General features: G+C 38.0%; 1 protein-coding gene across 5 annotated transcripts; it reads right to left on the bottom strand.

Annotated features, from left to right (window-relative positions):
- Positions 1-32509: 32509 nt before the first annotated feature.
- Positions 32510-137133, bottom strand: Ptprc (protein tyrosine phosphatase receptor type C). 5 transcript variants are annotated; one of them, XM_021229172.2, is made up of 33 exons: positions 136980-137133; positions 136784-136899; positions 90721-90747; positions 88579-88707; positions 86105-86248; positions 84569-84697; positions 83522-83593; positions 82215-82241; positions 80164-80376; positions 78799-78933; positions 77775-77909; positions 74604-74732; positions 68258-68413; positions 66619-66827; positions 61983-62043; positions 60621-60729; positions 59935-59969; positions 57024-57133; positions 56284-56374; positions 56117-56193; positions 51663-51699; positions 51474-51571; positions 50677-50802; positions 48884-49041; positions 48225-48360; positions 46437-46586; positions 42013-42103; positions 40622-40755; positions 39573-39707; positions 38192-38314; positions 37795-37970; positions 35268-35403; positions 32510-33946 (listed from the first exon to the last, which is right to left on the bottom strand). In XM_021229172.2, the coding sequence occupies exons 2-33, from the start codon at positions 136854-136856 to the stop codon at positions 33674-33676; spliced, it is 3834 nt and encodes a 1277-aa protein (XP_021084831.1). In that variant the 5' UTR covers positions 136857-136899; positions 136980-137133; the 3' UTR covers positions 32510-33673. The 5 variants fall into 5 exon arrangements, with proteins under 5 accessions (XP_021084831.1, XP_040593819.1, XP_021084834.1 ...); XM_040737885.1 differs by lacking the exon at positions 88579-88707; XM_021229175.2 differs by lacking the exon at positions 84569-84697 and having other exon boundaries at positions 136980-137132.
- Positions 137134-144179: the final 7046 nt, after the last annotated feature.

Raw genomic sequence — 144179 nt, 5'->3', positions numbered from 1 at the left:
ACAGCTCAAATAGTTGAAGGATTGAAAGCTGAAATAGAAACGATAAAGAAAACACAGAATGAAGGGATGCTGGAAATAGAAAAGCTGGGTAAACAATCAGGAACTACAGATGCAAATATCACCAATAGAATACAAGAGATAAAAGAGAGAATCTCAGGGGTTGAAGACTCATTAGAGGATATAGAGTCGTCAACCAAAAAAAATCTCAAAACCAACAAATCCTTAACACAAAATATCCAGGAAATATGGGACACCATGAAGAAGCCAAACCTGAGAATAATAGGTATAGAAGAAGGTGAAGAAATTCAACTTAAAGGTACAGAAAATATATTCAACAAAATCATAGAAGAAATCTTCCCTAACCTAAAGAAAGATATGCCTATGAAAGTACAAGAATCTTACAGAACACCAAATAGGCTCGACCAGAAAAAGAAGTCACCTCGCCATATAATAATCAAAACATCAAACCTACAGAGTAAAGAGAAAATATTAAGAGCAGCTAAAGAAAAAGGCCAAGTAACATACAAAGGCAGACCTATCCGAATTACACCTGACTTCTCAATAGAAACAATGAAAGCCAGAAGAACCTGAACAGATGTCCTACAAAAGCTAAGGGAACAAGGATGCCAACCCACACTACTATATCCAGCAAAGCTCTCAATTACCATAGACGGAGAAAACAAAATATTCCATGACAAAGCTAGATTTAAACAATATGTATCCATGAATCCTGTTCTACAGAAAGTGCTAGAAGGAAAACCTAGATCCAAGGAAGATAACTACATTCACAAAGACACAGGCAATATATAATCCCACTTTACAAAACACCAAAAGAAAAAGGGAGGAGAAACTACACAAAATAACTTCACTAACAATAAATCAAGCACAAACAAGGATCACCAATCAATGGTCATTAATATCCCTCAATGTCAACGGCCTCAACTTGCCTATAAAAAGACACAGACTAGCAGAATGGATACGAAGACAGAACCCTTCCTTCTGCTGCATACAAGAAACACATCTCAACATCAAAGACAGACGTTATCTCAGAGTAAACGGAAAAGATCTTCCAATCAAACGGTCCCAAGAAACAAGCGGGTGTAGCAATCCTAATATCTAACAAATTAGACTTCAAATTAAAATCAATCAAAAGAGATGAAGAAGGACACTTCATATTCATCAAAGGAAAAATACATCAAGACGAAGTCTCAATTTTAAACATCTACGCCCCAAATACAAAGGCACCTACATTCGTGAAAGGAACATTACTAAAGCTCAAAATGCACATAAAATCTCACATACTAATAGTAGGAGACTTCAACACTCTGCTCTTACCGCTAGACAGGACCTCCAGACAGAAACTTAACAAAGAAACAAAGGAACTAATAGAAGTTATGACCCAACTGGGTTTAACAGACATCTATAGAACATTCCACCCAAATACAAAGGGATATACCTTCTTCTCGGCACCACATGGAACCTTCTCTAAAATTGACCACATAATAGGAAACATAGCAAACATCCACAGATACAAAAAATTGGAATAACCCCCTGCATCTTATCAGACCACCATGCATTAACATTAGAATTCAACAATAACACAAATCGCAGAAACCCTACAAACTCATGGAGATTGAACAATGCACAATTGCACCATCCCTGGGTAAAGGAACAAATAAAAAAACAAATTAAAGACTTCCTCAATTTCAATGAGAATGAAGACACAACATACACAAACTTATGGGACACTTTGAAAGCAGTGCTGAGAGGAAAGTTTATAGCACTAAGTGCCCACATGAAAAAACTGGAGAACAGTCATACTAGAGAATTAATAGCACAGCTGAATGTTCTAGAACAAAAAGAAGCAAACTCCCCCAGGAGGAGCAGACGCCAGATAATAATCAAATTGAGGGCTGAAATCAATCAAGTAGAAACTAGAAAAACACTGAGAAGAATCAATGAAACAAAGAGTTGGTTCTTTGAGAAAATCAACAAAATAGATAAACCTCTGTCCAAACTAACCAAAAGACAGAGGGAGAGCATGCTAATTAACAAAATCAGGGATGAAAAAGGGGACATAACAACAGACTCAGAGGAAATCCAGAGAATCAACAGGGCATACTTTGAAAATCTGTACTCCACAAAATTTGAAAATTTAAAGGAAATGGACAATTTCCTGGATAGATATCACTTGCCAAAACTAAATCAAGAACAGATAAACAATCTAAACAGACCTATAACCTCTAATGAAATAGAAGCAGTCATCAAAAGTCTCCCAAACAATAAAAGCCCAGGCCCAGATGGCTTCAGTGCAGAATTCTACCAAAAATTCAAAGAAGAGCTAATTCCAATACTCCTCAAAGTATTCCACACAATAGAAGCAGGAGGCTCACTGCCAAACTCTTTTTACGAGGCTACAATTACAGGAACATACCTGAATATAATAAAAGCAATATACAGTAAACCAACAGCTAACCTCAAACTAAATGGAGAGAAACTCAAAGCAATTCCTCTAAAATCAGGGACAAGACAAGGCTGTCCACTCTCTCCATATCTCTTCAATATTGTACTTGAAGTTCTAGCTACAGCAATAAGACAACAAAAAGAGATAAAGGGGATACAAATAGGAAAAGAAGAAGTCAAACTTTCATTATTTGCAGATGATATGATAGTTTACATAAGTGACCCAAAAAACTCCGCAAGGTTACTCTTAGAGCTGATAAACACCTTCAGCAATGTGGCAGGATACAAGGTAAACTCAAAAAAATCAGTGGCCCTATTATATACAGATGATGAAGTGACTGAGAAAGAAATCAGAGAAACATCACCCTTTACAATAGCCAAAAACAGCATCAAATATCTGGGGATGATGTTAACCAAGGAAGTGAAAGACTTGTATATCAAGAACTTTGTGTCTTTAAAGAAAAAAATCAAAGAAGATACCAGAAAATGGAAAGATCTCCCATGCTCTTGGATTGGTAGGATCAACATAATAAAAATGGCAATCTTGCCAAAAGCAGTCTACAGATTCAATGTAGTCCCTATCAAAATTCCATCACAATTCTTCAAGGACCTGGAAAGAACATTAATCAACTTTATATGGAAAAACAAAAGGCCCAGGATAGCCAAAACATCCCTATACAATAAAGGAACTTCAGGAGGCATCACCATACCTGATTTCAAGCTCTATTATAGAGCTATAGTCCTGAAAACAGCTTGGTATTGGCACAAAAATAGGCAGGTAGACCAATGGAACCGAATTGAAAGCCCTAATTTTAACCCACACACCTATGAACACTTGATTTTTGACAAAGAAGCTAAAACTGTACAATGGAAAAAAGAAAGCATCTTCAACAAATGGTGCTGGCATAACTGGGTACTGGTATGCAGAAGACTGCAGATAGATCCATGTTTATCGCCTTGTACAAAACTTAAGTCCAATGGATCAAAGATCTCAACATAAATCCAGCCACACTGAAACTTTTAGTAAAGAAAGTGGGAGATACTCTTCAATGAGTTGGTACAGGAGACCACTTCCTAAACATAACACCAGTGGCACAGGCACTGAGATCGACAATTAACAAATGGGACCTTCTGAAACTAAAAAGCTTCTGTAAGGCAAAGGACACAGTCAAAAAGACAAAAAGGCAGGCCACAGAATGGGAAAAGATATTCACTAACCCTACATCTGACAGAGGGCTAATCTCCAAAATTTACAAAGAACTCAAGAAACAAGTCTCCAAAACACCAAAGGATCCACTTGAAAGGTGGGGTACAGAGCTAAATAGAGAATTCTCAGTAGAGGAGGCTAAAATGGCCAAGAGACACTTAAGAAAGTGCTCAACATCCTTAGCCATCAGGGAAATGCAAATCAAAACAACTCTGAGATACCATCTTACTCCTGCCAGAATGGCTAGAATCAAAAACACCGAAGACAATTTATGCTGGAGAGGATGTGGAGAGAGAGGAACACTCCTCCACTGCTGGTGGGAGTGCCGACTCATACAGCCTCTTTGGAAATTAGTATGGAGATTCCTCAGGAAAATGGGATTTAATCTATCACTAGACCCAGCAATTCCACTCTTAGGCATATATCCAAATTAGGCAAGTTCATACAACAAGGGCATCTGCTCCACTATGTTCATAGCAGCATTATTTGTAATAGCCAGAACCTGGAAGCAACCTAGATGCCCCTCAACTGAAGAGTGGATAGAGAAAATGTGGTACATTTACACAATGGAGTATTACTCAGCAGAAAAAAAACAATGGAATCTTGAAATTTGCAGGGAAATGGATGGCACTGGAAGAAACCATCCTGAGTGAGGTAACCCAGTCGCAAAAAGACAAACATGGTATGTACTCACTCATATATGGATTTTAGACATGGATCAGGATAGTGCCAGTCTGCACTTCCACTGATAGAGAGTCTGGGAAACAGGAAAGAACCTAAAAGATATGCACATATGCATAGTACCCACAAGAAGAGGATTGAGACAAGATCCTCTGAATGGATGGGGAACACAGCGAGGGGTTGGGGGGAGTGGGACCTGGGAAGAAGAGAGGGGATGAAGAAGAAGAGGGTTGGTCATGGGGGAACAGGAAGTTGAGGGGGTGGGGGTAGAATAGGGGGAAGAGGGAATCATAGGATTGAATACATATCAGGCATCAGAGTGACCTCGAGTGATCTAAAGGGATAACACCAATTGGCAAGCTAAGCAATAGTGGAGAGACCACCTCGAATGCCCATTCCTGATAATGAACTTGATGTCTATAACCATCCGGGAGCCTTCATCCTGTGACTGATGGAAGCAGAGGCAAACACACAATTAATCACTGAACTGAACCCAAGGAACCCAGTGACAGAGAGAGAGGAGTGATGAGCAAATTGGCAAAGAATGGGCTGGCAAAACCAGCAGAGACAGCTGATCTGAACAGGGGAGAGCTCTTGGACCCCAGACCGACAGTGGGGAGGCCAGCATGGGACTGATCTGGACCCCCCAAATGTGAGTGTCAGCGAGAAGGCCTGGGCAACCTATGGGGCCCTGAGCTGTGGATCAGTGTCTATCCCTGGTATACAAACAGTCTTCGTGTGCCTATAGCACAAAGAGGGATGCTCTCTCAGCCTGGACTCTTAGGGGAGTGCCTGGACCCTACCCAGAGTAAAATGACAGACTCTAGATATCCCCTATGTGGAAGGATTTGGCAATAGGGTGGGAGGGTGGGGGAGAAGGGGGTGCGGGAGGAGGGGAGGGAGAGGGAACTGGGATTGACATGTAAAACAAGCTATTTAAAATTAAAATAAAAAATGATAAAAAATTTAAATTTGTTCTTTTCCATTTGTATCACACTATGAAATCAACACTTTTTTCCACATCATAAGCTGTTCTAGTAACTTTCCCTATTGATGTGTATTGTAAAGTCTCACCTTGTCCTGTGAGACTTTTGTCTGTGTATTTTCGTGCTCTTTCTTCCTGGTTTACAGGTCACAAGTAATTAGAACTTGTTCTGGGGCTGAGACAGCAAGAATCAAAAGATGAAAATCTTCTACAACCTTTGTGAAAGGAAGATGAACCAGTCCCAGTGGCCATGGCAATGGGGGGGGGCATTAAAGATGAAAGCAATGCCTTAATCTAAGAACACCAAGCAAGGGTTTACAATCTCCATTTCCCAAGACAACATTAGAGTACCAAGCAATGAAGTAAGTGTGAGTTTAAGCCTTCAAGGATGTAACTGAGGAAAACATTGGGAATTGGGGGCTATGTGTGTAAAAGGGACAGCTGTGTTGTGAGTGTTCAAGGAATCAGAATCAGCACAAGAGATCAAGCACTGAGAGAGATGAGAGAGATGATATTTAAGACACAGAATTAGAAAGCACAGTCTAGAGGGGCAAATAGAATGGGGAGATATAAGAAAAACTCAAGTTCAGACACATGGTGTAGAGGAAGCTGAAGTGGGATTCATTTTATTCCTAGAGGCCATCACAACCGAAGTCACCACTGTCCCTGGGAAATCATCGGCCTTCTTTATGTCCAAAGTGCTCAGAAGAATCGCTGCCAAGCCAAGGCACTGACAGAATGGCAGGCAGCTCAGGCTAGTGATAGAATGGCATGGGGGAATCTGTACTTTTGGTGTCATATGCTGGAGAAGTCTGGCATTAATAACTTAGAAAACCCAGCAATTATCATGAAACTTGGGAAAATCAGTCACAGTAAAATGTTCAGAGTTACAGCATAGATTTCAAAGACCTGAGAAGCAAGTAATGCTTGAAGAAATATAGACAGCTGGTTTACAACATTGCTTAAAGGGAAATGACATTAATTTGGAGTTGACAATGGCCATGATACAAAGGAACAAGGAACTGGATGTAATGATGTCAACATTGAATTTGGAAGGAGAAAATAGTCTGTGGAGTTCTGAAAGGTCAAGAAAGGGGACAGACTTGAAGTAGTTGCAGCTAATAGCTTTGAGCAGTGGGTTAGCAGCTGTGGAATGAAAACACAATAAAAAAGAACACACATGCATCCCAGGAGGCTGGAGTGATGCCTCATTTTCAGGGTAAAGTGGTTTGCATAGGAATGTCCCCCATAATCTCCAGCATCTAAATATCTAGTCCCTAGTTGATGATAATATTTGGGGAGATTGAGGACTGATGGCCTTGCTACAGGGAGTATGTCATCAGAGATGGCTTTTGAGACTTTAAAACCTTGACCTACTTGCAGTTTTCTCTGTCTGCTTCCTACTTGCAGTTCCAGATGTGAACTCTTGGCTTTCTGCTCCAGCCATCAAACCTGCTTCTTGATGGCATGCCAGGCTCTTCTCTCTCTGGAACCGTTAGCCCAATTAAACTCTCTTATATAAGGCACCTTGGTCATAGGGTGTTATCACAGCAACAAAAATAAGTAATAAGTGGGGGAAAGTGGGAGAAACAGTCCCCAGGGAATTATAATGTGAGATAAGAAAATTATATAATTATAATTAGAGAAAGGAAAAGACCTGCCATGGACATACATTGAAGCAGGAGGAAGAATCTTTTATCAAGAGTGATGAGAGGATGAAGTAAACACAGGCCTGAGTATCAGCAAGGATGGCAAACTGATTTGCAATATATAATCTAAACCTATTACTGTTCCCCTCTCTGCCACCTATGAGTGAATGAGTCTGGATCACTGTTGCTGTCACGGTCGTGCCTAATTTCATATTATCTTGACATATATCAAGATAATGTGAAATTAAGATTATAGTACATATAATGTATAAAATAGTTATATATAGTACTAATAATGAGTAGTTCAAAGGCTGCTTTTATTTTCTGCCTTCCTACTTAGAAAATATTTTAAGAGTTAAAAATAGAAATCAAAGCTGCCTCTTTATTTATGTGAAATTAAAGTGTACACTTTCAAAAGAAAACTTTTCCCTTCACTCTAAAGGCAGACCTAAATATTGAGGAATAAAAAGAAATGACCTCACATGGAAGCTGAACCTTTGGGCTAACAAATGCAACTCTATCTTTAGTACTATCTCATGTATTTATATAAAATAGAGTAGCATTTTAGGCCAATTAGTGGCTTGAAAAGCATATACTTTTTCTAGGAGGGTTTAATCCTGACGAACTTGCGATGCTAACACAGCAAAGCATTGGCAGTACATCATGCAGTTGGCTTGACTCAAGGCAACAAAGCTTTAGCATAAATTAGTTTTTACTTGTTAAGAGAAAAAACAAATCCTGTTTGTTTTTGTAATACAGTTTGTTGGTTCTTTTAATTTGGGGGAAATTCCGGGGAATTCCAGTTCTCAGAGAAGTGAGAAGCCAAACCTAGGTTGAGCTAGTCCCAAGCTCCCTGGTCCTGTGTAAACACCCAGGAGCCCTCTTCAGTGTGCCTGATCTGAGGCAGCAGGGTGGACCTGTTATGCCTGGACCTCAGCTAAACCAAGAGTGCCAGGCTGGGGCTGGCTGGATGCTGTACAATCCACAGAAGATTATTTAAACCCCCAAAAGGGATCCCAGCTTCCAGCCCTGACTTGTAAGCAGTGCCTATGAAAAAACAAGGAGGGAGAGAGAGAGAGAGAGAGAGAGAGAGAGAGAGAGAGAGAGAGAGAGAGAGAGAGAGAGAGAGAAAGAGAGAAAGAGAGAGAGAGAGAGAGAGAGAGAGAGAGAGAGAGAGAGAGAGAGAGAAAGAGAGAGAGAGAGAGAGAGAGAGAGAGAGAGAGAGAGAGAGCATTACTGCTGCCATTTCAGTGGGGTCTGGAGACTGTCTCCTCCTTCCTGTTAGCTCTGCAGATATGAAAAGTGAAGTTGGACATCGAATTTGGCTTTGTCAAAGCAGATTAGTGTAATACCTGACAGACACAATCCTCCAATCCAAGGCCCTTTGCTATGAGTTGTAATCTGTGGCCTACTTTGGTTGCTGCACTGAGAGGAGGCCCTCAGTAAGTGAGAAGAATTTTGTTGTTTTTATTCCCTAACTTCAGCCTTACAAAGGTGAAAAACATGAAGATAAAATGAAATTATAGAACAGCTAGTGGTCAAACCTGTCAAGTTCATAATTTCTGAGATCAGTCTGTTTTTCCCTCAGCAGCACAAACCAAAGCCTTAGCTAGAGTGGAGCCTGGTGTACCTAGGGAGCCTCCATGTGTCTGCTGTGATTGCTGCTGTGTACAAAGCACTTCCAGGAGTTGGTAAAATACCCAGACCAAGGGCAAGGGTTTCCTTAAAATAAGCCAGCTCAGAATTTATTCAAAAAAGTATTTTGTTTTTATTTATACATGTGTACATGTGTGTACACCTCTCTCTCTCTCTCTCTCTCTCTCTCTCTCTGTGTGTGTGTTTGTGTGTGTGTGTGTGTGGTATGTGTGTGTGTATGTGTGTGTGTGTGCTCGTGCGCATGCGCATGCACTTGCAGCTGCCCTCTGAAGTCAAAAGAGGGCATCTTCCTAGCCCCAAACTCACACATTTTAATGTAATTAATATTCATGAAAGCATCATGAAACACTATGTTAAAAAGTGCTAATCCCCCATTTCTATTGTTGTCTTCTACAGTCTTAGATAATTTTAGGAACACTGCTGGCTCAACCTGTCTTGTATCCAAATGTGGACATATTCTGGGCAATGGTGTAAGGAAAAGGGTAAGAAGTAGTGTCTGTGTCGTCCCATGAAAATGAGAAACCAATTTCTTCTGTTTCTGCTTCTCTCTCACTGTCTGGAATCGTGCTGGCATAGAGAAAGCTGACTGTAGTTGATTCAGACATATTAGTGAGTAATAATTGCAAAGATGAGGATTATCAATGTAAATGTTTGTGTGATCTGAGGCACATTATATAAGTGTTCTAAATTTCCCTCCGCAACTTAAAGGCAAGGTACTATGACATGCCATGAGAGATGTAATAAACATTGGAGGGGCTGTATACAAAGGTCTGATCACCAGTGACCTCACTATTCATCGCAAACAGTGCCTGTTTTTCCAAACTGCCAAACACAAAAGACCAGAAAACAGAGGCAGAGACCCAGCTTAGGGAGTGGCAAGCAGATGCAGTGGCCAGTGTCAGCAGGCTCATCTCCTTCATGAGGCCACCTTGGGGGATTCCTTGTGAATAAGACAGGACTCTGTGGTTAGTGCTGGAACTCTTTGTCCTGAGTTAACAGTAACAGGAAGAGTGACTCAATATCCTGCCTCGAAGGATGGAGAAGCTGAGTCTGCTTTGAAACTTCCTCTCTGAAGTGGGGATTGGTCTGGGAACCAGTGAGAACTAAGACTGTGTCATACAACAAGATCAAAGGGACTGGCAAAGTCCAGGTGGATGGGAAAAGAGACAAAGACAGCAGGTGGGCTGAGCTCTGACAACATGAATTCTTATTAGACTTGTGGTTGAGCTGAGCTAATAGGTAAGGCACTTAAGGCCGAAGCCCTAGCCTAGTACTACACCCCTCTTATTGGTATCAAAGTCTACATGTTATTTCAGGGATGCAAGAAAATTAATCTGTAGGCATCAACTGTAGGATTCTTACTGTGATCAATCATTCTTTTTATTGTTATTGTTGGGGTGTGTGTATGTGTGTGTGTGTGTGTGTGTGTGTGCTTATTCTCTGTATAAGTGCATTTATACCTATGTTCATGCACTTGTAAAAGTCAGAAAAGTATTTCATGTGTCATTCTTCAGGTATTTCCTAATTTTGTTTGTGAAAAGATCTCTCATTACCTGGTAGATTAGACTAGCTGGCCAGGCAGCTGGGATCGGCCTCTCACTGCCTCCCATCTCACCATGGCTAAGATAGCACCTTGCCTGCCTTTTTAGGTGGACCCCACAGATCCTTATGTTCATCCTGTTTGTGTAGGAAGCATTCTTCCTGACCCCTTGAATCGAGTCAATCATTTTTGTAATTGATTTTGTACATTGTCCCAGGCAGGTTTTGTTCCACCCCTGAGAGGTGACAAATCTTATGATTTCTAGGTTACATAAGAGAACTGAGGCTGAGGATGTCATAAACCAGGGTCAGGCATGTTGGCTCACACTTTTAACCCCAGAAGTTTGGAGACAGAGGCAGGTGGATCTGTGAGTTCCAGACCAGTCCCAGCAATATAGTGAGACAGTGTCTCAACAAGAAAAAAAAATACCAGAAAACGGGTCCAAAAACTCAACAGCTAGACTACCTTTGGATTTAACCTTAGCATTCAGTAATTTTATCTCAATTTTAGAAAAGAGAAAAACGGAGTTAAGAGCAGGTAAGGAACTTTTTTCTGAAGTCATGTAACTGTGTCAACAGAACAAGTCTCAAGAAGTTCATTCCACAAGGTTGATTCAGCTCCCTTTAGAATCTGCCTTACACAACCAGGGGATCCAACTCCTTGGGAGCTGCAGCCTCAGGCAAGCTGGAGAGCCTGCCCACCCACCTTTCAAAGGGTCTGTCTGCACTGTAAGGACAAGTCCTCCTATTCCAGCAGAGGATGCCTTTGTTACTTGATGTTTCTTCCACACTGTAGCCAGCAGCCATCCTGTCTACCTCCCAGTTCCATCACTCCCTCCCACAGACCCAAGGTCCTGTCCACCTCCCCATCTTCCCACTCCCTTCCATAGACCCAAGGTCCTGTCCACCTCCCCATCTTCCCACTCCCTTCCATAGACCCAAGGTCCTGTCCACCTCCCCATCTTCCCACTCCCTTCCATAGACCCAAGGTCCTGTCCACCTCCCCATCTTCCCACTCCCTTCCATAGACCCAAGGCCTGGTGCGGTGCTTGAGCTCAGGTCAATGACTTTGTCTTTGATTGCTGCTTGCTAAGTTTCTCAGCCAAGGGAAAATCATGAAGTGTCAAATTGCATAAACATAGCATCCAAGTCGTTGGCTGCTCCAGCCCCAGCTCTGCCAAAGGACCTTAAATAAACTTGGTTTCAGGGAGATGCCCGAGATGATTCCTATGTGGCGTGTTTAGTTTGTGAAATGAATACAGAGCACGGCTTCATGTGATTAGTTAGTGTGAGTCACAAAAGCAGACCAAACAGCAGGCTTTCTGATTTCGTGTGTGTGTGTGTGTGTGTGTGTGTGTGTGTGTGTTGATTATTGCTGGATGACAAGTTAGTCAATACATACTTAGAATAAAAGAAAAATCCATGCAAAGAATAGAGTAACTTTTTATTTATTTATTTATATTTCTAGTCAAAGGGGAGAGGTGAAGTCAAACAGTTTCTCTCAATCAATGACTGTATCTCAGTAAGACAGAAAATAATATACATGTAAGACAAAAAGTCAATAAGCCTTTACAATTATGGTTACACATGTAAAAAGCCTCACCTCCATTCTTTTAAAAGCTATTATTTCCATGTAGTACTGTCTGAAACTGGATCATTGTGCACACTTGAAAGAAAACACATAGAATCACCGTATATATTGTTTTGCTTAATAAATTCCATGTCACCTGACTTATTTCACATTACAAGGTACAGTAATATAAATGATGGCAAGGAGTGCTGAGAGCAGCTGGAGGCTCTATGTGAGGGCAAGGACTGGACTCCATGGTTTGTTTTGTTCACATTTTGTCTTGGTCTGTTTTTCTTATCCATTTCTTTCTATTTTTTTGACTGTCTGTTTTCATTTTCTTTGTGGTGAGGTTGGGGTGGGGAGGGAAGGATGGAAATGCATGAAGCAGGGTGGGTAGGTAGGTGGGGACCTGGGAGAAGTTGGAGGGGAAAAAGAATATGACTGAAGTATATTGAATAAAATTTTTGTATGATAAGACAAGTTGGACTATGATAGATGCTAGCGTATCGAGTCAGAGGTGGCAAACTGGGCAAGGGAAAGAAACTGAAGCTAATCAACTGTGCCAAGGGAAAGAGAATGCACAGGCTCAGAGGTACGGGAGGTCTAAAACGTCAGTGTCAGCGGCAACAAAGCGGGGGGGACCCAAAGTCCTCATAGCTGACATAGAGCTTCCAGTGCCCAGGACAGGAACACTCTGAAAAAATAGAAAAAGTGTTTGTGTGAAAAAGCCAGGCCACTTTTGTATCTTCTTCTGAAGTTGTATTTAAAGAGAGAAAGCTAATAACAAAAGAGTGAAACAATCAGACCCCAGAGACACGTGGGCCTTTCTGGGAGCCATCCTCCTGTGGCAGGAGGCTGGGAATGCGAGACCTTAGCATACTTAGGGGGAGACACTAGGTTCTATGACATAGCCTTGCGTTCCTGCAATCTATTACTCGGAGGGCAGGGACATGCGGTAATGAGTCTGAAATCAATACAGGTCAAATGGACAGACTGATTGATCCTGATAAGATGCCTACAGACCACAAACACTTGATGACCCTGAGGCTAAGGAGTCATATTCCCTTGTAAGACAGTTTCCCTCAAACGTGTTCACATCATGAGTATGCAGTAAATAAAAATAGCTCAAATGTGTTCTGGCATCAAGGGCAAACTGGAGAGTTAAGCTTTGCCTTAAGCTTCCTAGTTGCATTGCCAGCCTGAAGGCTCTTGCAGCTTGAGAATGCTGTGGAGTCTGTGAAAATCAAAGCCTACATACACAGAGGTACCCATCTCCCCCTGCTGAGAAGCTTTCCCTTAAGGAATACTTTGAGATCTCCTAGGGTAATTGCTCCTAGAGGTGGGGAGCCACATGGTAAGAGAAATTCACATGAGCAAATGCCACGGATAAGTAGAAACTCCAAGCAAACGTTACCTCAAGAAAATGAGCCTCACATATATGAGCCTAAGGGAGGTTGCAAAGCACCGAATAGGAAAACCAGGCAGTTTCCTTGAAGAGATGCTACGCCTTCTCCTCACACAAGGGAAACACAGGCAGATAGAGAAGAGTCCCACATCGGACAGATGGCAACAGCATCAACCAAGGCACTCAAGGCCAGGACAGAGATGCAAAGAAGCAGGCTGCCTGTATCTTATGCAGGCCAGAGATAAAAAACTAAATGTGAGGATTTTCAGTGCCTTATTCTCTCTGCATGTTTTTGGAGCTGTCACTAATTAATATTGTATCATCTCCTTTTCACCCATTTTTGTTGCTTTCTAAACCATGAAGATACTTGAGCTGGCCAAATTGAATGTTTGAATAGTTCTGAAAGAATTTATTAGCCAGCATATTGAAATACAATTTCCATCAGTCATCAGTCCAACAGAGTTAAACTGGGGGCTCCAGGAAAATGGTACACAATACTAAGACAGTTTAGAACAGAAATGATCTATCTTCAGGAAATACAGTTACGGGGACCTCCCATAAATTATACCATTTTGACAATTCTAGAAACACACCAGGCTAAACACAAACTTCTCTAAACTTTTTTACTGTAAATCGTCATTTTTGATTCCATTTACCATTTCACTTTTCCCTAAGTAATTCTTCTTTTTCTAAAATCATCCAAAGAGCATTCCCCAGATTCTGCCAGAGGAGATTCGATCAAGTCTTCATGACATAGTAGCAAGAGATATATTGTGCACCCAGAATGCTGCTGTTGTAGCCCTAAGACTCTTAGATATATAAGGTTTTATAATGTAAGATTTGCATCAGAGAAGACTAACATAATGTGGGAATCACACACACACACACACATAAACACACACAGACACATTTTCACACACACAAACACTCCCAGGGTGGGGGGAGGTAGTACTATATGATGTAATATCTAAGGTAGGACATCTATATGAGGAAACCCTGACCATAAGTGCCACTCACTCCTGGAGTGCTAGTGTCAGGGAATGATATAGCAGTTCCTTCCCATGAGATGTAAATGGGAATGCTAGGCTGATCATCTTTGGAAAGACAGTACAGAATATGGTCTAAAATGTCTCTTCCCATTTATTTGTCTTACAATTCTATTCCAGTTAGCAATCTCAGTGACACAATATACAAGTGTGTACATGAAAAGCATCTTACCCTGAACCACAAAGGAGTAGCATTTAGTAGCCCCACCCACCAACAGAAGGAAACATTTGCAAAGGTTTTAGCGCACCCTGGTGGTCATTCAACTTTCTGCAAGGTGAGGAACAACAAATACACCCATGCAAAAACTATTTCATTACAAGATTTCTCTATCAAAGTGAGTGAGTATAGAAAATGGATGTTTTCTACTGGCTGTATAGGAAACTCCTTCTTGAAGCAGAGCAGTTGGTCTGGGCCATGGCATGCTCACTGAAGTGTAGGTTCTGCTAAGATGAATCTAGGAACAGAATGTTGGAAATCATCAATGACAATGCAGGCATCAAGCAACCAAGGGCTCTAGAGGAAAAGGGAGTGTTGTGTATATTTTTCTAAAGTGGGAAGTTGGTGTGAGTGACCTGCTTGAGAAGACCTAGGGATGAAGTTGAGGACTGCTTATAGTATGCATTTTCGTTAAATTGAACGAAGTTAACACTTTTAAAAAGTTATGAGGAAGATTATTTCTCCTCCCACTTTCAGCATTCCTTGGTTGTCTGTAGGTCCTTGTATTCCATTGAGGCCTCTTTCCTGCATCCACATTAGCATAGTCTTCCCCATAAAAAGCACAAGGATTGGTTATCTAAGCCTCAATGATAATCTCTGAAAACATGCACAGAAATAACATCGTACAGACTGGGCAGGTTATACTTATGTATTTAGGAACGTGTGTGTATAAATATATAAACAATTAATTAAAAGAGAGGCAATGAACTTGAAAAAGAGAAAGGAGGGGGATACAAGAGGGCTTGGAGGGAGAAAGGGGAGGGAGAAGTGAAGCAATTACATTATGATAGCAAAAAATCAAAGATACATTTTTCATTTTTCAAAATGTATTTACTTTACATTATTGTGTGATATTTTATTTATGACTTATTAAAGCTTGCCTGAGGATTCAGACAGCAAAGTCAGCCACAAGCCATAGAAGAGAGGCACAGACCTTTAATCGCAGAACTCAGGATTAGAAGGTAAACGGATCTCTGTTAGTTCAAGGCCACATTGACTAAAGGAAACAGCTCACACAAAGATGATTTCAGCACTCGGGATCACTCAAAGATGATTTTAGCACTCCGGATCACACAAAGATGATTCCAGCACTCAGGATCACACAAAGATAATTTCAGCACTCGGGATCACACAAAGATGATTTCAGCACTCGGGATCACACAAAGATGATTTCAGCACTCGGGATCACACAAAGATGATTTCAGCACTCGGGATCACACAAAGATGATTTCAGCACTCGGGATCACACAAAGATGATTTCAGCACTCGGGATCACTCAAAGATGATTTTAGCACTCAGGATCACACGCTCATGAGAGGTAGTTAAGAAAGGACACGGTCTCAGAGCTGGGATGCATTCTCCGGCCCCATTGACGATAGATAGGGTGGCATTCTGAGAGTAGAATGTAGCCACACTGAGGAGAGCAGAGCAGTCTGAGTGAATCTCAGAGACAGTGAAGTTGGGAGCAGTTTGATAATCATCCCTTTGGTCTGAGCTGAGGTAAGGGTAAGAGCTAGTGGCTGGCTGCTTTGCTTCTCTCATCTTCAGCTTAAAGTTTTAACCCCAATGTCTGTCTCTGTGTCTTTCATTAATGGTGTTACACATCCTGAACAAAGATTGCCCTCCTTCCTCTCCTCCCAGCCTTCCCACCTCCCCTCTGCAACCCCCTCTACTCTCTTCTCCATTTAAAATAAAATTATGAAGTTGGCAAATGAATGCTTGGAGCTGAGGCATGTTAGATGTTTTTGTCATTCTTTTCACTTTCCTGTGAAAACAACGTTGTCTTGGGACTGGGGAGCTGGCTCAGTTGGCAATGTGATTGCTCTGCAGGCATGAAGACCTGGGTCTGGATCCTTGTCATCCCATAAAGAGCCAGACATTGAGATGTACCTAGAAACTTAGTTCTAAGATGCAGAAACAGGAACGTCCCTGTGCCTTTCCAGTCAACCAGTGAAGACAAGTGATGACTTCCAGCTTAACAAAACACCCTCTCTCAAAACTACCACAACAAGAAGAGAGAGAGAGATACAGAGACACAGAGAGACAGAGACAGAGACACAGAGAGACAGAGACAGAGAGATGACAGAGACAGAGACAGAAAAAGGTTTAAGAATGACTGAGGGAGGGAGACACTTAGTGCCAACATTTGATCTCTACACACTTGCACACAAAACCACATGCTTACATTCACACACATGTGCACATTCACACACAAATGTAGCCTTAAGGGATAACTCTTTAAAAAGTTGTGTTTATGACATACTACTCCAACAGTTGCAATGATGCCTGTTGACCTACTCAGCACTCTTACTGCAAACTGCTGAAAAAAAGGGTGCACTGAAGTTCAGACAGGGTTCTGATTCTGAGGAACTCCCTCCTGAGAAATTGACTGACAAAAGGGTGCAGCTGTGTGGAGTACAGCAGAGCTGGAGAGTGCTATGGAAATAAAGGATGGAACACCACCCCTGGCTCAGATGGCAGGTGACAGCCACAGAGTCCATGGGAATTGATATGTCTTCAGATGGCCTCCTGTCAGTGATAAGATCTCCACATCTGTCATCAGGGTAGATATCTGGAGTTGGTCAAAGTAGGCAGATAAGCAAAGTGAAGATGCCTGGAATAATGCATTCAGAGAGCTGCACCTTTTACAGAGCATCTGGTCAAGAGGAAAGTAACTCCAGAAAGTAAAAACTATGGAGGGATAATGCAACTCAAATTTTTGTTTAAATTTATAACTTATTGACAGGAAGTAGGAAAAGCAAATTTGAAGGGTCTTTAGGTGGGAGCACAAACTGCCAGGGAGAGCTAAACATACAGCAAAGAAAATGTGAGAAAACCAAGTGAGTTTGAAAGTTCAATTTTTAAAAAATGCAATATAAGTCTACCTCTCTCCTCCAAAAACAAAAGTGGGGAGTGACAAGAGAGAGATAGAAAGGATGAAGGGAGGCAGTTGCCACAGAAAGAACTGACAATAACTAAATCAGAAAAATATAAAATCTTCACCTCATCCTATATTGTGAAATACTTAAAATTGAGGATTAATGTGGGGCCCCAAAGATCTGACAGCAGGAATGTCAGATACTAAACATCAGGTTTTTCAAGGTTGGAAAGGAAAATTCCAGAGGGGAGTGATAGAGGGAGAGACTAAGCAAGCAGCCCTGAGGTAAGCCGTGCATACTAACAAGACACTAAAATCATCATAAATAAAAGCATTCATGAAAGAATTAAAACCCAAACATAGTTCTGCTCCAGGAAGAATTAATGTAGAAAGAAATGTCCAGACAAATTGAGCCATCTTACTACATTATCCAGGAAGAAAATACAGTTAGTATTTTCAGAAGGAAAAGTTAAAAGTTAGGTCCGACATCTCACACCAAGAGTCCATGGCAGGATTCAGTGAAATAATATCTGTATCATTCTTAGAAATAAAAAGGAGTTCCTGTATTTAATACTTCCTCCACACTGTTCTTCAACCATCACAGCAGCTGTGGGCCTCCCCAAGGACCCAAGACCAGATGCTAGCAGCATGGAAAAGATTATCTAGTGTATCCATTCTGTTGTGAAATCTTGCTAGTTAGAGGTATTCAGAAGTAACAAAACCATGGGGAGAATTCTAGAATCAATTTCAAGAGCTTACTAACATAAGTTAGCCCTGTGATTTCTTTTTTTTTTTAGTATTAACCTTTTAATTTTATTGAGGCAATATATTTCCCTGAATTTAACTGTACCTATGAAAATATGCATAATTTTATTTATTTTATCTTATTTTTAAATTATTTTTAGATTAGAAATAATCTTGTTTCACATGTCAATCCCAGCGCCTTCTCCCTCCCCTCCTCCACCACCCTCCCCACCAGGTCCCACAATGCCCTACCCAATCTCCATCCCGATCCCCAGGGTAAGGCTCTCAATGGTGGATCTCCAGTGACTGTCATTTCATCCATGGTAGGGCCTAGGCTCTCCCCAAGAGTCCCAGCTGAGAGAGCCTCCCATATTGTGACATGGGCACTCAAAGTCTATTTGTATGCCAGGGGTAAATACTACCCAAGGCTCCATAGATTACTTAGGCCTCCTCACTGACACCCCCATTCAGGGGGTCTGGGTCAGTCCCATACTTTCCACACAGCCATCAATCTGGGGCCCAAGAGCTCCCCCTTATTCAGGTCAACTGTTTCTATGGGTTAAACCAGCCTAGTCTTAATTCCCTTTGCCCATTAGTTCTCTCTTTCTGACACTGGATCCCAGGATTTCGGTTCAGTGTTTGTCTGTGGGTATTTGCCTCTGCTTTTATCAGTCACTGGATGAAAGTTCTGTTTCCTAGAATCTCTGGGAGTGGAATTGTATGCTGGCACTCCCCTGATTCATGTGTAAAATCCATAAATGATTGAGTACATACTGTGTTTCTCTTTTTGTGACTGGGTTACCTCACTCAGGATGATTTCTTCTAGTGCCATTCATTTGCGTGTAAATTTCAAGATTCCATTGTTTTATTTTTCTGCTGAATAGTACTCCACTGTGTAAATGTACCACATTTTATCTATCCACTCTTCAGTTGAGGGGCATCTAGGTTGCTTCCAAGTTCTGGCTATTACAAATAATGCTGCTATGAACATAGCGGAACAGACATCCTTGTTGTATGAATGTGTGTCTTTTGGGTATATGCCTAAGAATGGAATTGCTGGTTCTAGTTTTAAACTGATTCCCATTTTCCTGAGGAATCTCCATACTGATTTCCAAAGTGGCTGTACAAGTCGGCACTCCCACCAGCAGTGTAGGAGTATTCTCCTTTCTCCACATCCTCTCCAGCATAAACTGTCCGTGGAGTTTTTGATTTTAGCCATTCTGACAGGAATGAGACGGTATCTCAGAGTTGTTTTGATGTGCATTTCCCTGATGGCTAGGGACGTTGAGCACTTTCTGAAGTGTCTTTCAACCATTTTATACTCCTCTACTGAGAATTCTCTATTTAGTTCTGTACTCCATCGTTTGATTGGAGCCTTTGGTGTTTTGGAGACTTGCTTCTTGAATTTTTGTAAATTTTGGAGATCAGCCCTCTGTGAGATGGGGAGTTAGTGAATATCTTTTCCCAATTTGTGGGTTGCCTTTTTGTCTTGCTGACTGTGTCCTTTGCGTTACAGAAACTTCTCAGTTTCAGGAGGTCCTATTTATTAATTGTCGAACTTAGTGTATGTGCTACTGGAGTTGTGTTCAGAAAGCAGTCTCCTGTACCAACTCCTTCAAGGGTGCCTCCCACTTTCTCTTCTAACAGGTTCACTGTGGCTGGATTTATGTTGAGGTCTTTGATCCATTTGGACTTCAGATTTTTATGTGGTGATAGACATGGATCTATCCGCATTCTTCTACATGCCAGCATCTAGTTATGCCAGCACCATTTGTTGAAGATGCTTTCTTTTTTCCATTGCATATTTTTAGCTTCTTTGTCAAAAATCAGATGTTCATACATGTATGGGTTAATACCAAGGTGTTCAATTCAATTCCATTGGTCTACCTGTCTATTTTGTGCCAATACCCAGCTGTTTTTAGGACTATAGCTCTATAATAGAGCTTGAAGTTAGGGATCGTGATACCTCCAAATGTTGCTTTGCTCAATATGGATATTTTGGCTATCCGGGGTCTTTTGATTTTCTGTACAAAGTTGATTATTGTTCTTTGAACACTGTGAAGAATTGTGCTGGGATTTTAATAGGGATTGCATTAAATCTGTATATTGCTTTCAGTAAGATTGCCATTTTTACTATGTTGATCCTACCTATCCAAGAGTATGGGATATAGTTCCACCTTCTGATGTCTTCTTTAATTGCTTTCCTTAAAGACTCAAAGTTCTTGCTATACGGATCTTTCACTTGTTTGATTAGTGTTACCCCAAGGTATTTTATGTTGTTTGTGGCTATAGAAAAGGGCGATGTTTCTCTGATTTATTTCTCAGCCCTTTTATCGTCTGTATATAGTAGGGCTCATTTTCTTGAGTTGATCTTATATCCTGACACTTTGCTGAAAGTATTTATCAGCTGCAGGAGTTCCCTGGTAGAGTTTTTTGAGTCACTTATGTGAACTATCATATCATCTGCAAATAGTGAAAGTTTGACATCCTCCTTTCCAATTTGTATCCCCTTGATCTCCTTTTGTTGTCATATTGCTCTAGCTAGAACTTCAAGTATAATTTTAAAGAGGTAATGGGGAGAATGGACAGTCCTGTCTTGTTCCTGATCTTAGAGGAATTGCATTGAGTTTCTGTACATTTAGTTTGATGTTTGCTGCTGGTCTGCTGTATATAACTTTTATTATTTTCAGGTAAGTTCCTGTTATCCCAGATCTCTCCAAGACCTTTATCATGAAGGGGTGTTGGATTTTGTCAAAGGCTTTTTCAGCATCCAGTAAGATAATTATGTTGTTTTTGTTTCTCAGCTTGTTTATATGGTGGATTACATTGATGGATTTTCATATGTTGAACCAACCATGTATGCCTGGGATGAAGCCTACTTGATCATGATGGATGAGTTTTCTGATGTGTTCTTGGATCTGATTTGTCAGTATTTTATTGAGAATTTTCACATCAATGTTCATGAGAAATATTGGCCTGAAGTTCTTTCTTAGTTGTGCCTCTGTGTTTTTTTGGGTATCAAGGTTATTGAAGCTTTGTAAAAAGAGTTTGGAAAAGACCCTTCTGCTTTTATTGAATGGAATACTTTGAAAAGAATTGGGATAAACTGTTCTTTGAATTTCTGGTAGAATTCTGCACTGAGGTCATCTGGCCCTGGGATTTTTTTTGGTTGGGAGACTTTTGATGACTGCATCTATTTCCTTAGGGGTTATAGGTCTATTTAAATTGCTTATCTGTTCTTGATTTAATTTTGGTAAGTGATATATATCCAGAAAATTGTTCATTTCCTTTAGATTTTCAAATTGTGTGGAGTACAGGTTTACATACCTCAGCCTCAAAGACAGACATTACCTCGGAGTTAAGTGTTGGGAAAAGTTTTTCCAATCAAATGGACCCAAGAAACAAGCTGGGGTAGCAATCCTAATATCTAACAAATTGGATTTTAAAATAAAATCAATCAAAAGAGATGAAGGAGGGCACTTCATACTCATTACAGGAGAAATCCACCAAGATGATGTTTCAATTTTGAACATCTATGCCCCAAATACAAAGGCACCCACGTTCATAAAAGAAACATTACTAAAAATCAAATCACATATAAAGCCCACACACTTATAGTGGAAGACTTTAACACCCCACTTTCACCTCTAGACAGGACTGCCAAACAGAAACTTATCAAAGAAGCGAAGGAACTAATAGAAGTTATGACACAATTGGGATTAACAGACATCTATAGAACATTCCACCCAAATAAGAAAGAATATACCTTTTCTCAGCGCCACATGGAATCTTCTCAAAAATCTACCACATGCTTGGCAACATATCAAACCTCAACAGGTACAAAAATTGGAATAACTCCATACATCTTATCAGAACACCATGCATTAAAATTAGAATTCAACAACAACACAAATTGCAGAAACCCTACAAACTCATAGAACTTGAACAATGCACAATTTCACTATTCCTGGGTCAATGAAGAAATAAAAAAAGAAATTAAACACTTCCTAGAATTCAATGAGAATGAAGACACAACATACCCAAACTTATGGGACACTTTGAAAGCAGTGCTACAAGGGAAGTTCATAGCACTAAGTGGCCACATGAAGAAACCAGAGAATAGTTACACTAGAGAATTAACAGCACATCTGAAAGAACACAAAGAAGCAAATTCACCCAGGAGGAGTAGACGCCAGGAAATAAACAAATTGAAGGCTGAAATCAATAAAGTAGAAACTAGGAAAACAATACAATAAATCAATGTAACAAAGAATTGGTTCTTTGAGAAACTCAACAAGATAGCAAACCTTTGTCCAAACTTACCAAACGGACACTGAGGAAATCCAGAGATCATTAGGTCATACTTTGAAAGCCCTGTTTCTAATAAAGTGATATCAATAAGAAAAGGGGCCAAAGATGAAGGAGACATGTGGGGACACCAGACCTTGAGCAGAAACCCACCTCCCCTTCGGCCTGGGAGCAGGCAGCTGTGAGATAATGTTTACTGAAAACAATTCAGTGCTATAAAGCTCTTGATAGGGCTCAGATAAGGGCTTGCTCACTGAAATACCATGACTTTCACACCCCCTATGGCTAGATGTCTCTTCCTGTTTCCCTGCTGTGTCTCCCCGATTCTGGGGCCGGAGATTAAACCACCAGCCAGGAGGGTGAGAAGTCTGAAAAGAATTGTATGTAGATGGATGGCAGAAGTCCTTAAAAAGGGGAAGCGTTTTTTCCTTGGAGGGACTTCTCCTGAGACTTCTCTCTCGTAAGCGGACTTGGAATCTCCTCCTAAGCTGACTTGTGAAGCATAAAGTTTTTCTTAAAGCAACCGACCGGTCTCTGTGTTATCTATCCCGACCACCTCGCTACATTCTCGGATGCAGGCCGCACAGCAGGTGCGACAGAGACAGTGCTGGAGAAAGCCTATATGTGCTATTTTGTCATTTTAAAAATTATTTGCTTTAAGTTCAGTGTAAAATTGACTAAAGTTGACTATGATATGTTATGAAAAAGAAATTTTACAATTGTTGAAACAATTTACAATGAGTTGAAACAACTCATTACACTTTTATTTTTTAAACAAATTCACATGACAAGTCATTAGTTGTTAAAAATAAAGAAGCACTTGTATATAATTTATGTTTTAAAATGTATTGTATTTCTGAATTTGTCATATTTAAAAAATTTCCCTTAGCCTTTCTCTCCCAGACTCATTCCTATATTTAAACCCCCTTCCTCTCTTTTTCCATCTCTCTTATTATTCCTTTCTTCTGTCAGTCTTCCATGTGTGCCGTGTATGTGTGTGTATGTGTGTGTGTGTGTGTTTCTGTGTGTGTGAGAGAGAGACAGAAAGAGAAAGAAAGTCAGGAAGAAGAAGAAGAAGAAGAAGAAGAAGAAGAAGAAGAAGAAGAAGAAGAAGAAGAAGAAGAAGAAGAAGGAGGAGGAGGAGGAGGAAAGCATCAATATCTGTACTTCTACTCAAGAATTTAAAATGAATATGTTTTAAAATAGATAATAAATTCACAGATTAAAGTCTGAAGAAAATATGTAAAAAGTCACATATTCCTCTGCATTTCAATGTTTCCTTGAGGCTAGGTAAAGACATAATATCCCATGGATGAGTCTCATGTGTTTACCATCAAGTGCTTTCATACCAATGTAGTCCCACTTTGCATCTCTCTTGTGTGAGTTAAATGGAGTCTCTGCCTCATGCAAAGGCTTTTCATAGATATTACTCTGTGAACTGGAGCTTTCTTTGGCTTCCTTTCAGTTGTATTTAGAACAGCCTTTAATTTTCTTACTGGGTCTTTTCTGTATTACTTTCAAATACGAATTTATTCACTTCAAAGAATAAAAAGGCTGAAGTGATGGCAAGGCAGTTAAGAGCACTTGCTTCTCTTGCAGAAGACCCAGGTTCACTTCCCAGCACCCGGATGGTAGCTCATGCTCATCCTTCATTCAAGTTGCAGGAGACCCTATGTCCTCATCTGAACTCTGCAAGCACCAGGTACACACGAGACAGTGTGATTGTTTGAATAGGAATGATTTCCCATACACACAGGTGTTTGAAAACTTGGTCCATAGTGAGTATGGTTTTGCTGGAGTAGGTGTGGTTTTGTTGGAAGAAGTGTGTTCTAGGAGTTGGGCTTGATATGTCAGATTCTCAAACCAGTTCTTTTCCTGTTGCCTGCAGATCAAGATATAGAATTCAAAGCTCCTTCTCTAGCACCATGTCTGCCTGTGTGCTACCATGCTTCATTCAATGACAGTGAACTAAACATCTGAACTGTATTTCAACCCTAATTAGATGTTTTCCTTTATAAGAGATGCTGTGGTCATGGTGTCTCTTCACAGCAATAAAACTCTAAGACAGGTACATATACGTATACATGGAAGCAAAACATTCACACACATACAATTTTTAAAATGTAAGTAAAACTCTAAAATGAACATTAAATACGTGGGTGAAGAGTTTGAATATGGCTTTGGAGGTTGTCCTGGAACTATCTCTTGTAGATCAGGCTGGTCTCAAACTCACAGAGATCTGCCTGCCTCTGCTTCCTGGTTGCTGAGATTAAGGCATGTGCCACCACCACACACCAGACCCCCTGAACTAGGATGTCAGTTTGGAAGACTGGTTAATCTATGGGGCCTCTGGTAGTGGATCACTATTAATTCCTAGTACACAAATGGACTTTGGGAGCCCACTCCACATAGAGGGATACAACCTAGATGCACAGGATAGGGCCTAGGCCCTGCTTCAAATGATATGACACATTTTGAAGATCCCCCATGGAAGGCCTCACCCTCTCTGGGGAGCAAAATGGGGATGGGATAGGGGATCTATGTGGGACAGGAGAGGAGGGGAGTGAGAGGCAACTGGGATTGGCATGTAAACTAAGCTTGTTTCTAATTTAAGCTTAAAAAAAGGGGAAAAAAAGAGTTTGACTATGTCAGTGATTCTCAAACTTCCTAACGCTGTGATGTTTTAATGGAGTTCTTCATGCTGTGGTGACCCCCAACCATACAATTACTTCATTGCTTCTTCATGACTATCTACTGTTCTGAATCATAATATAAATAATTGATATGCAGGATATCTGATATGTGACCACCAAAGGGTTATGACCCACAGGTTGAGAACCATTGGTCTAACTAATAAATGTGGAAAGGAATAAATTCAAATGAATTCCTTCTCTGTTTTCTCTGTTGCCACTTCCCCAGCACCATTAAGTAAAAGAGTGGGTGAAATGTGATGAAGTAGGCAGTAGTAGAAGTAAGAGAACACTCTAGAGAATGATTTCAACTTCTTGAATATGGATATTCTTTCATTGTGTGAAAATTGAAAACATTTGTAACAACTATAATAACTATGAGAAATTCCAAAATGCATAAGTTGCACATCCATAAAAAGATGCCCTGTAAATATTCACAAAGTTATATTAAGTAAAAAATAATGCCCGCAAAAGTGTGTATTCTATAATATTGATAATTTTTCATTTTCTTTAACATCATATAGAATTGAGTATATTTCTGAAATTTGTGTTCTTTAAATTACACCAGTACATTGGATTAAAATAAAATATGAAACATTGTGGAGGGAGGGAATATATGAATGAATGAGGGAGTTTAAGATCATGAAAGGAAAATCTACAGAGACAGCTGAATCAAGCTGAGGTAACTCATGAACACTAGACAGACAGTTGTGGGGCCTCCATGGGACTTAGCTAGGCCCTCTGTGTGTGGGAGACAGTTGTTGAGCTTGGTCTGTCTGAAGGGCCCCTGTCAGTAGGACCATGATCTATCCCTGGTGCACTATCTAGCTTGTGAGAAACCATTCCCTATGGTGGGATGCCATGCTCAACCTTAATGCTTTGCTATCTTTTGAAAGAAATATCCATGGCTGACATGAAGAGAAATCTGCCAAAGCTTGTTTAATGTAAAAATTAACTTGTTTTGCTTAAAAAGTTATTTTATGAGATTTAAATTGACTGTGAGTACAGATGATAAACAGTAGGCCATTGTAGAAGAAACCTGCACATATATACCTGCTGAGAAATCTAATCCATAGCTTACAATATCGTATCACAAATGGGACGTCTCATCCAAGTCACATGAGACAGGTATTGACATCCCAGTCACATGAAACGGTATTGAACAATTGTCCCCTATATGTAAAAGTGAGCCAGATACACTGCATGGCACATTTGTTCTTCAAGATGGACAAGACTTCATTTGGGATTTCTAGCTGCTGCAAGAAAGCTTGGGGATGAAAGTAAAAAATCAGAATGTGAGACTTAGTGACTATATCAGAACACATATAGTGAGAAAAGTCTTTGTTAGACTTAAAGAAGATGACTCAAAAGATGATTTCAACATTATCAGAGTCTCTTGACACAGCCAGCAACCCTACTACTGTTTAAGAGGCATGGGAAAATCAGGGTGATTAATTGGCAATTTCAACTCTTACTCAAAGCAGACACCAGATGGCCATTGAAAAAGTTCAGGGCTTTTTTCCTTTCTGCTAATTATAAGAAAAATATCAAATGTTTTTAACTTCCAATCTTTTGTATTCTCATTTTTCTATCCCTGTCTTTAAATAATGAATGCAATGAAGTCAAGTATTTTAATATAAATGGAAACTCCTTTGTAAAACATGTCAATGTCCATTTCCCAATTTTATAACTTAATGTGTACAGCAATCTACAATGGCTATTATAATGTGAGTAAATGAAACATCTGAATTATTAGCTTCCACTTCATGATCTAAATCTAAGAATAATATGTGAATACACTGCTTATAGCCTCAGTTAGGTAGTGGGAACAGGCATATAGACTGTACCAAACTTATTGTTCCACTTTACATGGGATGCATGAAAAATCACTTAAGGTTATGCAACCTGTAATTTAATTTTTAGGAGGCACTCCTTGTATAGCATAACCAGGTGAAAAAATGCAAGATTCTTCAGCCTCTGAATTGGGGTTACAAGAGTGAGTTACCACACCTAGCTACAATTAGGAAAAAAAAACAAAAAACAAACAACAACAACAAAAAGCTAAGACTATATTTCTGTCTTTGACAGGATACCAGGTTCTTTGCATCTGATTTGCCTCCTACAGAAGAGAAATTTTATCAACCCAGTAAGGTTCCCTTTTCAAGAATACATAGGCATATTAGATATCCCACTTTTAGTATAGGAAAATGGTGAACATAAGTGAACCATAGAAGCGTACTTATTTAGTTAGTTGGTTAATTTTCTTGCTTCTGTGAGGGGACTATGTGAGGATTATGAATGCAATGGTATGTGTGTGGAGGTCAGAGGGTAGACCATTTTGAGTCTAGAGGTTTAGCTCTCATCTTTAGGATCAGTAGCAAGTGTCCTTACCCACTAAGCCTTCTCACTGACTTCCACAGACTGTTTGCAGCTTCTCTGGTCCCATATGTTCAGAGACACCTAGGTCCTCAAGACTCCCTGTGGCACTCCAGATACAGTGAATGAAAATCAGTTTGTATAAATGTGTCTTGTGTTTTATGGTGCCTCTGGTCAGTAGTTTTATATGCTGACTGATAAGTAGCTAACAAATAGAAAAATATTATCTAAACTAGTGTTCTCAACCTGGTAGTCAAATGACCCTTTTACAGGGGTCCCTTAAGAGCATCAGAAAACACAGATATTTACACTGTGATTTATAACAGTAGAAAACTTACAATTATGAAGTAGTAATGAAAATAATTTTATGGTTGGGGGAATCACCACAACATGAGTGGCAGCATTAGTAAGATTGAGAACCACTGCTCTATAAAGTAAAAAAAATGTCTGATGTCCAAATGATGGGTAAATGGAATGGCAACTTTTGTGATTAATTAAAATATTTTAGTCCCTGATGCTCACTTTAATGATGGAGCAGTGTTTGTTTACATGCATTATGGGAACAAAAATCCCATGATGCCTGAGTGCATTTATTTTTGCACAGTAACTTTCAGTGTAGTGAATGAGTTCAACTAAACTTACTGTGTTGTGCAGCTTTGTGGAGGGCGCATTATACAGTTTTGCTTTGATCATGAAATAAATAAAAGAAGATAAATTGAAGTTGTCATTCTCACTGGCAAGAAGAGCAAGTGCAATCAAGAGCTTGCTCAGGTGCTGGCTGGGTCGCTGGCTGAGTGTGATGCAGCATCCAGGTACTGAACTTGCCAAAGGCTCTGCTCCCATCTGTAGAAAAGAAATAATACATCAACCTGTGATGCAAAATTTGTACAAACAGAAGCAGGGAAAGTAATGTCTGTGTCCTTACTTTTGAAACAAAACAGCCTCTTTTTTTAAGATTTTATTTTTACACATTTATTTCTTTTCTTTTTTCTTTTTGCTCTTTTTTATTTAAATTAGAAACAAGCTTGCTTCACATGTCAATCCAAGCTCCCTCTCCCTCCCCTTCTGTCCTACCCTCACCAACCCCCCAAACCCACCCAATTCCCACTCCACTCCCAAGGGTAGGTGAGGCCTTCCATAGGGGATCTCCAAAGTCTGTCATATCATCTGGGGCAGAGCCTAGGCTAACCCACATATGTCCAAGCTGAGAGAGAATCCCTCCATATGGAGTGGGTTCCCAAAGTCTGTTCCTATGCCAGGGATAAATACTGATCTACTACCTTAGGCCCCATAGATTGCCAAGGCCCTTCACTGACACCCAAAGTTAGGGTGTCTGGATCAGTCCCACGAAGGCTTCTCAGCCATCAGTCTGGGATCCATGAACTCCCCCTTGTTCAGGTCAGCTATTTCTGTGGGTTTCATGAGCCTGGTCTTGACCCCTTTGTTCATCATTCCTCCCTCTCGGCAACTGAGTTCCAGGAGTTCAGTTCAGTGTTTAGCTGTGGGTGTCTTTCTGCTTCCATCAGTCACTGGATGAAGATTCTAGAATTGCATATAAGATAGTCCTCTATCTCATTATCAGGGAAGGGAATTTAAGGTAGTCTCTGCACTATTGGTTAGATTGCCAGTTGGTGTCATCCTTGTAGATCTCTGGAAATCTCACTAGTGTCAGATCTCCTCAAACCAATAATGACTCCCTCTATTATGAGATTTCTCATCCCGCTCTTCTTTACTCTTCCCCTGACTCAACCTTCCTGCTCCCCCATGGCCTCCTCTCTCCTCCTCTTCTCCCCCTTTCTTTCTCCCAGCTTCCTCTCCCCTTCCCACATGCTCTCAATCTGCTCAGGAGATCCTGTCCCATTTCCATTCTCTGGGGTACCATGCATAACTCTCTTAGGGTCTTCTCTGCTTCCCAGACTCTCTGGTGGTGAGATTGTAGACTGGCACTCCCCTGCTGGTTATTGTAAAGGGTGATGTTTCTCTGATTTCTTTCTCAGTCCATTTATCATCCGTATATAGGAGGGCTACTGATTTTTTTTAGTTAATCTTGTATCCTGCCACTTTGCTGAAGGTGTCTATCAATTGTAGGAGTGCCCTGGTAGAGTTTTTCGGGTCACTTATGTAAACTATCATATCATCTGCAAATACTGAAAGTTTGACTTCTTCCTTTCCAGTTTGTATCCCCGTGGTCTCCTTTTGTTTTCTTATTGCTCTAACTAGAACTTCAAGTACAGTATTGAAGAGATATGGAGAGAGTAGACAACCTTGTCTTGCTCCTAATTTTAGAGGAATTGCATTGTGTTTCTCTTCATTTAGTTTGATGTTGGCTGCTGGTTTAGTGTATATTGCTTTTATTATGTTCAGGTATTTTCCTCTTACCCCTGATCTCTCCAGAACCTTTATCATGAAGGAGTATTGGAGTTTGTCAAAGGTTTTTTCAGCATCTAGTGAGGTGATCATGTGGTTTTTCTTCTGCAGTTTGTTTGTATGGTGGATTACATTGATAGATTTTCATATGTTGAACCATCCCTGAATGACTGGGATGAAGCCTACTGGATCATGGTAGATGATTTTTCTGATGTATTCTTGGATTTGATTTGCCAGCATTTTATTGAGTATTTTTGCATCAATGTTCGTGAGATATTAGTTTGTAGTTCTCTTTCTTAGTGTCTTTCTGTGGCTTGGGTACTAAGATAATTGTAGCCTTGAAAAAAAAGTTTGACAGTTAACCTTCTGCCTCTGTTGTGTAGAATGCTTTGAGGAGTATTAATATTAGCTGTTCTTTGAATTTCTGGTAGAATTATGTACTGAAGTCATTTGGGCCTGAGCTTTTTTTTTGGTTAGGAGACTTTTGATTACTGATTCTGTTCCATTAGGGCTTATAGGTCTGTTTAATTGCTCATCTGTTCTTGATTTAATATTGGTAAGTGATATCTATTCAGAAAATTTTCCATTTCCTTTATATTTTCGACCTTTGTGGAGTATAGGTTTTCAAAGTATGCCCTGAAGATTCTCTGGATTTCCTCAGTGTCTGTTGTTATGTCCCACTTTTCATTCCAGATTTCGTTAATTTGCATGTTCTCTCTTCATTTTGGTCAGTTTGAATAAAGGCTTGTCTAGCTTGTTGATTTTCTTGAAGAACCAATTCTTTGTTACATCGATTCTTTGTATTGTTTTCTTTGTTTCGACTTTATTGATTTCAGCCCTCAGTTTGATTATTTCCTGGCGTCTACTCCTATGGAGTGAATTTACTTCTTTTTGTTCTGGGGCTTTTGGTTGTGCTGTTAATTCTCTAGTGTGACTGTTCTCCAATTCTTCATATGAGCCCTCAGTCATCTATCCAACCCCAGAAGCTTACAGTTTTTAAATTATGGTGCAAAGACATTTTCTGGCTAATGACTTCCCATAGCTTAAATTTTTGCAAAAATATATTAAAATGCATATCTCCTTTCTACAGCTACTTGCATGTCACTTTTGTACAAAATTATGGAGTGTTGAATTTTAAAGTTACTAAATGAATCATTTATTTCCAATGAATTCTGACACCAGAAATAAACAGTGAGGAAAAAAAATTCTCCTTCTTACTAGCAAAATAAAAAAACTGAAAAAGTAACAGGACTCTTACAGAATCCAAAAATGCACTAAGCCTTTTTTTTTAAGTAGGAGCATTTTATTTGTTTTTGTTTGTTTGCTTGTTTTTTCCTGATGCTATCTTCAAATTAGTAATACTGAGGATTAGCCTGAGCCAAGTCACTTTCTTGATCCCCATAAATATAAGCCATGGCCAAAGACATGATTTTGTAGCCCACATAAAATTTTTAAGCTAAAAATTAGACTTAGAATTCTAACTCAAGTGCATGGGTGTCCTCTTTCACTTGACATACATTCTCATAGAACAAACTTCCTCAGCCATTATTTGCCACTTCTTTAATCACACCATCCCATTTGCAAAAGAAAATGTCTTCTAACTTGCTTTTTGCATTAATAAAAATTGGTATGGCTCTATTTTCTAAGTATTTATTTTGATAGAATAGCCTCAAGAGGAAAACAATACCCACATCTGGAGGATGTTACCTGCAGTTGAAAACCCTGAAGAAACACTTTACTTATAAGTAATTTTATACATTACTGATGTCCTAAAAACATTTTTTAAATTGGAGAAATTCACATTTTTTTACGAGTCCTCCATATTCTTGACAAAAGCTTAAATCAGACCATTGAGCGAAGTTTAGATCAGCCCTCACACGCTGTTTTCCCAGAGTTCAAAGTAATACAGCTTTTGATGCAGCTGCAAATGGGCTGTTAAGTAGACAGTTGTAGAAATATGTCCCAGTGGAGATCACTGAAGATGTAGAAGTTATGTTCTTTGTGCTGTGATGCCACTCACAGATAAGTGCAGACGCCAGCCTCATCATGTCCATGAACATTATCCACCATCAGAACTGCCTGCTTCTGTGATACTGTCCAGTGAAAAGCCACAAACCCTTCCATAGGGGAGACTCAAGGAGGAAAGTCTAAAGGACTAGATAGAGAAGTATTGCCTTCTGATGCTTGCCGTTGATCACTCTTCGTTTTCCTCAACAATAAACAAAACAAGAAAACTATTATCCCTTTAAAGAAGAAACTGTTTCCCTGTCAATTTTGCCTTTTTCTCCCTCTAGGAATAGTGCAAGGTGCTGCACCCTAGTATAGGGATTAATAGCCAGTTTTGTGTGATGCACTAATGACGTAATTAGAACATAAAATAAAGTGTGCTGTACAGACACTGATGGTATATTGTCAAGAAAATTTAAAGAAGCCAGACAAGGGATGCCATAAGCAGCAAACCTAATTAAATGCCTTAAATACTTAATGTGATCAGCTGGTGCAAATTTCATCAAAGGTGTTGTTTCCATTACATCTGAAAGTTATTACTGAATCTTTAGATCTTAGACCCTATAGAACTGACTTGTAACAAACTTCAGGGTTTTTGTTTTAATAATTAGGATCAGTGAAAGTGTTTTGAAAATGGTTTCGATTGCATTAAGCAAATTTTAACAGGCACATATGTATTTCACATATGAACATGCAGCACATTTCATATAAACAAGGAAGGTAATAATTGAAATTTTATTATGGTTATCAATATTATTTCTTGGTAACAAAGTAAGCATTTACAAAATTCAAAATAAATGCACTGTATTGAGGATGAAGATGGCTTTAAACATAGTAGATACGCACATTCAATTTCATGCTTCTCATGAGTGCTGAATTCTGTGAGATACCTGTACGAGGTCTCTTATGTGAATCTTATGTGAATCATCAGCACAAACCAATTTTTAGGTTCCTGTTTTTATTCTATGTGCTTTTAACATACACTGTATTTGTTTAAGGACAATTTATTAGGTTCAGTCATAACATGTATAAATATGATTGAGAGCATCAAGTAGTAATTTTCATTTATTGTGTAGACAACAGCCAATTTACAAAGTTCTATTTCCTACATGTATACAAAATTAGGTTCTCTTGCTATTTTTATGTTTGATTAATTATGCACTAACAGATAGTGAGGAAATGACAGTATGTGAAGCATAAATTCCCAAATGTTAATTTAGTTAGCCTTCCTGCAGCAGCTATACAGACCCACAGCACTCTTACATTCTTCTATGTATCTCCAGAAATAGCATTCTAAACTACAAGATCATCAGTAGAACAAGGAGGACATCTTGAGGTCATTTCAGAAACGCACACATTGGTATTCTTATAATTAAGTCCACACTCAGTTGGTGTTTAAAAAATGGATCCTTCAAGCAAATTAATGATTTAGATATAAAATGTATAGTTTCTTCGGGGAAAAAAAGGGCAATGTTTCTCAAGAGCATTTAGAATAGCTTGAAAGCACTCTCCCTAATATCATCTAGCTCACTGTTTCTCTCTTCTCTCTCTCTCTTTCATACATACACACATGCACCCACACCTTCACTCTCACACACACATACTCTCTCACACATACACACACCTTACACACTCACAAACTCATACTTAGGCTCACTCACACACACAACACACTTATACACACATTCTTGCTGATTGATAGATACATTTTTAAAATAAGCATAAAACTGTACAAAACATTTTGACAAAACTTAAATATTTTTCGACAGTGGTAAGATTGGACACAGATTCCACAAACCCCTGCACAGCCATTTTCTTTCACTGGTTCTAGAAAAATAGAAATAACTAATTTGAGCTTTTTGAGTTGTCCCACTTGAGCCCTCTCCTATGAACTCTGAGCTAGAGCTGGGCTCGCAGGACCATTGGCAGAAAGTTCTGGCTCTTCAGTACCACTGGGGGACTCAGAAGCTCCCGAAGCTCCACCGTCTTCCTGAGTTTTATTCGGAGCACCAGCTGGATGAACACAGTTAGCATCCTGCTTGTCTTCACCAACTTCATTGTGAAATTCAATTCTGTCTTGACTGTTGGCTTTCTTCACTTGTCCATTCTGGGCAGGGTAGGTGCTGGCAATGACATCATAGAGGAACTGGTATTGCTCCTGGTGGAAGAAAGCACCAAAACTTACATGGAGAGAGTTCTTGTGTCCAGAAGAAATGTGCAAGCACTACTAACTGCCTCCTTTTAAATGTCTAGATGACAGAAAATGCACTCATCATTTATGAGTGCTAGCAGGAATCACCTCATTCAAGAAACTTGCTCAAATCCACAAATTAAAGTGAAATGCCCCATTCACCTTTTTATGCTTTCTATGTAAACTCAATTATTTGATTATTTAATACTTATGTGCCTTTGAGTTTCTTTAGAGCCAATGCATTTCTCAGGTGTTCAAATATTTTTTAAAATTCATAGTGCAAACTCAGTTCACATAAAAGCTTTGTATATTAAGCCGGGCGTTGGTGGCGCACGCCTTTAATCCCAGCACTCGGGAGGCAGAGGCAGGCGGATATCTGTGAGTTCGAGGCCAGCCTGGTCTACAAGAGCTAGTTCCAGGACAGCCTCCAAAGCTACAGAGAAACCCTGTCTCGAAAAACCAAAAAAAAAAAAAAAAAAGCTTTGTATATTTTGGTGAGAAATTACATCGAGAATAAGTTCTCAATTGCTGCTGTTCAACTCCAGCTAGCTACCACTGCAGACAGAGGATACACTGATTGCATAAATGTAACACATACTGCTTTCCATTGTATAGACAACACTGTGCAATGTGAACTGCAGCCTCTTGATTCTGGGCTGGCCTCAGGATTGTGTTGGTTGAAAGTCATATTGAGATAGTTATAGGCCTAGACTTCAAGAGTTGGCACACCTCTTTCTGCCGATTCTCTTAATGTGCTGCCATTTTGTAAGCTTGGGTTAGCCTTCTGCATATACCAACTGACTACTCATTCCTGCTGTCAAGGGTAAACGACAGTCACTTGACAGTTTACTGTCAGCAGAGATTGCTTTAGGTCATTCAGACCTAAGTGGCTATATTAGCTGAGAGCAGACATAAGAACCTGGGCCTCATTGGCTATCCCCAGGGAACTCAGTAGATCAATAGAATATCTCTGAAATGCCTGATGTTATTGAAGCCACTAAATTTGGACCTGGTTTGTTATACAAGACTAGCTGATAATTGTTTAAAGAAAGGAAAATTAAACAATGAATGGGCACTTAAGGATGTAACTATGTAGCCTGTCACAACAAATTGCTGACCAACTCTAAGGTCTTATTTCTATTGATTGTCCTTTTTTGAGATTTAGAATGTAAAAATGAGTGGGAAAACATAAAAAAGAGAAGAGAACAGAAGGGAAGAGAGGAGAAGAGAAAGTGAAGTACCCACAAAGAAACCAGATGACTTGGAAGTGACATCAAGGGACACTTACATAGGTGCACACCATCCCTGGCCGTGCTTTGCGTAGAGATTTTACCACTTGAAAAACATCAACCACTTCTTCTGTTTCTGCACTTTCCAAGAGGTTGAACAAAGCACAAAACAAACCTGTCTGCTGGGATCCATCTCTGCCAAAAGAATAGGAGATTCAAAAAAGTAGAAAATGAAATAATTCAGCTTTTTATTTCAAAAATGCTACTAGCATGTACCCTGAGAGGTGGGATATGGTTTTGTTTCATATCTACTAGGGGCATCCTTCTCTAATTTTTTAAAGGGCCAAATTAATTTCTGTTAATGCATTTGGGTACAGACTTATCCAATATATGACTGTGACATTGTTGATTCTGTGACTTCATGAGATGTAGATTGGAAGAGAGTTGGTCATGGGGGAACAGGAAGTTGAGTGGGTGGGGGTAGAACAGGGGGAAGAGGGAATCATAGGATAGAAGACAGATCAGGCACCAGAGTGACCTCGAGTGATCTAAAGGGATAACACCAATTGGCAAGCTAAGCAATAGTGGGGAGACCACCTCGAATGCCCATTCCTGATAATGAACTTGATGTCTATAACCATCCAGGAGCCTTCATCCTGTGACTGATGGAAGCAGAGGCAAACACACAATTAATCACTGAACTGAACCCAAGGAACCCAGTGACAGAGAGAGAGGAGTGATGAGCAAATTGGCAAAGATTAGGCTGGCAAAACCAGCAGAGACAGCTGATCTGAACAGGGGAGAGCTCTTGGACCCCAGACCGACAGTGAGGAGACCAGCATGGGACTGATCTGGACCCCCCAAATGTGAGTGTCAGCGAGAAGGCCTGGGCAACCTATGGGGCCCTGAGTTGTGGATCAGTGTCTATCCCTGGAATACAAACAGTCATCGTGTGCCTATAGCACAAAGAGGAATGCTCTCTCAGCCTGGACTCTTAGGGGAGTGCCTGGACCCTACCCAGAGTGAAATGACAGACTCTAGATATCCCCTATGTGGAAGGATTTGGCAATAGGGTGGGATGGTGGGGGGAAGGTGAGTGCGGGAGGAGGGGAGGGAGAGGGAACTGGGATTGACATGTAAAACAAGCTATTTAAAATTAAAATAAAAATGATAAAAATATATACTTTTTAATGTTTAGTGCTTTGTGTCTTTAAATCCACTTTTAGCAATGTGTTGGGCTGTTAGAATGAATATAATAAGGTCAATTTGGTAGGTGAGGAAACAAAGATTCAGGAAGCATCCAAGCACTTTCAGAAACAAATTAAGCCCAAATACTAGCCATACAACACTTCCCTTCTCTGCTTCTCCCACCACGTTTAACAGTGTTCAGCTTCTACATCGGTGGGGAAACAATGCTTGACAGAATTATTCACTAAAACAAAAACCACCAAATAATTTACCAACCACAAAAGAAAGAATGAATAATGGTAGAAAACACAACACAGCTTCATTTCAGACCTCATGTAATCAGTAGATACTCGGCATTACACTTCACTAAGAAACATGCGGTGACACCCTAACAGTACAGTCAAGGCTAAACTTCTGTCCTTCCTTTTTCTTTCCACATAAATTTTACTTTAAAATTCAAATAATCCTGAGAAAAGGTACACAAATGAGGGCTTGTATCTGTATCTGTGATGCCAGTAATGAGGACTTTCAAAACTTGTAAAAGCATTTCGCCTGATATACAGTGTTCATTGTGTCTTCCTATTATGCATCTTTTCAATCTGTCTTGAGGAGGTTATGTAGCTGTCTCTTGCAGGTGACAGTTAAGTGTCTGCATAGAGAGAACTAATGAAATTAAATATTATTTGCATGAGTGATTTTGAGGATCATCACAGATGGGTTTAAGGACAAATTGCCAAACACTGAAATTTCAGTTCATGTTTAAAATAAGGCCACATGGGAAGGCTCAGTAGACAGAGGTGCTTGTACTCAGTTCTGGTGACCTGAGTTAGTTATTGAATCCCACAAAGTGACTGCAGGAAAGTGTTTCTGACAGCTGTTCTCTGACCTCCTCATACATGATATGGGCTGAACACACGCACACACACACACACACACACACACACACACACACACACACACTATTGTAAAAGTTTAAAAATAAATAGCTTAAAATATTTTTACTGGAAACACCATTCAGTCTGTTCTCAGGTTCTGTAATATCCATCAGAATGAATGCAATGAACGTAATTCTATACATAATGAAATCTATTGGCCAGTCCATTCATATATTTCTCTGTCATTTTTCTGTTTGTTTATCACATATAAGATTCCAAGTCTAATGCTAGGTGATGAAGAGTCAAAGGTTACATGAAATGATAATGAACAGCTGCCAGCCTAGAATTACTGATTCTGTAACATGCATTGTGTAAATTGTAATAGTAGCTGTGTTGCAGGTGAATAGCATGAGAGTGAAATGATTCATGTGGATCATCACACATTCTACATAACAGGAGAATATAATGCAATACAGATAAAGAGTCCTGACAGCTTTAGAGTACATTCCATCAGCCCCCTGACCTGCAGTGGACTAGGATTGGCGTGTGTTTGTGATACTTCATCCCTTCAGGGCAACTCTTGGGAAGCTTCTGTTTGAGGTTCTGAATCATAGACACCAGATCTTTGGGCTCTGCAGGGAGCTCTTCCCCACTCCACGTGGTACACTGGTACTGGTACACAGTTCTGGGCTCCTTCCTCTGCAATCAGAAGTGAAGGGAACATTAACACAAATGAAGTTCAGTCCACTTTATCCTTTGACAGTTGAGTTTTCTTCACAGTTGTTTTTATTCAAATAACTTACAATTTTTATTCAGAACCATTATATAGACAGTAGCCTTGATGGCATAAAATACTTTATGTTAGTTTGCTATCAGATTACTTACATCATAAGTAAATATTTTCAAAAGTGTTTACCTACCTTAGAATGTCTCAGTTCAAAGGCACGGAGAGTGTAGGCTGAGGATTTGTTGGTATCTTTCATAACTACTTCCATGTCTCCGTAAGTCTGCTTTCCTTCTCCCCAGTATTGAGCACAGACTTCCTAGATAAAAAGAACATGACTTACCAGATTCTACATAGGTATTGGGTGTGCTATTTAAAGCATTTAGATCCCCAATCTCTTCTTACCTCTTTTTTATTAATTTGAAATTATTGTATTCTAAAATGGAAACCTTTTTACAAATCTAAAATCTACTTCAGATACAATGAAGATCCTTTCACTGCATGACGTTTGCTTGTGAACAATCCAGGTAATCCAAGGGTAATTTTATCATCTCTGGAAGAGGAGTTTGAGATTTGTCCCACTTTTTAAACCCCTGTTATCCAACCTCTTAAAAATTCCGTAAAATGAACTGACATCACCTGCGACCCTTCCAACAAACTGGACCCCACTATTCCTCCACTGGTCCTTGAGAACAGAGTTTGTTTTGCTCTGAGACTTCACCCAGAATCTTGATATCCAGCTCTACAAGAAGTTACACTGAGGCAGCATCTAAACAAAGGGTCAGGGTGGAGAGTAAGGGAAAAGCAGGTCTCTACAAACTAGCATCCCATATTTACTGACAACACACAGAGCCACTGACAGGAGACAAAGGTAAAGAAGGGAGCTGGAGAGGAAGAGAAATAGAGAGGCAGAGAGATGAAAGTTAGAGACAGAGAAGAGATAGCAAAGGGGCCTGGGCAGACAGGATCTATAAAGGAGAGATAAAAGAGAAGAGAAGGGGGAGATGAAGACAGAGACAGTAATGGATCATGGTGCCTGCTTATAAGAGTTTTCACTAAATAAACTCCACCATATGGCAGAACTAAAATCGTATTAAATGGTATACCACTGGAGAGTTTTAATGGTATCTCTAGATAGTAAGGAAAATACCAAACATATGTCACATAGATTAAGTAAAAAGTAAAAGTACATGGAAAGTTTAAATCTAATTACAGAATTGTATGGCAATAACATCAGGTGGGAACAGAGATTAAAGAATATAGCTTAAGATTTCAAAAAGTTAGGGGTTAGGAGGGGCAGAGGAGGGTCACTGAGGTACAAAGGATGTTTGCATATTGAGAATGGATTTTGCCATATAAATATAGGACAAATGCAGGAAGGTATAACCTTCACAATGTAAGTGCCTCCCTTCCCCATTCCAGGGACTGAAAGAATGTCAGAATCCAGACATAAGATAATGGAGCCAACCTGGCAATGGTGCCAGGAACACTAATGAGGTGGACTGTGTCACAGGGGTATCAAAACATGGAGAACACAGCAATAAACGAGAAATTCAAGAATGGAAAATGGCACAAACCTGGTCTCCACTTGTTAACTCTGTCAACATCACAATAACCTTGACCTTCCTTTGGAATATCATCTGCCAGAAGTCACCAATGGTCTCTTTTAGTGGTCCCTGAGCAGCGATCATCATCTCTGGTTTCCAATAACTCTAAAAATCACAAGGTGGAATTTGTTAGTGCTGCTATCAAAAAGACAGCAATAGACTATTAAATAATTTGAAATATAGTTGTTTTAGTATCATTGCCATTAATAGACAAAGTTATTCTCAAGTCCAAGAAAAATGCAGTATCTATTCATAAAATGGTTTATTCACAACTAATAATGTGAAATTAGAGTTAAAACATGCAATGCAACCTTTCAAAACTAACTTTTCTTATAAAGACTTTTTCTGTTAGTTATTTTAATTGTAAAGTTAATTAACATAGGCATTTAAAATTATTCTTATCATGCATCTATATTAACTTGTGTCATAGCATTATGTGATATGACATAACATAATTAAGCTAATACTCACTACAGTGTGAGTTGCAGGAGAAGAAATAAATTCAACTGAATACTTAAGTCTTTACTGGATCCCCTTTTTAGCTTTTGGTTTATATATTGTTCTTATTTTCCAAAAAGGTGTATCACATAAACTCATATGAGAGACTTTCAAAATGCAGACATGTGACTATCAAGACCAGTACTGGGGTGGTCCCAATATTAATAACTAATTCTAGATAACTAAGTGAAAAGGTTTTCACTGTATCATCATATAAATTCAGTTTTGCTGATTTGAATAACTCATGTTTTCTCCTAATTGTATTTATTCTAATTTTATTTTTTAAACTAGTTGCTATTGTGTTTAACATAAAATATGAGCAATAGCATTTCCTTGTTCTGAATCAACTGATAAAGTTTTATACTATCTTTTACTAAGTTTGATACATTTAAAATGGTATTACCAGGTGAAAGCTTTGTGCCTCTGAATATGAGATTATCACTGAGCTTATCAAGTGGACATACCCACACAGACATGATCTCCAAAGAGTCAGATCCTGGTTTGGAAGTGTAGATACGTACCATCACAAATGATGCGTTGATATATTTGCTGGTTTCCTCTGAGTCACTGTCGTCATCAGAAGATGCCTCTGAGTCAGGCTCACTCTCTTTGCTCATCTCCAGCTCATGCTTAAGCGGGACTCTGTTAAAGTCATCTACGTAAAAACAAAGAGTAGCAAGTCTTCCCAGAAAAGTAAGCAGAGCTGAGGATTGAGCTCACCTATAGAGAATCTCTCAGTGAGAAAACATTCCATGGTGCAATCAAAAATTCAAATGAAAAGTAATCAAATTTGTGACTGGCAGATAGGTAGAAATGAAAAGGAAGTTCAGAATTAAATGTTCTGATCTAACGGCAATAAGAGTCTAATCATTAAGTCATTCAATACTTAATGATAAAAATTAGTTTTGGAAATCCAAAAAAGAAGAAAGTACCCAAAGAGGTTCCAGTAAAAAGAGTACCAGTCATAAAAAGTAGCATATTACGCTCCAACTGATTGTTCAGTGTTTGATATGCACACCGTAGTTATTTGTGGGATATCATTTTATGGTTAACATAAATTAAATTCATATCTTAGATTTTTGTTTTCAATGTTATTTAATTAACATTAAATTAACAATTTCTGCTAACTACATTATTCAGATTAATTGCTATTTAATCTAATTTTATTTGGTGCTAAAGCATTCCTTGTTTCTCAATATTTTAAATGAGCAAAATTTCAGATGATGAAATATTTAACTACATTACTATCAGTTCCATATTTTTGCTGTATTAAGAGGGACTTCTGCAAAAATTAAGTAGGTCAGCCATCCATTGCCTTGATTTATCTAGTTGTCTTGTTTATTAGCTTGGATTATATTTCACCCATGCTAATTTTGCTATAGGCAGCTGGATGCAATCAAAGCAGCATCAGGTGTGATCCTGTCAATAACACTAAATAGAATTAAAGCTTTAAAAATTGTTCATATATCAATGTAGTAAATTTAGTGACTGACAATTTATTGAACATCTCCACCTTTCCCCAACCTCTCAGGCATCAATGATAAACAGAACAAATGACTGTTAGAAACCCTGTTATTTTGTGATTACGTTGGCATATACTATAAACAGGATAAAACTAACAATGAAGACCAAGCCTTTCTTTGCCCCTGCTCAGAGGCTTCATCTTCTTATAACCTATTTCTGTTTTATTGTTTTTTCAAATGTGCATGGGTTCAGGGGAAGAAAACACACTAAATACTGTCCAGCTTCTGGTGTTCACTGAAAATATTGGGATCCAAACAATCTGCTAAAACTAAATTTTAGATAACCACAAACCTCTTTTCAATTAAAAATCAAGTACATGTCTTAGATTAAATAAGTTCCAGCATGGTTTAGCTTTATCTGATACAAGATATAAAAGTAAACTACATACATGGAATAACATTAGAATTCCTGTTTTTCTTTTTATTTTCATCTTGATTTCCAATGTGCTGTGTCCTCCAGCTCCTGTATGAAGGAAGTCTCTAGGGAAAACAAACAAATAAAAATCTTCCTTTAAAATCTGAATATCTCCTTAATTATCGTAACCTAGATATCACTTAAAGAGAAGAACTTCATCAATGCCTGTGAAATTTGTGTAACTCCCCATGGGTGACAGTTTTTAAATTTGACTCTGATGCTTTCCTTTGTTATTGCTCATATGTTTTGTGGCTTTGACATGTCGAATTGGGACTGAAAAATGTCATTTGTACCTAATAGAATTTGCTTCTTAGTTATGAGATGATTGATAACAAGGTAATATAGCTTGTTCTTTCATCAGACAAAAACACAAAGTACAGATTTTCATTACTATCCATCCTGTAACAGGAAATTATTGTAAATGAACAGGTCTGGCTCATAAAAAAGATACCCAAAGGATGTAAGACCCCATCCACTGGGAGACAGAGCAAGGATACAACAATTGAAATCCATTTGAAAAATTCATTTGAAAATAGAATGTTTAAACAAAGACATCCTATCCAGTAAAGCATTTTACAAATATCTACCATGAAACACACAGGGGCAGCTGCAGCTGTGATCTATGAGGTCAAGGATGCATCTCCATCTGGCAAAGGGATCTGACATTGTTTCTGTGATGCTGAGTTTTCAGACTTACAAGGGTATGGATGGTATAGAATTTTTCAATAAGGTTCCAAAAGGCCACCAAGGTCATCTAGTGTGTAGCAAGGCTGGATGTCCTGCATGGAACTCTGGAGTGATGTTGGTGTGAAGCTGTGAGGGTAAAGCCTAAGCTGCAATGGAGACTTCAGGATATTGATGATACCTGAAATATGGACTATTTGCCAAGTGGGGATGGTAGCTAAAGGGTCTGTGATCCAACCCTGAGAACAACCACTTCCATCAGCTTTCTCCTCCATAATGAAATAAGCCATCAAACCATAAACCAGATTAAACCTTTCCTCCATTCCTCCCTCCTGCTTTGTCTAAACTGTTTTTGTTTGTTTGAGATAGTGTTTCTCTGTGTAGCTTTGTATACCAGGGCTGGCCTTGAACTCAGAGATCCACCTGCCTCTGCCTCCCCGGTGCTGGAATTAAAGGAATTGGTCATCACTGCCTGGCCTAAGTGGTTTCTTTTGTTTGTTTGTTTTTTGTTTTGGTTTTGGTACCTGGTCAAGCAATGAAAAATGTAAGTAACATAGAAAACCAGTTACCTTGGAAAAAACTATATCATGTTGCGAGAGGCCCCCCAAAAACCATTCTCTTAAAGCAGCAAGAATTTAGTATTCTAAGAGGAACTGGTGGAATATCTTCTAATAGTGAGATATGCAGAATTGTTTACTCTTCAATCCCTGATTTTTTTTTTTTTTGGTTTTACGAGACAGGGTTTCTCTGTATTGTTTTGGAGGCTGTCGGTCCAGCCTGGCCTCGAACTCACAGAGATCCGCCTGTCTCTGCCTCCCGGGTGCATGAGCCACCACCACCCAGCCAATCCCTGATTCTTTCAACTGCTCACAAGCCTAAGCCTCTCAGTAAAGCTGACAGTGTGTAGGGCAGTACAGCAATAGTTAGGAGAAGAGGACACTGGTGAAGAGGCCACCACTTCCTAGTAGAATAAGTAAGGGCAGGGTCCCAGGGACAACTGCATGTGATTTTGAATAATGCTAGAATATATAAGAAATGAAAGATTAGCTGAAAGGGGTACTCCATGATGCAGTTTTCTTGTGGTCATTATTCATGATGGTGTAGGATTTTGCAATGATCCATTTAGTTAGAGACATATACTCTATTCAACCCTTTACCTTCAAGTAAGCCCAGTAGACTTGCTAGTTCCTTGACTTGAACTCTGATGGAATTGTGACTTTGGTTTCTTGTTGGGTGTCCTATCTGGGGTGAACAGAAGTCTGTTCATTTTCCATAAGGAAAGCTAATGCAGCACTGTGGTATCTCAGAAAATACCTTTCTTTCAACCTTCTGCCTGTCCTCAGCAAAAGTACATCCTGATCCTCTTCTCCCAACGGTTTCTTACCTTTTCTTTTTACACCAAGGAGATACAACATGATACCACCAAGAAGCTGAATCATTGCCAATCTTAAATGTGGCAATAGGGTGGGAGGGAGGGTGGAAGGGGAGTGCGGGAGGAGGGGAGGGAGAGGGAACTGGGATTGACATGTAAAACAAGCTATTTAAAATTAAAAAAAAACTAACGATAAAAAATTATTAGCCTCCTAGTTTGAATAACAATTACATATTCTTTGCTCCCACTTGTAAACCATTTATACTAATTTCATAGACACAGAAACAATAACTTTAATTTCTTTCTTTCCCTCATATTGTAGTACTCGTTACTCAGTATCATCCACTCAGAGGTATCAGCTATCAATTTTAAGATGACCCGATCTCATTATTTTTAGATCTGGCAAGTAATGGGCTCTGTCCCACAGGAGTCTCATCTCCTTGGGTTAACCCAGCATTAATGAAGTAATTTATGTAACCTTGCCTTATTCTCACCTCCTGGGATCATTCTTTCTACTCCTCACCCATAGAGTTTCACTATTGCACCTTTGTCAATTTTATTGACATGACATCATGTCTAAACTAATGACTTGAACCATCCATGTTACTGAAAATTACTCTTCTTCCCAGTCATTTATTCTAGTAACTTTCTCCTAGAAATTTGTGTTTTAATCAGTCTCCAACATACTGTTCTTATGAATTTCTTTCTTGATTTCTATGTGACCCCTTATGTCATCATCCACTGCTTCAAATATTCATTTGCAAAGACCATCAACTCCTTTGCTGTTTTATTTTCACAGAACTGCTTTTCAGATCTATATGGGGTTACACAATCTTTATCCCCAGAGAACCCAATCAAAATCTCTGAATGGTGCTTTCAATTCATGGCCATAAGCATCAGTTGACCACACAACAGTTTCTGACAATCTTATTATCCTTGAAATAACTACTTTTAACCTTTCTTCCTCCTCAAGCATTAAGATCTATTTTGCCTTCCTTCCCCTGATTTCCTTCTACTATCCACTGATGATTTTGCTTTAAAATTCCATCATAAATTAAAAGCAATTGGAGTTGAAGTAATGTAATAACAGCTTGATATGATTATCATGTGTAGTAAACATATTTTGGAACATCCTACTTTTCGCAACAAATATGTATAATTATGTATTATTTAAACATTTTCCATATATTATTTACAAAAGGAAAGATACTCATTTATGAACTGATTCTACTTTCTGACATTCCATCACATTTGCCAACCACTCTGCATCTCCACTCTCATTCTCTTTCTGTCTGCTTGTCTCCAGTCTCTACATTCTGTCTGCTTGATGGAGTAGTGTCTCCAGGACTCTCCCAGATCTCTCCAATGTCCACTTGAAAAGCACTTTTACTCTTGTGCCTACAAGTGTCCTTGTCATCCAACATAAATGCATTCGTACCCGTTCAGTAAAAATCAAATTCCTATTTCTTTTAGTGACTATACATAAAATATTTACCTTTAATATGCCAGCATAATCAAACAAGTGTTCACATGTGACTTAGTAGGCTTGTGGTCAGTTCATCAGTTCAAAGGGAAATAAAATAATGCTAAAGCTCCCTAATTTTCAATCTTGCTTTTGTTTGCTAGTCCTCCACTATCGGGAAGGTGGTAGAACTCGGTATCATTAGATGCTGACCTCATCTTCCAAGCTCAGATCAGCTTTCATCCTAAACAGTCAAGTGGTCTGCATCTGATAAAAAGCACATCCCTTCTCTTATGGAACTGAATGTCTCAGTAAATTGGAAATTACAGGTGGTGTGGAAAAATTCACACAACTTTTGACACTTAGGTTGCTTGAGCATGGCTATATCAACACACTGAAATCATAGCAAACTACATCTCCAGTTGGATTTCAGAAGAATCAATAAAGAGGTGGAGACCCACATATTTATCCTCTATGTTCTGTCTACCAGCTCCAAGCAGTTCAACTTTCTAATCAGTTGTAAATTCTCTTAATTATTTCTTTTTGAAACCAAAACCAGACATAGTGTTTAAAGGTGAGATGCTACATTGCCTGTGGCAGACAATTCTGTGGCTATTGTGAATATTTTGAAACTCTTCATATAAGCTTGGTGAAAAAGAAGAATGTTACTTGTAGACTCAGACTTGAGGATTTAAACAAGCCTCTTACGTAACTGGTGTATAAATGCAGCCTTTATTATTTTTTTTGAGAACTCTCAGTCTTAGCTTCCTCATCTGTGCTCCTCTGGTTTGTAGCCAAGTAACTGGCAAGGAGATAAAAAAAACAGGCCCTATTCCTCAAAGCTACTTATAACCATTGTCAATGCTGTGACCATTACTACCTGGAATTCAGCCTCCAGAGGAGAGGGGTCACTGGGTGGATCTCTCTTCTTCATGTTCTGTAGACACGAATGTAACTCAGACAAATTCACTTCTGTTTCCCCAAACTGATTGTATTCCACTAATGCCTGATGGATCAAGATATACTGTGCCTACAAAAGAGCAAAGAACACCACACATAACTAAGATGTACTATAGAGCTCTATATGTCACATGTAACTAAAATATGCATACATACAAATTTTCCCACATTGGGAAGCTGTGTGATAAAAGAATATTGGTATCTGCAGCACTTAAATAGTCTCAAAATTGACTCTCACACTTTTCTATAATATGAACAAATTGAATTTTGGACTAAAACTCTAGAAGAAAAAATTATCTTGTCAAATAGAATATCCACTGTTTGTGACTTTCATTTTATATCTAGATTTTTTTTCACTAGCACATGGTATGTTACTTCCTCCAGTGGTTAATATTGAGATTGACATTAGTATTATTCAAGACTATAATCATTTTTAACATATGACGGAAAATATTTTGGTATACTATAGAGCATGTTATACAAAGTTTTTATATTATTTATCTTCAATGAAGAAGACTATTTAAGATCTAATATGCCAAACCCAAATTTAGCAATTCTAAATCCTTTTATCTCACTTGAGTCCTCTTTGTTTGCTTTGTTTAAGGAAAATATATGTTTTTGGTAAGTCTTTTAAACTGCCATCTCTGGTTTGGCATGTCTTTTGACTCTGTTTATTTTCTAGGTATCAATATATTTGTATAAATCTGTACTCCGGTCTATTTACACGAAAGTACATGTATTTTACTAATATCTATTCCCCTGTGGTTTCCATCTCTGTATCTGACCACGTATAGAGACACACACTGGATTGTTGTCTCCAACACTACAAGTCATTTGTTGTGATTTTTTTTCCATTCGCCACTATAGGTATTTAGGCTATTTCCTATATTTTGTTATTCTAAGTATGCTAAATCCTAAATCCAAGGAGCATTCCTGCACATGTTTCTTTTTATGGCCATTTACACAGGCAAACTTGTACTGTTGTCATAACAGACAATTTTAATAATAACTATCACTCCCAATTAGCAAATGCCACAGCATATGCACCAAACATGTCTAAGTGCTTCAACTTATACTTTCCTTTTTCCCAGTTTTGTTATTGTTATATGAGGTAAATACTGACTTTATCTCAGCACTATTTCCATTTTATGGATAGTTTATCTGAGGCATAGAAAGATGAAAAGAAATTCAACAGTATATAAAATGAACAATTCAGGGTCTGTATTTGAATTTCTGAACTCTAGTTCAAAGAGATATGTTCTTCCAGTATGTGGTGGTTACTGAATGTTAGCCTAGCACCTGGGAGGCTGAGGCAGGAGTTCTGATGCAAATTCAAGGCCGGGTAGGCTGTGTGAAAAAACAAACAAAACACAAGATGCTCTTGACCCGGGATACTATTCTATCTGCTAATGTTATGAAAAGTTGCCAACACCTGTTTCATCTTTCTCATCAGGCTCAGGAATGTAAATAACTTCACTGTCTGGGGAATACCTTAAGTGTATATTTCTTCCATGGAATGTTTCAACATAAATCCAAAATGCTTCTGATGGAGATTAGCTTGTTTTAGTTTTCAGAAGTTAAAACATCTTCTTCACCCACTGTTTGAATTTGTAATGATATGTATTTCTTTTATACTCCTCTCCATTGCCCCCAGAAGATATAAGTCATCAAACAAAAGTGAGCCTACTCATGAAAAATTTGACTGTACCTCCACTTGTACCATCAGACACCTCTGTCGCCTTAGTTTGACAACATAACCATAGACATCCACTTTGCCCTCTGCTTCCAAGCCTTCCAGCATAGCATCAATTCCAATGTAGGTGCCTGTGCGCCCAACACCAGCACTATGGGAACAAACATAAAAGTGAGAGGTATACCAGATGGCTCAGGGGGTGAAGGAGTTTGAATGACAAAACTGACTTGAGCATGATCCCTGAATTCCACTTACAAGTGGAAGGAGAGAACTGAATCTATAAATCTGTTCTCTATCTTAACACCACACACGTGTGTGTGGGTGTGCACGCACACACACACACACACACACACATTTTTTAAAGAAATAAAAGTGTGAGCCATGTTTACAAGGAAGAAGTGGAGCAGCCATGAAGGGTGGGCAAAAAGGCAAGTTTCACCTTGAAAATTATATACATATTTACATCCAGGCCTTTGTTATGTACTTACAAATCATAACATTAGTTTATGCCCCAGAAATGTATGCAATTATAAAATGTCCGTTTATTATAACAATAGCTGTTTGAGAAATAAATATTAAATTCATCTTAGCAGATTGGCAAATTGTTGAAAAAATGAAACTAGCCAATAAATGTCCCTTGCTGCCCAACAGAGTTGTAGAGAACAAGTCTTTACCTGCAGTGTACCACAATGGGGCCACTGAAGAAGTTGCTGAAAGCATTAACCCTCCGTCGGAGTTTGAGGAGCAGGTGGGGGTCTTCAGGAACTCCATGGTCTGGCCAGCTGGTAAACTGAATATGAGTCACGTCTCTTCCAGTTGTTTTCTCTTTTTTCTAGTCAAGAGACAATGCATTCTTTGAGATGGTTTCTTTCAAAGTGAACTCAGTGAGATAAATATGTAAAAGAGAGGAACTGTACAATAGACTTCTTGTGTAACTTTCCCCAAACCTTTGCTCAGATGCATGCTTCCTTCGTTTTCCAGCACTGCATTTCCTGTCCCATGAGAAGTCACACTAGACTCATATGCATCACTCAGTAAACCAGTGATAAGCAGAGCAAGGAAAAGTACGGAAAGCAGAAACTTTTCAGACTTTCTGTGCTGTGAAGTCAAAGTTAAAAATAATAAAATAAACTAAAAAAGAGATACTAATAAAGGAAGTGGATAGATGTAGATGGATGTTTAGAAACTAAGTAAACACTATCCTTACAGTGTTTTAGAATTCATCTACTTGGTTTCCTGGTAAGCAGGGTTATTTCCTACATATAGAAAATATAAATAATTATTTGGTTTACATTCCATTCTACACATTATCACACAAAGAATTATCTACTTTCAAAAGATAAACAATAAAATAATATCTTGCTTGTAAGTTTCCAATAGAAACTATATAAATCCACTGAGATAGATACCTCAGAATAATCACTGTGACAAGCTAGGCATTGGCCCCTAAACAGCTCGTGTGTGTGTGTGTGTGTGTGTGTGTGTGTGTGTGTGTGTGTGTGTGTATGATTGCTAATCCCCAAGAGCAAAAGCAGAGCAGGGAGTGACACAATCCCAGCAAAGGAGGCTGTAGGAGAAATACCTAGCAAACCTGATTGTTTGGTTTTTGTTTTCCTGAAGAAAATGTATCTGTGCTTTGGCGGAATAAAGTTCAGATTATCAAAACAAAACAAAGAAACAAAAAGCCTCCAACAAATAGAATTCAAAGAAAAGTGGAACTCAAATAAGGTATTCAAGTCTAAATTGCACTATTAAGATATACTTGGTAAATCAGAGTCTACATGTTTAAAGTGTGTTGTTACATTCACTGTAAAATGAAAGCCTGAACCCATCTGACTCCCCGTTTGACACCCTCAGCCTAAGGCAACTTCTAATCTATTTTCTGCATTTATAGACTCCTCTATCTGGAATTTTCCTGGAAATGGAAGTATGCAATAAGATATGACCTCTATTTAAACTCTTTCCAAGGCCACATTGACCTCATTCTTTGCTGAGTTGAATTCTCTCTCTCTCTCTCTCTCTCTCTCTCTCTCTCTCTCTCTCTCTCTCTCTCTCTCTCAGCTGTATAATTATAACTTGCTGCCTTGCTGCTTCTTAATATGCTCATGTGATGTGCCATTTTTAAAATATGCCTTCTATGATGCAGACAGGCTACTGACAGGCAGGACTGTTTGGTTTTCCGCTTAATAACCTTGTCACTGACTCAGCACATCTTGTGGCCCTTCCTCTTGCTACTTCAGAGGTTCAGTGTAACAGACTCTGTGACTGGTGTAGACAATGCATCAATCAGCAATTTAAATTTTATCTGGTCAGCTTTCATGGTTGCTTCAACCTGGCTCTTTCTCCTAAAGATCATTAAAAGTGATCTTTCCCAGATGTGTTTTAGTTCTCCACATTTAATATTCCTTAGGTGCACTTTTATAAAGAGCCATACCAAGCCAAAAGGTATGGAATGAAGCAAACTCACATGTGTGATGTTCAGCTTCTGAATGATGTAATCAGGACATCTTTTGTGTTCGTTGATCCTTACAACAACATCTCTGAAAGCCCGGGTGCCTTCCTCCATGCTTGGCCAGTATTCTGCACACTTGTTCTACAGTTTGAAAAAAAATCATTCGTGATTCCATTGTATCATAAAACAGTTTCTGCTTGCTCCTAAAATGCCAGCAACCACTAGTCTATTCGACTGATATTCCTCCAAATGTCGCATGTTTTTAATACTATGTGCACCTTAAGCTGAAACATGTTCTATTTCCCACTAATATTTCTGGATCGGTTTATCTTAACCAGTCAGCAGAAGGGCAATCTGCCCAGTCCTCACCACCTATTACAAGAAGACCACAAAAAATGATGAGCAAAAGTAGAGCGTTTACAGGTGGTCACTTTCTGGCTCAGGAAACCAGAGGCTTTTACTTCTCTTGACACTGAATCATGTATTTGTCCACTGCTTACCCAAGGCTTGTCAGTTTTGCTGTGGCCATTAACAAATAGTTTGTGAAGGTGGCATGCTACAATATTCAGAACTTACCACAATGTCAAATAAAAGCCTCAATATCTTCACTTGACTGTTTTACACACACACACACACACACACACACACACACACACACACACACACACTTTGCATACAGATTTAGGTTTCCTGCCTGCAGGGAAATGTAAATAAAATATTAGCAGGATTAAAAGAGAGCATTGTCTTTATTACTCATACCAGAAGTAGCTCATAATTTCCTAAGTTCCAACCTCAACCTTCTGGGCTCCTACCCTGTTTCCTTCTTCACATCGTGTGACCATGACAATAACTGTGGCTTTTTGTTCCCAGATCATCCTCCAGAAGTCATCAACAGTTTCATCCCGGGGTCCTAGTAATTAAGTACAAGTTTAGAAATACTTCCTCAGAAATTCTATAAAAACAAGTTTCCAGGAGCAACTACAGTATTTGAAATAAATTACCTTGTGCAGCAATATATTTCCTTGGTTCTTTGAAGCCCTGATTAAAACACACAAAGAGAAGAGCCATTTATAGAACACTTGTTTATTTAACATGCAAAATTATAAATTAGAAGAAGTTGATATAGCTCTATCATGGTTGTAAACACGTCTGGCCATTTTCAGATCATTGTAGGAGGGTATTAATGTACAATAAGGCATTTAATGGTGTTGAACAGGTTAGTTACCATTTGCAAACAGTATTTTTGACCTACATATATTTTTTCTATGTACTCCAAACAACTTTTATAATTAGACTTCATCTCATCTGGGATGGTGCAGCAATTAGCAAGATGAATCCCAGACTTTCCTTGTTTATAAACTGCTTGCCCTACAGTTACCTTCTGCTATTTAAACCTTTTTACCAGCCATGGAGCACTTTTACAGAGTTTCAACTCAACTCATTTTCTTGCAATAAATCCCTCTGGGAACACACCTACACTTCCACATATTAACTATTGCTGGAACATACTTTGGATTCCCTAGAGTCCTTTTATGCCATTCTGGATATGGAAAATAAAAACATTCATTATCTGTAATGACTGCTTTCTCTGCTCCACTGACAAGGGAGCCTTACAGACCCAGATAAGATACACTAATTCCTTGGAAAACACTCTCAAACACTTCAAATTTACCTTAGAAAAGGGGAAGTGCCATAGGAAGAGGTAGTGATGCCATTGCTTGAAACTTTGCTTATCAGATGTATTAATCCCCACTTAATTTTACTAACTCCAGTGATAGTATCAGTCATATGCATCTATTCATAAAGTACATGCTAAGCAACTACAGTATGTCAAGAACTCACCTAGCAGCTGACAAGATCTGCTTTCTAGGGGGATGAAGCTCAGTTGGAGAAACATAATTATAACTAGATCCCACCGTTAGCATACATATTTAAGCAGAATACATAAGCTATTTATTTTTAGAGTCTACCTAAATTCTTAAAAAATCTCTTAGTTACATTCCTTTGAAGGGCAAGACATTTGGAAAATACACTTGTGTACTCTAAAACAACACTTGATCACCATAATTGTTGTGGCCTGCAAAGGTCACTTGCCAAATCTCAGTTAAAATGAAGGTGAAAGTTATGACCAATGACTACGTTATTTTGGGGGAGGACTCTTCACATCTGAAAGTATTGCTTGCTCATGGAAACAAGCTTTGCAGAGAACACTTAAAGCAGAAAAAAGGAGTTTATACTATGGGGATCATGCACACATTCAGGAAAAACTTGTCAGCTCAGTGACATTCTAGGGCATGTTTTGAAATAGGAATATAAAAAGTGTTAGGTATCAAAAATATATGATGAAAGACAAGTTTTTGGTGGTATCTTCAGAGACCACTTGGGTATGCAACCCCAGTTTGATTCTCCTAACAAAGCTAAGACTAGTTGGCAATGAATTATGAAAGTTATTTAATTAATATATGGCAATAATTAAAAATGATGATTGAAAAACAGCAAATGCATCTAGAAAATTACAGTATGTTACAAAATAGCCATAATGATTTATGTGAATAATTTAGCTCTGGAAAACCACATAACATCTCAAAAAGTAACTTATCAATGATTAAAACACAGATGTCAAAGGTGTATGTTTCATGAGTGACTCAACTGGAAAAAATCTATCTAAATTGGTTTATGCTTTTACATAGATTGTGTGTAGCTGATTGAATTATTGTTTTCAAATCTTGTATTTACCCCCCCCAGAATATACCTGTAGATGAAAGTAGTGTCTTTGTGGATCTGAGAGTTAAAATGTGTCTTAAGTGCAATGATCAGTGCTCGTGTAAGTGAAATGGGCTGGATGTGAAAATACAGGAGCTGAAAATACAGGCAAGAAGACATGATGTGGAGGCAGAAACTGGAGAGAGGCAGCCATTAACCGGGAAAAGTAAGTATAGATACAAGTCCCCAGAAGCCAAAAGGTGGCCATTGAGGATTTTTTTCTCCCAGACAGCTTGAGTGAGCATGGTTCTACTGATAACTTGGCTTGAAAATTTTAGGTTCAAGAACACAGAGAATAGATTCATATTATTTTCCTGGTACTAATTTGTGACATTTTATTATGCTGGATCTCAGAAACTAATGCCTGTAAACTAATACATATCTCATGATAAGGTGAAATTTGACTTTCTACCTCAATAAAATGTTACACATTCATGTAAGTAAAAGATAAATGATGATAACCAAAGGGCCTCAATTTCAACTGCTCACCCTTTCAAAAACTTGAGAATCAGCATATAGCATAGCATACCATATACTTTGTTAAGAACTTATAGGAATGGATTATAAGTTAGAGCAACTGCCATGTGAAAATTTTTCTCAATATATGTTTTTATTTAAATTAGAAACATGAATGCTTCACATGTCAATCCCAGTTCCTTCTCCCACCCCTCCTCTCTTGTCCCTCCACCCTCCCTCCCAGCCCCCCACCCAATCCCCACATCATTCCCCAGGGAGGGTGAGGCCCTCCTTGGGGGGATCTTCAAAGTCTGTCATTTCATCCAAGGAAGGACCTAGGCCCTTCCCCATGTGTCCAGGCAGAGAGAGCATCCCTCTATTTGGAATGGGCTCCCAAAGATCATTCATACACCATGATAAACACTGATCTTAAATTATAATTATATAGGTTGCCTGGACCTGGAATTCCTCTTTTAGAAACCTATTCTATAGATATATTAAAAATCACATTGTAATAATATGAACCAAGCACACCACATCTCTTCTTTTAGTAGTAGAAGTTTATAAAGAATATTTAATGTTCATTAATTTATGCCATAAATTAACATAAAACAAAAAGGTCCAAAAACTGTCTGGGTCTGGAGTTAGCAAATTAAGGCTTATGATGTTTAATCTTTGTTGTTTTTGATGTATTTTAATTGTGCATGTGCCTCAGTATGCTAGTGCCTACAGAGGCCTCAAGAGGGCATCAGCTCTCCAGCTCCCTTTTCCCTGCACCCTGATGTTTAATCTTGAGTGTCAACTTGACATGATTGAAGATCACCTAGGAGACAAACTGTACATGACGGTGGGGGAGTATGCATAGAGGCTTAAATAGGGTAGGAAAATCATGCTTATTATAGGTAACACTATTCTCCTGACAGGTCCTACCCTGAATGAAAAAGAGAACATGAATGGCATTCTAGCATTTGTGTTTCTCTGCTTCCTGACTGCAGATGCCATGAGGTCAGAACTCATATTCCTTCAGCCATCATGATACAGTGTACCTCAAAGCATGAGCCAAAATAAACCTTCCCTTCCTTAACTGTTTTTTGTAACAGGCACAAGAAAGGTACATACAGGCTCGTGAGCAAGTCCAGAAAGATTTGACTTCATACCTAAAGTGCTTCTGTTACTGAGCTATGTTTTGTACTATCACTGGAAGAGTTGAGTATCTGTGACAAAGATTAAGCATGATCTCTAAAATCAAGAGAAAGTGCTCTCATGGCCCTTAGAGAAAGTCTGCTAATCCTTCCCTCTTTAGTGCTATTATATTTGTTTCATGTAAACAGAGAAAGATCTACATGTATGTAAATATTTTAGATAGTTGTGTATTCTGTGTCTATACTACACATAGTTATGTATTCTATATTTATAATATATATGCATATATGTTCATAAAGAAATGCACTTCTACATTGGGTATGCTTATCTATGCATGTTAGGAAAATAATACAGGGTAAATAACAGTATGAATATAATATTTATAATGAAAACCTTAGTGAATATTGGAGTTTTACTTTTCTATTAAGAAACTCTATGTAAACATGAAGACTTTCCTGATACAAGGAAATGCTTTGTAGATCGGGTAAGGAAATATTTTCAGCGATGTGTGCTTTTCTACTGTGTAAAATTCTTTAACTCATAGCAAGTACATTTAAATGGTTTCATAATTGTTTTCTATATATTTACATAGGAGAGATGAGCAGCATCTACTGCAGTGCCCTGTATTACAGAAACACAACAGTTAGGGATCAACAGACCTGAATTGCATCTCAGTTAAAACCTTTACAGATTTCTTTAGTTTAATAGTAACTAAAGAACCTGAACCTCCCATTTCTCATGTATATAATAGGCATAGTGTGCATAACTGAAGAAATGCAGAGTCCTTATGAGAAATGCATGCAGATATAATTCTGTTTAATGCACAGCAAAGAGTAGACTTTTATTTCCACTAAGAATAAAGCCCTATTTTACACCTAGTACCAGCAAGTATACATGTAACTATTTTTGTAAACATTAATGATTTTGTTGCTGCTGTCAGTGATGTTACGGGCTTAACTTAAAATATTTCTAATAGCTTCTCTAAATTTTTGCAAAAACAGTGGAGGAACTAAATGGAAGACATAAATACAAAGAAAATGAACATTTCTCACAACCAAAATTGGCTATAAGGTAACACAGTGTATGTACTCACATCAATGTAGCTGGCATTTATGTAGGTGGACCCTGCATCTCCATTTATTTCAGAGAGTTCAACACGGTTGTAATCATCTGTTTAAAGTAAAGAAAACTTTAGTATTGAAATATCGAGTATTCATGCATTGACAACATACAGAAACTCAGTTCCCTATGTGAACTCACAGGGAAGGATGTCAACATAACGGTTTTTATTCTGGTTGTGGGGCTTTCGGGCATCTTTGATAGAAAACTTGCTGAATACTCGTGGAATGCTCTGGAAGAAACAAAAATTCTTGGAGTTACAGAAGAGTTCAAAAGGAGCAGGAGAAATAGGAGGAGAAAGAGGAGCAGGAGGAAGAGGAAGGAAGGAAGGAAGGAAGTTAGTTTTTCCTTTACCAGTTGCCATTGGGGATGAATGAGGTGGTAACTTATGACTATGTGCTTTCTACTGACAAACATGGTAGATAAAGTAGGTGTAATTAACTTTATTATGCATTTTCAAAAACTACCTATTTCCTTTAAAAATTAATAACAGAACCATTGAATTAAAAGTAATTTCAAAACAGTTACATGAAAAACATAAAATAATCAATGTGGCATTCAGAACTTCAGTTCATTACTGATCATTAGATAGTCACCTAGAACAAGTACAAAATGAGCCAAATATGTTTTGTGAGAGGGCTTCATAATCAGTTACAATGCACTAAAGCATTATACTATGATGTTTACCAGCTTCGTACTATGAATGGCCTTGCACCCTCACTGAGTCTCTCATCTCTAAATATGGCAGGAACATATGCCTGTATTATTTGCTGTGTTCGGTGTGCAGATTATTTGGCAAATGGTTTTGCAAATATACTTAACATGGAATCCTCTTGATGGCCATGTGGAGTTTCTTACCCTATATCAATGATGACACATACCTGAAACTCAGCCAGAAAAAGTCTACCCTCGTCAGCAATCTTCCTTTTATATGTTTCCAACAAAATGTCAGCATGAATTGGCTCCACATCCATAAGTTGCTTTTCATCATCTGTAAACAAGTGAGATTCAAGATCAATGTTGTGTATCTGCCTGTCTGTCTGTCTGTCTGCCTGTCTGTCGGATATGCATATGTCAATACATATCTTGAACTTAATTCTCAACAATTTATATTTGTAGAGAATTTAATTCACATGAAAGTGTTTGCCTATACATTAAGGACTTGTAAATCTTGTACTGCAGTCATTTTCTGACTCTGCACTATTCTCTTTACTAGAATGACCTTCTCCCTCCCTATGGCTAGATAAAGGGTCCCTGACAAAACATCACCATTGCCAGACATCCATGTTTTTGCTTGATATCATGGAATTTATAGTAGCTGACATATTTCTATATGCCATGATTATTATTTTTCTCATCAGCAACCTCACACATGCAAATTTTAATTTTTGTGAAATATTATAATTGTACAGATAATAAGAGAAAATGATTAATACTATTTTATCTACCATTCATCTTTTTTTTGGTTTTACGAGACAGGGTTTCTCTGTTTTGGAGGCTGTCGGTCCAGCCTGGCCTCGAACTCACAGAGATCCGCCTGCCTCTGCCTCCCGAGTGCTGGGATTAAAGGCGTGCAACACCAACGCCCGGCTCTACCATTCATCTTAATTTGGTTACACTCTACTGTCAAACACACTGCATTCATCTGTTGTACATAAAATATTTTAAAAAATTAAATACATTTTGAAACAACTTTCTGTGACTAAAAAATAAAGAATGTGGATGGGTGTTGAGCAGTACCATTTCTTTCTATTATGAAAACTTTCATGTGGATCTTGACAAAACATAGTTTTTTTACAAGATACATTTGTTATTTGATAATATTTTATATGTATGGTTTGTCCACATTCATGTATGTGCACACAACCATGCAGTTCCCACACAGTTCAGAAGGGGATAGCTGCTCTGCTAGGGAGTTAGGGCAGTTGTGAGCAGTCAAAAGGATGCTGACAACTAACCCAGATTCTCTTCAAGAGCAGTCAATGCTCTTCATCTCTGAGTCATCTCTCCAGCCACACAAACCATGGTTTTAAAAGGTTAAGAATCTTTGTGCTAGCCTGGCAGTGGTGGCACACACCTTTAATCCCAGCACTTGGTGGGCAGAGGCAGGCGGATCTCTGTGAGTACAAGGTCGGCATAGTCTACAAAAGTGAATGAAATTCAGGATCTCCAGGGCTACACAGAGAAACTCTGTCTTGAAAAACATAATAGTAATAATAATAAAAGAAAAGAAAAAGAAACTTTGTGCCATCACATTTGCCAATGTTTCTCTTACTCTCCCAACTCCTGTTTCTTGTTCTTTCTCCAGGTGCCCAGGTGCCATGGTAACTGTCCTCATTGTCAAATGAAGAAAGAAGCTGTCCAGGACTGTGGCATCATTATCTTACTGTTTACAGTTCTTTGTTTCCAAACAAAATTACAACTTTGGCTAGATGCAGTACATAGTTCCTTTGGGTGATGGGAAATACATAGAACTCATCCATGCTCATGCTAAACCTAGAGGTTTATTTAGAATAAGTTCTAAACTCTTTCCAGTAGCAACTGATACTAATTACAAGACAAAACATCTGATGCTTCCAATCCACCTTAATCCCAGGAAGTGTACTTTACCCTCTGCCCAGGTATGATCACTCTTTTGTCCCTCCTTCTCCTTACAGCCTAACAGAACCAACACTCTGTAAATGCTACTTTGTTGACTTTTTTCTAGTCACTGACATGCACTGAATTCTTTTTGCTCTTTTTTTTTTGAAATTTCAAGACAGAGTTTCTCTGTATTGTTATGGAGACTGTCCTGGAACTCACTCTGTAGACCAGGCTGGCCTCGAACTCATAGAGATCTGCCTGCCTCTGCCTCCTGAGTGCTGGGATTAAAGGTGTGCACCACCAACGCCCGGCACACTGGATTCTATATACTCATCCTGGCACTGGGGAGAAACCACTGAAAAAAAGAGGAACCTTCCACTTTCTCAAAGTCTGCAACCTACTTATGGTAGGCTAACCAACAAAGATGCAGACAAATACGAGTGTCAAGTTGTGAGGCAGTCTCTAAAAGAGACTAAAACTAAGGATCTCTGAAGAACCAGCCCAAAAGAGGATGCACATGAACTTGGTACCTCCAGTTGTCAGAAGGAAATCCTTCACACAGGAGGTAACAAAAGATAGAGACGTGCTGTGTCTTATGTAATGGAAAAACAAGCTACCTTAATTATCATAAACATAGTTTAAATATCTTTAATGATTGACTTTTATTGATTCTGTCTTTAAGACATTAAGAAATCCTTTAAAAGTTGAAATAAGGGATGTCTATTCTTTATACAATGTCTACTTTCTCTTCATATCAACTCATCGCTATGGAATACCATCTGTTCTCCCATTATTCCTTACTCACTAGCTGGTCTGATGTTTCCCAGCACTCTTAGCCAACCAAATTACTGCACCCTCAAAAGGCAACTGTCTACCATTTTTCTATATACACAACTATGCACATTAAATAGCTATAACATTTACCAAATTGTTCTTACTCATCAATACACTTGGATTCCTCTATTTTATTCCCAAACCTTGAAGGACAGAGATCATGACCTGTCACTATAGTACTCTCAGTTCCATAGACAATATTTGTGATACCTTGAAAACTTCACATAGATGACTACTTTTGGAAAAACATAAATTTGTTTCATCATGTGTCAATAGACAAAGTCCAGATTTAATTAAAAATGAACATCCCTTATTTTGCAATAAGAGAATGCAAATTCAGAGGAATAATATTCATCAGTAAAAATTTATACTCACCCCTTTCGACAAGTTCCTGTTGTTCATCTAAATTGCTGTGAAAATAAGAAAGATGAGTTTTTGTATTTGTATAGAACATGGAATTCAGTTGGCCTTCAACTTAACTGAGCAATCACTGTTTTATAAATTTACTGAATGAAGGGGGAAATAGAGGTAAGGTTAACAGAAGAAGGGATAGAGGGCAATATGAGAGGAGAGAGAATGAGAAGATAGAAAGTGAGGGAGGTAAAACAGGAACTTGGGGAGAGTGAAGAAGCCAAAGCAGCAAAGAAATCAATCAAAAGTTGCCTGTAAATTTCAGAAGAGTGAGAAAGAGTTAAGGGAATTCTCCCAATTTTCATAAATATTTATTTCCTTGGGCAAAGAAATAAACACACTTCCCAGAACTTCCCTCCTTTTGAATTTGCTGTCCCCAGATTACTATCATCTACTGTGGATTAAAAGATAAGGTGCATATTCTTTGCTCTGATCATTATCAAAACAAGCCTACAATACCATTAGCAAAGTCAGAGAAAGTTCTTACAGTAAGCCAATAATTCCATGTTAAGTCTCTAACACCCAATTCAGTCATGAATTGAAGTTTATACCATCGTCTCTAGTCCATTGCTCAGTTAATGCATTTTGAACATCTCTTGACATTATTATAACTAATATTGGCTCCTAATTCAAAATTAATTGTCTCTTACCTGGATCTTTTCTTACGCAGGTCATAGATTTTATACAGAACAACAAGCAGGGCTATTGATGTCACAATAATCAGAAACACCAGGAATATAATCAGTGCCTTAGCATTATCTAGAAATTACAAGAGGTTATTATGTCATATACTTTGGTAGACAATGTGAGTGACTTTCATGAACTAGAATTTTAGTAATTTTTCATTTATGGTGAAAATTCAAAGCAAAAATTTTAGAATAAGATGAAATACATTAAAATCTTGATTTTGCAATAATGGGCTCTGTTATTTCAAAATTCCCCAGGCATTTATATTTAAAGAGGCTAATTAGAATATAGATGAGCTCTTCCATTTCTTTTCATTAAATACTGTACTTTTGTAGAAAACTATCATTTAGATTTAATTCCCTTTCAGAGAGTCATTTTAAAGGGATCAATGAGGTAATACAGTTATTACAGCTTTCAGAAAGAAACTCATAGTTTACCATTGAGCACAGAAATGGGTAGCCTCCTAGGGGATTCATAAAAACTTCTACCCCACAAAGATAAATCTCTTACATGCTCACTGGGGGATAAAACCAATTAACCAAGAGACAAAATTTATTTCATTTGACAGTGAGGATTAACACTTTCCCTAGCTTGAGTTTTCACTGAGAATCAATGTAAATCACAAGCATAGGGAAAGCAGAGCAAAGCAGGTATCCAGGGTTATGTGCCATCCATTTCCTGCTCACAATGGAAATGCAATAAACACATGAAGTGGCATCAAAGTTGGAGCCCCAGAGCCAGGATGTTGAGCTTCCAACCTTAGTTCTTACTTCCTGAAAGAGAATCCTACTACCTTTGCACCTCAGTTCCTTAATTCCTGAAAAGAGGCTAAATAATATGATTCCGGCAAATGGTAGACTGTGTAGAACACAGAGAAAGGTAGCTGTTCATAACCCCCAAGCCGTATGTGTGTGTGTGTGTGTGTGTGTGTGTGCTTTATTGTCTATAATGATGCTCCAGATGTATATGATATCTTAGAAATCAAAGCATAATCAGTATACACATCTGTAGCACATATATAAGTCAAACACAACAGTCACATTTAAAGGCGCTACCAAAAATACCTGTCTGTACAAATAAATACTCTTAAAATTTGTAATGAATGCAATATCCACTTAGTGACTAAGTGATCAAATCTATTAATTTTATTTTTATGGTACTGTATTTTAATCTGTGTTTACTCAGAGGTTTTTTGAAAGTTGCAGGCATTTATAAAATGTGCACAAGCAGCTAAAGAGTCAAATGATGAATGCAAAATAGAACAGCTTTTGCTCAAGCAAAACTATACACATAGAGGTAAAAAAAAATAGGGCAGGATCACTTACAAGATGTTGATTGATATTGAGCAACTGCCTCTCCCTGATACACTCCATTGTGAAAAGAGAGCTAAATTTCAGTTAAAAAAGAAAAGAAAAAGAAAAAATTTAGTTTTCTACTATAACTGTGTATGGCATGTTATAAAATGTAAATTATTTCTCATGAAATCTGCTTCTTTTCATTAAAAACTTCTGAGTCAAAGCTGACACTAAGATTATTTTGTTGTATCCAGCCAAAAAGATAGAAAAGGGGCTTTCATATCTTAGGAATGACATCAATAGCAAATGGAAATGGAAGAACACAGTTCAAGAAATAAAATACAGAGTTAATAATTTTTTGGTATGGTAAATAGGCAAAAATAGTTGTCTATTAATATGCTAGTAGGTTCACATTTTATTTTTAAAGTAAATCTGCTATTTACAAGAGTTGGGTATAGAATGTACATATTATGAGTGTAAAAGACATGAACAAATTACAGTGTGGAAATAATTATCATAAACTCCTAGAGCTCATAAAATTTAATACAAGTAAAGAAAACAAGCTTGATATGAAAGGACTATTGATATCACATAAATGATGTAAAATAGATCTCTATAAGGGATTAATATGGTATAATAACCCTGACAAACATGAACAGAAGCTTTCACTCTCTATACAAGTGAGTATAGGATTTCTCAATATTCATAAACAAAATTGTATCAATTACCTCTTATAAAGCAATAAAATTCACAATATTAAAATTTTAAACTCCACAGATGGAAATATATTACATTATAAACTCCTCCAAGTATCCACTATAGATTCTTTAGAAGTCATCAAGGTAATAATTATCAGAATGAACAACATACTTTAAGAATTCATTCCTCTCTATGTGCAGGCTGGCAATATAACTGACAAGTCATGTAGGAACAGGATACAAATTTTTCCAAACCACAATAATAATGATCATAATTATTTTTCATAAGAGGCAAATATACAATGAGAAAAACACAATAACAAGTCACTAGAAATAAATTATTATAAATAAAACAAATATAAATATTTTAGTAGAGTTGGTAATACTGAATAAACATGAGATGATTGCATGCTCATAAAAGTGTGTATGTTGTCTTGGGTCATAAATGCATGGGGAAATAAGTCATGATAAGTGAAATGAAGAAAACAAGAGATCTACTTATATAGTGGGAGAAGGAATAGCTAAGTGAAGATTATCTCCTAATTCGAATTTTATGTTTATAATATTCACCCATATATCCCAGAATAATTTCTAATGTTTGAAGGGTAGACAAAGAGAATCCTAGGAAGAAAAGCAAGTCATGAAATAAAGTCATCAACTAGATAAAAGCTGAATGTGTGTATGAGATTAAATGGAACACTGTACCAAGAGCTTTGTGGCTCTTGAGGAAGCTGAACACAGTGAAACAGAATGCAGGATGCTTTAGTAACAACAAATGTTTCTCTGTGTGGAACACCCTTCAGGAAGATGTAAATGGCACACTCACTTGAAAAAATAACTGTACCTCTACAGTAAATGGATCAAAGGGATTTCTAAGATACAAACCATCCCTATGCTATTTAAAGATACCCACACTGAAAAAGAGTGTAATCTATTCAAAATGCAACAAAAGTTATACATACCACACAGATGTCAAACCTATCTGTATATATTTGTTGAATAATTTCCTTTGTGAATATCTACTCATGGAATCAATAAAATACTGAACTATTCAATAATTCAATGAAACAATAACACACTATGAAAGGTAAGAGATAATTTGTCCCTTGGAGTATGAAGAGTGTTTTGCATTAGGAAACCCATTACTGTAATTCACCACCATGAGCAAGTCAGACTATTTAATTACCACTGTAGCACCATTTAAAATAGCACCATATCTATTTTTAATGGATTCCAAACTACTAGTAATTACTATTATTGGTTGTCAATTTGACTACATCTGGAATTACCTAAAACCCAAGGAGCTAGGTAAAATTGTGAAAGTTTTTTTCTTGATTTATGTATTTGAAGTAGAAAGACCCACCTTAAATCCAGATTTTTTGAGGTGGTAAGATCCACCTGAAATGTGGACCACACCTTTTTGTGGAAACTTACATAAAGGACACAAAAGAAGGAAGCAATTTCTCTTTGTCTGCTTACTCTTCCTCTTGCTGTCAATTCATTCTATCACTGACATTAGACTGAGATTCTGGAATTTACTAAAGTCCAGCTGAGACATCCAGCCTCATGGACTGAACAACTCCTAAATTCTTGGACTTTCCATTGGTAAACAGCCATTGTTGGAATAGCTGGACCACAACCTGTAAACTACTATAATAAATACCATACGCATTCACTCTGTTTTGTTACTCTAGAGAAGTATGACAAATACTTTTCTTCTTTAAAAGTATAATCCAAAAAGTTTGTTATACAAAAAGCTTGAAGTGACAAGAAGCTAATGAAGTAAACTATCACTATCAGGCTGTGATGGTTAATGTTCATTGTCAAATTGACAAGATCTAAAAAACCTATTAAAAATACCTCAGAACATATCTATGAAGGAGTTTCAATATGGAGCTAGTTGAGGAGTAAGACCCACCCTAAATGTGGGTAGCACTGTCCCATTTTACATTTAAAAATAATGAGACTAAATAATAAGGAGAAAGTGGGCTTAACACTACTGTGTTGGTTTGCAGCTGTGGATAAAATGTGGCCAGCTGCCTCATGGTCCTGCCATCATCCCTTCCCCATCAAAGTAAACTGTATCCCCTCCAATTGTGAGAAAAATAAGTTCTTCCTTAAGTCAATTTGTCAGGTGATTTTTATAACAACAAGACAAGTAGTTAATATAGAAAAGTAGGGGTCAAAGAGATGGCTCAACAGATAAAAGTGCTTGCTACACAAGCCTAGAAATCTGAATACAATTCCTTGAATCCATGGTAGAAGGAGAGACTTGACTTCACAGAGATTTCCTCTAACTTACATGTATGTGCACTATAGTATGTATTAACCACATTCATATGCCTTCATAATTATGTGCCTTCATAAGTAAAGTAAAATTATGAAGAAAATCTCCTTCAAGGAATGATCATTGCTGTGATGCACCCAAGTACATGATCCTCATTCCTTTGAAACTTCTTTGTGCAAAAGTGGGAGAGTTTGGAGATTCATTCTAAAGGAGGCTTAGAATGCTTTAAGTGGAACATAATAAATAATTTTGGTCAGAATCTGAAGACCAGAATGCCAAGAGAATGATGAATAGTAAGTGCCCAGCTCATGGTGTTACCAGGGTTGGAGTGAACCAGGGTTGAATGCAGCAGCTACATGATACATTTTTGGCAAAGAATTTGGCTAGATTCTGTCCATGACTGAGGAAAAAGAGTAATAGTGAAGTAAAAAGAATTGTTTTAATCTCTTTGGTGGAGGAAATCTCATGATATTACAGTGTCCAGGCTGTAGCATGGCTCCTGCTTACTGCTCTCATTCAGATCTCCAGGAAGAAGGAAGGAAAACACAAAGATGTGAACTTTTATGGAGAAAGCAAGTTTAAAGGGGAAGATGAGGGGTGCACCAAAGGTGGAAGATTATAGATTAAAATCTGTATGCTTGGATGTCAAGTTGACAAGTAGACATATGATGGTTAGTATTGATTGTTAATTTGACAGATCTATAATAGCCTCAGAAATACATTTCTAGTCATGTATATGAAGGAGTAGGGTTAACTGCATGGGGGAAAACAACCCTGCCAGGTCTAGGGTCCCAAATGGAATAATTAAAAGATAGTGAGATGAGCACCAACATCCATCTCTATTGCTATCTGAATACGGATTCATTGTAACCAGTTCTATCAAGCTGCTGAAACAATGCCTTCTCTCAAACTAGAATCCAGAGGAAGATTTTCCTTCCCTAAGTTGACCTTTTCATATATTGAGTAGTAATGATTAAAGGCATTAAAAGAAGTTATTATTATCAATAAACATGTTTACTGAATGCTGTGTATATCAGAGCACAGTACAGTTATTGTTAGAAGACAATGGCAAGACCATATGACAAAACCCCATCTAACTATTGGAAGTTAAATAATAAAAAAGTGGAAAGGTGAGCATGCTGAAATGACAGAAATAATTGCTGAACTGTGTTAGAAATGGTAATTTCATCTAATGTCTATACATTTTCATTTAAACATCAGAAATATCTTTATAATACATGATCCACAGTGAAATCATAGGTATTTTAAGCTTTTTACATTCACTTTATGTTTTGATTTTTCTTGAATTTGTTTCTAGAATTTTCTAAATTCAAAGTACGCATAAAAGTTTGTAGTTGAAAACAGTAAAAATAAACATTTGGCAAAATAAAGATCTGCTACTCTTGGATTTTCATCTACCAGACACATGAGCAATAACTTCCCAACAGTCATCATTTTGAAATTGTAAATATTCTAGCAAAATTTTGCCTCAAAACATTGCTTTTCATTCCAGAGATAAAATTGGCACCAAACTGTTGAATGTTCTAAAGTGTTGATTTCACAAGTTACCAGAGATCTCTGAGCCCATATAAACATTGACCTTAATGCTATGCAAGTACTAAGTATTCAAAACTGTTAATATAGCTTGGGAAAGTAATGATTATGGAAAGTGTAACCTTACCAGAAATGTATAGTCAGTTGAATAGTAGAGATTTGCTACATCAAATTTGCACGTAGTGCTGTTGAAATCCTTAAATAAGGAATCTCCACTTTTGACTTTCAAAATGTAAAATTTTCCAGGGCCATTAGTTTCACTAGGAAGATCGCATGTGACAATTATAAAATTTTCTGACTTCCTGACGACTTTCATTCCATTGACTATGCTTGGTGCTGTCAAAATAAAATGTTTGTCATCTTAATCATTTGATATGTGAAAATGTAAATAACTTGAAACATGAGTACAATGTAAACCATTTTAAATGTTGGTCTGCACATGAGAACACAGATGCAGGATCTATATTAAAACATCTGAAAATAAATCACCTCTTCATTAAGTGTTAACGTATAAGACATGCTGGAAGTCCCGAGAGTTTGCGCCATCCCTGCAGAACAGGATGTGGAACTGAACAACAGTGAGAAGTGAGAAGGAGGAGGGGCGAGGAAGGGTGCTTGGGAAACATGGACGGTCTGCTGTACAGCCCAGACATTCCTTCTCACGAGTATCCTACTCAACACCCGGTGCGATTCTAGAATTAACAAACCATTTTCATTTGCTTTGACATCCCAGAAACCTGGGAAGGCACAATATTATGTGGTTATAAGACTTGTACAATTTTCAATGCCTTTATTAATTCTTTGAGTATGTTATACAATATATATTTGAGCCTGCTCATGCATACACACCCTGGCTCCTCCTCTCACCATCTGCTCTTCCCTGTCACCCATTTCCATTCAGCTTTGAGTTTACTCTTCTTCTTGCCCCATCAAGATAGTGCCTGGGCTTGGGGCCTGTCCTAATGTGTGGTCAGTCTATCAAGCGTCACATCATTAACGGAAACTGACTCTCCTTCTCTAGTAGTTATCAAATGCTAACAGTGCCTGAGCTAGTGATGGGATTATGTACACACTTTTCCTTTCCACACTGGCATTTTAGGATTTGGACATTTAAAACTTGAGCCTAGGTGACGTGGAAAATGTTTTAAAAGTGACAATATTATTTTCTCCAGGAATCTGGTGCTCATGTAGGTCAAATGGTCACAGATCCTACTATATCCCCAGGCTCTTTCTTGTTCCCTGCCTATTCACGATTAGTAACTACCTTGGACACTAATCTAGCATTGTTTCTGCAAACTATGTGAACATCACAATGGAAGCAAGATCATTGAAATTTCCATGACATTAAAAAAGCTGTATATTATTAAATGTTTTGTCACGTAACTATGAGTCAGTGCTCTGTAGGACATGATTAAGAATCTTGGTACAGATAGTGTTTCCAGATAGTAAAGAGAGAATTTTTAATTTAAATTGCTGAGGGGTTTAACTGCTTGAAGTCTTATGAAGCATACTGGCTGATGACGCTTCCAGCTTTGTTCCTTCAACCTTGTGACAATATTTGATGAATGCATTGAACCTTGATTATCAGGCTTTAAATATTTTTTAAATCTAAGATTTTAAATTTTAATTAATTTTAAACCTTAGATGTTAACAGACATGCCAGGCCAATGTATTTCCCAAATTAGAAAGATCAACACATTGTACATGAAAATTGCATTTGTTGTTCCTTGACATTTGTGGAACAAATATTAAAGCAAAGAACTTACGAGCTGCTTTCGTCCTAAAGGAGCATGATTCAGCAGGCCCTTGGCGTTCCACTTCCCCAAAGACATAGGCGTTGAGTGACACTCTATAAGGTGTATAAGGTTTCAGGTACTTCATCTCATAATGGGTCCCATTCACATTCATAGTTTTACATTCTCCTAAAATTGAAAAGAAAACAAACTATTTAGTATGTTTCTGAAAGTTGGGATCCCCATACAATGTGTATAACTTGATTTTTACATTATATCATTCCAGGCATACTCCAAATACTGAGTCACATGTTGTCTTTCATCTGTGTTCCCAGCTCCAAATTTTTGGATGTGAGTATACAACCTAGAGTAGCTGCAGGAACTAGGGAAATGCAAAGGGACTGGGAAGTGGGACAGCAGGATATAGGTGACATGAAGCGAGAGAAGAGTAATGTGGAGGGCTTTAATGAAGGAAGGGAGGACAACATAGAAAAGGAGGGAGAAAGAGGAACATAAAATACTAAGGATGCTTGAAGAAGACAGAGGTAACCATTACTTTATATTCACCCATAAATTGAAGGTAAGTCCCTATTGCTAATGACATCATATAATTCACCGGGCCATGAGAATGAGGGAGGGAATATCTGATTAGGAACTGACCTGGAAACCTACTCTCTGGGGACTAGCTTTCCTAGTACCAGAAGGTGATATGCAAGCCATGAAGGGATGAAAACAATCAAATATCCTACCTAGCTGTGACATCTATGAACGACAACAATGAACAGCACAGTTAAGTCATCCTTACTATCGGTACTCCTGTCTTGGCAGTAAGCAATAGCTGTATAATTGGCCCACGTAACGGGAGGAAAATTACATCTTGAACTGTAGACACAGCAAACTACATGACCCTAGAGGAACTAGAGGTACTAAAATCTAGAGGAACACTCCCTCTCACACTCACTGAATTCTAAATACATATTGTAATACTTAAGTAAGTATAACTCTTACACCTCATCAAAGAAACTTCTTTTTGCGGCTGATGGAGACCATTCAGAAAGCCACAGCTTGTCAAACAGCAGAGAACAACATACAGTAGAGTGATTATCTCCAATTAATGCATCAACAACACAACTCTGCATGCAACTTCAGCTCAGGGAATATCAAAGAAGATGCTGAAGCAGAACGACTGTAAAATCCAGAGGACCAAGAAGTCTGCCATGTAATTGTGTCTTAGAAGGAAACCTACACCGATTAAATCTGAACAAGACGGCTACCTGATGAGACCTGAACAATTCTGCCAACAGTTGACACCCACTCCTGAATGGGGGAAACCTCACCAGGCCCAACCTTAAATGAAGAACTACAAGTTATTAACAACTGCTGAGATCAGAATAGTCCATCTTCCCTCCGGATGATCCTTTTGATTGGTTACCTGGTGTCAAGTGATCTGAAGGCAACTCTGGATGGACTCAGCAGGCTGTGATTTTATGTTAATTCATTTATGTGTATACAGTAACAATTAAATAAGAGGAGGCTGTGAGATTAGGAGAGAGGAACAGAAGTATAGGGGGAAGAGAGGGAGAGGGATGAGGGAAATGGTTTAAGTGTGTTTTGATTTTACAGATATACATGTGTGTGTGATAGATAGATAGATAGATAGACAGACAGACAGACAGATAGGTAGACAGACAGGCATATGTGTGCATATGCACATGTATTTACACAAATATGTATATATATATATATTATGAGAAAGCCACACAAACAATATAAAAAGTTCACTGAATAAATCCAATTATTTTGACAATCTCAAAGTATCCAACATTATGATTGCATATCAGTAATGCAGTACATACAGTATTCAATTAACTTAGACACATTTGTGGAGATTTTCTCTTCTGACACAATACAGACCCAAGTGAACACTGCAAAATTTATGTTGCCATGCTCTAAAAAGGTTGTTTTCATCACATCTTTTCTGACACTTAACTCTGACCTTAGAGCTTCAATAGGAGTTACAGTTACAGGCTTTCAGGTCAGAAGCCATCAGATCACCAATAACTGGATTTACTGTTTTGCATTATTTTAAAGTTGTAGAAATCCGTGGGGCCATGACAATCATGGGAGACTTTATTATGTTACTAAAATCATGGAAATTTTGCATGGAAAGATGAGTAAAACAATTAGTTGGAAGAGAAAACCTAGATATTTTGGGGTTGTTAGGGCCTAGTCCCTGGACTTGTACATACTATACAAGCATGTTACTGCAAACATGATTAGCATAGCAGATTTTGGATATATAGATAAGGATGATAAGTTAAGACTTGGATACACCTTACCACATCAGTGGAAGTGCTAGCATATGTTAGTGGGAAATCACTGGGAACATATTGACATTTTAAGTGGAAAAAATTAAAGCAAAGGAATTATAAGCTGCATGTTATTAGACAGCATTTGCAATGATAACAATAACACCAAAATGTGATCAATGACCCTCTACATGTGACAATCACTGTTTATGTGATGTATGAGTTAATTGATTTGTCACACCACCTGATTTTACAGAAAACTGAGCCATAGAGAAGTTAAGCCACTTGTCCATAACCACAGGCAAGGAAAATGAAGCCAGGATGGAACTTAGGCACTGAGGTCTGGAATTTGAGCTATGGCCTTTACCATTTCACCTCCTCTCTTGAGAAAATCAGGCAATTGATGCTCACAATGTGGTGAAGCCTGAATTTTGTCTTGAGACCATACTTCTCTGGTGCTCTCGGATATGAGTTTGGAATTTGGGGAACAGTATCAGAAAAGATTCAACATATGCTTATTACCACATTTATGGAATGGAATATCACCATGGAAGACTCAATAATATGTTAGGGAAAGCAATTTATCTAATGGTACCTATTTCTCAGAATTCCCCAAAGCCTGGGCACATTGGTGTTAGTTTCTTGTTCAGGTTTGCTTTATACACAGAAGGAATCCTCTCTGAGAAGGGTGAACACAGGAAGGGTCAAATGACATCCTCTGGCCCATGCCTTCTGCTACATTTTTATATTGTGTCTGGTTTTTAGGATAATGCCTTCATCACTGGGATAATATCCAGAGATTAAGGGTACAGATCTCCAGTTCATCTTGTATTTCATTTAATGACCTAAATTTATGAGCTTCTACTGCACTCCCACAAGTACTTTTCATCAAACACAGCTTCATAATGCAGTCCAATGAAACTTGTATTTTATCTAATGTAACAAAAGTAAAATTGTCCATTTTAGTTTTGAATAATAAATATGAAGCTTTTTAAAAACAAGTGTCTAATGGAAATTCTTAGTATTTAGGCAGAATATATAGGGTGTTTGCTTCAAATTACTAAGAATTTCAAACTTTGGTTGGAAGGCCTGTCCTGATTAATATTGACTGACAACTTCACTGTATTGAGAGAAGCCTTGGTAAATCACATGCGTGTGTCTGTGAGACATGATTGGCACATGTTTCTGTGAAAAAGAAGCCTTGGATATGGATAGCTGTTCCATAAGATGAGGGGCTGAATGAATGTGGAGTGAGAATAACGCTCTCTCGTGAATGAAGGACAGACTCTTCTTGAATGGACACGCTTTTCCCTGTTGCCATCACACACCTTTTAAAGATCTGAACACACCTTACAATAGTGACTCCGCAGGGGTCTTCTAGGACTTCAACACTGGACTGGGGTCCCTCTTTTCTAAGGTCTCACACCTCTTGGACTGAGCAGTTACTGCCTTTATGTCTCTGAAGCTGGCAGATGGACACTGAAGGACAGCCCAGTCTCAGACTGTATTAGTTAATCTAATAACTAATAGATACATCCCCTTGATTCTCTTCCAGTGAAGAACAATCACTAACACATTTCACAATACTGTACATGAACACTCTTGGCTCCTTTATGAACCCAAACACTTTCAGGTCTCAGGGGAACAAACTGTATAGAACAAAGGTACATCTTGTGTCATTAAATGCATCAATTTTTTCCATAAAGAAATAGTAGTATAGTACGCCCACATTCCAAGTCATGACTGCTGTTTTTGGAAACACAAAGAGGGTCAGTAATCTTGTCACCATACATATATATATATATGTATATATATGAAATAAACTGATAATTTTTAGACTTGATCTCCTCTAAACTGTCCTTGTGGACACTATTTCAAACAGTATTGACATACTTCTCTCAATGGGGTTATTGAAAACATACTGGTATCCAAGGGATTTCGCAATGACAAATGATACAAATAAAAGGTCATGGTTAAAATATATACAAAATGATTCCTAAAATTATTATAGTTTCAAAATGTGCACATTGGTTTCAATAGCTCTTAAAATCAATAATTTAAATGCACAATGTTGAAAATTCCTTTCCCCAATGACTGGGATGTGGGGATTTTTTGTGACTGGGTATCATCATTAAGTTGATGACACAAAGTTGCAGTTCCTCAAGATATAGCATATGGCAAAAACATGAATGCATCGCTGTCAGGAGGCTCACCTGAAGGTGCAAAAAAATCATCTAGTATTGCATTAATCTGATTTTCATCATATGAACCGCTCTCTGGAGATATTAAACCATATCAAAAAATACTTTAAGTAGAACATAATAAAATCACCAGATATCCCAAGAGAAATAAATACTGGATAAATGTTCCTCTTCTTTTCTAATTTTAGGAGACACTGGAACGGTTACATTGTGAAATGATGAGGTAAAATGTAAAGTTTGACTTAAAGACATTCATTTCAAAGGCTTTAGAATTCTGAAAGTCTGGAGATTTTCACCTGGACTAGTCTGCATAGTTTAATGGACTGAATGGTGCTATGATCCTGCCAGATCTCCTTGGTAGATAAACTGGATGGTGGTCTCCCTGCAGCACACCTTAGACATGAGTAAGAAAACAGGCCAGCCTCCAGTTGCCAGCAAATCATTTTAACTACAGTCAGAGATCATGGACTGGGAGCCAGTTTCAATGGATCTTGAAGGTGATCTCAATGCAACCCTGAGTGGAGGCTCAATTTGGTTACCAGTGCACAGTTTGAGAGAATAGAAGACATGTGTCGCCCAAGCTCTCTTTGTTCCCCTTAAACCACATAAAAGCAGTGTGTTTGGACAGACATATATTTAAGTGACAGTAAAAAGGGCCTTATCTTGGCTACAGACATGCAAAACTCTTCAAATTAATAACTTACCCTGTCCTTACCCTAATTATGCAATTCAGTAAAATTTCAGACTATACAGAGTTCAAGTAAACCACATACAAACATTAATATTAGCAAATACTCTGACAAAAAGCACAGTAGAGAATATATCAAGCCAGAAATGCAGCAAAATAGAGTTATAGAAGAATCTTTAAAAACAGAAAGAAAACCAAACTGTATTCTTGAAGAAGCCACACAGAAAGATCCATAAAACACAGTGTGATGAAGCAGAGGGAATAAGTGTTTTGTCTTCCTAAAATCTCTATTTCTCCTGTCTTTTCAATCTATTGTTGATTTATCAGAATCTCAAATATACTAATTATATTTCATCTCCATAACTCTGCCTAAGGAAAGCATGCCTCTTAACTTTCTTTTAGTCGTTTAATTATTGTGATTTCAAGAATAAGGGGGAAAATGTTACACAAATGGCTCTTTTGTTTTTGAATTTTGTGACTTATATCTGGTTTCTTACAGACAAACACAGGGAGGACTCAGTGCATGCTCAGTTCATTGTGACCTTAGCCCAGAGGTAAAGGGTTGTCTGATGTGCAGGCTGCATTGGGATGCTCTAGTCCTGTTGGCTGTTTTCTATAAATATTCTAGGTATTTGATCTTCTCCAGAAGATACCTGTTCATTTAAGCAGACTGATATAAAACTAGTCATGCCCTGTTTTGGGGATAACATTAATTTCTGAAGCAGACTAATTAAGAACTAATATTACCCAAGTTTCCACTTCCAGTGGATGAATGGGATGGCGATAATTTTCATTCACACAATATTGTGTGTCTGCATTTGTCGGCTTGCTTATCTAGGGGCTTCAGTAATGATTTCAAAACAGTATAGAACAATTGTTTAACATTTGCAGAATGGGAACATGATTATTTGTAAGAAAATTTTCCTTCTCTGGGCTTTAAATGTCAAGACTAAAGTTAAGAAAGATTAAAGAAATTAAGCAGGTGATAGGAAATATTCTTGCATTTTGCTATATCTGAATCTGTAAAGCCCTTTGTGAATAACAGTTCTGAAACACAGACACACAGAAATCCTTCACCATCTACATAAAATCCCTGCAGATCCGTGGCTAAAACCATAGTCCCAGCACTTTAAAACTCTTTATTTGTCTTTCTTTGTGAGAATTACATTTTACAAAATTACCTGGATTGGTCTTATTGAGACATAAATATAAATAATATCCATGGGGAAAAGGTGAAGGGTGAGTCCAGGTAACTGAAGTTGTGTTCTCAGTAACATCCCCACACTTAAGATCCTTGGGCTTCTTTGGAGCTGTTTAAAAGAAAGAAAAAGAAAAAAGTTATAATGGAAAAATTAAGACACTGAAAAAATAGTACTTACATAACAAGCTGGAATCACTAACAGCTATCTTTTGACTGATTATGAATTAAGATTTCAATGAAGTTCTCAGACTTATGCTGCTTCCCTTAGATCAGATCTCTTCCATAGAGTGTATTTTGCTCCAATACAGCAGTAGGAAATCTAGACACCCCACTGATTTGAAGAATGTCTGAAAATATTCTCTTCTAACAGATAATGCTGTTCAGATATTTTGATATTTCGAGAAGCTACTGTGTGAATATTCAATAAAATTAATGAGACACAATTTACAATCACTGACACTTGATAAGGTATAGCTTGGTGAGTTACAAATTTATGCATCTATGTCCTACCACCACAATATAGAACATTTCTATTGTCCTCCTATGCCACTTGACAGTCAAAATAAGTCCCCTTGAGACACCACATAATCTCTGGTCTACTTTATGATGCTGTAAATTCAATGTAACTTTGTATTCATTATATGTAAATAGAATTAACCAGTGACATTTTACACAAATTATATTGGTTTCAATATAGCCCTTGAATTTTTTTACACATTATAACTATGTCTTTTTAGTTATCAGGAAGGCTATGGCTTGAATGTTGACTGCCCGTATCTTGGTGGTCTGTTGGAAAGGTAAGGCAAGTTCACCATCTTTGGGTTATTGAGAGCATCCCTCATATGGAATCAAGGGTTCCCATTCTTCTCTTTTCTTTTTCCTTCATGACACACGAGATCAGGAGTCACCTTCAAGATACATCCATACCATTGTTAGCCGCTGTCCCTACGGGAGACCCAGTGCCACAGGGTCTAAATGAATATTTTTATCTTTCCATGGTAACTGTCTCAATAGAGCAAGGAAAGTTAAGCAGCATTCTTCATTAGCCTACGCCAAGTATTCTCTATTATTGAACACTTGGTGGCTGTTTGAGGTCTTTCCAAGAGTGGATGCATATGCATGAATCTACTTTCCTTTACAGGTATCGTCTTTCTTCTTATGCTGGGTGAGTTGCTACATTCTCACTAATAATACTGTCAGCCTTTTGTTAGTGGATGTTTGTATAATCCCCATCTTGTTTTTGACTTTCATTTACCAGGTGGCTAATGAGGCTGTGTAGTTTTCCATGAGTTCGGTCACCATTTGTATAGCTTTTGTGAAATGCGCAGTCAAAATGCTTTCCTTTATTTCAATTGGAATAGTTGATGTCTTGTTTTGTAATTGAAAGCTCTTTCTATGTATTTTGGGAAACTGTCAATGTCAAATACAAATAAATCATGGATACTTCCCACAGTACACAATTTGTGTGCTATTTCCTTCAATCACTTCAAAGAGAAGCATTCAACGATGAAGTCCAATTTATAGATCTTTTTATGATTCTTCTGTTTTTTTCTTAATAAAACTTGCCTACTCTGAAAATGCAAAGAGTATCCCACATGCTTTTGATTAGGCACTTTATAACTTTAACTTTTAGAGCAATGAGATTGTGTATGCTTTGAGACCCAATGACTGATGGCCATTTGATAGCCTTTCTCTATAGCGGTACTAAAACAACTGATATGACTTGCATTTTATCAAATATAAACAATGTTTTTTTAAAGATTCCCCATTATGGTACACTGATTTTAAAAGGTCGCACTAATCTTAGTTTATTTATTTGTATGTCTGTGTCCATGTCCAAGTGTGCATGCGTGTGGTGTGTGTGTGGAAAGTGCATATGAGAGTGAGAAAGCAATTTACAGAAGTCGGTTCTTTCTTTCGCTTTATCATGTGCAAACTGTGAACAAACTCAGGTTTTCAAGCACGGCAGCAAGTATCGTTACCCACTGAACAATTTCCCTGGCCACATGACATTAAACTTGTCTAGTTATCCTGTAGATTTACTTGCTCTTGGTATAGTTAATGTTAGTTTGGAATGGGGGTGGACTTGGATTCCCACATCCCCTTTGTCCTCAGCTAGGAAGCAAATTAGTCATGCTAGTACAAGACCAGAAAATCATAATGTATTTTGTGGAGTGGGTTGTTTTCATTGTTCTGGCCTTCACACACTATGTAGGTCTCACTAAGTTACCCAGGCAAACTATCAACTTTTGATCAACCTACCAAGCATCTGAGATGGTATGTGTATCTACCATGACACCTAGCTTTTAGTTTCTATTTCTCCCTCCCTCCCTCCCTCCCTCCCTCCCTCCCTCCCTCCCTCCCTCCCTCCCTCCCTCCCTCCCTCCCTCCCTCCCTCCCTCCCTCTCTCCCTCCCTCCCTCCCTCCCTCCCTCCCTCCCTCCCTCCCTCCCTCCCTCCCTTTTCTACTGCTTCTCTTCTCCTTTCCCTCCACTGACATAAAAAAATCTTTATTCTAGAAATATCTTTGCAGTTTGTTAACAATGACACCTTTTGTCTTCTTCGTAGTTATTATTCATTAATCACCATTTTCAAAATTAACATTTACCAGCCAGATTTAAATTTAATTGGAATTTTTCACCTCTGTCTTCCCAAATGCTGTTAATTTCTAGAACTCTTTCCATTTATTAAGCTTTATCTTGTTAGTAATTCTATTGCCAGAAAAACTGATAGCCACAGTTCCTGTTTTATATTCACAACTTAGATTTGCCTGAGTTATACTGGTTGATTTGCTTACTTTACTCTTTGGTCAGAAGCAGGACATGATTAGGGTGAGTGATATAAGAATACAGAATGAATAATGTTATAAAAGGAATGGAAGAGGAAATGTAGAAAGTGGGAATTATCCAGGTAAACCATTTCAACTGTTTCCAGCAATCTTTCCACATACCAATTTGGACAGCAGGAAAAGAACAACTTTAGGTTTGTATAATTTACTTTTAAATTCACCTAAAAATTCATTTAAAATGTTTTCTTCTCTGATATGCTTTCTGTGACTCTATAACATTATTTTCTGTAATTCCCCCTATAATGTAAGACCAAAGAAGAAGCAGAAATTGTATTTATTTTATAAACGTAAGCAATGTACTCACTCCCCAAATCCGTCGTCACAGATGTTTCTTTTCTGAAAAATGTGTTGCTGTTATAGAGGATTTCTCCAACACATTGGTAAGCCATTTGGGGTGTCAGACCAGTTAGCTCTATTTTCTTAGAATCTGTTGGATCACCTGCAAGAAATAAGTATTGCACGTGAGTATATGAAATGATGCATAGCATGTGGACTTCTTTTCTGATGCCATGTGTTTCAGACTTATTGTTGGCATGAAACCTCTGCAAATGGTGGAATAACAAGCCCACGATACTGCATACAGCAATGCTACACTTAACTTTGTTGAAAAAACATGATTATGCCCTATTTAGTCTTTACTTAAGCAGATTTTTCTAATTTTTTAAAAATTGATAGCTCATTAGGTATATGTTCCAACTTTGGACACACTGCAGCATAGCGCAGCATTTTCCCATAAGCATGATAATGACAGTCAGGTCATACTCTCCTCCCCTGCCTCTGTGTGTATGCACAGAGGTACGTACACATCTGTCCGTATTGCCAAGTGAGTCCTGGCAAGTGGCTTGATGCAAAGAAGGAAAAGAGTCTATCTCATTGAATTCAAATATATTTTAAAAGAAATGTTATTTCAGCAGAAACCCAAGCTCATTCCTAGAAGCACTTGCTTCCTTTTTATGTGCATATTCTTGAATCTGTAAAGATTTTCATTTATGGAAATCTGAGAAAGTAGCCTCTGGATCTATATATCATGTTTCCTATGTACAGAATATGGATACCATCATTCTTTTATAATTTCCTCTTCTCATCATCTTTTCAATGATGCATGGTATATAACAGTAATCAAGAAAATTCTTTCAGTTAATTTTGATTTTTTCAATAGTTACCATCCATAGTTTTTTGTTGTTTTCATTTTTCTGTTTTGTGAATTTGTTTCAGTGGTAGATATTGGAGTTATTATATTCTAATTTACCACAGACCACTGAGAAAGAACATTTAAGCCATTTCTGGAATAACTTCTGATGAAAGAATTTCTCTACTCAGTATCTTACCTTTATCACAGCGAATTCTGTATGAAATTTTTCTTGTATCACAGCCAAATCTGTTGTCAAAATCCCACTCCAAACAAATTGTAGTATTAGCTTCTATTGGTTTTGTGCATTTATGCAGTTGAAAATTCTCAGGATCTGTTAAGAAAACATTGGAATGTCCTTAAGTTACAGTTCCTGGCATGAAGGTGTGTCACTTCTCAACTAAAGACTGAAATCATGCCATGAATCCCAGGTTTGAAAGCATGAGCTTACATTGAGAGAAGTCTACTAACTCCCAGGGCTTTCTACTTCTTGGTTATTTAATTCACAATCTTAAGATTTCTCTTTTTCTTTGTTTCAGTTGACACATAATTCTACAAATTTGTATACAATAGGATGTTTGCATATATCTATATAATATGTAGTCATCAATTGCAGACAGTCATCTACCACCTCAGACATTCATCACTCATTAGGGAAGACAACATATTATTCACATACCACATATTTTAATACAAATGTGTGTTTCTTTTCAATAGAATCCACACCACTTTTATAATTGAAACTCAAGAAGCAATTAGATAAAATAGCTGATCTTTTTTCCATTTGATCAAAAAATCTTTGGAGTTTTGATGCTTGTTTGTTGATGTGTTTCAGGTTTTGGAGATAGAGTCTCATCTTGCTTTGTAGCTCAGGCTAGCTTGCAACTCACTATGTAGACCAGGCTGCCTTTGAACACTGAGAAATACTCTTCAGTTGGCCTTCCACATGCTGGGATTACAACCTTGTTATTAACATAACTAGAACTCTCCCTTTAGTTTCTTCAAAAACCTTATATGTTTAGGTTTGTCCTTTTCCCTAATATACATAAGAAAATTCTGGGGGGGGGAGGACAAAAAGAACATTTTGAATTCAAAAAGATGAACCAGAAATCTCACGTATAATTATTTCACAAAATAGACTGTTCTTAATCCATAGGAACCTCTTTACTGTTGTTGCTATTTTGTTTTCTGTTTTTTTGTTTGAGATATGGTTTCTCGGTATAGCTCTGGCTGTCCTGGAACTTCTCTGTAAACTAGACTGGCCTTGAACTCAGATCTGCCTGCCTCTGCTTCCCTAGTGCTGGGATTAAAGGTGTGCACCACCACTGCCCAGCTAGGAACCTTTCTTTTCCTAGACCGAAAGATAGGCAGTTGATAGCCCTAAGTAGTAAGTGTATTTCTTTATGCTCTCCATGGGTCTCAGCAGGGAACTCGTTCTTATCAATGTTGACTTGCTTTCTCTAGGTTCTTTTCTCTAACCACATTAGCCCCTAGGAATACCATAACACACACATGAAATCTACTGTTGTTCTAAAGACACAAATAGAAAGAAATTGGCATTTACCTGGTGGTACATCTAATTCTATAATTTTATCTGGAATACATGAGCCATTAGACACAGTGAAATTTCTCTGTGAGCAGAATTCTTGTAGATTTTTAAGGTTTTCACAATCCACAGCTTCACATTGAGGGTTTTTGTCACCTTCTAGCTTTGCCTCAAAAGACTTCTTACTACTGCTATAGTTGTAACGTACAATAATGCTCCCAAATTTTTCATCTGGAGAAAAAAAGAAAATTATTATTATCACTACTCAGAATGAGTGAGACCGCATTGGATGTCTTAACATATGCTTTTTTACAGAAAAGTATTTACAAAAGAGTCAATTTATTAACTATGCACCAAATATAAGTAAAAGAACAATTAGCAAACAGCAATTAAAAGCAGCAGATAAGACACCAAAATATTGCCAAATCAGATTACAGGTTATGACACAATATCCCCAGAAATGTGTAAAATATAAGAAACATATCATGTGCCCCTATATCATTATTTTATAATTTCCCTTTCTTTTGAAGAATCCCAATTTATGCTCAGATGATTATTGGTTTGACATCTGTTTTGCCTGAAAAACTGTAAAGTCCATGAGAGCCAAAACTAGTCTATTTTTATCATCAGCATCAGCTCATGATAATATATCTGTCTGTTTATTTGCAAGCATTCAATAATTACTTACTGAATTAACTGACAGATGAGTTTATCTGGTAGTGAACTCATATGAAAAAAGTAATTCTTGCTTTATAACTATACTTGTTTTTTAAAATGCCTTTATAAATCATTTAATTCTCCCATAATCAATTATTTAGAGATTGTAAATTCTCATTCAATGCATTACATATATAATGTTATTATGCATGACAATAAGCCCTTCATAAATCCTATTGGTTAGTGTCAACAATTTCTATTAACTAGTAAAAATTTCTTTTAAAGAAGTGTTAATTTACATACCCATTTTAAATGTTTTCTCTGTGTTTGTGTATGTGTATATGTCTATGAATTCATCTGTGCATGTATGTGAAGTGCACATACACATGTGTGCATGAGTATGGAGACCACAGATTGGCATCAGGCATCTTCCCCTATTTCTCTTGATCTAATTTTATGAGACATGGTCTTTATCTGATTGGTCAACATTATCATGTCAGTAGCTCCAAGGATCCTCTTACCTTTACCCCGGCAGTAGGATGAACCTGCTACCAAGCTCACCTTTTTACATGGATATTGGGGATCAGAACTCATGTTCTCCTGGTTGTGTGGCAAGCACTTTACCCTAATCTTCACAGGCTCCATTTACTTGTTCTTAATTTACAAAACTATATGTCCCTTGTCTTAAAATAGTTGGAATACAAGGACAAATCAGATGAAATTGACTTTTAAACGGGTAAATATTAACCGAGATGGACACATCTGTGAATTACAAGATCTAAGAAAGGACATAAAATAAGATTAGACAGAAAATAATACAAGAGCAGAGAAAGAGAGACAGAGACAGAGACAGACAGAGACAGTGAGGAGAGAGAGATCTATTCAAATTGGATGGCAGGAAGAACTCCAGATGATTTAGACTGAGTTTCCAAGTATGAGCAAGGTGTCAGAAAACAAATGCAGGCACCAAAAGGGAGGGTTATGGAAGGACTCTGAATGCAGAGGAAGAAAATCAGAAGATACTCAATCAGGAATAAATAGCAGCAGTTCCATCTGATTCCAGACAAGAGTGGAAATGAGGAGGTGGTGACACAGAGCGAAAGGAAGGGAACTTGAACTTGAGACATCATTTTAAGGAAACAAACCAATGGAGATTGACCTTGACTCTGGATGAATGGGGACATGACTGTAGTGCTGAGATTCAAAATAATATAGAAGGGTAACACTGGTCATGAAGAAGGACTTGACTTCCACCACGAGGGGAGGAAGACAATGAAAGATAGTGAATCTTAAGACATAGAGTTGGCCATGAGAAATAGAAACAGTGCATGAAATTTGAAAGCTTGGAAGAAAGAAATTATTGAAATGCTGTTCCCAAGTGACAGAGGCTGCCTTTGGGTCAGCAAACTTACCACATGATGGCTTGGGTTGAATAGTAACTGTAATAGAGATTTTAAAAAAAGATATCATTGACACATTATTTTAGACTCGGTCTGCTGTGTTCATCTTAGACAATCTGCCTCATAGACTTTCCAATTTATGGAAAGTCTGCCTGCTTAAACTTAACACATAATGTAGTTTGCTTAATGTCTTATTCTCACTTCAAACATACAAATGTTTTAAACTGAGATAACTACAAATTGTCTTCATTAAGATATACAATAAAAACCACTTTGGCTGTTGCAATAAGTAGACTTTTGAGTACAGATCTGATGTCAGCATTGTGACAGGACGAAGTCTAAAAATTGCCAGAATACTTTAAAAGTCTTCATTCACTTTGTTGGTCTCAAACTACATTTTCTTTAACTACACCTTCTATAAAGTGATGCTGTGTTTTGGTTTTGTTTCTGTTTTTGTTTGTAAATCAGATGATGTTAATAGACAAAGACTGCTTTGCTTCCAGGTTTAACCTCTATATGCTCCACACACACAAGATCTAGGGTAGCTGATTGCCTTCACAACAATTATCTTGTATTAATATATGCATTTAACCCAGTAGTTCTCAACCTTCCTAATGCTGTGACCCTTTAATATTCTGCTCCTCATGTTGTAGTGACCTCAAACCATACTATTATTTTCATTGCTACTTAATAACTATAATTTTTCTACAGTTATGAATTATAATGTAAATAACTCATATTTCTGATAGTCTTAGGTGACTCTTGTGAAAGGGTTATTTAATCCCTAGAATGAGAACCACTGATTTAACTAAAAAAGGTGGGAGTCTGACTCCGTGGAAGCAAAAGGATTTCTGCTAATCTTCTCAAAGTTGGAAGAACCTGGGTAGAAGGGTGGGCTTGCCAGCACTGGCTTCCTGACCCTAAACAATGTCATTGCCACAGATCTTCCAGGAGGTGCCTCACCTTTATCTTCATGCCCTTCAGTATCTGACTGAAACTGGCATCAGTCCCCTACCTCTGCTCAATGGAAAGGGTAGAGGCTTTGATTAAATTACCCATTATACACTATATCTGCTCTTCAAAGATGTACGTTCTAACAGAAGAGCTATTGCTTATGTGGGCCTTCAACTCTTGGTAGGCATGAGAGTGATGCTATATCCTGTGCTGCAGCAGTGTCTAGATTCTGTTCTGTGACCACTATGATTATAACTTGAGATTCCCCAAAGAAGACAGCCTGAAGTAGAGAAAGCCAGGAAGTCTGTGAGAGCATGCCCAGAAGTGGCAGAAGTGTGCCTGCATAACTGGGGTGAGGTTGTCACCTGATGTTATGTTTGCAGGGACATTGCTTGCAAGGTCCAGAATGGTTGATGAAGTGGATATAAGATTGTCACCTGTAAGGAAACAAACAAAAAGATAAAAGTTAATGAGCTTATTATCTTGAAGCTAATTTGCTAAGTGATTCTTCCCTCGTTTGAATTGATATTTTCCAAAGTAACAAAGTGAACCAAAGACTTATGTACAAACTGGTTCAGATAACACACATTTTAAATAATTGCAAATTTTATATCACAACTTGAAGGGCACGTTATTCACTCCTTAGTATAATTCTTACCTAAAAAATAATTTTCCTCAAACCAGCATTTTCTGTTGAATTACAGCTCTTCTTATTTATTTAGATACTAATTAGACCAATGCTTGCTTTTCTTACATTCATTATACTAAACCTGCTGCATGTATAATCTTCAAGTCAGTTTTTTTCTTTTTTTCTTTAAATTAGAAACAAGCTTGCTTCACATGTCAATCCCAATTCCCTTTCCCTTCCCTTCTCCCCCTCCTCTCCCAACAGGCCCCCACCCCTCCACCCAGTCCCCACTCTGTTCCCCAGGGAGGGTGAGGCCCTCCATGGGGGATTTCCAGAGCCACCCATTTCATTCAGGGAAGGGCTTAGGCCCTCCCCCAAGAGTCCAGGCTGGGAGAACATCCCTCATTGTGGGATGGGCACCTGAAGTCCATTTGTATGCCAGGGATATCTTCAAATCAGTTTTATGAAATGAGTTTATGAAAAGAAACTGAGTTACTTGTCCTAGATTATTTAGAAAATTGAGGCAGTTGGATTTAGTCCCAGAGCTACAGGCCATTACTATATATTATCCTCTTTCGTGATGAACTTTGCAATAATAATAGTAAAACTGCATTTATCCCCAAAAGCTTCCTCATAAGTTTCTTTTGCATAATTGCTTACCAAGATGATAAAAAAGATGGAAAATCTGAAAATAGTATCTGGGATAAAATAAGATCTACATTCAAATTTAGAGCCTCCACAGCCTAAGCCATATGCCACATAATGGTCACACCTGAGGCGATACCTGTGGTGCTGATGTTGGAGGTGTGTGTAGGTGAGACAGCAGAGCTGTTGCGTGCAAGGTAGAGGGTGTCTGTAGGAAGGGCTGTGTCTGCAGGAAATGTCCCCATTGTAGTCATCTCCCCTGGCACACCTGTAATCAGAAGGGTCACCACACGGTCACTCCATCATGTCACATGCTGACAAGGATATGTTTACAGAACTAAGGCAGAGCAATGAGCTATCTGCTACACCCACTGCAGTGCAATATATCGCCAAACCCTAACTATTACCCTAAGCCATCCCATAGTCATAATTCCATAGACTATGCTGTCAACATGAGAACTTGCAGAAACATGAATTCAGAGGCAGACATATAGAAACCTGTACAACTCAGGTACCAGCTGATAGAAAAAAAAACCAAACAAACAAAAGGCATTTGGTGCCTTGGAAAACAGTTTTGATAGCCAAAGGAGGTCCAATCTCCCAGTCAAGTGTTGCCTTAGTTGGTATTAAAAGCATTTCAAAGAGACGGGAAGGATGCTGTCTTGGATACGCTAAGGCCATATAGAGTAAGCACAAGTCTGAATACAAAGTGTTGCATCCTTAAGGTTTCCCAGGAAGAAGTGTAGCCTGGTACTTGCGTAGAGTTTTAGGTTGCTGCGCCATTCTATAGAGGGAAGCCCTGTGTACCGGTGCTGGTTACAATATGACATTTACTAAGAAGGCTCCCATGCCAGGAAGACATCAACCTGGCTTTATATCAACACACTGCCCATTATGCTGACATAATCCCCTTATTTCCCAATTGTTGGCAGTGCCGAGTGATGTAGCTAAAAGAGCTGTGTGTCCTGCTTAGAATTTCACTGTCAGGATTCAGAGTATTTCATGCCTGATACATGCTTCCCCCATACATTAGAGCCAGAACTCAGGAACAGGCAATTACCCATGATATGACTAACACTATGCTAGCTGCCATGGAGAAAACAAAAGAAATATGAGCTCGCTCCTATTGTGGATCTCGTTTGCTGATTTTACTGTGAAGATCCCCAGGTTCAATGATGTGAACTTAGCCTCACATGTGAGGTCAGCATGTGCGTATTTCCATTAATGGTGCTCTGTTTCATCAGTGGCCCATAGCTGTTATTTAAATCGCTTTTCTGAGAATATGCCAACCATCTCCCAGTTGCTGATGGATTCAATCCATACGTGGTCATACACATAGTTTGAGAAATGGAAGTGAATTTCCTTGCCAATTGAGTTGGTTCTTGGCCCACTCTTCAAAAGACACTAAACTCCCAGCTGTAAGTAAACCGTGGAGCAGAATGAATACAGGGAGCATCCATTCACTATTTCAAAAACAATGGAAAGATCCACAACAATAGAAGAGAAGGAAGGGCTATGCACGCAGCCTTTTAAGATTTCAGTTAAGCACAAACTGGCCACCTGTGAGATCTCAAAAGCAACCGATTCTGCCTACTAGCCTTCCACCATTCTTAAAGAGAGGCGACTATCAGTACTGTATGCTTCTTATTTGTGCATGTCTAAAGGGCATGCAAACCTGGTGGGTCAGGCCTGCCAGGAGCAGGCATGAGTGTTGTGAGTTCAGCCTGGGTGCTGAGTGTCTGGGTGTCAGCTCCTTTGGCAGAGGGCGTCTGAGGGTCTGGTTGCGGGAAATGGTGAGGCAGCGGCGTGGATGAAAAACCTGAAGTTAGAAAGTGAGATGGTTAAGTCTATCTCTGCTGCCCCCTGGTAATTCATACTCTAAGACAAGTACATGGAGCAAAGCTGCCACAGTGCAATGTGATCCGATTTATTGAGATCTTGAAGTTTCCGGGGCAGGAGGTGGCCCCTGAGGTCTTGTTTACAGATGCCTCCCCAAGAGGATGCACCTGTCCAGCTTAGTTCATTGGCTTCCTGATCCCTGAAAGCTTATTGGATTCACCAACAACTCTACAGACTGACACTTGGGGAAAACCTGCCGTTATAGACAGAATAGCAGGAAAGTCTAAAATTCTAACACATTCTAAAGTGTTGCTTACAAAATCATGAAGGAGAAACAGGAGAATGCACAAATACCAACAACAGCCAAAATATATATGAAAAGATGCTTATCACTGTGAAATTTGAAGACATTAAAATCAACAGGAAGCACTTTAAATTGCCCTCCTGGAAGTTTTAACAGATTGATAACATCCAGCATTGGAAAACTTATGGAGATAGTCATGCATGCATGCTTACACACAGGCTCACACAGAACCAAACGTCAAGAACATTTAAAATAATGAGCAACATGGTTTATTTAAAACACAAGATTTGAGAGGGTAAATTCTCACTGTGTAATACATAGCCAGTTTTGGTGAGTGTGCATACATATATACAAACACCATCCTATACTTATTTTAAAAAGTTCATACACTGTTTTATAAAATAGTATTCCATACTTTAATGTGATGTGATCAGGTGACTACTTCTTGTAAGAATTTTCAAAACAGGGCAATTTTGAATAGTGTACACCATTAGAAAAATGAATGAAAAGATTTTCCCTAAGTATATCAGCAACTAAGAAAACTTTAATTATATTCAAAATTACTGATCAATTAAAAAATAAATCATAAACTTTCCTCAGTACACTACTGGAATCTCACTAGAGAGCAATACTATTCTAGAAAAGAAATATGCTCTTTTATTTGAGAGAATAAGAAATTTTCCAAGTAAATCTCTTCATCAAATTGTGCCAAGAAATGTTGGATATTATTCTTCCTTAATCCCAGTCAATTCCCCCTTAAGCCTTTTCCTGAAACGGGCTAGCTGAAACTCTGTTGTTTTAATATACTCAAATCAAATATGTGAATGAAGAGAGATGGTATATGTGTGTGTGTTGTGTATATGCAATGTGCTTAAAAATGAAAAGGTATGTCTCCCCAATACCAGTGACCTTTGTCCTTACACCTATATAAGCATTAAACAAATCTGTTCTGAAGTGTACTCAGGTTCTGAGGGATTCCATTGCTCGTGGCATGGATAAAAATGAGCTATGAAGATCTGAGTTTGCTAGCTGGATTAACTGCTTCCTTACTAACAACCACTATCATTATACTTAAAACACTGAAATGTCTGTGTTGGTGATGCGTACGCTTGTAACTTTCTTAGGCCAAGGTCAAAGGTACTGTTAAGCAGTAGACTCACTTGGTGTCTTATAGAATATGTTTGGAAACCTGTTTGCCTAAGAAAACTACATTAAGAATGTGAGTCCAGCAATGTGTGCACAACTTCATGTTAGCAGATGATGTCCTGACTAGGCTGGCAAATCTAAAATTGAACGCAACAGGAACCCAATTCTCTGATGTATTCAGGTTGGAGGGAATGCCACAAAGGCATCCCTGGCAAAAACAACCCCCACTTCCTCTGTTGCTTCCTATAAAAACAGCTGCATCACCTTAAATTCTACTACTAGATGTCACAATTCTGTGTTTGTTTTTTTAAATATTGAAATACTGCATATATCACTGGAAAAATGTACCTCACAAACAATCCTCAATTCTAAATAGGCTGTTAAAAATGGTTGTCTATATTCAGTATTTCTGATAGTGTGAACTTAGAATGGAGCTAAGAAATTACAGTATCCCACTTTGGGGCAGCTTCAAGGAAGTTCAGAAGTGTCCCAAGCCTGTCTGTGCAGCAGTAGACAAGAGCAGTCCCTGGGCAGCTGTGAAGATGCAAGGACAATGGAGAGCCTTCACTGATTTACTTACAGGATCTTCTCTCACCCCCTTTCTATCTAAAGCATCATGTCACCATCATTTCCACTCAGAAAACCTATTAGCACCTACACTTTACTTACCTGAAGAAAATCAGATGCTTAGAGGCTGCATGCATAACTTAAATTTTAAAAATTTGATCACCTTAGTAAGTTTTTAAAGGGCAAAGGCACCACTAATATCATTTTGGTAAGGAATGTCTGTGTGGCAACTTTTCATCATAAGAATACCAAGATTATCCAAGTTTCTGGGGAGACCTGGGATGAATGATCACCTGAAAGATAGGTGTTCTCTGAGGAGTCAGTTTCTCTTTCAGAGATGCTTGAGGGTGTGAATTCAGTGGTGTGAGCAGGTAAAGGGTCACTCTGAGTCAGAGGAAGGGCCTTCTCTGTTGTGTTCAGTCCTGTTATGTTATGAGTAATGAAAGAGAATAAACATGTAAATCATGTCTCAAAATGCCCATTCATATGCATGTACTAACTTCCCAATATATAGTACACACACACAAACTCACACACACACAGGCATACAGGCACACATACTTATACACACACATAAATATACATACACACATAAAATACACATAGAGAGACATACATGTGCATACACACAGATATCTGTATACTTAGGTACACACATATATGCCCACATATACACACATGCACATACCCATACAATTTACACATTGCATATATCATAATATGGCTATAGATTTCAATTATTGGTACAAATATAGATACAAATTATGTAATTAGAGTTTAAATAAAAATGAGGAAATTGACTTGGAAGGAACTCATCTTAGCTCTCTTCCCATTTACTTGTTGGGTAGCTACCCAAAGCAACTCAATTCAGAAGAATGAAACCCAGTGAATAAGATGTCTACAGGAAATTTGAAAACACTTGCAGGTGATAAGCAATAGTGGAGAAGGATAAAGCAAGAATAAATCATTATGAAAGTTAGAAATCCAAATGGGAAAAAAGGAAAAGTCTAGATGGATCAGGTGTATGGGTCATGCCTGAAACCCCATCTTTCAAAAGGTTGAAGAGGGGAATACATTTTCTGAGATGCACAATTTTCCTTTGCATTATGGGTCACAATTCTAACTCACTTTCATGCCAATCTGCTTATTATAACATTAAGTGCAGAAATAAAGAAACTCTCAACAGGGTAGGGAGTAGATGACCACCCTATCCCATAGCCTTCTTCTACAACAGTGTCTCATCTGTGGAACTGAAAGTGACTTAATATTTTGTAAAGGAAAATGCCAAATTTCGTTTAAGAGGTTAGCATGAACCAACCAGAACCTGCTATACAGGAATTGTTTTATGAAACCTCTCTGCCATACAATGAAACTATAAAATTCTATTATTAGACATAAAAATATGCTTTTATTTTTAGCTCAAGGGTGGTATTTGTCAGTATTTCTGTAGTATTTTAGCATTCAGAATAAACTTAAATTTAATGGCAAATACTTTAACAGTCCAATTTCAGGCCATGTCAGATTTATTCCACTTGAAATGTGCTTTTAAATTATTAAAACAGCTGTATTTTATTGTTTAACTTACCTTCATAAGACACATTGTCAACCACATGATTATTCAGGAAACAAACATTTACAGCAACATGTAAGGGATTCAATTTCTCTCTAACCACCTGCTGGTCAACTCTTCTATAATTTGGGGTCTAATGAATTTTAATGTACTGGCAACATCATCATTATTTAAATTTGTTTTTCTCAAAACACAGAAGCTTTTAGAGAAAATTAATTAAATTATGGTTGGAAAATTTATAAACAATAATACAAAATATCTAAAATTCAGGCAGGTCTCCAAGCATAATTTGGAGAAGAGCATATTAACCTTGAAAAAATATTCTTAATTTAATTTTTAACTACAAGAGGACATATTAAATTCTAAATGTAAAAAATTTCTTGATCTGATTATGCTATAAAATATATTAGTCTTTAAATAAATGTGAAATTATTTTTAGGATTCCTTCTACTTCCTTAAATCAACTCTTTTTTATTGAAAACAAAGTTTTTATACAATATACTCTGATCACAGTTTCTTTTCCATTTTCAAAACTTAACTTATGTTAATTTATGGAGTTTTTACTTATTTACAGTGTTGAATTTTTAAGGTGATTAAAAACTTGTCATGCCACTTATTGCTCATTTTAAGTAATATTAATGTTTAATTAAGATAAATAATATTCATATAATTTAAAAATACATTCAAATAGTTACCAAACTTTATATTTGAAAGAATTGTAAGAACATGTGAAAGTCAGGAACAATGCAGTATTATTAACTTTCTTCAAACTTGTTTCTTTACCAAATAAATAAAAAATTATTTATATTAGATACATGATTTTGTAACAAAAATAAAATAATAAAGGTTAAATATTAATTCTTACCATTAGTGGGGGAAATGGTCTCTTGCCCTGAAAAAAATAAAATTAAACAAATTTTTAGAATATTTCAGACTTAAAGCATACATGTAATTATACATTATAGATGCATATTTATTTTCAGCACATTTTGTTTCAATGAAACCAAGTTCCCATTTTTTTCTGATAGTTTTGCTATTCTGAAGATAACTACACACTGACCTAAACGTATAAGGAATAAGGATAAGGGTTTTTCTCACTGTTTGGAGTCACCAGAGTGATGTTTTCAAGGGGAGGTCTAAGGAGAATATTTGAAGGTTGAATCAACATTTTTAAGACAGAAAATGAACACAAGGCAAAGCTAACCTAGAGGCAGGAAAATGCAGAGACTACAGGAAGCACAAAAGAGAATGGTGGTACTCTAAATAAGAAAGTGACATTGGGAGAGTAAGTGGGAGACAAGAGCATCCATGACCAACTCAGGGAGAAGCCCCAAGGATTTTGCATGTATTTGGAAGACAGAAGGAGGAGTGAAGCAAAAAGGTCACGTAGGTGTTTCTACACATTGCTGAGTTGCTGAAGATAGACTGAACATTTTCATTGAATGAAAAAGGAAAGAAAACTCAAGTGAAAGAGGAGAGTTTGGTATGGTATTGATTTTATTTGAATTCCTTCAGAAGCACCTGCTTGGAGACCTCAGTACTCATGCTGCATGTGACTGGAGCACACAGATGGACATTGTAGCTTTGGGTGTGAAACAGAGCCCCAAACAAAAATCCACGACAGAATGCAGGAGTTATACAAATGACAAGGAGAAGGCCAGCAAAGATGACGAAGTAATTCCCATAAGAGGAAAGACGTGAACAGAGATTGTTTCAAAAAAGGTTTCACTGAAATAATGAGGAAATGACATGGATCAGATGGGTCTGTCACAAGCTTACACATGTGATACAGGAAAGTCCTGTGAGTGTGATGGGAGCCGGGTCCAATCCACAGAGAAAGGACAGGCTTCGTCACCCTTCTTACTAAGTGATAGCAGAAACAGTAGGAGGTTATTCTCTAAGAGAAAAAGCAATGCTGTGAAAAGCAAGCAATATTCAGGAAGAAAAAGAGATTGACTGAAAAATAGGTAAGGTATTTTCCTGTCAAGAGGTTTTCCTTAAGTAGAATAAGTCTGAGAAATTCTCCTCTCAGAAGTACTATCAGAGGTGTGTGCTTGCTTCACATACACATGTGTCTAAGTGTTTCTACATATGTATTTACAGATAAACAAAAGACAGATGAAACTATGTATGCTTCTTTATGTCATCTACTTTTCTCTTTATCATCCATACTTACGCACTATAGTGCATTGCTTATCAATGTGCACATCTTTTGAGCCAAATCATGATGTGATTTTGGCATTATGCTAATATCATAGAGAATAATTTCACAATTAAAAATGACTACAATGTCACTGAGTTACAGAATTAAGGTCCATCCATGATTGAGATGTTATTTGAAAGATTACCCCATTTCTAGTCTAGTCAGAGTGCACCTTTCTATTCTGTTTAAATTTACTTCCCCTTAGAAGCAATCCCGTCCTCCGATGCATTCTAATTTTCTTCCAAATTTACTTCTTAGAATCATGTAGTTTGAAAAAGAGATAATAAGAAGAAACAAAGTATTAATATGTCAGTCATTAATAGACCACATTTTAAATGAGATGATAAATAACTTGTGGTCATTGTAAAGAATATATCAAAAAGTTTAAAATATTCAAGTTGGCTTGAACATATGAAACCATAACAAGCAGTATCCTATCTTTTTGTGAGACATATATAAACTTTGCAATGTCTGAAGATAGTTTGATACACTTCTTCTCAATAACAGCATATGGTTCCTTGGAACTTCACTCCATTTTATTCACTTAAGTTTGGGAAGTAATTATTGTTTTGTTGGTTTGCTGCTAGAAGTGAGAGTCAACCATGATAAATGCGTGAACCTCACCCTGAAAAATGAAATGCATTTAATAGTCTGCAAAGTAATTTAAATAATACATGGACCCTATTTAGACTGATAATTAACAGTTGGCAAGAACTGTGTAGTATAATGAAGATGAGAAGAGTGAGAAGCTATTGTAGTGGGATTTGTCTTATCTGCTATATGATCACTGGCAGAGAAATTCTTAGGTGACTTTGAACATAGAGTAAACATGAAGGAGAAGCCAAACCTATCTGGTAACAGTTTTCAGGCATGAGTTCATGAACGGATATTGCAAGCCCTGACAAAGAGGTTGAATATTTTCCTGGAGATGGCAGAAAGCACATGATCAATGAATATGAAGAAGAAAACAAATAATGACTTTGGTCACAGGAGAAAGAGGAATTTTAGAGTAGGTTGTACTACTCCACCATTAATTTGGGAGACCATTCTGCTTATTGAACTAATTTATTAGCTTCTCTGCCATTATATGCAACACAAAAACAAAGTGTATGATAAAAGACTATAACCTTACAACTTATCATGTGTTCATAATAAAAATCTAACAATGGATGCAGAGTGTGAAGGCTCATTTGTGTATATGGTGGAGTAGTGCATGCATATGTTCATGTGAGCATATGAACACGTGAGTGGCGGGAAGATGGAAGCCAGTAGTTGATGAGGGGCTTTCTTAAGTCTCTCCCCACCTTGATTTTGGAGACAGTTTCAGGGTCTCCCACTGAACCTCGTATTCATTGATTCAGCTCTCCAAGAAGCCTGCTGTCTCTGACTTTCCAACACTTGGCTCAAAAGTCAATGCTATTACACCTGGCATGTTTGTTAATTTTTTTAACATGGCTGCTAGTAATCCAGACTTGTGTCTTTATGTTTATGGGGCAAGCACATTCATTACTGAGTTATCTCCCAGCCCCTATGCCTGTGTTTTGAACAAAGGCCTTTAAGAACCAAAGTGTACTGGTTGGAAATACTTCAAAATAGAGACTGTTCCTTGTGGGACCCTCATGGGAAGTGTCTCAAAAACCACATTTAATTCAACCTAATCTCCTACTAAAATTATTTTAGTGAAAAATCAGTAACAGACACAAATGGCCAAAAGAGTCACAGTAAGCACTTGTGCTATTAACTGCATTCTGAAGCTTGGTCACAGGATAACATCTATGTTTCAGATCTAGCTGTGGTTCAATATTCAATGTCTCCCAAATCCTTTCATCTGTAGTGTGATAAAATTTAACATCCATGAAAATATTTAAAGCTATCCCATGTTTTTATTTCTTCTCTGTTGATGTGTACTGTCTCTATAAAGCCTTCTCAAATCAATAGCACATTTTCTTTTATACTCACTTATTACAATACAGTATTAAACTTTTCTATTCGAAAACCTTAGTAAAATACTACCACTTACCTCTTATTTATAAAATATTACATTCAGACACACACACACAAACACATATACACACATACAGAGACAGACAGAGAGAGAGAGTGAGAGAGAGAGAGAGAGAGAGAGAGAGAGAGAGAGAGAGAGAGAGAGAGAGAGAGAGAGAGAGGGGCCTTAACCTTATTTAAAAGGTATTTCAGTACTTGAGAACTACCAGAATTATTTGCTTGGGTCACAAAACCCTTCCAAGCAGATTGTAAGTACGAGTAGCACTCTTATTCAACATGATAAACAGAATGAAAACAACTAACCTGTCAAAAAAAAGTCTTTTAGAATGACTCTAAATAACACTTTTTAAGTAACAAAAAATACTCCTAAGCATAAACTAATCACTTTAAGAAACTATGTATGCAGCATACATTCAAAGTATGCAAGAACATTCCCAGGTATTCCCTTGTCAAAAGAAAAACACAAAACAAAAACAGTACAGCTCTTACAGTAGGAATGCAATAAAGTTGCCCTACAGAAATAGCTTAGTTATAAAACCACTATCTGATGGCCATGAATCCCCATGCATGGTTCATTTAGAGCCTTTTCATATAGTAACAGCTACCTATGTGCTCATACCAAATAGGCCAGAAGGCAAAATATTTCACATAAATATTCATAAAAGCTGAAGCTGTGCTGCTAAATATCCTACAACAGTTTGATATGTTTCTATCGTGTTTCTGGAATTCTTTCTAGATCACCTAGATAATTGTCTATTGTATTTCCTGTGTTCATGTTATCAGATTACCATAAAAATGATAAGTAGATACAACCTTCAAAGATCCTTACTGTTACACAGAGAGACCTGAAATGATTGGGTTTGTGAGGTACTTAGTTATCACATGGCCTTATCATTTGACTGATTACAGGGTCACAGATTAACTGTCTGGGCCATACAGAGCAAATGAGTCCAGGTACCATTCCGATGTGTTCTCCGATAGACAGCGCTCTCTGCCCTAACCTCTGGAACTTGAAAGAAGCCATCTAAAGTCAGTACATCTGCATAGTGTCTTTTGACCACTGCAACTAGGATAATGTGTTAATAGAAGTAGCATTGTATGTATGTATGTATATATATATATATATGTATATATATATATATACAGAATCTCGGAGAAATAAAAAAATAGCTGAAGAAAAATGCATGAAACAGCAGTATAAATTAAAACAATGCATGTACTCAAAGGCGACAGTAAAGAGAAAAAAATCACTTTTCTAAATCTATGAGTTTCAGAATTTTTGTTTTAAAATCCATAAACACACCGAGTATATATGATAAACATTCAGCACTCTACTCAGTGTTTTTATGTGTTACAGAATGCTTCAGTGTTCTGCTTACACAATTTCATGCATTTTCCCTTTAGTAGTGTTTCAGTAGATGGCACCAGAGCACCAGAAATCTGTAAATCATCCACCTGGTGAGTGTGTCCCCATTATAATCCTGTTGTGAACTCTCAGTGGAACTGACTAGATACTTTAAACACGTGAGCATGGAGATAAGAGTGCCCTTGATCTTCAAAGCTGAGTTGTTCTAACACGTGTATTGTTAACTGAATTTACCTTTCCCAATATGTTTCTTTTACAGCTCGAAATGTTTAAATGATTGCAAATCAAAGTTACCTTGAAGTCACACCCCTAAGTCCCCCATCAGAGATTTAAGAAAAGTAGGAATGAATTTGAGTGGAAATGACATTTCAAAGAATGTACTTGGGCTTTAAATACCGCCCATTCCACCATGAATCTCCTTTCCAAAACAAGAAAAGAAAGAATGAGAGCCCCATGGAATACCATTTGTGAGTGGATGTAAGCCTGCCTGCTTTGCAAGGACAGTAAAGCAGAATAGATGAAATAAATACTTACTCTGAGTATTAGTCTAAAAGAAATTGAAGTTGTTTTGAAGATTTGGAATGTGTATATGCATAACTTCCATGCATGATTACAAAGGCTATACAAAAGCAGGACCAGTAGATATACACAAAAGCAAAGAGGTAGCTAGGGCAGCTTGGATGCTTCCTCCTCTTAGCATGGCACAACAATACCAATGGACATAAATAAAAATAAAATTTTTTTCTGTTCTACAAATTAGGCATATGATTCGGTCTGTAATGATGACCAAGCTAGGAACAAGATTACATAAACTGCTGATGATAGTTTAAGCATGTAATCCCTGTTACTCTAGAGGCTATACCAAGAGTCACAATTTCAAAGCCAGACTAAGCTGAAGACTGAGTCCAAGACAAGCCTGGGAAACATGGTGAGATTGTGTCTCAGAAAAAAAAAGTTAAGTAAAAACAAACAGGGTGAGAGTTCTGGGACTATTTCTCTGTAGCAAGCATTTCCTAGCATGTGAAAATCACAATCCCCAGGTTCCATCTTCAGTAAAATATATATATATACATGTATATATGTATACATGTATATGTATAGATTTCAGAGACGTACAGGAAGTAGCCTATGCTGCTTCCATCTACTCCTTAATAAGTGAACACTGACAGTGAATCACTGAAATCCTGTTAAACTCAGACACTGCCAGCATCACCATACCAACAGTTGTTTTTAATTTTATCATCTCAACATGTCATGCAAGTCAGCATTTCTTTCCTGTATTTTATAGGGAATTAAGCAAAGACCAAAAGTGTCTTGCTCACAGTCACATGATAGCATAATAAATTTGAAGAAGTGTGTGTTTAAAAACAATAGCCCTCATTATTTTAATCAGCTTTATGTTAAAACATTGGTTTTGCTAACATTGTGCCTTGCATCTTTGGAGTAAAAGAGTGGCTGCCTGTCTCTAGAAAGTAATTCCAGCAATTTATAATCACAGGACAGCAAAAGACCAGCATCTGCTGAGATGGAGTCCACTTGGTGGGAAAGAACACCAAGACCCAGAGAGTGGATGCTTTTCTGATGTCATCCAATCTCATGAGGGGCTATGTATTTACAAGCTGCAACCATGGCTCAGAGAATTTCAGCATACATTTATTTAAGCTGCACTCATTAATGCATCATACATCAAAGAAATACAAGACAGACAGACTGGCAGACAGACAGACAGACAAACGATGGGATGTACTGAAGTGCAACTCAGGACAAACATAAGCAACACAAATAGCAGCAGATAAAATAGAACCAACTCTAACTCATGACCTCAGAATAGAGTTCCATTGTCTCTGGGAAAAATGAGCAGGAGATGAAAAGAGCAGGTATTCAACGTGATAAAAAAGGATTTAAAAGGCACTGTCTATAATATGTTTTTGTAAACCACACAATATAATTAATATACCATTCACAAATGGCAAAATACAATTGAGGACAAAACCAGGAAATGTTTAGTAAATGAAGGCACTTTCAGTTCTGATACACTCTTATTCAATACAGGAATCGGGTATAACCCCCTTCCAAACCCAGAGAACTATCGCCATCTATTTGTGATTATACATATGTAACACACAGGTAAAACTTTAAAAAAAACATGTGCTTCTCAATGTTCTGTATTTTTCTAAATGCATCATGTTATAAATTTCAATTATGTTAACTCATGAAATAAGCCACAGAAAATTAGAAAAGCTGGGCACAGTGGCACACAGTGAAACCCTCACACCTGGAAGAATAAAGCCAGGAGACCTGGAGCTCAAGATCATCCTTAGATCATAGAAAACTCCAGGCAAGCCTGGACTCCATGAGACTATCAATGAACGAAAATAAAATAAATAAAAATCCAGCAGCTATGTAAGTAAAAAGGATATGTTTCTCTTTTTTACTTTCTTGTCTTAGAACACATACCTAAAATTTAAGGTAAACGACAAGGGTGGTCAATTCCTATATAATAATGACAACATCAGGATCATTGAACTTGATGCCCATTTTTTCAAACAGCCCATGTTCAAATCATTGAGAGTTAAGGCAGGAGAATTATGAATTTGAGGCCTTCTTGGGCTATAGTGAGACCCTTTCTCAAAAATCATCATAATTTTAGTGCCTTATTCAGCCATCATCTGAGAAGCTGCCTCTCGCAGCAGATGGAAATGAATACAAGACCCACAGCCAGACCTTAAGAAGAGAAATCTTGGAACCCATAGCTCAAAATGGGACATCTCCATCAATTCCCTACCATCAGAGCTCAGGGAATCCAGAAGAGGAGGTGGAAAGAGTAAGAGGCAGAGGGTGTGGAGCACACTGGAGATCACGGCCTCCACATCATATGAGCTCACAGAGACTGAAACAGCCTGCACAGGTCTGCACATATATTATAGCTTCCAGTTTAGTGTTTATTTTTATGGGACTTTTGAGTGTGTTTCTGATTCTTGTGACTTCTCTTGGACTCTTTCTGTTGGTTTGCCTTGTCCATCTTCAATGTGATGGGTTTTGTTTTATCTTATATTTTATTTTGTTATGTTGTGGAGTTATCTCTTAGAAGCCTCTTTGTTTCTAATGAGAGTAGTAAGGGAGTGGATCCCGATGGGACAGGATATGGGGAGAAACTGGGAGAAGAAGAGTGAGGGGAAACTTTAATCAGGATATTGTATGAAAAAAGAATCTATTTTTATAAAAGAGAAAACACTTTTTAAAAATCATCGTCATCATTGTCATCATCAACATCATCATCATCATAATCATCTCCCTAAACTGTTCATCATTCCTCTGACATTCTCTAGGATACCCAAGAGTATGAGCACAACAAAACCTTGGAAATAGAGAATATCAATTATGTATTTCTGTGCATGTGTATATGCTTCTGTGCAATCGGTATAGTCATCCTGTATTTGTATTAATTAGCTGACTGAGGACCATGTTGACAGAACAGGGTCTAATCAGAAATGCTGATGCAGGAAGCTGCAGTGTGACCCATGTCCTTGTTATTTTCTTAGGCTGTGGTGGAGACTCGGGTGGAGAAGTAGAGGAAGAACGCTGGTGGCAATATTCCCCACCCACACACTTGTCTAAAACAGTTCCCATGACAGGCCTATTCTCAGACTTAGAATGTCTATTTTCGTCTTATGTAGCTATCCATTTTACATAATTTAAATCCGGGAGCATGTACCTGACAAAGAATACAAGCCAGGCAGCAAAAATTTCTTAAATATAATAACATTTTAGTAGGCATGTTTTCATAGCCCTTTGCTTCCTCTGAACTAGATTAAGATTACAGTCAAAGAATTATACAGAATCATGAAAATGTGCTGGCACCGGTGGTAAAATTGTTTTACTCTTTTCAGTGCCGGGAATAATAATAATAAGCAGATACTAGATGTATAACACTGTGCTGAATGATGTTAAATTATACCTTATATAACATTACAGGAATTCTCTAAACAAGATAGCATTGTCCTTTTCCTTAGATAGAGCTAAAATTCATAAATAAATATATGCTTAAGATAAACATTTAAAGTAGTAAAATTAAGACTTAACTGCAGATCTATTTTACATTTCAGAAAAAGCCCAGGTGTATTCAACCACACTGTGCTACAAGAAAAAAATATTTAATATTAAATTCAGTGTTTGTGCTGAATTTAACAATTTATGCTGAAATTAGCAATGGTGAAGTACCTCGTGTGTGTGTTATCAAACTGTGATCCAGAGTATGACATGTTAAAAGGTATTAGTGTTTTGTTTCATTTTGTTTTGTATTGTTTGAGACAAGGTCTAGGGAAATAGCTGGAGTTCCTTTTGAACTAGCAATGTAGCCTGAGCTACCCTCCAACTTCGAATATTCCTGCCACAGCCTCCTGAGCTCTGAGGCTATAATCATGCACTCCCACACTCAGTGAAATGGATCACTGAAAACGAAACTGTCAGCAAAGCACTCTACAAATGACACATATACAGAATGCAATTGCATTCAGCTATAAAGAAAAGTCAGTCACAACATTCTCAGGAAAATGGACCAAAAAGAGATTACATTCAGTGAAGTAAGTCATCCTTGAAAAGACAAACGTCGCATATTTTCTTCTCATATGGAGCTGTATCTAATTGTGTGTGTGTGTGTGAAAGAGAGACAGACAGACAGACAGACAGACAGACAGAGCAAGAGAGAGAGTATGTGTGTGTAATATATAAACTGCATAAAAATGGAAAGTGGACAGTGAGATGGAATAAAGAGGACTAAGAGAATGAGGGAGAGAGTATCAAAGACTAGCAAACTGTATAAATTAGTGGTTCTCAACCTTCAATGCTGTGACTCTTTAATACAGTTCCTCATGTTGTGGTGACCCCCCACACACACACCAATCAATTATTTTCTTACTACTTCATAATTAATTTTGTTACTGTTGTAAGTAGCAATGCAAATATCAGTGGTTTTTGTTTTTTTTTTGATGTCTTAGGTGATCCTTGTGATAAGTTTATTCGACCCTCAAACCCTCAAAGGGTCATGACCCACAGGTTGAGAACTGCTGATACAAGACAAGAAAGCAGAAGGAAAGGATATTGGTGGAGGAAGGAGATGAGGACGAAAGGGGGACCAGGGTGGTACCATGGGGTAAAGACAGACTATAATGGTGCATATGTCTAAAAAATGCCCCAATGAAACCCATTGTTTTGAATGCTAACTAAAAAAATCGATAATAATGCAAATTGTCAGATGGTGATAGTAAAAAGGGAAAATCTCATTGTGGAGAAAAAAGGGAACAGACAATGAGCAGCCCGAGACAAACTGGAGCAAGAATAGCAGCTTGTCTGCCCTTTGACCCAAATCCTCAAAGGGAAAAAAAAACAGGAAAATAAGTTTAAAGACGACTTATTAGTATTTCTATGATTTAAAACAAAAATAAAACAAAACAACAACTGTCAAAGATTGTGCCATAACATCAGCAGCTTTGTAAGACACAGGTTGTGGTACTGCATGGTGAGGATGGTGAGCTTGCCTGAAGCTCTTCTCACAGTATAATCCATGTATCTTCCTGAACAGCAGGAGGGTGTGTGTGTGTGTGTGTGTGTGTGTTTGTGTGTGTGTGTGCGTGTGTGCGCACGCGCCTGTGTGTGTGTGTGTGGTGTGTTAGGTAAAATAAGAAATAAAGAGAAAATGAACACTACATTGTGGGAAGTCCACCAAACTGTTTCCATCTCATGAATAGTGTCAAATATCTCCCCCAATGCTTCACCAAGTTCCCCAACCTCCTCAAAGCTGTTGGTAATCAAAACCCAGATTGATAAATGTCCAACTAATTTCTCCTTATTTCTCAATCACGAAAATGCTGAACAGAAACACTTGGCTTACTTTCAGAATCTTTAAAGAACAGGCATAATGGGAAGAGTAGCAAAGAGGCAGCTCTCAGGCAGGAGAGCTTTTCTGTGTGTTGTTCTCAACAGGCTGCTGTTTGCAAAAGCTAAAGGCCCCCAGCAGTGTCTTTACTGCTCTTGTGGTTTCTCCTCCGAGCACACTTCTGTTTTTCTTATTCTGAGTCTTTAGAGGAAAGGAAGAGGCGCCGCTCATGCGGTTAAGCATACAAGAGCTTCCAAATGGTGCAACCGGTTGCCATAGCACCAGCATAATCAGCTCCATCTCGGGGTAAAACCACAACTTCTCTAGTTCATGTTGAAGCTGCCTGGTTATACATTTAACTGCTATGAAATACTGAATTTCAGGTTCGCTCGGCTTTGCTTTAGTGAAATCATATTTCAACGATGAGGCTAACTTTGTGTAATGACTGGTATGATTTCAGAAGCACTTCGCTTTGCAAGGCACCCACAAAAGATATTTTAATGGAAAAAAATACATTGAATTCCAGCTAACATTTAAAAATGTACGCACTCACCCTCTCTTTGGTCAGCGTTTACTTTTCACTAAGGAACCGCATAATGAAACTTGGAGTGAACAGACTACAACAGGAAAAGTCTAATTGAGATTAGAACTTGTTCCTTTCCATCCAAGATTATGAAACTATCAAAGATAGTCGGGCAAGGATTTTCCATACTTGTGAAGGATCCTCTATTATCACGTACAAAAATGATGCCCACCTTTAGGAAATGCAATATTGCAGTCTTTGCAATTCAATGAGCTGATCCACTTCAGCTGGGTGAGTTTCTTAATATCACACCTGATAGTATCATGAGAGCAAGGCCTGAAAGACAGATGTGTGCCAGGGCATTTCTCTGCATGGCCACATTAACTGCTGCCCATTTGTTTCATGTGGAAAAGCTTTTCCATGTTGAGAACTTTACCAATAGTCATACATGTTGGCTACATCATTGTTTCATGATATAGAAATGTATTAAAATAGCCTCCCAACGTTCAGAAATAACATTGGGATTATGAGACACTTCCTATTTAGTTGCTTAAGAAAAATTGTATTAGACCAGTTCTTCAGTATTTTGGTCAGCAGAAAAGCATTGTCTGACTACACTAAAATAAGTAACATACTGAATGCTGCCACCTGGTACAGTGTCTTCCATAGTCCCCATGATGGCTCTATTTCAGTGGTTCTCAACCTGTGGGGTTGCAGTGCCCATGGAGGCCATATATCAGATTTCCTGAATATGATATATTTACATTGCAACTCACCATAGTAGCAAAATTATAGTTATGAAGTGGTAACAGAATAATGTTATGGCTAGGGGTCACCACAACATGAGGATCTTTATGTATTAAGGGGTCACAGCATTAGGAAGGTTCAGAACTACTCGTAAGTGTTAGAGGAATCATCCTTTCTCCAGGAAGCCTTTTCAAGCTTGCCACCTAGGGCTAGGACTGTAAATCAGTTAGACTAGCCTTTGCCTAACATCCAGAATGCCCTGAGCTGAATCCCCAGCAGTGCCTGTAACCTCAGTAATTAGGAAGTGGAAACAAGCAAGAGACTCAGAAATTTAAGGTCATCCTCATACTTGGCTAAAGAGAGAATGCAAGGCCAGCCTTGGCTAAGTACACAGAGAATCCAAGGCCAACCTGGGCTAAGGAGACCCTGTAAAAATCATTCTCTCTTTAGCCAAGGCCCACACCTCCAATTCTCAGACATTCTTTTTATCTATTTGTTTGTTTGATACCCCAAGCTTCCCTCAAACTCTCTGTGTAGCCAAGGATAACCTCCTCACTCCACTTCTCTAGTGCTGGCATTACTGGCATTCACTACCATGCCAACCTCATGGGATGCTGGGATCGAACTGGGGACTTTATTACGGTAGGCAAGCACTCTGTCAACTGGTTTACATTGCCGGCCCTGTAAATCATTTCTGATGGCTGAGAAACTTTCTCATTTACTAGGTTTGTAAGCTAATTGAAGATAGGCTTGCAGATCAGCAGCTCTCAACTTTTGAGTCGAATCATTTTGGGTTCAATGACACTTTCACAGGAGTTGCCTGAGACCATTGGAAAACACCGATCTTAACAGCAGCAAAATTACAGATATAAAGTAGCAACAAAAATATTGTTGGGGGAGTCACCACAACATGAGAAATTGTAGTAAAGGGTTGCAATATTTCAAAGGTTTAGAATTACTGCTCTATTTTGTTGACTGCTGATACTCTTGGTTTATTAAATATGAAAGAAAGACATGGATGGCCTAATTAAAGTAGCTTCATAATCGAGTAAGCAACAGCACCAAACTTCAATCCCTGGCCATCCAAAATCCAAAGGGTCTGATTTTCTCAACGCTCCATAATGCTTTCACTCAGTAGTAGAGGATTCTGAAAATCCATTCACCGACATGTTTCCTCAAGTTTGGAACAAAGACTTGGAAACACTTGACTCCTGAAGTCTGCTACTCCCTTTTCCTTGTGTGTCTTTTACCCTAGGTCAGGCATCATCCCATCCTGCCCACATACTATCTTAACTGTCTTTTCCCCAGCTCTCCCTCAGCACCCTGAAGCGTCCACCAAACTTTAAAGTGTCCTGATATGTATCTCTTCTGTTAAAATATTTTAGTAGCAAATTCTCCACTCTTTGCTGCTTCCATCAGTTCATTCTCAGTTACAGGAAGGTTATAGTATCCACTTGAGGGGCGTGGTATGATTCATTAATGGTAGATTGTCTGAGAGCCTTCCACAAGTAGGAACTCAAAAAACCTTAGTAACTGTTCTTACTGACATTGTCCTCTTGCAGCATAGCTGGTAAGGCCAGCATTCTTTCTGTCCCACAGAGCCTCAGGTTTGTACCTTTGGTCCAGTGGCACTAAAATTGCAGCAATGGTGTGTTGAATCACACTATGAGAAAGTGTGAGTTTTCAGATACCACTGTGTTCCCTATTGACATCATGCACCTCCGAAATTCCAATCATATCTATACTTACATTCATGTAATGAGAACAGAATGCAAACTGATAACCCCCAAAGTAGCAATGCCTGTGCTGAGGAATGGCCTGGACTTTGTGTTATAACTAACTTGGTTTTGATCCCTAGCTGAGCCAGTCAGGATCTTTTTCAGGTTTTTAAAATCCAGCAATCTCAATATTAGGCTTCTGGACACATGTACATAGAAAATGAAATAGCTATGCTTAGTAGACTTCTTGGCATCCGTGTTCATTTCAGCTCTGCTGATGGGAGCCAGGAAATGGAAACCTAAGTGCCAATGAACACATGTAATAATACAGAAGATAAGTTGTAACTGTGGAAAAATACTATTCAGTCACAAACAAGTTGTGAAAGTATGGATGAAGTCAGAGGGCATTGCTAAGTGAAATTAACTAGGTAAAGATAGTAATGTTACTCACATGGAATCTAAAAAGTTCAAAACATAAAGACAGTGAGGAATATGACTGCTAGAATTCAATGAGGAGATGGGAGAGGCAGAAGGGAGATGCTTCACAATTATACAAAGCCACAGTTAAGCAGGGTGATTTGAGAAACGGTACATATTTCAAATAAACTAGAAGAGTTCTGACTATTCTAAGTGATTGAGGTCATAAACACATTAATCACTCTGATCTTATCAGTGCTGTATAATATATGCATCAAATCATCACATTGTACATATATATTTATACAAGCATTATTAATTAAAATAAAGTAAGTAATATTGTGAACTTTTGTCCATAGGCCTAAATTCATGGTATCTAATACAGTCATGGATTAGTATGGCTGTTTAAATAACACTAGAAGAGGATTTTGCATTAAATGGGGATTTTGCATTCCTTTGATCATCACACAAAATTCCACGTTATCATTATGAACTAGGCATCTAAAATGGTTACCATCTTGAAAAAGATTTCTGCAAAATGCTTCTAATTTTTGCAATATGATTTCCTCATGTTGAATGAAAACAGTACACATTGTGCCCTGCAGCCTGAACACACCATATCAAGTGTTGTGTGTTGTCACATGCTCTTTGTATGTCCCCCTCATTACATGGAAGGCTTTAAAGAGATGGTATCAAAAATGACACTTAGGAGTGACAATAAAGATAGATATCAGCCCTGCAAGCCACCTTGTTTTCAAGCACCCAGTCACATGCAGGTCTTTCTCTGCGCAGTGGGGCCTGCTACCCTCAGGGAGGCATCTCTCAATCCTAGGCCCCTGGGCTCTAGGACTGTATCCTTGAGGTCATGAAGTAATTCCCTCCCTCACATTGATCAGTCACTGGCTTCTTAGATTGGACATCCATCCAATCAAGTTTTCACAGCTGAGTGGAAAAAGTGAAGGCCTCTTTGTAGGTTCACATTTACTTGACTGATCATTCTTCTGATTGGCTGAGGCATTTCCAAATGTCAAAGTGCATTTAATATTTATGCTGAACCTATCATAAGAGAGCTACACTAAAACCTCAAAAGCTTGGCTCCTTTCGGCTTCCTGGTACCTGGCATCAACTATCCCATTAACAAATGTGTGACTAGGTTGAGCTAATGAAACAACCATGGCCATTGCTTATCCTTCACAATCATTTGAGGGTAAACTAAGCAAAATTTCTCATACTCAGTTTATTTTGAGTCATGTCTTTCTTTTACTGACTTTTCGCCACAGCATCCACACCTGAACCCCAAATCACACCCGTAGCCTTGGTTTGAGGGGTCACTAGGGGAGAAGTGGTATTCTTGTCGTTGTGCTCTTCTGAAACAGTACTCCCAACCTCCTCTATATGACCTTTCAAATGAAATCAGCAGTTTCCACAGAAACTCCTACACCCATTACAGAGCTTGGCTACTGGTTTAATAAAGTTGTACATCAAGGAAAAGAATATTATCTTCCCTTCGAAGGAATACAGTCTATGGGGGAAAACACATCTTTTGACCGTGATGGTGGAATGTCTGAGCTGAAGTACAAGGGAGGCTGAGTGAGGAGGATGAGGAGAGCGAGTCAGCCTGTGCTCCACAGTGAGGAGTATGAGGAGTGTGAGTCAGCCTGTGCTACACAGTGAGAGCCTGTTTCAAAAACAAAATGGAAGGTGAGGAGAAGAAAGAAAGAAAAAGAAGGGAAAGAAAGAAGAAACTGGGATTCTGTTTGAATTAGCATCTTACCAATGGGCTGTCATTCATGTAACTTGCTGACATAGAAATACAACTTGTGTGTGTGTGGTGTACGACAACAGTAATCCAGTTCTTGGCACAGTGTGCCATCTTATGACATAAAGAAATTAAATAGAGAACTTTTATGGAGACTTGTACACAGAACTAGAGGATCTTTTTTCTTTTTCATACCATTTTGTCTCACAATAACCTAGATTATTCCAAGTCAGGAGAGAATCCTGCTAAATCTAGTTAGTTTCTTCTTCTTAACAAGATCTGACAAGCAGCATGTGCTTTTCAACAGAATAAATGCTTTATGTAAGTTGCAAAGGAAGTGTCATTATCACATGCAGCATGGAGCCCTGTGTTGGATACTGTAGTAAAAAAAGGACATTCAATTAAAAAATGCACGGGATTTATACAAAGGCCATAGTTAGGTTAGCAGTGTTGTACAACTGACTGTTATCTCTAACAAATGTCCATTTTCACAAATACTACTATCAGCAGAGACTGAGCAGACAGTGGGTTTGGATCCCTACCATCTCTAGAGTGCTTCCATAATCTAAAATTATTTCCAAATTACAGGGATTTCTTTAACTCTTTGTTAGCACTTCAAAGAAATCTAAAACAACTTAATTTTCATCTTTTGAACTAGTGTCTTTGAAATTGGGAATTTCCAGAAGACATTAGGGAAGTACTTGTAACCACGGCCCATCATTACAATAGCCATGAGCATGGCAGGGATCAAGACTGCAGAGAAACCAGGTCGCATACCAACATTTCAAGGAATAAGAAAATCTCATGAATAAAGCATAGTAATGCTACCTCTTCTGTCCTCCACCCCGAAGACTGCTTTTAAAATCGATATTCACTACCTGTGAGTTTGTCTTTCAGTGGGGGTATTAGAAGTTCTGCTGTCCTCTTTATGGCTGACAACACTAATACCTGGACTCAGGGAATGGGCTTGAGGCTCTGTGCTGAGGTACTAAACATGGGAAGTGGCTTGAGGCCAAAAAGGACTTGTCACGTTTTTGGAGAAAAAAAATGAAATCCTGGTGACAAAGGGCTTCCAGGTGCAGACGGAAAGTCTGAGTATCAGCCTTGGGCTGCCAGGAAGTAGGTGGACATCTGGGTTAGTGTAAAGGAGAAGTCAGGAGTACAAGGTTAGTCATGAAGCTGTGGACCAAGAGGCTGTAAAATGGTTTTAAAAGTTACGAAGTAGTTCCTGCTGCAATTAGCAGGTGAAAAAAAGGAAAGGAGAGGAAGCAGAAATGACTCAAGGATTGAACCCCAAGGAATTTATTATCTCACAAATCTGGGTTAATTTCATCCTAACCCATGATGTATAACTAAGATTCCATCCATAATTTTGTTCTGACATCTACAGGGTATGGTCTAACCAGTGCCTTGATTTCAAAATGACTTACTACTATATTCTCAAAAAATGTCACCAGAGACAGAATAAAAGTCTAGTCTGAGGATTTGTATTTTTTAGATGCTTTCATGTCTCCTCCATCTAAGCAACAGCACTGCCAAAGAGAATGAACTCAACAAGATTAACTCTGACCAATCAGAACCTTCAAAAAAAAGGTAAGGTCCATCTAGAATTTCATAACAAGTAAAACCCATGTAGTCTTCCTATGTAGTTGGAGGTTTCCTTCACAAAAACAAACAAGCACCAACAAATAGAGTTGTGAAATATGTCAATCCCAGAGACTACTGTCAAAATGCAATTCATCCATGTCAGAGTTGTGACAGTGAAAGTTGTGGACATGTTCCAAGATGATAGTAAGGGTGTGGGTGGGGAAGTTAATAGTTTACATGTGAAAACAGCATTATGGAAAAGGGAGTTATTCAGAACATGACCTAGAGTTTTAACTGGAGTTAATGGGTGGAATCCAACAGACAGAATGTGACAGCAAGGCAGGCCAACCAAAGTTTTGAGTTCAATTTTGATAAAGCTGGACTTGTGGTATCAATGGGGCATGTGTCAGAGATGTCAAGTAGATAGCTGGAAAAGCAGGTCTGCACTACAGAAGGAGCTGGAGACAGACAGAGAAATCAACTGATAGAAGACAAATGGCATGGGAGATATCTTTGAGACGGAGTGGAAGGAGAAGGAGAAGGAGTGGTCCCTGGAATGGAATGCATACCAACACAAACTCCAGGAGCTAGAGGTAAGAAAAACTACGAGCTCCGGGAAGAAGTTGGGGAAGAATAGACTTTCAGAAAGAAAACTATTAGTAAGACCAAACTCCTCTGGAAGGTTATGTCAAGCAAATGCTTAAGCTTTGGTCTGTTGGATTTAATTTATTATAGAAAGTAACCAGATAAGATGCTATTGCTGCATTCATGCCCATATTTTCAGGGTCCTGCTAAGAGGACCTACAATCCAGGTGAGTAAGTAGGAGATGACAGTGTGTAGACTATGAAGACAACAAAAACTGAGTCTCACTCAGAACCTCTGACTGGCCTGGAACACTGTGTTGGTCCAGCTAGCATTGAACTCACAGAGACCCTCCCATCTCTGTCTCTCAGCTGCTGGCCTTATAGGAATGTACCACCATGCACAGTTAAAAAAAAAGATCTTTTAAAATTCCAAAAAGCACAAGAAAGAGCCCAAGGGTACTAATTAGAAAGTCCTATTCTGGTTTGTTTTTATTTTAACTTATTTTATTTATTTATGCCATTTTTTATCCTAATGAAAGAGAGGAAGAAAGAGGACTTGGTTAGGTAGGGAAGTGAGGAGGGTCTGGAAGGAATTGGGGTAGGGGGAACTAATTAAAATGTATTACATGTAAAACATAGTTGATACTATAATGCATGTAAGAAAATGTGATAAGTAATAATATGATAAGTAGTCCCCTCTCCTGTGATATTTCATCATCTCTAGTTTCAGTTACCTCTGGTTAACACTGTGCTAAAACTGAAAGAAAAATTCAGAAATTAAAAAATTGAGAAAATTTAAATTTAAAAAAAGAAGATAGGATAGACAAAGAGCAATTACTCGTTATTTACATCTCCATTATAATCTCCTCCAAATCTGATTTTAATACATAGCAGTTAATATACTATACATCAATTAATGTATTACTATTATATAGTTTATATATTTGATTAATATATAGATTTAAGCATTGGGGAGAACAAGTCCATGTTTTAAAAACAGTGTGCAAATATTTCCATTTCATTCTAAACCAGAATTACTGGGTTATTTAATTGTTTTCAGTCCCTGCTCCAGTTCACTTTGTTTTTAAGAACCATGGGTGTGAACACTCCTTCGCATTCCTTTCTCGAATATGTCAGTGAATTTTTGTTTAGCTACTAATCCTTAAGCCTGGAGCTATGCAGGTTTATATTTAGGAAGGTGGATGTGTTTTTATACCTAACAAAATCGGAAGATGCTGCTCAATAATTTTAAATATTTGTGCGTGGAGATTTAGGTGGACAGTATTGATTCTTGGGAAGAGAAGCTAAGAAAATCACCAGGAACATTTTACTTCATACATAACACCGCGTCCACTGTTTACCCTGATCGGCCTATGCCAGGGCTTTGTTCACTTCAGGACCACCTTGCGCATGTCTGCATCTCTATAAAAGCTCCTGAGACAAACACAACATGGAAGCCCATGACATTTTAACATGTAAAAACAGATTTTGACAGCTCTAATCAAAACTCTTACAGCAGAGAAACAAAATTGTGCCTGTTAATTTTTTTTTCAATTTTTTTTATTTTAAATAGCTTGTTTTACATGTCAATCCCAGTTCCCTCTCCCTCCCCTCCTCCCGCACTCCCCTTTCCCCCCACTCTCCCACCCTATTGCCAAATCCTTCCACATAGGGGATATCAGAGTCTGTCATTTTACTCTGGGTAGGGTCCAGGCACTCCCCTAAGAGTCCAGGCCGAGAGAGCATCCCTCTTTGTGCTATAGGCACACGAAGACTGTTTGTATATCAGGGATAGACACTGATCCACAGCTCAGGGCCCCATAGGTTGCCCAGGCCTTCTCGCTGACACTCACATTTGGGGGGTCCAGATCAGTCCCATACTGGCCTCCTCACTGTCAGTCTGGGATCCAAGAGCTCTCCCCTGTTCAGATCAGCTGTCTCTGCTGGTTTTGCCAGCCCATTCTTTGCCAATTTGCTCATCACTCCTCTCTCTCTGTCACTGGGTTCCTTGGGTTCAGTTCAGTGATTAATTGTGTGTTTGCCTCTGCTTCCATTATCGTTTGAGAATTTCAAACGCGTGCGCAAATTGTTGGATCAAGCCCAATCCTTTCTCCTTCCATTCCAACTTCCTTCTCAACTACCGCCTCCCAACTTCATGTGTTATTTCTTTTGTTGTAAAACCCACTGAGTCCATTTGGTGCTGCCAATATGAGCCTGGATATGGGGCCACCTACTGGAGTATGGCTACTCTCTTGGGATCTTCATCCTTTTGCTGAATGTCTAAAAGCAAGTCCAAGTACACACATGATTAAAATGCACTGTCCTGACCACATGAGACTCTTGGGACTCTCACCGTGAGAAGTGGGGGAAGAAGTGGTACTTTGGACAGGGTGGTGTCATCATTTAGCAGGCTTGAAGTCTTAGAGACAGTGAAGACCCTAGGTTTCATTTAAAATAAACCCTGTCTGTTACGGCTCTCTAGTTTGTGTCTCTTTGCACTCATACAAAAGAGGTATGCTAATCATTTGCTTTGTGAAGAGAAATCCTGGATTAGAAACGGGCTCTGCTTCAAATGCCATGCCTGAGGCAGCATCCCAAACTGGCACACTGAGCAGATATTACAAAGAAATACACACACAGTTGCGTAGTAACCACAAAAGTGGATACGCTCATTGTCAAGGTGCAAACTGTGGTAGATTTGGCAATGACTAATCCTTAGAGCTGATTTTCCTCTGCCACTGGATGTGTTGACTCTACTTGTTTGCCAGCCTTTTCCGGGCTCACACCCACACACTTGCACCAAGTGACTTTCTTTTATGCTTGTCCCTACTCCTTTCTCGTAAAGTGTGCTCTGCCACACTGACCAATCTGTAACACTCATCAAACCACTTTATTCATTTTTTAAAAAAGTATATTAAGAATGTAAAACATTACCTGTTTGGTTATCTCCGTAAGTACTTTCATAAGTGATAAAAACACCACTCAAAGTACCACCTCTTCCTCTGCACTTGCCTTGTGATCCCCCTTCTGAAGTTGCTGTTGTTAGTCATTGCTGTTCTGAAGCTGGGTCCCTTTTTGCAAGGCCACTGACCAAGTGTTCATGCTCTTCAGCTTGCGTAAAACAGCTCCTAGTGAAACATGCCGACGCTTCCTGGCACTCTTACTGCTGTTCTTATGCATAAATGGTGGGTTTCTGCTTTGTTCTCTTAATCTGCCCTTTAGGAAATTCTTTTTTTTTTTTTTTTTGGTTTTATGAGACAGGGTTTCTCTGTATTGTTTTGGAGGCTGTCGGTCCAGCCCGGCCTCAAACTCACAGAGATCCACCTGCCTTTGCCTCCCGAGTGCTGGGATTAAAGGCGCGTGCCACCACGGCCCTGCTCCCCTTTAGGAAATTCTTAATTCTCTTAATTCTTCCACAAAAAAGAACACAGTCCTAGGATGTCTGAGACTGAATGATCTGTGGCCTCTCCTTTGTTTCTTCCCACAGAGATTTTCCTGAGTTGCCTTTCTCTGAACAACGAGTTTCACACTCAGTCATGCATACACGCGTGTCATCCAACCTGAAAAGTGTATTTGGATCCTTCTTCTTCTTCTTCTTCTTCTTCTTCTTCTTCTTCTTCTTCTTCTTCTTCTTCTTCTTCTTCTTCTTCTTCTTCTTCTTCTTCTTCCTCCTCCTCCTCCTCCTCCTCCTCCTCCTCCTCCTCCTCTTCCACAATCACCTCCTCCTTCTCCTCCCCTTCCTCCTCTTCCTCCTCCTCCTTCTCTATCCCAAACCATGTGAAGAGAGTTTTTGTTCAGTACCTTCTGAGTGCAGGGGCCTTGTGAACACTCAGTCCTTCTTACTGTATCCATCTTACAGTGTCTTGATTACAACACCTTGTACAAAAGTCTACCCTTCTTAGGTTTTTCCTGTGTTCTAGACATTTAGTCTATATTCATGAAGAAAACTTCTACACAATCTTCAAATCCTGCTACATGTCAACAATTTTATCCACTGAAACACTTTGTTCATAATTTATATAAAATATCACACTATAATATCAATGTTTCTTTTTGTAAGGTCATTCCTGACCAGTTTAACACTCATGTTCTATTCTTAGGGCAATGTATTTTAACTTGTACTTCTGCATGAAGGATCAACAACAAGGCAATTCTTGCACAATGCTCTGATACTCCTTCCCTTATTCTGCACATAGATGTAGTTCCAATAGCTTTATTTCCCTAACAGGGATTTTATTTCTATATTTTTCTCATGCTGGTCAATGCCTAGAATGCCTATGACATAGATCCTTGCTAATTTTAGTAGCTAAATTGTATCACTCCTCTGGGTATTCTAGCTTTTACAAGTATGTTTATACACTTTCTGGTTTACTATGAATTGTAGTTTGTACACACATGTACACAGGTCTTGTTCCTACAAAGCAAAGATACAAATTTTCAAAATGGAGACTAGAGTATTTCTTGCCTGTGGTCTTGCCAGATTTGACTTTGCTTTCCTGTTAGCTACCATCTCATAGCACAGAAGTGAATGGTAGTTCCTCTCTTAGTCCATTAACCACACAGCTTAGACAAAACACTGGATTTCAAAACTCATGTTGTCAGGGGTTAGCATTCCTGAATCAAGAAATACTCCCATTTAAGACAATACCATTTTTCTTTGTCTTTGTACATTAGGAAACTCAGGATACTAAAAGACCTTATGGGTTGTTGTCATATGCAGCTTTGGCAACTAACAGACACAGCACACAGCACATATTTTAAACCTATTTGGAACCCAATTCTTTGATGTTTCACTCTAAAATGGAATCTTTCAAATGAATGTATTTTACTTCTCAATACCTCCTCCACCATTTCTAGCAATGAGTGGTCATGTGATACATTTCTAATCCAATAAGTCTCTGGGGGAAGATTTCCACTTCTAAAGGAAAAACAAAAACTAGTTAAAAATTATTGCAGTTTTGTCCTGTCTGTCCTTCCTTTCCAGAAGATCACTGAAAGGTGTGGGTGTGTGACAGTCTCAGGAGACAAAGGACAAGGCAAGTAAGAAGGCAATGACACACAGAATATATAGAAAGACAGAAAACTGCCTGATGCTTGGATGGTTTCTGGCATACCTCTAACCCAGTTGAGACTCTAGCTCTATCACTCCACTTGTATTTTTCCTTGTATGACATCTGAACACAAAGACAACTGATATGGTGATCTGTAGAACGTTACTAAGAGGTCTTGTAATTTTTCGTAATAAAATTAATTAACCAGTGCTCAGGAGACAGCTGAGTGGTTTAGAACACTAGCTGCTCTTCCAAAGAACCAGGGATTCAATTTCCAGCACCCATGTGGTAGCTCACAACTGTCTGTAACTGCAGTTCCAGGGGATCTTACACCCTCATACAGACATACATGCAGGCAAAAACACCAATGCATATACAATAAAATGAAAAAGTTACTTAACTAAAAATGACAGTTGAAAATGAACCTAGTATTTTAAAAGTATATTCATGGTGGAAGTATGTCTTGAAAAGCCCATCACATGGAGATCGCATTGCTCATGGGATACTGTATGCTCTTGAGGTCTGTTTCTAGTCTTACTATTGAGGATTTAAACCTGTCCAGCCTCTTCTCATTTATTCTCTCTGAACATGAAAAGGTTGTCCTTTCATCACAGGTTTGCCTGAGTTAATAACTTAACATAAATTCTTGTTATTTTACATTTACTACAGCACGTATGTAGGATTATTAAATAATTTTGTCATTTTAAACTTCCTTATAAAATAGACCCCTTTAACCGGGTGATGGTGGCTCACGCTTTTAATACCAGCACTCGGCAGGCAAAGGCAGGTGGATTTCTGTGAGTTTGGGGCCAGCCTGGTCTAAAAAACCAGTTCTAGGACAGATAGAACTGTTACAGAGAGAAACCCTGTCTCAATAAATAAATAAATAAATAAATAAATAAATAAATAAATAAATAAAATGAATAGGCTGTTTTTACAAATAATCTGTAAAAGCTTAGTCCAGTAAAGATCTATTAAGATCAAGAAATCTGTTCTGAGGCTATTATGATCACCAAAAGTCTCTCTCCATTTTTCTAGTCTCCAATTTCCTACATAAATGTAATGTATACATGTGCGCACGAGCACACACACACACACATACACAAATACACACACACACACACTTCTCTCTCACACCACATCATATATACATGCATTTTACTTCTATAATTCTGTGTAAACTGATGTCCTATATCTTTAAATGTGAGTATTCGGTTGGGTTGAATAGTAATTTATTTTTGTAAGTAAACACACACACACACCTTGTTTTCTTAGGGCAGGGAAGAGATTTATCCATATTTTCATCCATGTTTCCTTTTATTATAATTTTTTCTTATTTTAAAAACACGATAATATTGTATTTGCCCATACTATCCTCAAACTCATGATCCTCCGTCTGTGCCTTTGAGCATTTATCCTCAATGTGTCATTTAGAACCTATTTAGCCCATGGTGCAAAATATACTTAACCATCTGTGCTGTGGAATTTACCAATCAAACAGCAAGGAACTAGGAAAGATGGTTACATGTACTAGGTAGGATACTACATTGCAGAGATAGGATTATAATTACACAGTTTACCTGCAGGAGGGGTCTGGCCCAGGATGCTCCAATCTCCAGAGGAATCTGCTGCATTTGGAGAGCTGCCAATTCAACTATTTAGTTCTCATGCCCAACTTCAGAGTACCCATATGTCAAATGGCATTCATTAAAATTATAATGAATAAAAAATGTATATCTATAGAAAAAAATCTCCTTGGTACTGTTTCTTACTGCTTCAGATCTGAAAGATTTTTCAACTGAGAGGCCTAGGTCAGCCTTCCCATGGCCATGATACCAAAATGTCTCTCTTTTAATCACAAACCACCACTCATGTGTGCATTGCACAAACTGTACAAACCATTCCATAGCATGCGGGAGCCCATGAGGAGTTCAAGGACCAGAGTAGAGGCAGAGTGGGGTACTTATTGTCAAGCTAACTATCAGGGCTGAAAGTGACCAGGGAGAGTTTGTTATCGTACCAAGCAGCCACTGGAAAGCTTCACACAGGCAAGCCTAAGGCGGGGTCTAAAGGGAGGGCCAGAGCATCGGTGCACATGCAGCTTCGGCTGCGAAGCTTCCTGGACTCTCAGGACTCACATGCGGCCATTGAAGACAACTTCACCTGACCGTGTCATCATGTGATTGTTTCAACATGTCTGCTTCTTAGCTACTATTAAAAACACTACTTTTAAAAAGTGGGAAAGCAGTTCTGTTTTCTGCTGAGAAGTGAGTGGCAGTGTCTGCCTTTTGCCCTCATGACATGGCTGCAAACTTACAGAGACACATAGACTTGTGCTCCAAGAGACTAGTAGAGACCTAGTTTTTCTCATTCATAGCGTCTTTAGATCTTTTCTTTCTATTAAAACAAACACTGTTGCAGTAAACGGCCTTCATAACTATGCCAGAATTAATTTCAGCAACTATTTCAGACAAAGACTTCTCATCTTTATGTAGTTCCTTTTAAAGATGGGAAGACATTCTGTTCCTTATTTCTCACAGCTGGCCACAGACATAAAAGGCCATATTCCCCTCCATGATCCACAGGCCAACTTTCTGAGAGAGTGTGTGTATGTTTATATGCCTTTGCTTTCATACAAATGGTTAAAGTCTGTAGTAGAATATCGCTTAAGTAATTTTATTTTGCATTTTGGTTTCTCCCATATGTTCTTGTTGCTACACAAACTTTTCCTTAGATGAGACAAAAACATGTGGAGTGTAAAAATGTGTATTTTAGAAATATTACTTTGTTCACTGTGATTGGTAATACTGAAAAACTTTCTTTTCCTTGTGTTCTCAAACATGCCAAATGTTCTTTTGTGTGAACTCCATCACTGGCCAGGTAGCATGTGGCCACACATAAAGGGATAATTTAAAAAATAACAGCAGTGATAGTAATTTGTACCACGCATTTGATAGTTCCTATGGCTAGTCACTTCACTCCTTAGAACCTGTGAAATGGCACAAAACATTTAACTAGCTTCCCACAAGAAATGAAGAGACAGAGCTAAGATCTCATCTGAGAAGTCTAGCTAGTAAAGTCTGCTATCTCGGTGGCCGCAAACTATTTTGCATAGCAACCTTATATACTATGGTCACCAGATCAGATTGAGAGCAGCTGCAACACTCGGGCAACCACACTCAGAAGACGTTCATTAGACCAAGCTGCTAAGTTACTGACTCCTTCAGCCCTTCCCACGAGCTTGCTGGTACCTTGAACTACCCAGACTGAGAGATGACTGAGCGTCTAGTTCAACAAACCCATCTGTGCCCTTTTATATTTTGAGGACTTTAAAGTGTACTTAATTAGATAATGGAATCAGATAGCTCCTGACAGCGCTACATTTTTAAAAACAGAAAAAGTTAAAGACCATTATTATTCAAATCGTAATCACTAGCAGCTTGCTTTGGCTTTGCTAATAGCCTGCAAAGAATGGAATTCAACTAGGTACAGAAGGGAGCAGGTGTACTCAGCAGGGCTCAGGCCCAGGTATTGCAGAATTACACAAAAGAAGTAGGCTAAGTTCAGTCTTGCCTGTGGCGCCATTGTGTTGGCTGAGTGTCTTCATTCACGGGTAAGGTGATTCTGGGCTCTGGGGTCTGTCACACTTCCTAACTGCGGAGACTTGGGAAGTAGGACACAACACAGGTTCTCTCTCTCTCTCTCTCTCTCTCTCTCTCTCTCTCTCTCTCTCTCTCTCTCTCTCTCTTTCTGTCTCCCTTTCTCTCTCTCCCTCTCTGTCTATCTGTCTGTCTGTCGCTCTCTCTGTGTGTTTGTGTCTCTGTCTCTGTCTGTCACAAAAGATTCTGTAGTCAAAGTTTCTGCTTCATTACCAAGAAAAGAATTTGATCTCTCTGTCTCTGTCTCTGTCTCTGTCTCTGTCTCTGTCTCTGTCTCTGTCTCTCTCTCTCTCTCTCTCTCTCTCTCTCTCTCTCTCTGGCAAGCAGCTCTTGCTTTGGCCAGCACCCAGGCTCACTCAAGCTGTCCTTAATAAGTGTACACAATGTTTATTCTGCCCAGTGATACCTGCACTAAGGATCCTTGTTCTGTTACACAGTGAGGTGTTTATAATTGATGTAATGTGTTATGCATTTCAAAATAAACAGAAGAAAACTTTGTTTTTTTCACAACACAAGATAGTTGTATGAGGTGATGTGTACATTAATTACTCATAGTTGATAACTATATGATTTACGTATTTGTCAAATCATCACATTGTGTTCCATAAATCTATACAGTGAATAACCAACCAGTTTGGACATGCTGACTTCTCAATAGCCTGTTTGGGGAAGATATATTTTTTGAGTCAAATCATCAGATCCTAAAAGTAGAATTTATACTGCTATTCACTAATGATGGAAGTGAAATTTAGTGTTCAGAATAGCTGAATGGGGATGGGGGAAAAGATAAAGAAGGTGTGATAGAGAGTGAATAGAAAATAAGAACAGATGTGAGATGTTTTGTTCTAAGAAAGTATAGCATCGGTGAAGATGCCATAAACATGTTCAAATGCTTGTGGCATGGTCATGTTCCATGCTGCTTTAAAGTGACAATCCTAGCCTGGTGGCTGGTCAGTGTTTTCAAAGCATGTTCTAGACACTGGTGGTATCCCAAAGAGCCTCTCATGGAATTTTGGAATTGGAAATAATGATTGTTGAGTAGTATATGCAGATTATTTTTATGACAATGCCAAAACAGTCATTTTGTCTCCCTCGTTCTCTCACAAGTAAATGATCTTTCCAGAAACAGTAAAACATATCATATTGCAGAAGCTGAATAGAAAAACAAGTATCAGACCCTAGTACTTCTCTAAGTAGACAGGTTTAAAAATTAAAGGAACTTGTAAGAATGCAAGGCATGGTGGCACACACCTTTAATCCCAACACACTAAAGGCAGAGGCAGGCAGATCTCTGAGTATGAGGCCAGCCTGGTTAAAGCAGTTCCAAGTCAGCTAGAGATACACAGAAAAACCTTATCTCGAAAAACACAAACAAAAAAGACTTGTAAGAACTGCAGAGGCAGACTCCCATGGCTAAGCACTAAGCTGAACTCAAGAAATCCAGTGACAGAAAGGGAGGACTGATGATCAAAGGGGTTAAGACTGGGTTGGTTTAACCCCCAGAAACAGCTGACCGGGCTAGCTAGCTCTTGAATTCCAGGCTGATACCTGGGAATCCAGCATGGGACTCATCAAAACCCCATGAATGTGGGTGTCAGTGAGGAGGCCTAGGTAATCTATTGAGCCTTGGGTAGTAGATCAGTATTTATCTCGGGTATACAAATGGACTTTGGACTCCCATCCAACAATGAGAGATGCAGTCTCACCCTGAACTCTTGAGGTAGGGTCTAGGCCCTGCCCTGGACGAAATAACAGACTATGGACACCCCCATGGAGGGCCTCATGCTCCCTGTGGAAGTGGGGGGATATTGGGGGGTTGGTGGGAGGGCATGGGAGGAGAAGAGGAAAAGGGAGAGGGACCTGGAATTGACATGTGAAGCAACCTTGCTTCTACTTTAAATTTAAATTTAAAAATAAAAAAATAAAATATAAAAAAATCAATTTTACCCAAATAATTTTTCTTCATGGGGTATATAAATGTTTTCAAATACTTAAAATAATACATACTCAATGATGTATAGAACAATATAATGTATGGTATCAAAAATATAATAATTTCCAAAAAATAAAAAATACTTCAAGAATCTAAAATGCCTCAGATTGAGAAACTATTTTTTTACGGAGTAAAAGAAATTTTAAAAAAGAGCTGTAAAATTATTTCTATTGAATATTTTTCATATGTTTGTCACTTTTAATAGAACATGCTGAGTTTATTGTTATCATTTAAATAAATATTTTAACTGTTATCTTATGGTAAAAGTACATACAATGCACAGTGAAACTGTGGAGTTCACAATTATGTTTGAGATGAAACTATTTTGAATCCTGACTAACCAGTCTGAGAACCCTCAGGTTTAGTTATAGTGTATGATTGTGAAAATATGAATTTCAATTCACTTGAGTCATTGAAGGATTCTAGCTGGGCCTTTTATAATAGCCTCTAGAAAATGTTGGAACAGTGAGGCAGGATGGGAGATGTCTTACAGACGTTGACCCCAATGGCTGGCCTCTAAGGTTTCTTTCAACTCCACCACGAAAGGAATCGAACATGACGGGGAGTATACTAAGTGTACTGTTTTCAAAAACCTGGTGTGAAAGTTAGCGAATAGGCATGTGGTTAGAGGTGGAAGTTTGAGGGTGAAGTGGCAGGTGCACAGCCCTAGGGCAGGATAGTGCCATGGTTTGAATCTCTCTGCTAGCAGTAGATTCAAGATGGGCAACACCCTGAGGTTCTGGGGAAAAGTCATCTACATTTGATTGTGGGCTTGCTTCTTAGGAAGCAGGAGAGCAGAATCTAGGTTACCCTTCTGAGTTTCTCTGAGCACTGTATAAACTCTTAAGATTCTTCCTAAAAGAAAACAGGATACAAGCACAAACAGTCTAAGGCTTTGACACAGCACAAAATCTTGTTACCTCTGGCCATTACCATGAGTCTGTCATACCTGGTCCACAGATGCATATTCATTTTTTACACAACTTCATGTAAGATTTTTACCATGAAGTTAATGTGTTCACAGAAGAGTAAATGTAAAGGTAATGACAATAACAGTGTTAAAAATACATCTGTGGCTGGAGAAAAACTCAAACCAAAGTGTGTGCTTAGCAAGTGTGAGGCCCTGAACACAGCCAACAGCAACTCAGAGAGGAAACACACGAAACACAGTAGGGCTCAACAAAAATTCAGGAAAAATGATACACAAATAGCAGTAGTTTTACCTATGAAGGAAACATGTTTGAGTTGATGGAATCGAATGTGAAGGGCAATTTGGGTTTAAGCTAGGAAGAGGTGAGGCAAGCAATTCGTTAAAAAGCCATCTGCCAGTATGCATGTATGCATGAAGAGGCATCAACTTCTTCTAAATCTTTGACACAAATTTTCCATAGCCAGTACGCAGTCTTAGAAATTAGACTCGCCTTTAATCCCAGCACTCTCGGGGCAGAGGTAGGCAGATCTCCGTGAGTTCAAAACCAGCCTGGTCTACAACAGCTAGTTCCAGGACAACCTCCAAAGCCCCACAGAGAAACCCTATCTCAAAAAACAAAAACAAAAAAGAAAGATAGATAGAAAAGAAATTATACTCTCTCTCTCTCTCTCTCTCTCTCTCTCTCTCTCTCTCTCTCTCTCTCTCTCTCTCTCTCAGACACACACACACACATCCCCCTACTGTTTCATAGAGTTTAATTAAGCAATTCTTTAAATACCAACAATACTTGGACTATTTCTGTCTAATTAGGAAAGAAATGTTACCACACATGTTTAAGTGGTACACAGGAGCCAATGGCATGGGAAAGGGAGGAGCATCTGTGCCCATTCAAGAAGAGGGGAGAGATGAGAGACAATGGCTGTTGAGCATGATTATAGCGGGCTAGAGGCTCTGTGAAGTCACCACAGGAGATATGCGGCTGGGAAGAAGCCTAAGGGCGAGAACTCAGAAAAAAAAAAAGGACTTGGACTTCTACAGACTTCTGGTATTTCTATTTTGGTGGGAATTGAGAAAAAAATACAAACAAAAAGGTTTCTCACAATATTTTGTAACTTCTGCTTCTAGACTGAGTCAGTATCTAGAGGCAGCAAGAGAAATCGAAATAAAAACTCTCTTTATTGAAATTATAAGAGATTTCACCCAGTAAATGGGAGACATGCACACATACACTCCATCTCAGGTTTGTGTGTGATTTTAGGGCAGTATCTACATGGGATTTATTTTTAGTTAAATGAAAGTAGTTGATTAATAAGGACACCTGGGCAATTTTCACTGCTCTTGTAGCTATATATTTTAGATCAGAGCATAAACAATTGTTCTATGGAAAAGGTAAACCAATGCAGACATGGTTACACATACGTGCAATTTGAGTAACATGCTCTTATTTCATTCTACAGTGAACTTCACACATCCTATAAACACATACAACAGAACTTCCATTTTAAGCAAAATCACTTTTGTTTCCCTTTTGTGGTTTCATCTCCTTGTTCAATGTTCTATTCTGTTATTCTAAGATACATGCCTGCCCCTTTAACGATTTTTAGTCACAGGATATGGTGCCTTGGTTTTGATGTCCATCTGGAAGACTGTGAACAATATCTGAGCTCTCAATTCCCACCTCACAGAAACTAGACTTCCCTTATGTACCACTCTGCATCCCGCCTCCATGACGTGACTTTCTTGCAAAACACAGTCAGTTAACTTCCTCAGGGAAGGTGGAGCAATGCATGAGAAGATAGCCCTGTGCTGTGTAACAGACTTCTGCAGACTGGTTCCTTGGTCTGACATCAACTACTAGTTGATATCTAAAATGTTCAGCAACCCCTTAGCAGTTCACTGCCTCTACACCAGGCCCTCATCTTATGGTAACAGGTACGAGGACCAGGAAAGGGCAGTGGGTAAGAAGAACAGAGGTAGGAAAGAAAGAAAAGCAACAATATCTTTTAATGTAAATCCGATGATAATAGATCTAGACTTCTTCCATTTGCAAAGAGTAGAAACACAACTGTAACGTTAGTATTTACTCTCCCTTACAAACATTATGTGAAATCATTACCTAGATGGTTGCAGGGGTCTCTTTTAAAGACAGCATAGACTGGTGGATACCTATGACTTAGAGTCTCTGCCTCTGAAACAATGAGCTAACTCTATTAAGCATATGCAGCTATGGGTATCTGTATACTTCTCACAGTGGACATGTATTAATACTGATTTGTTAACCATCCTCATATAGCTTAGAAACTGGCAATATCCTCACCTGCAAATCTTTTTGAGCACTTGAAGTTTTTGTAAGTGGTATAATGTCGCCTTTGAACACTGTGTTCAGTACACAACAAACTCCATGTAGAAGTGTCACTTAAAAATAGCAATACCCATGAAAGAGAGTCCCATTCCTTCCTGTCCCGTTATATGTTGTACAAAAAAAGTAGCTAATTTTGACTACATCTATATAATATAAACTCAGTGAAAGTATAAAAGTCAGGAAAACAAGACTACTACACTGAATTAATTAAATCATTTTGATAGATACAGTCCATTGCAAGTTCTCCTTAGACAAATTTTCTCTAGTATTTTTACATCTGTAATTCATAATAGCTTTAACTTAGAAATAATTAGTATTCAAAAATTTAGCTTTAATATTCAATTATTTTCTATAAAAATAGAATCTTCATAGAAATTTGATTGAAATATGACCGTTTCACACACAGTCGTGTGAACTTCATGACACCTTCCTTCACTTTGTTTTCTCAGGTTACATTGCATGTTATTTATTCTCTGATACCGGGCAAGCATGTTTGAAAGGAAGAGGAAATTAAAATATCTTTAGAGAGGGACCTATCAAAGGACTGAAAAGCAACGCTGTTTTTTATCAGTTGAAGCTACATCCATGATGTCTCACCAACACGATTGCCTTCTCATGAGCTGAACAAGGACAACAGGTGTGCCAAAGAAGGTGGGGTGGAGGGCCCAAGACCTCAGCCCTACACAGAGAACTACAGGCAAGCGATGCTCAGAACAGGCAACACAGTCTTCCCCAGGGAACAGCACACCAACAGGGTATCCAACACCAAATGATCAACCCTGAAAACAGGCATACAGATAACACTATACAGACTCAGCATGTATTAAACACACACATACATATACATACACATATGAATATACATATACATACACATATACATGTACATATACATACACATATACATACACATACACATACACATATACATACACATACACATACACATACACATATACATATACATACACATACACATAGACATATAAATACACATACACATACACATATACATATACATATACATATATGCATGTAACAGCAACTCAAGAAAAAACAGTAATCCATACATTTGAAAGAGAGCAAGGACAGGTATATGTGAGGGTTGGCGGGAGGAAGCAAGAGGAGGAAAGGATATAATTATATTACCATCTCAAAATTAAAAGAAATAATAAAATAAAGGTTAGTTAAATGGTGCAGCTGTAAAGCAGAACAAATTAAAATGGAAAAAATGTATAGTTGTCTGTCTTCACAAAACCAAAACTGGTACTGAGGCTCTGTATTTGTTTATATGCTATATACACCCTTTATATCTCTTCTTTAATATAAAGTAAGAGACAAAATAAGAGTAGAATTTTAACTATGACTTGACTGTTGTAATCCACCCACCAAATTTATCTGAACTGAGGAGAATAAACTATTTGGGTTTGAGATTGTTTTTCTTTTCATTTCTTTCTTTCTTTTTCCTGTATAAAAAATTTTAATCTGATCCATGTGCCATTATTATTGTGAACTTCTGGACATTTTAACAACATTTTGATGAACCTTAAATCAATTAACGCTGTAAAGGGAAACATCTGTAGTCCTAATGTTTTTAAGGGTAACTCTCAATATTGTTTTTTAAAGAAATTTAAAAAATGTATTTAATTTGAAAAGCCATTGAAAATGCCACGATTAACTATGTGTTATAATGGCAGATATTAAACTCTGGCCACTTTCTTAACAAGCACGAAGCATACGTATCTATAAGAGAGGATAATTAGAAAAGCCAGGGGTAGAAGTGCCCTTTCCCATCAAATCCAGGTGTTCAGTCCATAAAATTATGGCCAAAAGAAAAAGGCAAATACTGATAATCCTAGAAATGTGACTGTCTAAGGAAATTTCCAGCCAAGAGAAATTTTTAAAACAAAGTATATTTTATTTTTGTTTTAAAATTACTAAACTTTCTGTATCAACTTAATATATAGGGGTAGAGACATAGTTGCAATAAAACAAAAGTCCATGTTTGGGTTTTTTTTGCCAAAAATACATTTATGTGAATATTTCCTTCTAAATTATAACACTCAATCTTTGGTTAAATGATACATCCATCAGAAGTTTCTTTCTTATAAACACTGACCAAATTTAAACTGGAGCCAAGTTTGTGCAAAACCGTGTTTTATGAGTTGCATTGATCATCTTTTCTTATCTTCCGTTGTTTAGCAAATATGGATGCTTTTAAAGCAGATTATTTTCAAAATAGGAATCTGATCCCTGGTGAACTCAGTGGCTCCCTGGGACACAGACATTTACTGCAACTGAGAGGGGAGTGACCAGCTTCCCATCTGGAACACACAGCCACCAGACCCTCTGTTCAAAGGCAGAACCACGGGACCTTCCCCCACCCATTTCCACCACACGAGCAGGACAGCAGGAAAGACTCCTGCAGGCAGGTTATACCAAACAACAGTCCACTATGGGACCCTGTAACCTACAAATCCCACTCTGCCCACAAATCCCACCCATCTCTGGCGACCTAAGCGACTTCCTAGGAAACAGACATCCGCTGCTCACAGAGAACTGAGAGAGAGAGAGAGGACTTAGAGAGTTGGATCAAGAAGCAAAGACACTGCCTGCACCAAGCAGAAGAAGAGATGGGTAGACATCAATACAAGAATACATTCAATAACCTAAAGACCAATATGGCAACACCAGAACCTAGTGGTATTACATTGGGGAGACCTGAACATCCCAACGCAGAAGAAGCAGAATGAAAATGACCTTAAAAATAACTTGACCAAGATGATGGAGTCCCTTAAAGAAGAAATGAAGGGTTCCATTAAAAAAAAAACTGGAGGAAAAGACAAACAAAAAAATGGAAGAAATCAAAATATAAATCTGCATTAAAAATGGCTGGGCATTTCATTTTTCTGTATTTTGGTTTAAAGAATAACATATCAACTATTGCTTGTTTTTAAAGCAAGATTTCAACATATGACACAACTCTTGCTGTATCAAACAGAAGCTGCATATTTTAGTATGGCAAAATTTCAACCCCTTTATAAACTTCCAAACACTTAAATACTACACTATCCCTTGTTTTGTCCCATTAATTGCATTTATGAAGTGCTTTCACATTGATTTTCTTTAGTCATACCAAATTTAAAAGTATAACCAGCCAGGTGATGGTGGCACATGCCTTTAATACCAGCCTTTGGGAGACAGAGGCAGGCAAATCTCAGGGAGTTCAAGGCCAGCCTGGTCTACAAAATGAGTTCCAGGACAGCTAGAACTACACAGCTAAACCCTGTCTGGAAAAACCAAAAATAAATAAATAAATAAATAAATAAATAAATAAATAAATGTATAAATGTTAAAACTGATGCTAAGAGAATACATTCCATTGAAAGAGTAAGAAAAAAGAGTTTGTCTTTGAGCAAAGTATATACTTGTTTTCTTATAAATTGGCTGAGATACATGGGAAGACATACATGATTAAATGGACATGAATAGAAATTATCTTCCATTTTATAGCATTCCCAGAAACAGAATGTGACAAAACTGGCACACTTCTTAGACTTGACAACTCAAACTATTTTTATGATCTTGTTCCCATCTTTGAAGTCGTCCTCATGCTGGATCTGACTTGTTTTGCTTCCAGAGCTTTGAGGTTCCCCTTGTCTTTGATCTCTCACTGGCCATCCTCCATGTTAGTTTTTCCATGCCTTCCCGCTGCCCTCACAAACCACTATCTATGCTCGGGAAAGGGAAAATCTGCTGTTTCAAAGGCTTTGGTGACTTCCTCTTCTCCATCAACCTGTAAGTATCTTTCATGTTACTTGGTATGAGAACCACCCCTCAGCCTGAGCCTCTGGATAATCTGGTGTGTTCCATCTGTGCTAAGACTGCCACCCAGCAATGGCCAGTCACAGCTGCTCATACTTATTAAAAATGCATTTCTCCTTCATTTCCAAGGAATTATATCTCTGTTTCATACTTTTATCCCTGCAACAACAAGAAAAAAGTATTGCTTGTGCATATAATAGAGCTAGAATTTTTAAGAACAGATTGTTTAGGTTTCCAAAGTTTGCAATTACTTTGCAATGCTTAAGCAATGTAGGTCTTTCTACATTATAGCCATCCTAGTTTCTGATATGCAGCTGGCACATGTATGATGATCTGTTTCTCAAATACTCGAGTATTAGTCTCCCTCCATCCCTCTTCATACATTTGCGGTCCTACTACTTTTTTCAAATGGGACTTGAGCAGATATGCCCAGGTTGTCCCTTTTTGCCTATATAAAAATTAAGTAGAAGCAAAAAAGAGAAAGCATTACTTTCTCCAGTGTCGTTTCATATTTCCTACTACAAACATCACAGAAAACTGTCAAAGCATCTAGTGCCTATTTTCAATTTAAGAAAAACACAATAGACAAAATATGAGCCAAAAACATTTAGATCACTCATTTCTTTGAGATGAGACACATGTGGCTTCTTCTATTGAAATGAATGATCAAGGTTCTAGGGTTCAAGGTTCAGTAGTAGGACACTTTCAAGGAATACATAAGGACCTGGGTTTGATATCCAGCAATGGTAGACTGTAAATGTATACATTAGGCAGCTTGTAGAGAACAGGAATACAGATACTCAGCATTTCTTCCCTCTCCTTATTTGTTCTTCCTCAATTTTAGTATTTAAAGTTAAAACAAGGAAAATTAAATACAGCTATTTCCTCTTAGAATATTTGACTGCTACATTAAATATTGTTTCCTTTGAGGACGTGGTACTGGTACAATGACTACTTATCTGGAAACATAAGTAAACTTATTTATAAGGAAGGAACAAGGTATCACTGTAAAACATTGAGATGTTATAAAAACTCTTTTTTTGCCCTCAAAAATATGCTTTTTTCATTAACTAGTTACCAGTGAGGACAAAAACAAGTAGTACGTTAATAAAAATTCAACAAACAAACAAATAAACCTTATGGTTCCTGAAGTCAAAATGATATATTTGTTACATTAGTCACCTGTCTAAGGACTTATTACCATGAGCATGATTTACAATTATCAAGACTATTAATTTCTACCTAACACCTGCCAACTTGATAGAGAGGTGGCTTTCAAATTTGGTTTAGAAACAACCTTTTTAACAATAATATAAAACAACAGCAACAACAACCGTAAAACAACAAAAATCTTACAACAAAGTCACCCTCGTTTTGAGTAACAAGGTGTTTTTAACTATTTTCATCAGAGTGCATGAAAACAAAACATACTCTGCAGAGCGGTTCACCATGATTCCTCTGTCTCACCTTTCAAGATGGGACAGGATTTGGGAATTTTATGTGCACTTGAACGATCTATGATTGCACACCAGCAGATGTACTAAGTCCTTCCCTTTCATGCAAGGCAAGTCTATTTGTTTCTTCTCACTGGCTGTCTTGTTTCCCCATCATTCCTCCACAGCATCATTTTCCATATTGCCAATGTCCCTTTCCTGAGCTACTTTTCTTGATTCTAAGTAAATGTCTATTTCCAGTTCCTCCTCCCCCACCAATTCTTCCAGTTCTAGGATTAATTTACATTCATCCTATTTTCTTTACAGCATCCCGGGTAGTATATTTAACACAGAATAAGATGAGATGGTCCCCTTCTTAAAGATTCCAAATGGCATCTTCTCAGTATACTCATGGTGACTTCTATTTTTCATGTTTTGTTTTGCTTTGTTTTGAGACAGGTCTAACTATGAAACCCTGGCTGTCCTGTAACTCATTATATAGACCAGGCTGGCCGCAAATTCATAGAGCTCTGCCTGCCTCTGCATCCCAAGTGCTGGTATTGAAAACATGCACCACCATGTCTGGCTTAAGGTGAGCTCTATACTTGTCTCCAGCTCATTTGTTTGCTCATCATGCCACTGCACTTAACCTTTCTATGCCTTAAACACATTAATTCGTTTGCTTTAACCAAAGGACCTTTGTACTCGCCAAACTCTTATCACATCATATTCTTCTTCATGTCAGTGGACAAGTGGCTCAATAACTTGTCCTGAAGGAGAACCTCCTTGATCACTCCATTTACAGAAACATGCACTCCTGGATCTGGCCTTCTCCCATATTACACTGTTTAACTGTCACAACAGCACTTAGCATGTGAACATTTCTCAATCATTTCTTCTTTCTCAGATGTGAGCACCTTTTGCATGGAAGTGGGATGCCTGCTTTAGAATAATATCCTACTCAGAGGTAGCACTCTGCAAACAACTGATTCAGTGAATAGATTATCTCTGTTAATATTTCCTGTTTTTATTCCCATTTCACATCTGAAGAAATTGAGATCTTGATGCGTAATTTCCACAATGTTTCCTGGTAGCAGGGCTACAGGAGAATCTAGGTTATATTTTAAAATTGACTTTGCCTGCACGTGACTGAATCTGATATTACTTATATCTACTCTGTGCTACCATGCTCAACAACCAGACCTGTCCCCTCGTGTCACTGCCTCTCACTGAATGGGTTTTAACCATTATATGCCTTTAAAAAAAACCTCTGAGCTATCTCTCTAGCCCTCCATTTTATGTTTTGATCATATCTACAATACTCATAATAAAATTCATATTATAACAAGGCAGGTATTTGGAAACTAGACATATTCAAGACTCATAGGGCATGAGTTAACATTTGACCTTATTGCTTAGAAGGGTATTTAGAAATCCATGTCTAAAAAGTTAACATGTGTGATCCACAATTTTATGATTGGCAATCCATATTTATTGTATTAAGGTATCAGTAATCATCTCTGCTTCCCTTGAAGCTGAGCCAACACATGTCTAGAATGGAAATGTGGGCAATGTGGCTGTGGGATGCATCTGCTGTTCTTTGGGGTGACTGTGGAAAGATGAGCTGGTGCCTGTACTTCCTGGAGCAAGATGAGAACATTGTGTGTTTTCCATGATCAAAGTATTTAACAAAGGTCAAATGACTTCCCTTGCACTTCAAACCAAAAAAGAAGAATTAGACGCTTGCATAAATTACTCAATACCTCTCACTTTGTGTAATATCAAAAGCAAGTTAAATGGGGGGAAATCCATTATTTTCCTCACATCACCCACCTTAAGAGACACTCAATCCTATGCTCCCTCAGCCTCCTATGTTCTCATCATATTACTTTTGCAACACTTGGGTGGCATTGGCATTTGAGGAAAACACATATTAATCCAAGATGATTTTTTGTGATTTCAACAGCGAAACATATTCTCAAGTGAGTTAGTTAGATTTTGCCAAAGATGTGTAAAAGAACCAGTGAGCAATGGTGCACTGAAGGAGCTAAACCAAGTGGGTGGGCCTGTGGTGCATGCTGCTTACAGAGAACCTCAGAGATAGCCGCCTACCACTTCGTCCTGCTGTGTTTTATGTATGAACACTGACTGTCATCCTCCAAGTATCTGGTTACCAAGTTAGAACAATAGAAAGATTGACTTAACACTAAATGAATAGACTGATAAACAGACAGACCCAGGTTAAAATGGAGGCCTCTCCCTTTCCACCACCAGCTCTGATTTGATGACTTTTATCATGTTACTCAGGAATTCATTAAGCCTGGAGCTGTTTATGTGGTAAGGCAGATGTCTGCCTTAAGACTTTTCTCCATGTATGTATTTTCTGCTGAGAACAAATCACAAAAAAGTACAGCAAATCAGTGATTTCCCAGTTCCTTTTAGTGTCTACCACTTTTTTTCCTATTAAATATATAATCATCGGCACATCGGGAACTCTAGAACATCTTCTGCTGAGGTGTCTTCAGAAAACTGGCATTGACATGAGTGAGTTTTGTTGGTTTGTTGAGTATTATGTCTTAGTGATTTTTGTAAAAATGTACTTACAAAAAGTTATCACCAATGATTATCTTTAACAAAGCACTTTACTATTCTGAGTAAAGACCTTCTGAGTCTGGAGTGAGAAACTGGGACAATCCCATCTTAGCAAGCAGGCTGCAGATCACAGACCTTCTGTGAGTCAGTGGAAGGAGTGGCATCCGTGGATGCTGTGGGGAAGAATTCACTCACCAAATACCAGCTCTGCAGATTCCAAGTTAAATAAATAAATAGATTTAGTTGACCTGGTAAAGTGAAACACTAAGGAATAGTTTAGGTCTTGGATACCAATAACCTACTTCTCTTCATTTGGGAAATATCACCTTGATTTTACTCTGAGTCTATTTTTTTCTGTATTTCTCAATTTGTTTAAGACAATTGTGGTTTACTTAGGGAAAAATTAGAGGATTTGGTTCATAGCATGTGATCTAAAGAGGGAGAACATAATGTTAGAGTCTGTACAATTTCTTCTATTTCTTGACATTCCTGCCACGTAGAAAATTTCACCTTGAGTAATTTATATAAACAGCATTAATAAAAGGGAAAGACTCAAATTATTCATATGATTTGATAAGCACTTTATTTACATGGGGCAGGGTCACATTCACAGACTACCCATTCCCCCATAAAACAAGCACTGGGACCAGCCAACACTGATAAATAAGTGGTGGCTAAAGGGACTCTGCAGGTACAAAGAGAAAGTAGAACTGGGGACAGAGGAGGAAAGAGAAGGAAAGTCAGGAAAAAGAAAAAGTACTTCTAAGACTCTCCACAGGACAGAACACTCATAGCATGTGATGCAGTGGCAAGGGGAAGCAACTCCAGGAATATGACATTTGAGCTAAATATTAAAAAGCAATTATAATTTGATCGTGTGTGTGTGTGTGTGTAGAGAGAGAGAGAGAGAGAGAGAGAGAGAGAGAGAGAGAGAGAGAGAGAGAGAGAGAGAGAGAGAGAGAGAGAGATGGAAAGGGAGGATGGCCAACTTTTGAGATTCAGGAAAATTGTTCTTAGAAAAATCTAAGTTCCAACAACAGTGTGGCCACAGATAAAACTCCATATGTGTAGAGGGAGTCAACCAAAGTTGTGTCCACAATACTAACCGCTTTCATTTTTATGAAACACAAGGAGCCACAGTGGGATACTTTGACATTTCTTACCCATCATTTTGTACTGTGACCCTGTTCTTTAGTCACTGTTCCACTGAGGAACAAGTAACTGGTGTAAGGTGAATAAGCTAATCAGAATACTATGCAAATGAGTGGTCATTGATCAAGTTAATTCCAGCTGACTCCAGAGCAGTCTTACAAATGATATTCCCATTGGTTAGCTAAGAGATAATTAAGATTCTTTCTTTTAAAAAAATCTCAAGATGAAGACACTCTCACCTCACAGTATGGCCAGAAACTAACACAACAGATGTTTCAGAATGCTCATACTGGCCCAGACAAATTTGATAAAACGTGAAAAAATTGGATTTTGTTGTACTGCATGTGACACTGAAACTCAAAATAAAATTTAAAAAATAACAGCAGCTGAATCAAGACTTAGAATGTATTTATTGTTAAGAATTTAACCATTTTTAAAAATTGTATTTATTGATAAATCAAAATATTGAGTTATGTCCCCAAAATTCGATGACCACTGTAATTTTTATTTTTGTATATTTGGATATTATACATAAATAGATATTATATGCTATTGCTAAGTGAATAGCTTGAAATATTTAATTTTTGTTTTTGTAATCTAAGAAGTCCCATCTTTATATAAACAGAAGCCATGCTGGTCTTTCAGTGATAGGTAATTGCTATGGGGTTGGAGTCCAGGACTGAAAAACGTAGATAATTGGTTTGGACAGAAATTGAGTTCAACACAGTTCCTTTTTGCATCAATAATTTAATAGAAAATTAATGTCTTCATTAATATTGTATTCATAACAAAATGAATCATCCATTCATTATATATATGTAAATATACATATATACATATGTATATATATTTGTCATATATATATATATATTTGTCTACTCTGGTTAGAATCCATTGTCTCACTAAATGAAGAGAAATGACTCTCAGGTTCTTGGCAAACTGTGTGTCCAGTATCTCCTATCCACCTTTGAAGGAAACACCAGAACAGCAACATAAGCATCCAACCCAGCGTTTGCAGAAACTGTCCTGATCATCCACACATCTAGAGTTGCTCCATGTCCTTCCCTCTTCCTTCCTGACTCCCCTTCCCAAGGGCATCTTTCTCTGAAAAAATGAATCTCATCAACGATATATCAGCAAGAACCTTTCAAGGAAAAATATTCTCAAGTCATGCATTTTTAAGAAGTCATGGATATTCTTCCCAACAAATGAAATAGATATCAAAGAGGTAAATAGCAAAGAAGGATCAAAGTGTAAACACATGAATTAAAAATAAATTTATGTAATCATAAGAAAATTTGTTTCCTTTCCCAGTTTGCCTTCTGATTGTCTTTATTTGTTCTTTTTCTCTTTCTGGCCTTCCTCTGTGAGGTTTTCCCCTCCCTGTCCACCTCCTCCTTCTTCCCCTCCTCTCTCTTTTTCCCCCTCTTCCTTATTTCATTATTATCAAGGAGTTCCATAAGATACTTATAAGCTAACCCAAACTCAAATATAGAACTTCAGAAAGATACAATAAATAGTTTCTGCTTTCATGTGGGGTAGAGGAAGTAAAAAACACCAGTTCATTTATCTCCATCATTATCAAGATAATTGAAATAATCCTTGACAGAATCCAGGCAAAGGTGGTAGAAAGTGTCAGAAGAGAAATTGGATGTTCATGGAAACTTAAAGGCCTGGAGCGCTCAGGGGAACTGGAGGCTGAAGCCACCTCCCACTTGTTCTCTTTGAATAAGTCATGGAAAATTGGAAAAGAGAAGAGGGGAGGGGAGGGAGGGCTGTAAGAGGGAGGGGAGGAGAGAGGAGGAGGGGGAAGAGAGAAGGAGAGAAGGGGAGCTGGAAGGGAAGAGAGAGGAGAGGACAGGAGAGCAGAGCAGAGGAGAGGAAGCTGTTCAGGAAAAGGAGTGTGAAATAGGAGAGAGGAGTAAAACCAACACCCACTATTTGCATGTATGGCAAAATCAATGTCATGATTATGTACAGTGAATACATGCTAGCATTTTAAAAACAGAGAATACAGCTAATGAGGAAATCCCAGGGACTCACCCCCTTTTTTAATATTTTAAGTTATATGAAGAAAGGATGAGATTCATACTGGTGAAAAGAAATACTTTCACATGGTACAGACCAAAAATAACGAAGCCTGGAATGGAGGTGATCTCAACAGACATGCGGGAGCCGACAGATTTGTATCTGCTTATTCGTTTTAGCTGTCTGTGGAACACGTGAGTAAATAAATGCACTTCAGAAAGGAGCTTTTCCATTTCTGAAGGATTCATTTGGAAGTTGGAAAGAAGCTCACAAGTACAGAGGAAATCATCTGGACTGAGGAAAACTAAAGCTGCCGGAGGGCTGGTGCTCACAGAAACTCAGTATCGAACAGCTAAGTGTGTGTAGAGACCCGGTAAATAGACCAGATAAATGGCAATGAATAAAAAAGCACTATGTGTATGTGTTATATGTGCATGTCTCTGTGTAGGTATGTATGCACGAACAATGTAGAAAAACATCTACATGCTACACTCATTGCTTATCCTGAGCTCAGAGTGTCAAGCAAGAGAGAAACCTCTCATTTCCAACCTCTAACAAAATGCTTTTCACACTAGCAATGACTTGTCACAGAAAACATTTTAGTAGTTAAAAAAATGTAAAGTAGTAAGTCATCATTCCCACAGCCCTGGCTCTCCTGATATATTTTTAGAACTTAGCAGTAGTGGTTGTCAAATTTAATACATAATTTGTGTCAAATTCTTGTGTATAAGGCCAAGGACATCAAGTACAGGTTTGTTACATGAGATATTTTAATGCTGATGGAAAATTAAGAATTGTGCTCAGGAAATGAATTTTCACTGTTCTGACTCATAACAGAACTCACTGCACACTCTTCAGGGCACAACAGACACTTTTAACCGTTAAATGAAGGGTGGCACATAGGGCTAGAATTAGGACTTGAGGAGAGGTAGAAAACCTGCACCCTACCTGTACTCTTTCCTCCACTACTGTGCCCTAGAATTAGTTAGAACTTTTGAATAAGCATCTTGTGTCCAGCTGCCATGGCAAAGAGGCAGACAGCAAAAGGATCAGAGATATTTTATAAATATGAACACAACATTACTTTTGGCCTGGAAGAACTTAAATTTGACATTGGTCTCATGTGGATTTCAGGAGTTAAATAACATGCTGGATCGGTGTGTATTTTCTACCCACGCCTCATTTATATTTTATGGTACTTTTTTTATTTTTTAAAGCATATAAAAAAGTTGTTGCCTGAAAGTTTATTTCCTGTAGATACTGAGTTAATTTAACATACGAAGATAAAATGTGGGATCTAAGTCATTTGTTTCTTAATAAAGAAAAGTATATACTTGAAAACTTTAATACATTCTCAAATATATAAACTGAATCGAAAATGTGTCTGGAAATGCTAAGCACTATTTTCTAATGCAAATGATTATTGTGTATGTATATTTCCAACAATAAGTACACAGAAAGACTAACAGTGTTGTGTAGAGAAGAATTTATCCTCAGTTTTATGGGAGCAATCATGCTAAACCTGATCTTTCAAAATCTTTCTTCCCATTAGCTATCACCTATCCATCATGTTGATGAATTATCTGCATCTATTTGTTTATAGAACAAAATATTTAGCAAGGTTTATTTAAAGGATTGTAGACCCCTTTTAATATATTTTGATGATGAATTCAAGTAAACTTCTGTAAAAAAATAAAATAAAATAAAAAACTAAATAAACTGATTTAAAACCTTGAGGGTGATTTGCTCTGAGGCCTGAAGGTATCTCAGGGTTCTTTCATTTACAAGTGGAAATATGCTAATTGATGATAAAAATGCATATAGACAACCTTAAATTCTTCCTCATTATTTCCTTTAGTTTATAACAAAAACCATAGAGGGATGATAACATGAGAAGTAGTTTGTACATTATGACAAGATTCTGTAGTTCTATTAATTTTTAAAAAGCACCTTTATGTTGAAAACCTAAACCAAACAAATTCACAACTGACCTAATTGAATTTTTAAATTTCATCCTTCCACTTAAGAAGCAAAACAAACTTATTGTGATAATAACAACAAAAAGCTATCTCAGGCTGTATTTTTTTAAGCCTATAGATAACCAAGAACATAATTTACCCGTGTGACATGTTCAGCAGCTAATTGGTGCCCTCCAAAGAAAATGAGAACAGTAAACATAAGAAAAAATTAAAATTGAAATCTGATTAGATTTAAAATTTTTTCCTATTTAAAAGTATCTTGAAATTTCTACAAAGACTCATTGTCAATGAGTTTTAGGTTAAATATTATATGGAGAAATAAAATCTATTAATCACATAATAATCAACAAAACTCACATCCCAAGCTGAAGCTACTCAAGATGCATCTATTGACCAGGCCAGAAGTGTGGGAAGATCTCAAACTTGAGCAAGTAAATAAGGACACAGCGTTTTGTGATTCCTGGGAATTTTAATATTTCTACCTCGTCAGAGCTGTGTTATCTAGCTGTCTACCCATCACCCAGGAAGGGCGGCGGCTCTACCAGAATTTCCACTGCAAAATCACTAGAACCATTACTAAGAAATTAAAATAACTAATTCAAAAATTTGTTCTCTGATGATACAATGTGAAAAGTTAGCAGTTTTGAAAGCACCTAGCTCATCTTTGAGCATTTCTGTGGCCAAGCATTTTAATAACCATCAACATTTGAGGAAGCAACCTCCCGTCTGAAGAGATTGTCTTACTCACAACCAAAGCCATCTCAGGATTTTAAACCATCCATATTTTGCTCAAAAGCTTAAAAATGGCTTATTTAACAATTCTTTTGACTCTCATAGATGCATGTGCAAGTCTATTGCTTTAGGTAGCATCCTTGAACAGCTGGCAAAGAGAGACATAGAGACAGCTTTTCAATTAAACATGTCTTCTTCCCCAAAAATCGTTTGTCTTTTGAACAGAAACAGCGTACACTGCCCTGCCATAGGCCTTGTTTCTCTGAGCCGGAATCTTGACCACAGAGTAGTGGGCCTTCTTACTTTCAGACTCCATCACACAACGCTTAAAATATCCATTTCAAATCAGCCTTCTCCGCAAAAGGAACAAAATTCAAGGAAGTAAAAGTTAATATCGAAGTGCTTACCTGTGACAAACACTTCTGTGTCCAGAAAGGCAAAGCCAAAGGCCAGAAGTTTGAGCCACAAATACATGGTCATATCTGGAGATCAGCTGTGTCCCTAAGAAACGGCACGCGTCCCCCTGAAAGGCAAAATAATGGTTATCTCTCTAGAAGTTTGACTCTGGAAAGCTAAGCCGAAATAAAAGAAATGAGTGCATACCCTGCACTGTCTTATCAGATGGGGAGCAGGTTTCCTTCTCTGTTACCCTAAGAACAAACCACTTCTAGCTGTATGCACTGCTAAATGGTGATGTCAGATTCGGTTTTACTAACTTCTCCAAAAATACTGTAAAGGTCCTCTTTGCAGGAAGTTACAAAAAAAAAAAAGAAGTTGTTCAAAGTCAGTGCCACAGCTTACTTCCTTAATTCAAGTATTACGCTGTTAGTAGTTCTTCTGAATTCTCTTCTAAGGGAAGACAGTCTCATACCACTTACATGTTGCTCCTTTACAATATCCTTTTGAGAAAGCTTGATTCAAAAATGATACATCCATCCCCAGTTCATCAGTAATGTTCTTACTCAAGAGATGGCCAAACAGATTTCCCATAGGGGTTGGCGAGGTAACACATTGACTAAGCTGGTGAGAGGCTCTGAAGTTCCTTTAAGATGACCAAGTGAACCAAACTAATTGTCTTTCTGCTTATGTCTGCCAACTGTTAATTTTGAGAAGGAGCTCGGGCTCAGATGTTATACAGTTTTGTTAGTTCTGTGACTTTCCTATGTAAACTACCCCACTGGGCTTAAGGAACCTCCCAGATTGTTCTTTTGTTTGCTTGCTTGCTTGCTTGCTTGCTTGCTTGTTTGTTTTGGTTTCATTTGGTTTTATGCAGGTATCTGGAACTGTAGAGTTAGAATCCCCTTTCTGCCTCAGTGAATTCTGCTTGCAGACTGGAATGCCTCTACATTTGACATTGCTCTTTGCTGTTCACCAGTGAAGGGAGAGCAATGGAAACCAAGGATGTCTTTCACAAATTAACTTGTTTCTTTTTATCACATACTTTCCCATCCCACCCTACACACACTCCTGCCTAATTGCATATGTATATCCTATTTACATCATTTCCTCCGCTCCCTTTCTTCCCAGAACCTCTCCTATGTCCAACCTACTGTTTAATTAATCTCAAATTCATGACTTGATTTTCTTTAACTATTACTTTTATACCACACGTACTTACAACCTACTGAGTTTGTTTGGTGTTGTGTGTTTGTATGTGTGTGCAGGTGTCTGTGTGTGTGTGTACACTGCATAGGTGTTTGTATCTGTGTCTATGTTCACATGTGTCTATGTCTGTTTAGGGCTGACCATATCACTTAACTAATCAGGGATCTCACCCTGGGGAAGACTAATTCTCACTCTCAGCAGATCTTAAGTGCTTGGTCTGGAGTGGAGGCATCTGAGACCTTAGCATGTCAACTGATTTTATCATTATTCAGGTCTTGTTCATGCAGCAAGCCATTTTTTAGATTTCATGAGTGTATATTTCCTTTCATATTAAAATACATTATCTTGCAACAGGCTTCCTGGTCCTTTGGCTTTTGCACTGTTCTTTCTTCTATGATGTTTCCTGAGTCTTGAGTATAGGGGTTGCTTTATAAATACATAAATTGGGATTGGGTACCTCAAGGTCAGTTGTTCTCTACATTTGACCAGTTGTAGCTTCCTGTATGTTCTCTGTCTACTGCAAAACAGAACAAGCATCTTTGATGAGGAGAGAATTCTACACTTAATATGTAGGTATAAGGATTAGTATTTAGAATACAGTTAAGAATTTAATATACAATGCCTTTTATGTTGTGATGGCATGCCTAGTAAGTTTACCAATAAGAATATGCCTACTGGTAAAAAAAATGTCACTCTGAATTCAACAGTATAATTAAATAAATCTAGTTCTATTATGTTATCTATTTGCATTTTTAGAAAAGCACACTAACAACTTATTGTTTGAAATACGTCGATAATTTATAGGAGATAAGCAGGCAGTCAGAGCCCCCAAAATCACTAGAATCACCCATTAGAGAAAACTGTAGGGTTTTGTAGAGGTGTGTGTGTGTGTGTGTGTGTGTGTGTGTGTGTGTGTGTGTGTGTGCTCACCTTTATGTGCATGTGTGGATGCAGGAGGTTACCATTGGGTGTCTTCTTCTATGACTCTCCTCTTCTTCTATCACTCTCCATGTAAGTTTTTAAGTCAGAGTTTCTCACTGAGCCTGAGCTCACCATTTAGGCTAGATTGAACTACACATGCACAGTCCCTTTTACATGGGTTCTAGGGATCCAAACTCAGGTCTTCATGCTTGCACAACAAGCATTTACCCACTGAGTAATCTCCCCAGTACCTGAACATACATTTTTGATAGTTAAAACTTGTTTTCTCATTACTTTGATTCCAAAGAGCTCAGAATCAGCTTAAACTCTAGGGAACACAATTTTAAAGCCTCGAGGAACCACATATTTTTTGTATTTCCCCCAAATTATGTATAATACTATATAAGCTCTGCCACTTGTGCTGACAATACTATCCACGGGATTCATAGACTTTCTGACAAAACTTCCAACACGAGACAGGAGAAACCTCCATTTGAGTTTGTCAGGGTAGTCCATGTGATTCTCGAAATGATGCCAGTTATCAGCAGTGCCCTTGGTTGTTTCCCATTGCTGAAGGTAGCACACACTTTGGACACGGGGCTCAGATCTTATCTGAAAAGCTATACCCAATCTGAAACCTCCTTCCTGTAGGCTAGCTTTCACTGTACCATCTGCCTGGGGAGGGAGGGAAGCCATAAATAGTCCTACCCAGCCAGCTGTGGCACCGATGAACCACAATAATGAGCAACTCGTCAAGATACCCATAAAGGTACGATAGCAGCATTCATATCTGGGTGCTAATCAACAGTAGTCTAATTGGACTTAAGGTCCATTCAACAGGAGGGAAATTATGCCTCATATTAGGAACCTTGCCAACTACCTGGGGTTAGTGAGGTCATAGACCTTTGAGGAGAACCTACTACTACAACTTTACGAGAACAGAATAAATCCTCATGCCTGATTTCTATCTTTATACCTATAGATAAATGTAGCTCTCATTTTGCTCTTTATATCTATAGATAAATGTAGCTCTCAATTTGCTCCATCAAAGAAGTTTCTTTTTGTAGCAAATTGAAACCATTTTAGATAATCAACAAGTCATAATGCAGAGACCAGTGGACTGTGGGGAGCCCAGACCTAGTGGATACAACACAACTCCTACATGTAAGGCCCAGGAAACATCTCAGAAGAAGGGGAGAAAGATTGTGAGAGCCAGGGGACAAACATGTCTGCTGTAAGATAGTCTCTGGAAAGTACAGGGAGGCTATTCCTGTGTGTTGTATGACAAAATGCTTCCTGGGGAGACACAACACACACATTTACTCAACGCAGATAAGAATCCCACATCAGACCAAAGTGTGAATACTGCCAAAGTCCAGTACAATGGACCAATAAGTTTTATTCGGGTCACTTATAGGAGTACGGGTAAGGGGTTAATTAGAGGAGTAGAAATGACTCAAAGACAGTTACATCTCCAAAGCCTTCCCCAGCATGGGTAACAGTTCACATGGAACCTGGAGCACACTGCACAGCCCCCAGTAGCTTAACAGGTTAAAGAAAACATGCCATGATTTAAGTTACCCAGCAGTTTTTTTTTGTTTGGTTGATTGGTTGATTTTGTATTTTGCTCATGCAGACAAAAAAGTTTACAGATGTACAGTAAGGACAGACTCAGACAAATAGCTTCTATATTGATCACAGTGTGTTTGAAATTGTATGTAGGCTTTGGAGAAAGAAGAAAATTAGTATATACAGTTTTACATTTAAAAATATTGCTTTAAAATAAAAAATGAAGTCCTTAAAAAGGTACTAAGGTAATACAAAAGAAGTATGCCACATAAAGGTGGAAAATACACAGAGAGTCTGGATTCTGTATGTTATTGTGGTGGCTGCTAAGAAACACTAGATTGTTTTAAAAAATCTAGATTCAACCAATCTATATAATTTAAAGATATCTTGACTTCAAAATATAAGTCAAAAGATGTATTATTTTGGGGGAGAGGTTATGCTTTTATTTTCACAGGAAATCAGAGGCTGTGGATTCATTTTGGGTTAAAGAAAATCAGGTTTGAAACAGGAAGAACCCCTAAAATCCTGACTACAGACATAAAGACAAAAAATAAACCTAAAAGAACTTCAAGACATGTGATGTATATTTTGCCTGCACAAACATAAACAAAGAAATCATCTTTAGCTGACTTATTATAGTACACAGTCTATATTTGTATTAATACCGATATGTATATTATCTTTGAAAGTTTATGTATTTTCAGAGCAATGGTACCATACACTAATGAAAGTGGATAGTCCAGGTGATACAATATCTCAAAATACCTCTGTTATAGTCTCCTCAGAATTCTACATTCAGAACATCTTCAAGACTGCTGGCTGAGATGATCCAACTTCACAGAATACTTAAGTCAGGACTTGCCCATAATCCTGAATTTTCTCAAGATCTCCCAAAGATTACTAATGTCCCCAATCAACAGGAAGTAGTATAGAAAACTACACCCACATTCCCAAAAAAATGGGTTATGGATGTTTGTTATCATTTAAGGTGGTTTGTTTACAAGTTGTTATTAGTAATGGTAAAGCAAAAAAACTAAATAAAGACTAACTTCAGGGATCTTGTTCTGAAAAGAAAACGGGGTGGATATAGAAATGATAGGATAAAAGAATAGATTACTGAATCTACTTTAATCAAAAAAAACTCAACTATTAATCTTAAATACTTTCCATTGGTATGGATTTTGGTTTCTTGATACAAATTTAAAGTCAACTTTGTTAAACTTTATGTATATTTCTACTCTTGTTTAAGGTATTATGTTTATGCAGCTCATTTTAAAATGTAATGTATAATTAAAAATGCAGATTAAGAGTCACCTATAATAGTTAGGTCTGTTTTAAAGGTCATACACCAATATATTTCAGATATATAGGTAATCTTCAAACACCCCAAAGACCTATAAAATATGGTTTATAAAATGTTTCAATAACAGACTTTTCTTGACATGAGACACATCAGCTCCTGGTGGCACCTATCTACTTCTAAAAAGGATGACGGGCCTTGAAGAAACTCCATATGGAATTTTCTTTCCTTACACTGTATGCTATTCTATAGTACAAGAAACTGTCCTTGCTTTGACTTCTAAAAGTATGCTGTCCAAACTGGACAAGCAAGATACAAAGAAAGGTGACTGCCAAATTTTGCCAAGATAGAGCAGGACAGTCCTTCAAAATTTCCTGCTTCTGAAAAGATCCTGTCAGGTATTTCAGGCCTGTAGGCCAGGATTGGATGCCCTAATGCTGCAGAGGAACTTTGGGTGACTGTTCAGACAGCCTGATGTCCCTGTCGTTAGGTAACATTTCATTCTTCTAGGGTCTTTGACGGAGTTGAAGACTAGATAGTTAAACATAATTTTCCTTAGTTATGATAGCAAATAAATTAGGTATAAAACTTTAGACTCACAAAAATAAGATAGACTCAGTATTTTCTCTAAATCTGCCAAATATGAACTGTATGTCATAACTAATTCTTACCGTATGTGTGTGTGTGTATGGTATACATATATGTACACACATATATATATGTGTGTGTATGTGTGTGTGTGTATGGTTAAAATCTTTTTAATTAGACAAAAATGGGGAAATACTGTGGAATAATTCTTCTGTATACTATGACTATGTATTACTCTCACTGGTTATAAAGAAACTGATTGGCCTATAGCAAGGCAGGATGAAGAGGAGCAGGGGAAAGAGAGAAGCCAGCTAGATGCTAAGGAAGCAAGGGTGTAGAAAATATGGTAACAAGTCACGAGCCATGAGGTAGTGGGTAAGTAAGTAGTATGGGTTAATTTAAGTGTAAGAGTTAGGTAGTAACAACCTCAGAGTGCTTATTTGAGAACTGGTAGGTGGGAGAGAAACGTCCAGCAACACCCCAGTTGGTCTAGATATCTTGGGCTGGTTCCTGCTTCTTCCAGGCAGCTGGTCTGGTCTGAGAATCTTCTTTGCAGCTTGGCCCTGCTGTGCCTGAGGGAGACTTTTGTTTTTTATGTCTTTAATCTGGCAGGGAGGAGCCTAGTGAATCTGACCAGTGTAACATTTCTTCCATTTGTAGCTTTGGGGTTTTATTATAAATGTGTGGGAAACTCAATTATTGACTTAATGAAAATAAGTAACATTATCAAGTAAATTTCACTTTAAAACATGACATAAATGTAAATTAATAGAACTGTTTTTAAATTTACCTTGTGTGAACAATTCACTATATTTTCCTCAAAATGTCAGATATAAAGTTATAATTTGAAATTTAATTGTTAGTCTACTAAGAAAAATAATACTTTGCAAAATATCAATTTAAAATCTTGAGATACACTGTGTGGTAAATAATGATATAATCCATACTTCCTAAGATAAGTCATTAAATATACTGGCCATGTGACAAAACTTTTCCCTGAGATGCCACACACATCAACTAGATAGGAAAGATCAAAGTACAAGTACAGATACCACCAAAGTTCAGCTTGGTGTACCAATGAGTTTTATTGGGGATACTTATGTAAGTAGGGCTGAAAGGTTGCTTACAGGAGCAGAAATGACTTAATGACAAGTATGTCACCAAATTCCATACCAGCATGGTTGACAGCTCACAAAAGCTGGGAACTTGGAGCATACTGTACAGCTGGCTGCTCAATAGGATAGAAAGTATCCTTTCCTAGAGACTCTGGTCTAAACTTCTTCCTGGCAGCGACTCTGGTCTCAGTTGTCTTTGCTGCTTAGATTGTTTACTCTTGGAGGGTGCGTTTCAGTGAATCTAGTCAGTTTCAAGAACTTCCCAAAGCTGTTTACTTTACTGCTTAGTGAGCTTCCCTGCTGGATAAAATGTGTCAATCTCAGAGGAAACTGTTCTACAACATACCACCCCTTCCTCTGACTCTTTCTTTTGGTCCCCTCTTTGGCAATGATTACTGAGGTGTAGAGTGCGCAACTATAAACATCCACCTGTGGCTATTTGAATAAGAATGGCTCCCATTGGTTCGTATATTGGAGTGCTTAGTCATCAGGGATTGGCACTATTAGAAAAGGATTATGAGGTGTGGCCTTATTGAAAGAAGTGTATCACTGTGTGTGGGCTTTGAGGTTTCAAAAACGCATGCTAAGCCCAGAGTCTCTCTCCGAGTCTATGGATTAGGATGCAGCTCTCAACTACTTCTACAGTATGCTATGCCTGTCTGCCTCCATGATCCCACCATGGTGATAACAGACTAAACCTCTGAA

The sequence above is a fragment of the Mesocricetus auratus genome, unplaced genomic scaffold, assembly GCF_017639785.1.
Source record: "Mesocricetus auratus isolate SY011 unplaced genomic scaffold, BCM_Maur_2.0 Super-Scaffold_100676, whole genome shotgun sequence".
Classification (NCBI taxonomy): domain Eukaryota; kingdom Metazoa; phylum Chordata; class Mammalia; order Rodentia; family Cricetidae; genus Mesocricetus; species Mesocricetus auratus.
This window is presented reverse-complemented; position numbering and strand designations above follow the sequence as displayed.

Coding starts and splice junctions, on each gene's coding strand:
- Ptprc (XM_021229172.2), bottom strand. CDS start 136,856: ATGACCATGTATTTGTGGCTCAAACTTCTGGCCTTTGGCTTTGCCTTT. Junction 83,594..84,568: donor CTCCAACATCAGCACCACAG/GTATCGCCTCAG, acceptor GTTTCCTTACAG/GTGACAATCTTATATCCACT. Junction 37,971..38,191: donor TTGAACTGAGACATTCTAAG/GTAGGTAAACAC, acceptor TTCTGATTGCAG/AGGAAGGAGCCCAGAACTGT.